Below are 116,085 nucleotides of genomic sequence, written 5' to 3' on the forward strand. Positions count from 1 at the left end.
TTTCATCGTATTTTTCTTCCCCTGTCTTGTTGACGGAGCAGGAGTGATAAACCATCTTGGTGGGCATCTGGTGGCCAGCCAAGGTCAACCCACCACAAGATCCAAACAAATTCCCATTCTGCTTTCATGAAAACTTCTCAGTAACATTGAATTAGGTCCAGATGCAGATGAAGGTGGGGAAGCATGCTAATCTTTTAGCAGTGACCTAACAAGTTGAATACTTGGGAATGAGCTTTATCAAAAGCTGGGCTTGAAGAAGTAGTAATGACCATGGGGAGAAAAGGGAAGTCCTGGAACAAGACCCTGGAAAGTCAAGCACAGGTGCTTATGGCTAAGGAAGGCTGACAGAGAGACTTCAGACACAAGAACTGGGATGTAATCATTGCCATCAGCAAAGATAAACAAAAAGAATGAAACATGGGAAGAGAAAAGGTGATAGAAAGAGAAGGACTTTGCTGCTTGGGCCAAAATAATCTTTGGAGATTCTATGGGTTTAGTCTCTTAAAACTAACAGGGAAGCCTAGTCCAAATTCTTAAAATACAGAAACCACAGAATACAGCTTCTTTAGTGAAGTAATACTTTTTATCTGTCATGGATGACTGTTTGCACTCGTAGTGAAGAGGTTGAGGGCACTTCAAGGACTGACTGGGACTTCAAATGTAATCAAAGGGGTGAGATCTGCAAGAAAACAAAAGAAAAGTAATTAATTTAATACACGGAGTATATAGTACAGTTCTATCGTGTATTTGGGGATGACTTTCAGGCTGATTCCAGGGGCGAGAAACAACGAAATAATAATTTGTCCAAATATCTCTAGTGACCGCAGCAGTACCCAGTGAAAGAGGTAGGAGGGGAAAGTGGAAGGGCAGAGAGCTGCAGGTATGCATGGGGCTCCAGTCTGTGTCTTTCTCGACCCCAGCAGGGGTTACTACTGAGCTGGAGGGAGATGGGGCGAGAGAGTAGAGGGCTCAGGTCAGAGGTGATCTGAAACAGGGCCGGGAGGTGAGGAGAGGTGGTGGAAAGGCGTGTGGAGAGGTGGGAGGCATGGAGCAGACCCTCAGTGGTTATACAGAGACAAGTCCCAACTTTCATCAGAGGGCAACGTAACACTGCCCCTGAGTATTTAAGCACCCTGGTATAAAAATGAATATTCAAATGCAGAAACTGGAACCTTATAAATGTGATGACATTAGATTTAATATCTAGAAATTAAGCTGAACCCGCTTATAACTGGAGACTAAAGGCAGTCTCCTCACAAGTCTTTCAATTTCTTAACTACAATTTCACCTAGCAGCTGCAAGTGTTTTCAGGACCACTGGCACCCATATGACACAGCAGGACTGAATTTATCCCAGTGAATTAGTCCTGGTACACATCACTATCAGGGAAAGCACAAAGAGTCCTCAGCTGCTTTTTCTTATCGCTAAAGGGGACTTGGAAGCATTGCCAAATGCCCTACATAACCTGCGGAAAAGCTGGGCCATTCTGTACGCCAGAAATGTAGACTGCTCTTTGCGTTTTTATTAGGCAGCACATGTTCCTGGTTAAGCATTCATGGGAAGCAGCTTTCCTACCTCGCAAAAGTTTTCTTGCAGTTTCAAAAGTTTCTCCACTCTGTGCTGGAATGAAAACAAGAACTTGGCTTTTTTTTTTTTTTTTTTTTTTTTTTTTATGAAGAGCAAGGGAGAAATCCTCCTGCCAGGAGAGTGCACAGCCTGGTGTTCACAGCCGTTGGTTGCGTGGAGTGAGTCTGGATTATCGGCGTAGTCTCAACTGTTCTCTCCTATCTGAGACAAATGCTGTGACCCCTGTACTAGGGTTAGGTCTGGTTTAATGATTATTTACTTACACAAAGTGTTTCCACTTTCCAGGCACTGAGATTTTCCAAAGGAAACTCACTTCAGATGGGTGATAGGATTCATCTCACCCACCATTAGTCATCAGTGATGGATTCCTTTGCAGTCAGTGGAGATCAGCACATCAGAAGAACAGTTTATCACAACTATCGTGGAATGTAATTTCCACTTGCCTGAGCTAGAAAGTTATTTTCAAAGTAGAAAAAAAAAATTCAATAGAAAAGAATCCTCCCTGTATTGCAAATCAATATTAAAATAAAAATGCACTTAAATATGGCTTTCAAACTAGTGTTTAATTGATTACATAAGGCACACATTTGGTTCTGTTCTCTAGAAATGAAGTACAGACTGTACCTATACCAGTCCTCTCAACATATGCAAATGTAAGTGGATGCACTTGGTCAGGGATTTTTTGAAGACAAACTACGAAAGTATTGGAAGGGTCTTGTTAGGTCAAGGCCTTCAGTCTTCTGCTTTGCCTAGAAACTGTGCCCTGCAAGCCTTTTACCAATAGATCAGACTTCCCTATAAAAGCAGCTAAAGGCATTTTTGCCTTACTTCTGCTATGGGTAAAGAATTTATCAACTTCCAGCCCAATTACTTTGTATCAGCTCATGCGCTCCCACGCTAATGTGTTTGGAAAAACTACTTTCTTTCTTTCTTTCATAGTTAGTCTGCAGTTCTATCTGTGGGCTGGAGCAATACTTCCTCTGAGTCTTCAGTCTTCCTTGGTACAAAGGCCAACGACTTGCACCCTTATCCTCCACTTCAGCCCTGTTCTGTATATTCCAGTTTTAAATCAGCTTCTTGAAGACCACTGAGCAAGTGCATCAGCTTCACAGAATAGCCTCAATACATCCCCTCTCTATAGGAAATCTCTCTCCTGACGGCAAGGACATTTTCAACCTGCATCACATTGCGGGTTTCCAAATACCTTGTGGCTGCTTCTATGGGTTTGCACTTTTCTCTCTGCCGGGGAGATGGCATGCAAATAGCAGAGACCGTGTAGAGAACAACTCGTAGAGTCATGGAAGCATAGCAGCATAGAATCATAGAATGATTTGGGTTGGAAGGGACCTTAAAGATTAGTTCCAACCCTCTGCCCTGGGCAGGGACACCTCCCACCAGCCCAGGTTGCTCAAAGCCCCATCCAGCCTGGCCTTGAACACCTCCAGGGATGGGGCAGCCACGGCTTTTCTGGGCAACCTGTTCCAGTGCTTCACCACCCTAATTGCCACCTAATGCTGCTCTGAGCTCCACTGCTGTTTCCATCTACACGCCTGTGCTTGGATGTGCTCCCATAAGCATCGCTGGCTTTCTGCAATAAGTTCCCCTACAAATACCCAATAAAGCTGCTTATTTTCCAATAACTGCTGACGCATTTGCTCTCAGGAAACTTCTGAAGGCTGACTACTTAATTTTTAAACGTTTTTTCTTCCCCCTCCTCGAAGCTGAGCAGTTAATTTTCTGTCACCAGCTACGAGAGGCAGGAAGCTGCTGTCAGCTCCCCAGCCACATGTTCTGTCACACATCCAGAGCCTTTACAGTGTCAGCAAACCTCACACCCTGCAGACCGCAAGCAAACAGCCCATCAAACAACAGCCAAACAGGCTCGTTCCTCTGGAAACAAGAAATTGCCAACGAGGGGACCTGAACAACCCTCCTGCTCGTTTTGCTCCCTGCTTGGAGGGTCTTCCAAGTGGTGGTTGTTGCACTGTGGCCTTCACCGGGTGCACATCTGCCCTGTCAGACCCAATGTGTGATGAGAAGAGGAGCATCCCCTTGCCCTGCCTGCTGCACGCCTGCTCTCCTCCTCACTGCCTGTAAATTGGGTATAACCGCAGGATCTCCAAACTGTAACCAAACACAGCGTTAGGCAGCAAACGTGATCGGCTACTGCCAAAAGCCACCTCTTGCTCTCTCCTCCCTGGGAGCAGGTTCTACAGAAATGGCATTCTTTTCTATTCAGCAGTTTTTTCCTCTCCTGCACCACGAGATGCTTTTGTGACTAACCGTCACTTGTGTTTTGGGAAGCAGATGTGCCCGACTGTGACCACTTGCACACAAAGCAGTTAGGCTCATGCCTGCGAGTTTCAAAAGGAACATTTTGCTTGAGGATTTTTGGACTGTCTATGTAATACTCTTCTGCAGTGTTTCATTTTCTCCCAGCTGCCTCTGAAAACAACAGACCCTACTCAATTCCTGTGTCCTGGCAGCAATCAAAATGCTGCGGAACTCAAAACAAGCATATCTCTTCGATATATGTTTAAATCATCGCAGTTGGAACCAAAGCCTCGATCAAAAGGAGCCCAGGCAACGCTCTCCTCAGAAGAGGGGAAATCGCTGTGGGTTTACTTCTCAGATAATCCTTCAGCCTCCCTATGTGGTGCAGCTCGAACAAACTTTAAATTACCAGCAGCTATACCCTCCTGACACGGCCCTGTATCACACAGCAACCCCTCCCTTGAAGAAGTCTTCCGAGGGTGGTTTCCTCCTGCTCTGTGACACATTGCTGAAGCTCAGCTTCCTATTTTAATGATCCTGGATTGGTTTCAATGCCAGAATTTGTCTACAAACAAGATCTGTGTATTGTGGCATTTGCTTATGTGTGTACAGAATGTGGGGATGCCTCAAGTGAACTCCTGTACCAAGGGAAAATGTCTTTCAGCTTTAAATAAAAACTAGAAAATTACTCAAAGTCCTGCAACATATGCATGAATGGAGGAGAGTCTCACCTGACTCATTTCTATGGAGTTTCACCAAAGTCAGTTGTGGCAATCTGGTGGAGCTCCCTTCATTTTAATGGAGCTACCATCAATTTACAGCAGCAAAGTCTCAAACTGACATTTCTTCATGAGATGTTACAAAGTAGGGAAGAGGTGTAAGGAAGGGTTAAATATTTCAAACGAAAATTATTAGCCTTTTTTATCTGAAAATTCAAGACTCATGCTTAGCATCAGGTACACAGTGATTAACATTAATAGAAGGGTTTTCCTAATGACTTATTTATTTCTGTATACACTCATCCTCATGTCTCATAAAAGAATGGGAAAGTCTAATGGCTATCTAAAGCTACATGTGTTACCTGCACAGTTTCCCACCAAAGAGTGGTCTTCATCTCCTGTTTTCCCAATGTGTGGTCCCAATTAGCACCATCTTGTCCACTCTGCACTGTCCCACAGACACTGATATATTCAAAGGAGCACTCGTCCAAGAAGGTGAGGCTCGAAGCTGCCGGGAGTAGAGTAACATATTTTACCATGGCCATTAATATCAGATAAGGCTCTTTTAACCCCATTCCAGAGTGTTTACATACAGGAAATACATTCTTAATTCAACTGAAGACTACACAGACTTTCACATCTGTGTCCCTGTTGCCATACATACATGATGTTTCCTCCTGAAAGAAACACGTTATCTCTTTCTCCCACTCTCCGCTGAATATTTCCTTGCGGGAGCTAGCTTGGCCCCTGTGTGCTAGTTTTCCCTTTCAGACATCCATCATTTTCTCCAAGCCTGCCTGGGATAGGCTCTGTATCCCATTTCACTCTTCAGGGTGTAAACCAAAAGTACTTCTGCTGAAACTAGTGGAAATATTCAGGTTAACACAGCGTGTCAATACTGTACAGAATGTGAAGTATTTACTTTCATAGCTTTGCCAGTGGAGTTGGAAGCCACAATTAGCCCCATTCATGCTCCTGACCCCAATTGTCTTATCAAACATCACACAGGCAGAAAAAAGAAATTTAAATACTCTGGTTTTGGAGACGCCAGTTCCAGACTGCTGTTACCTGAAGATTTCATCATCTTCAACAGCATGATGATCATCATCCATGAAGGAAACTGTAACTATTACAAGTAATATTATGAGAAAGTCTGTGTAAATGAAAGGTGTTAGACCTTTGATTCACTCCAACAGTATTCTATAAGGAAATGGGGATCAGGCCACCATGGATCTTGTTGCCGCATAAGAACTATAGTTTCTTTTAGCGTTGCAAGAGGATCCCAAGGGTGAAGTGTTCCCGCTCCTCTCGTGTGACTCCATCCATATTATCACAAAGCTTCAGTAAGGATTTTCAAATGCATGTGTGAGAAGAAGGACTTAACTGCATTTGTGCATGAAATTCAACCCTAGTAAGTCAATCCTGCTGAAATCCAACCTTTGCCAAATGACCTTGTTAAATTCAGAAATTTTTGTTGTAATGGAAGGAATGTTGCTATTGATGTCGAAAAAATAAGGTCTGTAGTGCAGGACTGACTCATAATCATATGAGGTATTGAGGTCATCATGGAAACTGTCATTGTGTTTGTCAAAGGCATATGCAAAACCTATACAAAAACACACAGGATTAGGCAAGACCACAAATAAAACTTAGCACATAACACCATTTCAAAATATTTTACTGTGACTAAATAATGGTCCAGTTGTGAACGTGTAGGCAGCCATTCTCAACCAGAGATGTTTCAGCATTGTAAAAACAGGGACATGCATCTACAGACAATTCTCAATCCTTTCAGACCTGCATTGTACCTTCAGTAATTTCATCCCACCATATCTGAATGTAGTCATTCTGATCCATCCGGGATTGCTCATGGTAAAATCCCAGAGCATGCAGGAGCTCATGTTGCACTATGGGTTTATAGTTGCATCTCTCTCCTATAGACACCATCTGGCCACTCTGAAGGTCCCCCACATAAGACCAGCACCTGTAAGGCAAAGACTCAGATATTGCATCCATTTGGAGTAATACTTTTTATGACTTGTATCCACATATTAACTCAAACGCAAGATCAAGGTAAAAGTAAAAAAAAAAAAATCTTTTAGAATTTCCCATCTGTGTTTTCCAGTCTTGCCCAGACTAGATTTGCAATGCCAGGATACAGAGCAACGGAAAAACTTCTCTACGGTGAGGGTGACAGAGCACTGGCACAGGCTGCCCAGGGAGGTGGTGGAGTCCCCTTCTCTGGAGATTTTCAAGACCCGCCTGGATGCAGTCCTGAGTGATGTGCTCTGGGCAATCCTGCTTTAGCAGGGGAGTGGGACTAGATGATCTCTAGAGGTCCCTTCCAACTCTGAAACTCCATGATTCCGTGATCTGCTCAAAGTAACAAAAATTGTAACTTCTGGTTGATGCCCAATTTCAAAAGCAAATTCCTAATTCATACAGAAATTAGGAATTATAGCATTCTCAAATATGAATGCCAACTCAGAGGGCCCAAACTTAGGGGCACCTATGATAAGGATCAGGCCTCTCTTTGGTGTGCTGAGTCAGGCATCAAAAAAAATCATAAGTTAACGTTGAAAACTCAGGCTTGTTTTATCAGCACTATCCAATACAGGGATAAATCAACCCATAATTTTCCCTGGTTCTCTCCAGCTAAAATAAAAATCCCATTTACATTGAATCAGAAATCTTCTGGAGCATGAGGAAAAATAAAGACAAAGACAAATCAACATTTTTGATCAACAAATTTCTCTGACACAAAAGAAATAAAACACGAACTTGAACCAATGTACCTTCAGCACCATGCCACAGCCTGGCAATGAGTCCCTGTCCTAGGTGTGATTCTTGCTTCTTTTTGCCCTTCCCGGAGGGCAGTGCGTGCGTGTTCTTAGAATCATAGAATTAGTGAGGTTGGAAGGGACCTTTAAGATCATCAAGTCCAACCGTTAACCTACCCTGATAAAAACACCACCACTTCTAAACCATGTCCCTAAGCACCTCATCTACCCTTTTCTTAAACACCTCCAGGGATGGTGAATCCACCACCTCTCTGGGCAGCCTATTCCAATGTTTAATAACCCTTTCAGTGAAAAAATGCTTCCTAATATCCAATCTAAACCTGCCCTGACATAACTTGAACCCGTTTCCTCTTGTCCTACCACTTGTCACCAGGGAGAAGAGGTCAGCTCCCATCTCTCTAAAACCTCCTTTCAGGTAGTTGTAGAGGGTGATAAGGTCTCCCCTCAGCCTCCTCTTCTCCAAGCTAAAGAACCCCAGATCCCTCAGTCATTCCTCATAAGGTTTGTCCTCCAGACCCTTCACCAGCTTTGTAGCCCTTCTCTGGACACGCTCCAACACCTCAATGTCCCTCTTGTAGTGAGGGGCCCAAAACTGAACACAGTACTCGAGGTGAGGCCTCACCAGTGCCGAGTACAGGGGGATGATTACTTCCCTAGTCCGGCTCACCACACTATTCCTGATGCAGGCCAGGATGGTGTTGGCCTTCTTGGCTGCCTGGGCACACTGCTGGCTCATGCTCAGCCGGCTGTCCACCAGCACCCCCAGGTCCTTTTCTGCCAGGCAGCTTTCGAGCCACTCCGCCCCCAGTCTGTAGCGCTGCATGGGGTTGTTGTGACCCAAGTGCAGGACCCGACACTTGGCCTTGTTGAACCTCATACCATTGGCCTCAGCCCATCTGTCCAGCCTGTCCAGATCCCTCTGCAGAGCCAATCTACCCTCAAGCAGATCAACACGCCCCCCTAGTTTAGTGTCGTCTGCGAACTTACTGAGGGTGCATTCGATCCCCTCATCCAGATCATTGATAAAGATATTAAAGAGAACAGGCCCCAGCACCGATCCCTGGGGGACACCACTTGTGACTGGACACCAACTGGATTTAACTCCATTTACCACCACTCTCTGGACACGGCCATCCAGCCAGTTTTTTACCCAGCTAAGAGTATACCTGTCCAGGCCATGAGCAGCCAGTTTCTCCAGGAGAATGCTATGGGAAACGGTGTCAAAAGCCTTGCAAAAATCCAGGTAGATAACATCCACAGCTTTTCCCTTGTCCACTAAGTGGGTCACCTTGTCATAGAAGGAGATCAGGTTTGACAGGCCTGACCTGCCTTTCACAAAGCCATGCTGACTGGGCCTGATCACCCTGTTCTCTTGCATGTGCCGTGTGATGGCACTGAGGATGATCTGCTCCATGACCTTCCCAGGCACCGATGTCAGACTGACAGGTCTGTAGTTCCCTGGATCCTCCTTCCAGCCCTTCTTATGGATGGGTTCTTGTAAAGGTGGTGGTGATGGCAAACATTATTGCTCTTCAATGCCGGGTGGCCCCAGCTTAACCAGTATAGGAAGGGGAGTAGCAGAACATGAGCAGCACAGAGAAGTACAGCAGGTGCCTTATAACCTCATATGCTGCATTGGCGGTTGTTTATGTGTATGTTTACCAAAGTATTTAAATAACGGGCCTGATTTTCAAAGGCGCTGAGCAGCCTCCAGTGAACTCAGGTTGCACTGGCTTCCTTGGTTTGGTTCCTAAATACAAATTTAAATACTAACTTTTCATGTCCATTCAGAAATAATTCTGTGCATTTAAAAAAAAAAAAAAAAAAACAAAACAAAACAAAACAAAAAAACCTGCCCAAAAATGCTATGCATGAGTTTTCCCTCACTTGAGGGCAGATCTACACTGGATTCCTAGACACAGACACTAGCTGGTGTCACCAGCTTCCTGATGGTCCTTCCCAGAAGACGGGGAGGTCCCCTGACCTAACTTTAGACAGTCACAGTGTTGGCATCTGCCACGGAGTTTAGCTTCCCTGGCACCTTCACAGTCCCTGGACAGTAAGAGGCATTTTGGGATGTGAGTCACCAGACCTATTTTAGACTTCTATTTTAGGTGAGATGATTTGTGGCCTGGAAGAGTCACCACCTCCCTGCTGACTGCAAAGGCCACCTGAGGTGACCTGCCCAGAGGTCGAGGCTGTTGGCTTCAACGTCTGGTCAGGCAAACCCAACCCTGCATCTGAGAGTGAGGAGGAAGTGACCTGCGAACCTCAACACGCCGGTGACATGCCCTGCCCCTAACCAACACCGGGAGAAAGTTATTTCCTTGCTTTCCCTGAAAGAGTGCCAAGAAGAGGATTCATGTCAGTAGCTAGGGTGCAAATGGAAATAACATTGTGTTTTCTTATGTTAAGAGAACATCAAATGCAGATAATACTTTTGGTTAGTCTGTTTGCAGTGGTTTTATCTCCAGTGTAATACAAACTAGCTCTGGGACAGAAATGTGGCTCAGGTATTTATGTCCTTTGTACAAGCAAGAACGAAAACGAAAATCTCTTGAGTTGGAAAAACTGTCACATCAAACAAGGTAGTACAAACCAGATTTTGTTAATACAAAATTACCGGCCCAGCTTCTCAAATTTCAGATAAGTCTGTTCCCCTTCATAGGGCTTGAAAGACTTCAGCCTGAACACGTCAAACGCCTGCAGGATAACACCTTTAGCGTTCAGATCTGAAACACACAGCAGAGGATAACAAATAGCTGTTGTTCTGCTTTTATAGTATTTTAAATATCTATAAAGTATGAACAAGCGAGGATTAAAGATATGAACATGTAAAAAAAATATTTACCTGGATGATGAGAGAGCAGGAGGCTGTTAGCAGAATTCCCTGGCTGGAGTAATTTTGGCAGAGGCCATAGGGAGAGATAATACCTTTTATTAGATAAACTGATAGTGCTGAAACAAACAAGCAGGCTTTTGGACATCCAGGGCATTGCTCAGGTTCTGCTGGGTAATTTTATTGCACGTTACAATATAATTTCAAGTATTAAACTTTGAGCTCGGGGCTAGTAAACACAGGAGAGAACTATAGGATTTTAACATTGATTTACTACTAGTTTTGATTCCTAAATTGTTCAAAATTTAAAATAGTGCCTAAAATTAGATTAAAACAAACAGGGAGAATGCTGGCAACTTTTTTACTTATAAAATATCTGCATTTCCTTTCTGCCTGTGCGGAGCTGGGGCTGTTAAGAAGAGATAAGGCATGAAGGGTGCAATAGATCAACGTGCATGTTCTTGAGATTAGGATTTCCTGACTTCATTATCTAGAGATCTCAGCCAGATACACTGATACTAGTTAAACTGGCTGCTCGTCAGCATCTGGCTGCTCCCCAGGGCTGTTGCATTGAAAACAACATGTCCTGGGCCAGAGTTGTGTTGCTCTGTGGGGCCGGCAGTAACAAGGGCACTAATGCAGCTTACCCTAAAAGCAAATGAAACAAAAGCAGCCCGGAGAGATGGATAAAACCAGAGTATATCTAATGAAAGTAATTCAGTACTACCATAATAAAAAGTCTTATTACCCAAGCAGTCAGCTAGGATATAGGGAGTGGGAATTTTCCATCTGTAGGAGTTGTTTCTCAGAGCATCCCTCTCCAGTTGTTGAGATCAACATGCTTCTGTTAACATTTTAAACCCAATCTACACTCTTGCTGATGTTGGTTTAGATCACCAGCACATACCGGTCAGATAATATCACCTTCGAAAAGCTTCCTTCCCGTTTCTGAAATGAAACCAACAGCCATTTAGGCCACAGTAACATATGAAGAACTACAGTATGTGTTTTTTCAAAGACGACACAATCTATCAGGCTGCCTTATCAACCAACCCCTCTCACTTTAAGCAGCAGCTGCCCAGAAACAAGCTAACAAATAACAATTGCCACACTATAACATGCCAGTCTTCTGCCTGCAGCTGAGCAGGACTTGGGGTTCAACGAAGATTTCCAGAACAATTTCATAACATCTGCCCAGAAGAGATTTTATTCTTTTTCTCAGGCTTGTATCTTCAAACAACTGTGGACTTCTGAACATTGAGCTTGATATATAAGTGGAATGGATTTGTCCAGAAATTAGGCATCTCATAGCCTCACTAGTTAGCTGAGCTCAGCTAATCCTCTGGGATTCCCCCATGTGATCAAAGGAGGAAGATAAGGATCCTGGAGAGAGAAGAGGTTCAGCCCAAATCAAGCTCAGATTCAACCAATTAACTCCATGTGCTCTGTGTCCCAGATCCTATTACAGCTGTGTGTCCATCCAGTTGCCTAAACATAGTAGTCTGGTGCCATTTGAGACGCACAAGGGTATGCAAAATATCCCCCTGGGCTGACAGATGCAAAGTTTGGAGGATTTCTTCCCCTTCTATTGTGGTTCTGGAGGGGATGGATTTGAACTGGCAACAGACACCCGTGTTTTAAACAGCTGATCTACATTTCCATGCTTTAAAAACACAGCATTTGAGACTGTGTTGGCAGAACTGAGCCCAAACCTTAGCTACTGTATGGTCCTGCTAGCATAACATTTTCATTTAATGTTTTCATATAAGCACAATCCCAGCACAGACAGTTCATCTGACAAATTTGGTGGCCTTCTATGAAGGGGTTACAGCAGCAGTGGACAAGGGAAGACCAACTGATGTCATCTACTTGGACTTGTGCAAAGCATTTGACACTGTCCCACACGATATCCTAGTCTCTAAATCAGACACACGTGGATTTGACAAATGGACCACTCGGTGGATAAAGAACTGGCTGGATGGTCACACTCAAAGAGTTGCAGTCAATGGCTCGATGTCCAAGTGGAGACAAGTGACAAGTGGTGTTCCTCAGGGGTCAGTACTGGGACCTGTACTCTTCAACATCTTTGTCAGAGACATGGACAGTGGGGTCGAGTGCACCATCAGCAAGTTTGCCGATGATACTAAGCTGTTTGGCAAGGTAGACATGCTGGAGGGGAGGGGTGCCATCCAGAGGGACCTGGACAGGATGCAGAGGTGGGCCCAAACCAACCTCATGCAGTTCAACAAGGCCAAGTGCAAGGTCCTACATCTGGGTCGGGGCAATCCCAAGCACAAATACAGGCTGGGTGGGAATGGCTGGAGAGCAGCTCTGAGGAGACAGACCTGGGGGTGCTGATTGATGAGAAGCTCAACATGAGCCAGCAGTGTGCAATCGCAGCCCAGAAGACCAATTGTATCCTGGGCTGCATCAGAGGAAGTGTGGCCAGTAGGTCAAAGGAGGTGATTCTGCCCCTCTACTCCACTCTCGTGAGACCCCACCTGGAGTACTGCATCCAGCTCTGGAGTCCCCAACAGAAGAAGGACATGGACCTGCTGGAGCGTGTCCAGAGGAGAGCCACGAGGATGATCTGGGGGCTGGAGCACCTCTCCTATGAGGAGAGGCTGAGAGAGTTGGGGCTGTTCAGCCTGGAGAAGAGAAGGCTCCGGGGAGATCTTATTGCGGCCTTCCAGTCCCTAAAGGGGGCCTACAGGAGAGCTGGGGAAGGACTTTTTACTCGGGCATGTAGTGATAGGACGAGGTGGAATGGCTTTAAACTGGAAGAGGGTAGGTTGAGATTAACCATTAGGAAGACTTTTTTCACTTTGAGGGTGGTGAGGCACAGGAACAGGTTGCCCAGAGAGGTTGTGGATGCCCCATCCCTGGAGCTGTTCAAGGCCAGGCTGGATGGGGCTTTGAGCAACGTGGGCTGGTGGGAGGTGTCCCTGCCTATGGCAGGGGGGTTGGAACTTGATCTTTAAGGACCCTTCCAATCTAAACCATTCTATGATTCTATGATCTTCAGACCTTTTTCTATGGAAATAACGTATATTGTCCTCACATATGCATGGAGAGAAGAAGAAGGAAAAAAAAAAACAAACCAAAACAAAACAAAAAAAAACACAACAAAAAAACCCACTCAACCCTACACCAGATTTTCTATTCTGTTTGCAAAACTAGAGGAAATTTACATTAGAACATAAAGCAGATAACAGGCAATGTCAGAAAATGAAAACTCTCTCAAGGCAATGCTCTGAAACCCTGGGGCAGGGATGAAGGTACCTAAGCTTCATATCTTGGTCATCGGTCATGTGAAACCAACCAACTCACTTAAGATAAATGCACATCAATGAACCAGAAGTTGAAGTGGAGCAACTGCTGAGGTTTCTCTGGGAGTTGTGCTGCAGAAGAGTGATGCATTTGGGATTTTTTTTCACGCAGGAGAGACCTTTCAGTCCCCTCCAGTGCCATCATATCTGCCAGACTTGTGGTCCTCAAAGGCTAGCTCAGAACTCTGTAATAACTCAACACACTGCTCAGTTACTGGCCTGACTTACCTGAGTTTATCTCTGGAATTTCCTTTCTAAGCTGCCCTCCATCAACATCACCAACTATCAAAAGATATAATACACCTAAGTTAGGGACTAGATGACCAGAGCTGGTACAATTCCCCACTTGATGACTGATAGGCTTCCACTACCACGCAAATCCTTACATCCTTACCTCTGTCTTCAACAAAGTTTTGGATCTGACACACGGAAAGCGCGCTTTCAAAATCACACACAAATGGAGTGAAATCTCACCCTGAGCCCAAGCCACAAAATGCAGGAGCAGGTGGGAATACCGTAAAGGCAGAGGAGGAGGTAACCTGTGCTCTGAAACAACATATCCTGCAGGAATCCATTTCAGACGATCATCTGGTGCTACCTGCCAGTGGAGATAAAATGTCCTACAGCTGCAGAGCCTTCAGAAGTACTGATAAGCAGAAGCCAACAAAAAAGTGAACTTTGAAAGGAAGAACAGATTCTAATCTTATTAGATATAGCCATAAGCCAACCTGATAAGCAATCTGCCTGCCAATTTTATAACTATTCTTGCCGTCTTAACCCTTGGAGCAATCAGGAGCCATTTAACTATTTAAAATTTCTGTGATTTTGTCACTCTTTTCTTCTGCTTTATGAATCATCCTGACATGAGACCACCAAAGCTGCTGAGTATGGAGGTAACAACCCCTTCAAAACAAGAGGCTTATGGTCTGCAACCTGAATAAATCACTTTAAGAGAAGTCTTACTTGGCATTTATTTTTCTATTCCTGGAAATATCTTGGTAGATGAAACAAATTTTTATTTTCATAGAATCATAGAATCGTGGAAAGGTTTAGGTTGAAAGCGACCTGAAAGATCATCGAGTTCCAACCCGCCTGCCATGGGCAGGGATGCCTTCCACTAGACCAGGTTGCTCCAAGCCCCATCCAACCTGGCCTTGAACACCTCCAGGGATGGGGCAGCCACAACTTTCCTGAGCAACCTGTTCCAGTATCCCACCACCCTCAGAGTGAAAATTTTATTCGTAATAACTATTCTAAAACTACCCTCTTCAAGTTGGAAGCCATTTCCCTCTCATCCTATCACTACATGCCCTTGTAAAAAGTCCTGCTACAGGGACTTTTTTCTTATAGGTGCCCTTCAGATACTGGAAGGTGCCCATAAGATGTCCCCGGAGTCTTCTCTTTTCCAGGCTGACCAGCCCCAACTTTCTCAGCCTGTGTTCACCGGAGAGGTGCTCCAGGCCTCTCATCATCTCTGTGGCCCTCCTCTGGATGCACCCCAACAGGTCCATGTCCTTCTTATGTTGAGGGTCCCAGATTCCTCTGATTCGATGGGTAAAGTATCATCTTTAACTTAGAAACAGTGTTATTTTTTGTCATTAATAGAATGCCAGCCATTGAGTTGCAGCAAAATGGATCGGTTTGGGTTTCCTCAGGAGACCACAAACACTTTGTCTCTAAGAGCAGGAATACAGCGAGGGGTCCTGGTTTGGTCCCCCTCATGTGCCTACAAAGCTATGTGCTCCCAGTGTTTTGCATGGGAAGCCCACCCAGGACTTTCCCTGTGAACGCAAGTCACATGGGTCAGGGTGAAAAAGGGCAGGAGAAAGGCCCCATGGTGAGAAGGCAAGAGCAGCATTGAGCTTTCCCTCCGACTGTTTGGATAAATAAAAATGCAGTTTCCAGCATCTTGGTTGAATTCTGCAGCTCCTGGACTCTGCAGTGAAAGGGGACAGTGACTGCCATGACAGCTTTGCTGAGCGCAACCCTCCACGTGAGCACTGTAGGTGGCGATGGGACAGGAAAACCCAGATCATGAATCCTGAGAGCCATCAAACATAGGACAGCCACTAAATCACAACAAGGTCCACTGCAGAAAAGCATCTACTTTGTTTGTGTCACCCAACCCATCACTTCTGAACTGAAATTCAAATATTGACGACTGACACTCATGCCAGGTAAGGGAATACCCAGCACATTTACATCCCTGCACCTGCCCTGCTCGGAAAAGGCGCAGCAACAAAATCACCACCACCACCAGCTCTATAAAGCTTCTGCTCCATACGTGACACTCGGGAAACAGGAGCTGCTGACCTGCGCTAAGCGTTAGTGCAACAAACAACCTGCTCTTCTGGCACCGCACTGCTACCCGTCTGGGAGGATGGAAGCTTGTTACTCCCAAGATAAATTTAATGCAACTTCATATGACATCACGGCAATAGTCATCGTCACACTCCAGGCATTTGCGGGCATGTGGATAAACGCTTTCATTGCTTCTGTGCTTTGTATCGCTTGGGTCAAAAAGAAGAGCTTTAACTCTAACGAGAAGATCTTGCTCTTTCTGGCATGCTGCAGGTTTTGGTATTTGTTCACCATATGGGTATATTACTTGCTGTCGATAATTTTTCCCTTGTCCTTTTATGTTCACCCCCTGCCCCAACTATTCACAGCTCTTTACAGCTTTTTAAATTGTTCCAACTTGTGGGTTTCTGCCTGCCTTTGTGTTTTTTACTGTATAAAAATTGCAGATTTCAGGCACATCTTTTTCACCTACCTGAAAGTAAAAATTGACAGGATCGTGCCGTGGCTGTTGTTGGGTTCAGTGCTTTTGTCCCTGGTCATCTGCAGCCTTATCTACGAAGCCACTAATAAGGCGCACTGTAACAACCCCAATTCCACCACCCGAGGAAACTTCTGGAAAGTGAGTATCAAAATGGATGAACATTTTTTCCCTGTTTATTTTGTCAGTGGCTTCGGATTTGCCATTGCGTTCATGGCAGTAATCTTTTCTGCCCTTCTCCTCCTCTTTTCTCTCTGGAGACACAAAAGCAAGATGCAGACAAAGTCCGGGAACGACCTCAGCATGGATGCCCACATCAAAGCCATGAAATCTATTCTGTCCTTTTTCTTCATTTACAGCATTAACTTTGCATGTTTGGTCCTGACACTGATTTATTCCACAAAGGAGGAAAATCCTGTGGCGTTCCTCATTTTAGTGTTTCAGTATGCTTTTCCGGCTCTTCATTCCCTTATCCTGATTTTCAGCAACCCCAAACTGGAAAAGACACTGCTAAGGACTCTGTCCTGTGTGAAATGCAAGGTTTGCGTGAGGTAGGAAACGTAATAAAAGCTGCAGCCCATTAAAAATTATTACATTTATTATATAAAAAAAAAACCACAACAGGTAATATAATCTCCAATGCAACTCTCCAGCTAGTGGAATTGATATATATCTTCTATGTTTACCATCTAAGTTAAGAAAGTTAAGAAAACTTCATTGAAATTATTTCAACTACATTATTATCAGTTAAATCAGTTATTACTATCATTGGATTTAGAGAATTCGTTGGGCTGAATTATTGTCCATGAGAAAGTAATGTAGACCTGATACATGGGATAGCTGCAAAAGGGGAATAACGACACTGCAAACCTTCTAACGGTGCTTTGGTATCTGCTGATTGAATGTACTTAACTAAACAACATGTTTCTATCGATTTTGCTTCACATTTATTTCTGCTCTGGCTGTGTACTTGGGCATAGCAGGAGTTCTGTCACTGTCTTCCATTGGCTTTTATCTTGTGCCTGAATATGTTGACCACTGTTATTCACCACAGCTGGTCACTGACTTAGAAACAGCAATGCAAAACGGCCTCAGGGCAGGTGGGCATTTCCCACGCCAGCCTCACGTGCCCTCTCTCTGACCCACTTCATGCAAAAACATGACCTCCCCTGCTCTGTGTGACTGCTCTCCTGGTCTGCTTTCACATTTTCATGAGATCTGCTTTTGCCAATGGACTCTGGCTCGGGAACACACCAAGGAAGGTGGTTTGTGTGACAAGCACGATGTGGAATAGTCACGCTTTCATCTCACAGTGACCCATGGGCAGATGTATGGGGTGTCTGTGCCAGGTGCTGGCAGCTGAGGGATCCATGGAAGTCTCTGTGAGGTGGGGTCAAGGCTGAGAAAAAGCCCTGCCAGAAACACAGGTCAGAGAAGGAAGGGGAGGATGTGCTCCAGGCGCCGGAGAAGGGATTCACCTGCAGCCCATGGAGAGGACAATAGTGATGTAGGTTGTCCCCCCGCAGCCAACGGACGTCCAGAGTAGAGTTCATGAAGGACACCGTGCCGGAGTAGGTGGACATGCCCTGAAGGTCTGAAGCCTGTGGAGAGCCCTTGTCGGACCAGCCTTGTCTGGAAGGACTGCAACACATTGAAAGGACCCACACTGGAGAACAGGAAGAACATGATGGAGAAGGAGTGGAAGAGACAATGCATTATGGACAGACCGCAAGCCCCATTCCCTGTGTCCCTGTGCCTCTCGGGAGGAGGAGGGAGGGAAGTTGGGAATGAAGGAGTGAACTTGAGCCTGGGAAGAAGGGCGGGTGGAGGTAAGGTGGTTGAGTTTTGTCTTTGTTCCTCATCACACTACTCTATTTTCATTTGGCAATAAATTAAACTGATTTTCCCCAAGTCGAGTCTGTTTTATCCGTGATAGTAATTGCTGAGGGATCTCCCTGTCTTTATCTCGACCCATGAGCTTTTCCGTCTTCTTTTCCACCACTGTCCTGTCAAGGATCAAGAGCGAAGAAGAGGCTGGGTGGGGGTCTGGCAGCTGGCTGAGGTCAACCCACCACAGCAGATTATCTAAACATGATATAGTTCCAGCATGAACAGAGCAGAACCTGAATTGCTTGCTTCTTTCACCATCTCAGGCCCAGATGAACATTTTACTTCATGTCAAGTGCCAACGTGCACTTTTCATGCTCCTTGGCAGGTTTGTTGCTGCTTTTGTTGTAAAACACACCCCAAAGGAGTACATTTGCCAGGTGTGGAGCTTCAGAGGCCTCCGGAAGCTCTGCAGAGCTCAGATATACCCAAAAGACTCTCCAGGCAGTCATCTCAGGTGCAACATCACCCTGCTCAACATGGAGGTGTGGTCATGAGGTAGAACAACAGTGTGAAGGACTCACTAATTTCTATGTACTCACCATTAGAAATCAACACAGGAAGAGTTTCTGCTCAGAGAACACAAGTGGCCCCGGGATGCTAATTTGAAAAGCTGAGGTGAGGGCAGAAAAACTTCTCCCAGTAGTAAAGCAAAAAAAAAATCCATTCCTGTTCTTTGGCTAGAAAGAAAGAGTTTGACTCACCTGATCAAAATTAGACACTCAGAGCACATTGCCTTTAGCTGCAATTGCATTCTTTACATCACATGCCACACTCCACTGAGTCCCACTTCTACAGCAGGAGACACTTGGTGCCACCCCAAGTCCCAGTGGAGGCAGATCTTAAACATCTCCCCTGGACGCACCTGCCCAGCTGAAAGGCCTTTAAAGGACAGGCACCACCACACCTCCCTTCTTTCCCTGCCCTTGCTCAATGCACATGATCCTCTAGCATGACAGTCCCCATCGCTTTCACTAAAAGACCCCGGAAAAGCCACATTACTCCCTACATCCCAGGCAACATCATCCCTCAAAAGCTCACACGCCACAAGACTCAGCAGGCAAAACCAACATCTTCCAGATGTTCTCACACAAAAGAATGCAGCCCCAGCAAACAATGCTCAACATACCTTCTCCCATCTCCACAAAATCCCTGGGAACATGATGCCCGACACAGCATCACCCCCTCCAAGCACCAGCCCCATCCAGCTGGCACTGCAGGAGACAGCTTATAAACCACCATGGCCACAGTCCACAGCCCGGATGCTAAAGCCACTCCCTGGAGAGATGCAGTGGTGTGTTGAGCCCTGGGGGAAAAGTTCCTCAACTACAGGATGCCCCACCAGCTGGCCTCAGGGCTAGAAACACACCTCTTTCATTTATCACCATGGCAATAGGCACTCTGTCCCACATGTGTCTCCACTTCCACTGTCACTAATTCAACAGCCAGGCCATCCGGGAATGGAGCTGACCTTTCACAGGGCATGGGAAGTGCAAATGACAAAGACAAAGCTGGAGCTTGACTCATTTGCCCAAACATACGCATCTCGAGTCATCTGAGAAGACCTAGGGTATCTGACATCTGCACGAGGTTGGGAGCTACAACACAGGATCTTCTGGAGACCTGCAGGTTCAGCCCGGATACTTGAGAGCATCTCAAGTGGCATTAGACACCTCCGTCTAGATGGCTGAATTACTCCCTGGAAATCCAGAAGAGGGAGATGGACCAGAGAGTTGTTGGTTGTGATTGCAGTGCCTGGCTGGGTGTGAAGGACACCTGGAACCAAGACACTCCAGAGGGACCCGGTTTGGGCAGTGGAGGGGAAGCAGAGGGGAAGGGAGGCAGCCACATAAGGGAGGGGAATCGGGCACATAGGAGATGTCAGCAAAGACAGATGGAAGCAAAGATAGATGTCAGCAGTCAATACAAATGGCTGCCCAGGGCTGGCGTGGTATGGGGAACCGCCTGGGGACAAATTCAGACTTTCTATGATTGAGAAGTGAAACAGTTAAAAATGCTTTTGCTGTGGAAAGTGCTGATGAGCAGAGGGATTGCTCAGGGCCAGTTCCACAGCATTCCTATGAGCATTGACATAAAACTGCTGAAAATAAGGCAGCGCTGTGACTGCCTTGGCAGTCCCAGAGGTGTGAAAGCAGCCGCGAGGGAGCACGTTTCCCCCCTGCTGGGCCAGGAATGGCAGACACAGGCTGTTAGACCCATGTGTCCAGGAAAAGGTCAACATCAACCTCTCCCCTTCAGCCAGAAGAAGCCACTGCGCCCCACTCCCAAAGAAAAGAGAGAGGCACCACCAGAGGGTACGAGCCTCTAGAGAAACACCCCTGGTTGACTCAGCACCAGAACCAAACAAGCAAAAGCCACAGACGTCACCAGAGGGAGCAGAACCACAGTCCCAGATGCTTTCATGAATCAATTAGGAGCAAAACCATTTCCCTCCCAGGCGATACTGCTGTCATTGCTGTTTAATTTATGCATTTCAGTGAATTACATTATTAGCATATTTAAACAACTTCTGCACTTGTCTGATAGTGGAGATCTGATACATGCAGGCATGCAGACAGAGAGAGCACTTCTCCCCGCTCCCTCACAGTGACAGTATTTCCAGCACATCACAAAGCGCATTCTTGTGCCCATCTGCCTCCCCTGTTCATCCATATTTCACCCCGCAGATGCAGCTGAGGTCTGCCACCGGCTTTGCTCTGCGTCGCAAGTTCTCAGTTTGCACCAATGAGTCAGGGCACTCTACCGCTTCCGCCTTTCTTTTTAGCTTTCTTTGGAGCAGAGGATGGGTAGTTCTCCCGAGAACACGGTGGATTTCTCTCAAGCTCTTCTTTCTTGAGTTCCCAGTCTTCATCTCTCTGGTCTAAGGGGATTCCTTTCGTTGCAGCTGTCCTGCGATAGTTTCTGCTCTCCACCTCTGCTCTGGGGAAGAAAGCAAGAGAGCATCTTCAGATACTGAGCACAGCACGGTCACACCACCCTTCATGAGCGGCCCATCCACAGGATCGGGGGGATCGTGTATTTGTACGGTCAAAGCACTGCTGCCAGCAATACATGAGAAAGGACCGAGGCCCATCCCAAATCCAGCAGCGTTCATCACCCCAAGTGAATCGGGTACTCACTTAGAGTTGGGCTGAAATGGGAAACCTTTGGTAAAGATCTGCGGTGAGATTTGACTTTTACCATTGGAATCATAATTTTAATCATAAAAATCTCTCAAAGACTGATCCTGTGAATTTGTGTGTTATTAACTAGACTTAGCACATTTAATAAAATTGTACATCATATATTAACTTACTGCAACTGCAACATTTCCATTTTCTCTCATTTTTTGTACTGCTCATTCATAAATACTAGAAATTCTTCATGCCAAAACATGAGATCTGAAGCCGGCTGGAGTTTGGGGGGATTTGTACACAGTTGTTCTTTATAGATGACCTTTTAACCTCAGAAATTATCTAATCCTAATCCAATTCAGCCTTGAAATTTTCCTAAACTTTGCATTCAAATCCAGGACTGAACCATTTTCGCCAGTCCAATATCTCCATATGCAAATCATTGACAACTCTCCTCTGGTCGCTGGGAGTTTTAGCCATGTATTTCAAGTTATCCTCTCCATGACTTCAAGTGTGTGAAACCTGTGCATGTCAGACACTGAACATTCATCCATCCAGACCCTGAGATCAACAAGTCCGCAGTGAGTTTGCTCTTGGCATCTGTGGTTTACCAAAGCCCTATGGGTTTTCTTTGTGATATTCATATATTTTCTTTTAAACAAACACAGTCCCAGATCCTCCCTGAAGGACACCGTACAAGTTAACCTGAAAATAAACATACTTCACTGTTGTTTATACTGTAGTTTTAAGTCCCTTATAGCCTTGAAATATCAATGGGTTTTCATTACACTTCCCACTGCAAAAAAAAACAAAGCAAATTAAAAACCACTTTCATCAAGACCAGAATGATCCTTTGTGCAGTACAATTTTTTTTTTATCATCTCAGTTATGTTTTTGTTAATCACAGTCCTTAAATATTTTTCCTATTAAGTATTTTCAGCTTTCTCTTCACAATCTTTACACATGCCTGGCACTGTCACAGCCAATATTTTGGAAAAAAGTTACCCCAAACTAAAAACTAGATAGCTACTTTCTGCATTTGTAGGCATTGAGGAATTTTACAAGAACAAGTACATCTAGCCTTCACGTCCAAGTCACACAACATAGAACCCTGAAATGGTTTGGGTTGGCAGGGACCTTGGCAGATCATCTAGTCCAACCCCAAAGTTTCAAGTCACTGAAAGGTTCTCTCAGTTCTCTTTCAAAACCAGCAAAGGCAAAACCCCAGGCCTTCTTTTCTTCCTCACGTCAGTGGTCAGCAGGAGAAAGGACTGAAACATTAGGAGCCACTGTGGTGGGTTGACCTTGGTCATCTGCCAGATGCCCACCCAGCTGCTCTCTCACTGCCCCTCCTCAACAGGATGGGTGAAGAAAGACAGAAAAGCTTTTGGGTCAAAATAAAGACATTGACATCACTCATCAATTGCTGTCATGGGCAAAGCACACTTGGGCAAAATCAATTTAACTTATAGCTAAATGAAAATAGAGTAGGATGATGAAGAACAAAGACAACACTCAACCATCTCTCCCCCACCCCCTCTCCCTCCCAGGCTCAACTTCACTCCTTCCCTCCCAACTTCTCTACCTCCTTCCCCCAAGTGGTGCAGGGGGACAGGGAATGGGGGTTTGTGGTCAGTTCATGACGCTTCATCTCTACCACTCCTTTCTCTTCATGCTCTTCCCCTGATCCAGCATGGATCCTCCCATGGACTGCAGTCCCTCGGCATAAGCCAGCTCCAGCATAGGGCCTCCATGGGCTGCAGCTCCTTCAGGGCATGGCCACCTACTCTGGCATGGGGTCCTCCATGGACGGCAGTGTGGATATCTGCTCCACCATGGTCCTCCATGGGCTGCAGGGGAATCCCTACTCTGGACGTGCTAGAGCATGTCCAGAGGAGAGCCATGAGGATGATCCGAAGGCTGGAGCACCTCTCCTGTGAGGAGAGGCTGAGAGGCTGTTCACCCTGGAGAAGAGAAGGCTTCAGAGAGATCTTATTGGGGCCTTACAGTCCCTGAAGGGGGCCTACAGGAGAGCTGGGGAAGGACTTTTTACTCGGGCATGTAGCGATAGGACGAGGGGGAATGGCTTTAAACTGGAAGAGGGCAGGTTCAGATTGAACATTAGGAAGAAGTTTTTCCCTGTGAGGGTGGTGAGGCACTGGCACAGGTTGCCCAGAGAGGTTGTTGAGGCCCCATCCCTGGAGGTGTTTAAGGCCAGGCTGGACGTGGTCTTGGGCAACCTGGTCTGGTGGGAGGTGTCCGTGTTTATGGCAGGGGGGTTGGAACTTGATGATCTTCAAGGTCCTTTCCAACATAAACCATTCTATGATTCCATGAACCTGGAGCATCTCCTCTTCCTCCTCCCCTCTGACCCTGGTGTGGCAGGGCTGTTTCCCACACTCCTTCCCTCACTCCTCACTGCTTGGCAGCGTTTTTGCCCTTTCTTAAATAGGTTTTCCTAGAGGAACCACCAGCATCAAACACAGACACAAACATACGTATGTGGGGTGTATATATATGTACATATATGTGTATGTAGGTATGTGTATATATACACACGCCCGGCGCGTAGATAGCAGGAGCCGTTGGTGCAGTTTCGACGCTCGGCACGTTGCGGACACGCTGGCAGCAGGCACGAGCCCGGGTCCCGGCGTCACCTCGGTGCCGTTCCCGGCAGCTCTCCCAGCACCCAGCGCAAAGCTCTTCTCATGCAACGGATAAACCATCTGATGCAAATTGCATGTTTGTTACTCAGCAGCAGCTGAATTTGGAAGGCTGTGGGAGGAAGGATTTGGGTGCTCATAGCCCTGATTAGATATGCACCTCAGCCCTGCATTTGGCACAGCCTGTTATCTCAAAAATTGACTTCTCTCTCTTTTTGCATGACAGGCAAATACCCAAAACTGACAGTGATGCTCTGCAACAAAATATCCCTCATATTTGCACACCGATACCACTGACACCGTGAACAGAGGGCAGACCTACTCCGTGCTGCACAGCGTCAGCACGCAGACACACATGCTTCATTCTTGGCCCGCAGCGCACATCTGCACTGCCCAACTCCCACCGGAGCCACAAAACACTGCCTGGCCATGGACATCACCTCTGGGACCTTCTGCATACCTGAAGGAGAAGAAGGTGACCCGCATTATACGAAAAATGCCACTAGTTCCTCCCAGTTACCTCCAAGCTTGCTGATGTGAGGAGGTGAGACCGTTGCAGGAGGGTGAAGGTGTCCACTGTGGGTGGGCAGGAGAAAGGCCCCGTGGTGAGAAGGCAAGAGCAGCACTGAGCTTTGCCTCTGACTGTTTGGAGGCTTTCTCCTCCTGCCAGCCACACGAAGGAGCTTTGCACGTTCCTGCACACTCAGTACTGCTGCCTGCATGGGGCATCCGCCTGGCTGATCCCAGACAGTCCAGTGGGACCGGAGCGGGGAGAGAGGTACCAGAGAGTGCAAAGCAGGAGTTAGTCCATGTGCCTCAGCAGCATCCTTCCCCCAGAGACATGATCACAAACGACCAGCCCATAAAACCAGGGCCACAGGAAACACAAACTGAATTCACCAAAGAGCGCCCATCACTTGACACGTCCCAGCCTGCCTGTCAGAGGAGCAGCAGCATCGGGGGTTGCAGGGAGAGGAATGGCCAAGTCAGCCTCCTGGAACACAACATGCAGGGGAAGAAAACCCACCAATGGCCAGCTGGCACAAGCCATCCCTCACTCCTGGAATCAAGGGCATGCACCACAAAACAGGAACAGATCTGCATCAAAGCTTCCACCCTCTTTAGACATGAAAGTGATGGCAGAGATGCAGAGAAGTGGGTCATTCACTAAACGCTGCTTCCTATGATATTCCGCTGCGGGGCGGCAGCATTGTATCCAGTGCCCATACGGTTGTGCTTCATGCACCAAGGTTGCTCTTCACACCCCATCAAGACGAGTTCAGTCTTCATCACAGCATGACAACTTCCTTCCTGACTTTTTGCATGTCTACAGCACCTGGGGATCATCTGGCTTCACATTCATTCTGGCATTTTGAGCCTCAGAAAAGTGGGTTGCTTTCCTTAAGTACTTCTCTTTTGAGCTTCCAGACAACATCCATCCATAAGTGCAGGGACAACCTCTAATGCCATCTCAGTCAAGCGTGACTGGGTTTCAATGATCCAGTATATTTTTGAAAAACTGCATGCAAACCTAGCTACGCTCATGTTTTCTAGGCAATATGATAAAGAACAAGTGGTGGGGTTCTCACTAGAACTTTTGTTAAAAGCCACTGGACTGCTTGAATAGATGTTATGGGGACATGTGGTAGGTACAACGTTTAGTTGTTGAGATGCACTCTGGGCCTTCTGTAGAAACATTTCAACCTGTTAATGCTCTAGCAAGGTCCTTAGCAAAAAAAATGCAAATAGGAGCATGTGAGAATGATATTCAAAGAGTACTGCTTGCATTTGTATCTCCTAGAAAACAAGGGCATCGTTCTGAGGAGAGAAAATGCTGGCGTTTTATTTCCTGTAGCCACATAGACATTGGTTGCAATTTAACTTTTTCCCAATTACACCACAGCATCAGCCAAGATCTACTTGGTAACTGGGGTCCAAATGTGCAAGGTCCCATGTGCAAGGTCCTGCACAAACCCAAAATCTGTAGGCAGCCCGTGATCTACGGAGCTGAACACGCCTTGCCTGTTAAAAAAAAAGAAACACACAGTTTTCAGGACTTGAAGTATTTTGGAGGCTTGGGGGTATTTCAGTGTGGAGGGAAGCCAGCATGGTCCCATCTCTAAAACTCCTCACGTTGCTAGCAGATGGGTTTTGAACCCTGGCCTAGGGACTCATGTTTATGATTGTCCTTTTCCTCTATACGCTTCAATTTAAAAGAAAGTCCTGCTTATCCTTCAATGCCTTCCCGCTACCATGTGGAAGTCACTAAATCACAACATTGTCCACTGCAGAAAAGCATCTACATCGCTGCAGGTGGTGGTGTGTCTTTCGCGGAGCCGTGCGGCAGTGGGGTCTGTGCCGCTGCAGGGGGGGAACATGGCCTTGGCCGGGCCGGGGGGGCCGGGGGTTGCACCGCTGCTGGTCGTGGAGCGGCTGCTGGGGTTTGACTGGCGGCAGCGCATGGTGCCCTACAGCTACCCCTGCACCGATCATTCACATGAAAGCACTCCTGCAACACGTTCAGGAGCACCAACAGCAAAATCACCATCTCAAGAAAGCCACAATCATTATCGTCACAGCCCAGAAGGTTTCCATGCTCTGGCGCTGGTGGTGTCCCGTTAGTATAATCGTCAAAGGGCAAAGTAAACTTTCCCAAGGTAAAACCGAAAGTGTAATTAGTAACAGAATCCATCACGCGATGCCCAAGATATGCAGGTAGAGCCGCTATCCAACTGATCATATTGTACACCTGAGTTGTGAACCACACCAAACCAGCACATTTAAACCTTTGCATAAAAACACAAAGAGTAAATAAACTTTGCAACGCATTTGGCAGGCCAAACAGAGTTGACTCAATTAAGTGCAAACAAAGCTCTTTAAAGGCACGATATAACATTTCGTTTAAGAACGCCGTGATGTCAGCTGTCTGTTCTAATCTCTGAGCAACTGGAATTCAAACTATTCAGGCAACGTATCACAGCTCTGGTCGAGTCCTGCTCGTGCCCCACGTTGGGCACCAATAAATCTGTTGTGGTTTAGGCTAATCAGCTACTGGGGACATGGGACACCCCAGATGGGACCAACAGATGCTCCCCTCTACCCCTCTTCAAAGAGAGAGGCAGAGGAGAGAAGAGACTGATGAGTTTAGAAGGAACTAAACTACTTCAATGAAATATTAATAATAAAATAAAAAGGAAATAATGAAATATACACAAAACCATGTCAAGCTCCCAGGATGACAATCACGACACTGCCTGGCACTGGGGAAGTCCCAGATTGGACTCTGGGATGGACAGGAACTGGATTTCAGATCAGGACCAAAGGCAGACAAACAGACAGAGTCCTCCTTGGACGTCAGCCATTGAAGAAAGAGGGCTGACCCTTTGATCCCTCAGCTTTTACGCTGAGCATGAGGGAGATGGGATGCAATACCCCGCTGGTCAGGTTTCGGTCACCCGTCCTGTCCGCTCCTCCCCGCAGGTGGGACCCCTCTGCGCTTTTCCGCTTCCGACCCTCCCACGGGGCAAATACCAGAGTTCCCTGCCCCGGGGGGTCAGAGCAACGAGCGTAAGCAGAGCCTCTCCACACACCATGTCCGGGCATCAGCTACAACATAGGTCTGATCACTCTGAGAGCGAACACTGTCTGCACAATATGCTGCTAATTTCAGCAGTTAGAAGAGGCCCAGATAAGAAGCGAAGTTACTGAACAATACTGGTCCTGTTTTACCTCAAACCAGGACAGTGTCACCCAACAGAGCTCTTCGGAAATGAAATTCAAATATTGACGACTGACACTCATGCCAGGTAAGGGGATACCCAGCACATTTACATCCCTGCACCTGCCCTGCTCGGAAAAGGCGCAGCAACAAAATCACCACCACCATCACCACCAGCTCTATAAAGCTCCTGCTCCATACGTGACACTCGGGAAACAGGAGCTGCCGACCTGCGCTAAGCATTAGTGCAACAAACAACCTGCTCTTCTGGCACCGCACCGCTACCCGTCTGGGAGGATGGAAGCTTGTTACTCCCAAGGCAAATTTAATACCACTTCATATGACATCATGTCTGTGGTCATCGTCACACTCCAGGCATTTGCGGGCATGTGGATAAACGCTTTCATTGCTTCTGTGCTTTGTATCGCTTGGGTCAAAAAGAAGAGCTTTAACTCTAATGAGAAGATCTTGCTCTTTCTGGCATGCTGCAGGTTTTGCTATTTGTTCTCCACATGGGTGTATCACTTGCTTTCAGTACTTTATCCCCGGTCCTTTTATGTTCACCCCCTGCCCCAACTATTCACAGCTCTTCACAGCTTTTTAAATTGTTCCAACTTGTGGGTTTCTGCCTGCCTTTGTGTTTTTTACTGTATAAAAATTGCAAATTTCAGGCACATCTTTTTCACCTACCTGAAAGTAAAAATTGACAGGATCGTGCCGTGGCTGTTGTTGGGTTCAGTGCTTTTGTCCCTGGTCATCTGCAGCCTTGCCTATGACATTGCTAATAAGGCGCACTGTAACAACCCCAATTCCACCACCCGAGGAAACTTCTGGAAAGTGAGTATCAAAATGGATGAACATTTTTTCCCTGTTTATTTTGTCAGTGGCTTCGGATTTGCCATTGCGTTCATGGCAGTAATCTTTTCTGCCCTTCTCCTCCTCTTTTCTCTCTGGAGACACAAAAGCAAGATGCAGACAAAGTCCGGGAACGACCTCAGCATGGATGCCCACATCAAAGCCATGAAATCTATTCTGTCCTTTTTCTTCATTTACAGCATTAACTTTGCATGTTTGGTCCTGACACTGATTTATTCCACAAAGGAGGAAAATCCTGTGGCGTTCCTCATTTTAGTGTTTCAGTATGCTTTTCCGGCTCTTCATTCCCTTATCCTGATTTTCAGCAACCCCAAACTGGAAAAGACGCTGCTAAGGACTCTGTCCTGTGTGAAATGCAAGGTTTGCGTGAGGTAGGAAACGTAATAAAAGCTGCAGCCCATTAAAAATTATTACATTTATTATATAAAAAAAAAACCACAACAGGTAATATAATCTCCAATGCAACTCTCCAGCTAGTGGAATTGATATATATCTTCTATGTTTACCATCTAAGTTAAGAAAGTTAAGAAAACTTCATTGAAATTATTTCAACTACATTATTATCAGTTAAATCAGTTATTACTATCATTGGATTTAGAGAATTCGTTGGGCTGAATTATTGTCCATGAGAAAGTAATGTAGACCTGATACATGGGATAGCTGCAAAAGGGGAATAACGACACTGCAAACCTTCTAACGGTGCTTTGGTATCTGCTGATTGAATGTACTTAACTAAACAACATGTTTCTATCGATTTTGCTTTACATTTATTTCTGCTCTGGCTGTGTACTTGGGCATAGCAGGAGTTCTGTCACTGTCTTCCATTGGCTTTTATCTTGTGCCTGAATATGTTGACCACTGTTATTCACCACAGCTGGTCACTGACTTAGAAACAGCAATGCAAAACGGCCTCAGGGCAGGTGGGCATTTCCCACACCGGCCTCACGTGCCCTCTCTCTGACCCACTTCATGCAAAAACATGACCTCCCCTGCTCTGTGTGACTGCTCTCCTGGTCTGCTTTCACATTTTCATGAGATCTGCTTTTGCCAATGGACTCTGGCTCGGGAACACACCGAGGAAGGTGGTTTGTGTGACAAGCACGATGTGGAATAGTCACGCTTTCATCTCGCAGTGACCCATGGGCAGATGTATGGGGTGTCTGTACCAGGTGCTGGCAGCTGAGGGATCCATGGAAGTCTCTGTGAGGTGGGGTCAAGGCTGAGAAAAAGCCCTGCCAGAAACACAGGTCAGAGAAGGAAGGGGAGGATGTGCTCCAGGCGCCGGAGAAGGGATTCACCTGCAGCCCATGGAGAGGACAATAGTGATGTAGGTTGTCCCCCCGCAGCCAACGGACGTCCAGAGTAGAGTTCATGAAGGACACCGTGCCGGAGTAGGTGGACATGCCCTGAAAGTCTGAAGCCTGTGGAGAGCCCTTGCCGGACCAGCCTTGTCTGGAAGGACTGCAACACATTGAAAGGACCCACACTGGAGAACAGGAAGAACATGATGGAGAAGGAGTGGAAGAGACAATGCATTAAGGACAGACCGCAACCCCCATTCCCTGTGCCCCTGTGCCTCTCGGGAGGAGGAGGGAGGGAAGTTGGGAATGAAGGAGTGAACTTGAGCCTGGGAAGAAGGGCGGGTGGAGGTAAGGTGGTTGAGTTTTGTCTTTGTTCCTCATCACACTACTCTATTTTCATTTGGCAATAAATTAAACTGATTTTCCCCAAGTCAAGTCTGTTTTATCCGTGATAGTAATTGGTGAGGGATCTCCTGTCTTTATCTCAACCCATGAGCTTTTCTGTCTTCTTTTCCACCACTGTCCTGTCAAGGATCAAGAGTGAAGGAGAGGCTGGGTGGGGGTCTAGCAGCTGGCTGAGGTCAACCCACCACAGCAGATTATGTAAACATGATATAGTTCCAGCATGAACAGAGCAGAACCTGAATTGTTCGCTTCTTTCACCATCTCAGGCCCAGATGAACATTTTCCTTCATGTCAAGTGCCAACGTGCACTTTTCATGCTCCTTGGCAGGTTTGTTGTTGCTTTTGTTGTAAAACACACCCCAAAGGAGTACATTTGCCAGGTGTGGAGCCTCAGAGGCCTCCGGAAGCTCTGCAGAGCTCAGATATACCCAAAAGACTCTCCAGGCAGTCATCTCAGGTGCAACATCACCCTGCTCAACATGGAGGTGTGGTCATGAGGTAGGACAACAGTGTGAAGGACTCACTAATTTCTGTGTATTCAGCATTAGAAATCAACACAGGAAGAGTTTCTGCTCAGAGAACATGAGTGGCCCCGGCATGCTAATTTCAAAAGCTGAGGTGAGGGCAGAAAAACTTCTCCCAGTAGTAAAGCAAAAAAAAAATCCATTCCTGTTCTTTGGCTAGAAAGAAAGAGTTTGACTCACCTGATCAAAATTAGACACTCAGAGCACATTGCCTTTAGCTGCAATTGCATTCTTTACATCACATGCCACACTCCACCGAGTCCCACTTCTACAGCAGGAGACACTTGGTGCCACCCCATGTCCCAGTGGAGGCAGATCTTAAACATCTCCCCTGGACACACCTGCCCAGCTGAAAGGCCTTTAAAGGACAGGCACCACCACACCTCCCTTCTTTCCCTGCCCTTGCTCAATGCACATGATCCTCTAGCATGACAGTCCCCATCGCTTTCACTAAAAGACCCCGGAAAAGCTGCCTTACTCCCTACATCCCAGGCAACATCATCCCTCAAAAGCTCACACGCCACAAGACTCAGCAGGCAAAACCAACATCTTCCAGATGTTCTCACACAAAAGAATGCAGCCCCAGCAAACAATGCTCAACATACCTTCTCCCATCTCCACAAAATCCCTGGGAACATGATGCCCGACACAGCATCACCCCCTCCAAGCACCAGCCCCATCCAGCTGGCACTGCAGGAGACAGCTTATAAACCACCATGGCCACAGTCCACAGCCCGGATGCTAAAGCCACTCCCTGGAGAGATGCAGTGGTGTGTTGAGCCCTGGGGGAAAAGTTCCTCAACTACAGGATGCCCCACCAGCTGGCCTCAGGGCTAGAAACACACCTCTTTCATTTATCACCATGGCAATAGGCACTCTGTCCCACATGTGTCTCCACTTCCACTGTCACTAATTCAACAGCCAGGCCATCCGGGAATGGAGCTGACCTTTCACAGGGCATGGGAAGTGCAAATGACAAAGACAAAGCTGGAGCTTGACTCGTTTGCCCAAACATACGCATCTCGAGTCATCTGAGAAGACCTAGGGTATCTGACATCTGCACGAGGTTGGGAGCTACAACACAGGATCTTCTGGAGACCTGCAGGTTCAGCCCGGATACTCGAGAGGATCTCAAGTGTCATTAGATACCTCCGTCTAGATGGCTGTATTACTCCCTGGAAATCCAGAAGAGGGAGATGGACCAGAGAGTTGTTGGTTGTGATTGCAGTGCCTGGCTGGGTGTGAAGGACACCTGGAACCAAGACACTCCAGAGGGACCCGGTTTGGGCAGTGGAGGGGAAGCAGAGGGGAAGGGAGGCAGCCACATAAGGGAGGGAAATCGGGCACATAGGAGATGTCAGCAAAGACAGATGGAAGCAAAGATAGATGTCAGCAGTCAATACGAATGGCTGCCCAGGGCTGGCGTGGTATGGGGAACCGCTTGGGGACAAATTCAGACTTTCTATGATTGAGAAGTGAAACAGTTAAAAATGCTTTTGCTGTGGAAAGTGCTGATGAGCAGAGGGATTGCTCAGGGCCAGTTCCACAGCATTCCTATGAGCATTGACATAAAACTGCTGAAAATAAGGCAGCGCTGTGACTGCCTTGGCAGTCCCAGAGGTGTGAAAGCAGCCGCGAGGGAGCACGTTTCCCCCCTGCTGGGCCAGGAATGGCAGACACAGGCTGTTAGACCCATGTGTCCAGGAAAAGGTCAACATCAACCTCTCCCCTTCAGCCAGAAGAAGCCACTGCGCCCCACTCCCAAAGAAAAGAGAGAGGCACCACCAGAGGGTACGAGCCTCTAGAGAAACCCCTGGTTGACTCAGCACCAGAACCAAACAAGCAAAAGCCACAGACGTCACCAGAGGGAGCAGAACCACAGTCCCAGATGCTTTCATGAATCAATTAGGAGCAAAACCATTTCCCTCTCAGGCGATACTGCTGTCATTGCTGTTTAATTTATGCATTTCAGTGAATTACATTATTAGCATATTTAAACAACTTCTGCACTTGTCTGATAGTGGAGATCTGATACATGCAGGCATGCAGACAGAGAGAGCACTTCTCCCCGCTCCCTCACAGTGACAGTATTTCCAGCACATCACAAAGCGCATTCTTGTGCCCATCTGCCTCCCCTGTTCATCCATATTTCACCCCGCAGATGCAGCTGAGGTCTGCCACCGGCTTTGCTCTGCGTCGCAAGTTCTCAGTTTGCACCAATGAGTCAGGGCACTCTACCGCTTCCGCCTTTCATTTTAGCTTTCTTTGGAGCAGAGGATGGGTAGTTCTCCCGAGAACACGGTGGATTTCTCTCAAGCTCTTCTTTCTTGAGTTCCCAGTCTTCATCTCTCTGGTCTAAGGGGATTCCTTTCGTTGCAGCTGTCCTGCGATAGTTTCTGCTCTCCACCTCTGCTCTGGGGAAGAAAGCAAGAGAGCATCTTCAGATACTGAGCACAGCACGGTCACACCACCCTTCATGAGCGGCCCATCCACAGGATCGGGGGGATCGTGTATTTGTACGGTCAAAGCACTGCTGCCAGCAATACATGAGAAAGGACCGAGGCCCATCCCAAATCCAGCAGCGTTCATCACCCCAAGTGAATCGGGTACTCACTTAGAGTTGGGCTGAAATGGGAAACCTTTGGTAAAGATCTGCGGTGAGATTTGACTTTTACCATTGGAATCATAATTTTAATCATAAAAATCTCTCAAAGACTGATCCTGTGAATTTGTGTGTTATTAACTAGACTTAGCACATTTAATAAAATTGTACATCATATATTAACTTACTGCAACTGCAACATTTCCATTTTCTCTCATTTTTTGTACTGCTCATTCATAAATACTAGAAATTCTTCATGCCAAAACATGAGATCTGAAGCCGGCTGGAGTTTGGGGGGATTTGTACACAGTTGTTCTTTATAGATGACCTTTTAACCTCAGAAATTATCTAATCCTAATCCAATTCAGCCTTGAAATTTTCCTAAACTTTGCATTCAAATCCAGGACTGAACCATTTTCGCCAGTCCAATATCTCCATATGCAAATCATTGACAACTCTCCTCTGGTCGCTGGGAGTTTTAGCCATGTATTTCAAGTTATCCTCTCCATGACTTCAAGTGTGTGAAACCTGTGCATGTCAGACACTGAACATTCATCCATCCAGACCCTGAGATCAACAAGTCCGCAGTGAGTTTGCTCTTGGCATCTGTGGTTTACCAAAGCCCTATGGGTTTTCTTTGTGATATTCATATATTTTCTTTTAAACAAACACAGTCCCAGATCCTCCCTGAAGGACACCGTACAAGTTAACCTGAAAATAAACATACTTCACTGTTGTTTATACTGTAGTTTTAAGTCCCTTATAGCCTTGAAATATCAATGGGTTTTCATTACACTTCCCACTGCAAAAAAAAACAAAGCAAATTAAAAACCACTTTCATCAAGACCAGAATGATCCTTTGTGCAGTACAATTTTTTTTTTATCATCTCAGTTATGTTTTTGTTAATCACAGTCCTTAAATATTTTTCCTATTAAGTATTTTCAGCTTTCTCTTCACAATCTTTACACATGCCTGGCACTGTCACAGCCAATATTTTGGAAAAAAGTTACCCCAAACTAAAAACTAGATAGCTACTTTCTGCATTTGTAGGCATTGAGGAATTTTACAAGAACAAGTACATCTAGCCTTCACGTCCAAGTCACACAACATAGAACCCTGAAATGGTTTGGGTTGGCAGGGACCTTGGCAGATCATCTAGTCCAACCCCAAAGTTTCAAGTCACTGAAAGGTTCTCTCAGTTCTCTTTCAAAACCAGCAAAGGCAAAACCCCAGGCCTTCTTTTCTTCCTCACGTCAGTGGTCAGCAGGAGAAAGGACTGAAACATTAGGAGCCACTGTGGTGGGTTGACCTTGGTCATCTGCCAGATGCCCACCCAGCTGCTCTCTCACTGCCCCTCCTCAACAGGATGGGTGAAGAAAGACAGAAAAGCTTTTGGGTCAAAATAAAGACATTGACATCACTCATCAATTGCTGTCATGGGCAAAGCACACTTGGGCAAAATCAATTTAACTTATAGCTAAATGAAAATAGAGTAGGATGATGAAGAACAAAGACAACACTCAACCATCTCTCCCCCACCCCCTCTCCCTCCCAGGCTCAACTTCACTCCTTCCCTCCCAACTTCTCTACCTCCTTCCCCCAAGTGGTGCAGGGGGACAGGGAATGGGGGTTTGTGGTCAGTTCATGACGCTTCATCTCTACCACTCCTTTCTCTTCATGCTCTTCCCCTGATCCAGCATGGATCCTCCCATGGACTGCAGTCCCTCGGCATAAGCCAGCTCCAGCATAGGGCCTCCATGGGCTGCAGCTCCTTCAGGGCATGGCCACCTACTCTGGCATGGGGTCCTCCATGGACGGCAGTGTGGATATCTGCTCCACCATGGTCCTCCATGGGCTGCAGGGGAATCCCTACTCTGGACGTGCTAGAGCATGTCCAGAGGAGAGCCATGAGGATGATCCGAGGGCTGGAGCACCTCTCCTGTGAGGAGAGGCTGAGAGGCTGTTCACCCTGGAGAAGAGAAGGCTTCAGAGAGATCTTATTGGGGCCTTACAGTCCCTGAAGGGGGCCTACAGGAGAGCTGGGGAAGGACTTTTTACTCGGGCATGTAGCGATAGGACGAGGGGGAATGGCTTTAAACTGGAAGAGGGCAGGTTCAGATTGAACATTAGGAAGAAGTTTTTCCCTGTGAGGGTGGTGAGGCACTGGCACAGGTTGCCCAGAGAGGTTGTTGAGGCCCCATCCCTGGAGGTGTTTAAGGCCAGGCTGGACGTGGTCTTGGGCAACCTGGTCTGGTGGGAGGTGTCCGTGTTTATGGCAGGGGGGTTGGAACTTGATGATCTTCAAGGTCCTTTCCAACATAAACCATTCTATGATTCCATGAACCTGGAGCATCTCCTCTTCCTCCTCCCCTCTGACCCTGGTGTGGCAGGGCTGTTTCCCACACTCCTTCCCTCACTCCTCACTGCTTGGCAGCGTTTTTGCCCTTTCTTAAATAGGTTTTCCTAGAGGAGCCACCAGCATCAAACACAGACACAAACATACGTATGTGGGGTGTATATATATGTACATATATGTGTATGTAGGTATGTGTATATATACACACGCCCGGCGCGTAGATAGCAGGAGCCGTTGGTGCAGTTTCGACGCTCGGCACGTTGCGGACAGGCTGGCAGCAGGCATGAGCCCGGGTCCCGGCGTCACCTCGGCGCCGTTCCCGGCAGCTCTCCCAGCACCCAGCGCAAAGCTCTTCTCATGCAACGGATAAACCATCTGATGCAAATTGCATGTTTGTTACTCAGCAGCAGCTGAATTTGGAAGGCTGTTTCCTGTTCTTTGCATGCCCATGCAAACCTTGGTGAGTGGTACGGATACCCAGAATATTCCTAATATTTCCATGTTAATAATATTTACCTGTTGATACATGTAATATTTCCATGTTGACGGCATACTTCCACATCGATGCAAACAGTCCCCAGCGCGGGCAGTGGCTCAGCCCAGGCAGGCAGAGCCACGGCCATGCAGCCCACAGTCCCTGGGGTCAGACACACAGCGTGGAGGCATCACGGTGCTGCTAGAGAGGGCTGAATTGGGATTTCAGAAGGATTTGGATGCTCATAGCCCTGATTAGATATGCACCTCAGCCCTGCATTTGGCACAGCCTGTTATCTTAAAAATTGACTTCTCTCTCTTTTTGCATGACAGGCAAATACCCAAAACTGACGGTGATGCTCTGCAACAAAATATCCCTCATATTTGCACACCGATACCACTGACACCGTGAGCAGAGGGCAGACCTACTCCGTGCTGCACAGCGTCAGCACGCAGACACACATGCTTCATTCTTGGCCCGCAGCGCACATCTGCACTGCCCAACTCCCACCGGAGCCACAAACCACTGCCTGGCCATGGACATCACCTCTGGGACCTTCTGCATACCTGAAGGAGAAGAAGGTGACCCGCATTATACGAAAAATGCCACTAGTTCCTCCCAGTTACCTCCAAGCTTGCTGATGTGAGGAGGTGAGACCGTTGCAGGAGGGTGAAGGTGTTCACTGTGGTTGTAAATTATAGTGGTTGAGCTTAAAAAAAGGGTTCCTGAGCCCTGTTAAGAAACTCTTGGCTGTTCACAGGCTGCGTTATGGCTGTGAGGTGACCATACAGGTTTCATGTGTCTTATAAAATGTCCTAGGCATGGGCAGTCAAAGCATCTTCCCAGTTACGAAGTTCTCCCAGCCACGCTTCTGGCTGAGCCACGCAGCCACAGGGCAAGTCAGGCCAGCGCATGGCTCTGAAAGACATGTTTTCCACCTTAAATTAGCCATTCATAGAATCATAGAATGGTTTAGATTGGAAGGAAGCTTGAAGATCATCGAGTTCCAACCCCCTGCCATGGGCAGGGACACCTCCCACCAGCCCAGGTTGCTCAAAGCCCCATCCAGCCTGGCCTTGAACACCTCCAGGGATGGGGCAGCCACAGCTTCTCTGGGGAACCTCTTCCAGTATCTCACCACCCTCAGAGTGAAAAATTTCTTCCTAATATCTAATCTAAATCTGCCCTCTTCCAGTTTGAAGCCATTCCCCCTCGTCCTGTCACTACATGCCCTTGCAAAAAGTCCCTTCCCAGCTCTCCTGTAGGCCCCCTTTAGGTACTGGATTCACCTCAGGAAACCCTCCATCAGCTACAGGAGTCGCCCTAGGCTGTTGCCTAGGTGCCTCAGAGCGGGGTGTCACTCATCCTGTCAATCATTCTCACAGGCTCCTCCGCCTGCCGCGGGCATCGCCCGTGGGCATCCATCCTGGCAATTCCCCCAGCCTCGCCGTCACCTCACCGCTGCGGCTCTGGTGCGCAGCCAAGAGCACGGCAAAGGCCACAGACTTGGCAGGACTGGCTGAGCAGGATTTAATGATGAGATTAGCGCAAAAATGACAGCACTGAATAGGTAAGCAATTGCTATAAATGATTAATGGAGGGCAACAAGCCTGCAGACCTTTTGCTCTCCAGGACAGACAATATTTTCCTGTTCTGATACAGAAACTAAGCAAGCCAAGAACTAAGAACAGAAAAAAAAAAACAGAAAACCCTCCTCTGGAAGAAAGTGCTCCATTCTTAAAGAACTGGCAAATCTGAGCTTATCCCAGCTAGGGTCTAGGTAGTAAAAAACCTAATCAGCAAAACTTAGATATCAGCTGCTTGTTGTTTAAATTTCTTTAAACTGAAGGTCTAAGGGAAATAAAAGCTGGTTCTTCTGTGTGGAATAGTGAGGGTTTGGTGCATGTCAGCTCCATACGCAGCGAGGCTTTAGCTGTAAGGTGTCCTGGATGTGGGGTGGGCAAGTAAAAAGCAAAGGTCCCATCAGCTTCCCTAATAGCGTATGGTTTCCCTAGAAAGTTTTTGGGGCTCTACAGGGAAATTTTGCAGGGTTTGGGTGTCTCTTCCTACAGAAGGACACTGATGCTGTGTCAAGATTAAAGGTGGGCACGGAGCCTTTCAGCAGGAACCAAGAAGCTGTAGAAGTACAGCAGAAGGATGGCATCACCTACAGAAAGCTTTACGTGGATTAATGACAGGTGGCATTCGGTAGGCATTGGCCACCTCAGACATTCACCCAGCCACCGTGCCTGACTTTGAACTTGGCAGCTCTTGTGCTGAACTGTCAAGCCGGAGACGTTGAGTTGGATACGCGTCTATAAAAAAATCCATTATTTCTACGGCGCCAAAGCAGTCTTGAGAATGTGGCAGCAGTAAAAAAGGTGCCAGTTAAGGACTATGGTGTAAATTCACTGAAAAACCCAGGGGAGGAAAAGCCTTTAGGTGCTCTCAGCATCTCAGGTTCCGACATGTGCAGGTTTCACAAGCAATGTATTTAAACACTGTCTAACGTGTGGGACTGCAATTTGCACCGAAGAAGCTGATTAGCCTCTAGCGATCTGTCCCACTGCTTTAGAGAGCTGGAGGTATGGGACACAGCTCAAACCTCTGGAGGACAGCATCCTGATCCAGGGAAACAGCTTCCCAAGGATGAAGATATCCGTGAGCCAAATCAGTGGATGACAAACAGGAATGGTAATTGGCAACTCTTTAAAAGCATATTAATGATCGCATGTGGTGCCATAGTGATAACCGTAAAAACTGAGGCAATAAGGAGTTCTCCAAAATTTGGAAGCAACGTGGGGCCATCTTAGTAACAGATCAAATGGTACATTTTTCAATAATTACATTAAAAAAAAAAAGATGTCTCTGTTCTTTACTACAAGAATCATAGAATCATGGAATGGTTTGGGTTGGAAGGGATCTTAAAGATCATCAAGTTCCAACCCGCCTGCCATAGGCAGGTACACCTCCCACTAGACCAGGTTGCTCAAAGGCCCATCCAGCCTGGCCTTCAACACATCCAGGGATGGGCAAACTTCTCTGGGCAACCTCTTCAAGTGCCTCAACACCCGCAGAGTAAAGAATTTCTTCCTAATACCTAATCTAAATCTCCCCTCTTTCAGTTTAAAACTGTTACCCCTCGTCCTGTTGCTACAATCCCCAGTAAAGAGTCCCTCCCCATCTTTCCTGTAGCCCCCCTTTAAGTGCTGGAAGGGGCTATAAGGTCTCTTTGGAGCCTTCTCTTCTCCAGGCTGAAAAGCCAAATGATATACATACACTAACACCAACTCCTAAAGAGAGACTCTTGAACAATTCAACCTGTGTATTCAGTATTCTCCACTCTAAGGGGTTAATACTCATTAGTTCTTGCTTTCATTTCCATTGCTTAATATGCGCTCTGTAATATCCTCATGGAAACAATGATGTCATGAAATGGTAACGATTTTGAAAACACACCAAGGCAAACCATAGAAGGTAGTGAAAGACATGAATGTCTTCCCAATGGCTCCCCCGTGACAGAGACCCCATTTGCTTTTCTACCACTTGTGCCTGACGGCTTTAATAGGCTTTAGGTGGAAAGACAGGTAACGTGTGTATTTATTCTGGTCCTCTATAGCAGCCAATTAAATTTTCATTGCTGGAGCCCCGTCAGCCGCCGCGGTGGGACTGGCCATCACTACTCACCTTTCTAAGAACCTGGAGCAGTCTTGGTGTCCGTAGATCTCCGCGAGCCTTTTGGGAGTGTCGCCGAAGAGGTCGGCCGCGTCCATGGCAGCATGCAGGGAATGAAGGGTGCGAAGCACCCCCAGTCTCCCCGACTCGGCAGCAAAGTGAGCTGGCGTCCAGCCCACGTCGCTCCGCAGGCAATGCCGGGCGCCGTGATCCACGAGGAGCTTCACCAGCTCCGATTGCCCTTGCGTCAGGCAGCGCAACAGGGAGAGAAGATGCACCTGTATTAGACTTTCAACCTTCAGGATGCAGAAGACGGTCGCACACGCTTGATCATAATTCCCTCAGATTTTACCCATGACCTGGCCATTTGATTCATCAAATAAATGATAGACATCAGAAAATGCTGATTTTTTTTTCAATGTAGACTGCTTCCAGAAGCATTTTACAACAAAACCGTCAATAAAATAAAAAAAGCTTTCCACTAATTTCTGAACAGTACATGTCAATTAGTCATTGACTAATTGGCTATTGACTATTTCATTGTTTCATTTTGGTTTTTAATTCAATACAAAATAAAATTTCAACATTAAAAAAACTAGAAAACGTGTGCACAGCTTTACTAAAGCAAAGTTTTTTGTCAGGAGATAGGGAAATTACTTGTTTTCATTCAACTTCACATTTTTCTAACTTGTGGATTTGCTTAAAGAAGCAAAAAAAGTTGTTTCTGCCCCACTTCACGCTGCCTTTACTGAGCTAGATGGTTCCCGTGCCAGCCTCCCATCACCCTTTCACAATAACCTATTGCTATGGAAATGTGGTTTCTCACCAGCCATGGTTTTCGGCGCTTATCATTTTGGATTTATCAGAGACGGTCATAGCATTTATAAATCCTCATTCCCTGATTTCATGCTTTGACAATTTACATTTTTAATCATGTTAACTTTTTCTATATAAAGTTGATGTATATCTATGTATACATGAAACAGCTTTTGTTAAATAGCTCAGTTCCCTTCTCTGCTGCCCAAATGAGTACTCAGGGCAAAAGTAAAGCATGGTGTCAAGTGTAAACCAGAAAATCACACATTCAATTTCTGAGCAAAGACAGACCCCATGATGTGAGATCCCAAACACCCCAGCACGGGGGAGTACGGGTCCCGTTTCCCATTTTACACTGTGTACAATTATACATTATGTATTGTTGCACTCATCTCTTCTTGGGGCTGCAAAGGGATATTTGACTTTAACAGACACTTCTACAGGTGAAGGACCAAATGAGAGCTGCAAAACTGTGTGAAGCCACCTCTTAGGAAAGTAATGCAAGGGACAAGCAGGCATGCTATATAAGTACATATCATGTACGTCGCAGATTTTCACATGTGATGGTAAAAAGAGCTAAAAAATCACTTTGACGGTAATCCCATAAATTATTTTGGAGGCAAAGTTTCCATTTAAATTGGTATTTTGCCCTTTTTCCTCATTAAGGACAAAAGGATCAGATGTGAGCTGTGACTATCGCCAGCATTAATTGCTACCATAGCAAGACATAATCACAATCAACGTCACCTTTTACGACGCCAATGATGAGTTTCGCAGAGGTAAGAGAGCAGGGAGCGCCCTCACCTTTTGCAGCAGCCCAGTGCAGAGGGGTCCGGTCATTCCAGTCGACATCCTTGTGATTTGGGTCGCAGCGCCCCGTCCTCAAAATCTCATCCACCAGGTCATAGTCCCCCAAAGCCACAGCTTCGTGGAGCTCGGTCATGCTGCACGCTTCAGAAAGGCGCCTGGTAAAAGGGCGATAGTCGTTTAGTGGGTCTTCGCTGATGTATCGGCTCCTCTCAAGAGCAATTTTAACAGATCAAGCAGCATCTGGATTAAAAAACGAGACATGCACTTGTGAGAAACCAGGATTTATCAAAAAAAAAAAAAAAAAAGGAATGATAGGAAGAAAAAAAATAATTTATCTTCAAACAAGTGATCGCAGACTGATGGTGATATTTAATTTACGGCCATGAAAATCTGGGGCAAAGTGCAGCCCTTTATATAAAGGACAAAACCACGTTGCGTTTCTCAAGGATGTTGCTAACAAACAGCCGGCTCAGGCCAAACATTTGCCACAGGTCTGTTGGTACTCACTTGCCATGGAAACTGGCTCCTCCCTTGCCAGTGCCGCAGATCCGTTATTGGCAGCCTTTTATTGCCATGAAAGAAAAGTCTGTGCAACTGTCTTCTGATCTTCTTTGGTGCAAATAACGTCGCTGTGCCATGTTGCTTAGAAATCTCATCTCCGTGGCCGTGCTATGGACATAGCTAGAGCTACTTTCTAATCCCATACAACAGACCCCCATCAAGAAACGCGAGCAGATCTTCAGCCCCCGCAAGGCTGTGGATGTCAGTAATTACACCTGCGCTAGGGGATATTCCCTAGCTGCTTTGCTGGCAGGGAATTTAAGCAGCTTGCAGGGATCACTATGGTATCCCCGAGGATGGAAACACTGCGCTGATTTCTCCAGTCTGGCCAAATCAAAGGGGAGAAATATTGTATATTCCCATATCGACAGTTGGGCTTAAGCTAATTGGCCCAGTCCCTCTCATAAACAGAAGAGTTTTAGGATTTGCTCCAGCTTTTGCATTGCATTTACTTCATGGAGTAATTTTCACAGATTGAAACGAGCGTGACTTCCACGTTGAGCATGTTGGAAAGGACCACCGTTGGAGCGTGCAGAGGCTGAAATGAGGGAAGGTTGGCAGCCCTAGGGGCTACATCCTGGGAGCCAGAGCTGGATGGGGCCATTTCCCTGCTCCCAACTCCCATAAACATCCCAACCACATCCCAAATTCAGGCTGGAAGGACACACCACCATCTCTACCCTGCTTCCCTGTAAGAAAAAGATGAGACACAAAGGTCAGAGGGAATCACAGCCTGCTTCAGTAGGTCCCCTGACTTAGGTGGTTAGACCGTGTAGACCAGGTCCAAGAGGAAGACCCATACGTGACTTCTACTGAGTTTGACTCCTGCATATGTGGGAATATCTGAATATATTAAAAAATGCAATAAATTTTGGGGCTTCTCGGTGGCCCACAAAAGTATTACTGGCTTTGACATGTCTCTGTTACTTTAACCACTCACACACCACCTCCTCCTCCTCATTGCCTCTCACTAACCTTGAAGAACCTGTTCCTTTAGATTAAGGAGAGATCTTCAGAGTTGTTCTCCAAGACATTTCATCGGCATTAAATCTATCCTCAAAATGTTACGCTGTAATGCATCCAGCCCGTCGCTGAAATGAGTTCTGGACAAAAGTACAAAAAAAAAAAAAAAGAATTTTGGACCTTTTCGTACATTTCTTTTATTCTTTTCCAAGGAAATGCCAACAAAATTCAAACTTTAAAAATATAACTTAAATTTCAAGCACTGCTAGCTTCAGGTCATACCCCCCCACACACATGCAAAGGGAGAGGAAGAGAAGCCAATGATCCCCCCCCAGGAGCTCACCAGCTCTCTGAGGAGACGGTCTACGGGTGCAGCTTCACAAACGACTCGAGCCAAGCCAAATTTTGCCTTCCCTCCCTCCTCTGCTGCCTCCCTTTGCCAGCCTTGAAGCCCATATGGCTGTTTCATCAACCTGTTGATCTCTCCAAAAACTAATCTTTTATTATCGGTGCTGGTTTTAGGGTTAATTCCCTAAACTCAGTGTTACCGAGGGGGCTGTGCAAAGAGGGAGAGGGGTGCAGAACCTTTCCATCAGTAGGGACTTGCGCTCGATCCACCTTAAACCACTCCAGAAGCTGCACCCAAAAGTGGGACCGGCTTCCTTAGGGGGTTATTATCCCCTTCTCATAGGGCCAGAAGAAAAGAGTTGGATTTTTACGGAGGGACCATGAGGCAAAGCTCTTCCCCCCTCGCCCAGCCGTAAGCGGTGCGGCTCCTCGGCGGGATGGTGCAACCCGGCAAGGGGAAATTTCTCACGGGGATCCCGGTGCTCGATTCAGCCCTACGCCGCCCCGCTCGGCGGCAGCGCTGCGAGGAAAGCCAGAAATTCACAGCCACACGCAAACAAGCCCGTGTCGAAACCCGTCCCTGCCTCGCAAAGGCACAGCCCGGCATCTGAGCAGCCACAGGGTTCTCTGGGGCGTACGGTGGTTTTTTAGGGGATGGCTCCATGCCGGAAACTTGTTTTCCAGGTCCGAGGAAGATCTCTCCCAGAAAGATTGTCTCATCTGAAAACTAAGGCAAAGTTTGGTCCCTCCCCTTCGGGGAGAGCCCGGCAGTCGGTCTGCCCGCGAGAGAGACGTCCTCCTGCGGGAACAGCCGCCTCTCGCCTGGCTCCGGAGGGCCGTGGGCGGTCGAAGGGTCCATCCTGCTCCTCCGGTCAGCGGGACGGGAGCGGAGAGCGGCTGGGACACCGCACAGTGGGTACGTTGAGCGCCGGGTGCTGCTAAAAGGGGGGAAAAAAAAAGGGGTGTGGGGAGAGAACGGGAAGGAGCGATGGTGGCGCGAGGGGGATTTTAAGGAGCTGGGTAGTTCCTGCGCAGCCCCTCCGTGCTCCTGCTCCGTGGCTTCAGCCCAAAGCCTGTCCCCCATGGGGGCTCGCAGCCTGCTGGAGGGATCGCGCTCCTCCGCTTCCAGCCCTTTATCTGGCCCCGAATCCCTGCGTGTCCCTGCGGAGGGGTGGGATCCGCTCCGGGTAAGCTGCAGGGTGAGGGTGGGGGGATACGGTGACGTGCCCATTCCCCACTGCGCGTACGGCCAGCGCTCCGGGAAACGGCGAACTGAGTTTTCCAGTGGGGAAAAGTAACCCCTCTCTGGACACCACGGACGTGCCGAGCGCGGGGTGGGAAGCAGCAGTCCCAGGCTGCGGCGGGGGAAACTCAGACTAGGTGGAAGGGGGGAGCGGGGGGGAAATTCACATCGAGGGTGATTAAACCCCGCTTCAGGCATCCAGCATGGAGACAGGCAAAAGCGAGGCAGCCCCACGCGTGCCCTGCTTTGAGCAGGGGTTTGGACTAGGTGACCTCCAGCGGGTCCTTCTCCACCTAAATTCTTCTGGGAGGCTGAGAGGGACACAGAGCAGGAGGTTTTGGGTGCTCTGCCCGCACAGCGTTCATCTCCCCCAAACCTGGCGTCTGCGAGATGGACGCCTGCGTGGGACCCTGCGCCCTGGCTGCTCTTAGGGCCGGTGGGGAGAGACATGGCGGGTTTAGGACATGGCTACCCCCGATGCGTTTCAACCTGATGAGCTCAGATATAGGTGATGAGGTGGTGGACTGTAACGCTAGATGAACCCGCCGGGAGAGCCTGCGGGTACTTTGCCCCGTGACACAACCATCTGAGCCTCTCCAGGAGCAGCAGGTGGTGGCTCTTCGGGGCAGGAACCGAGGGCGGCAGTGCCGTCTGGCCTTTCACGTATCGACCCCGCTGACATGATTTACAGCAGCTGAGAAACTGTTGTGACTTACTGCTGGGGACACGCGGGGTCCTCTAAGGGGCAGCTGAAGGAGGAAAGTGGAGGTGCTCAAATCTCTATCTCTGGCTGTCGTTAGTGGTTGGTGTCCCATTTTTCTCTGCCTGCTGGAAGTGAAACACTTTCTCTCTTCAATATCAGCGAATATTAGGGGGGAAGGGACCTTTCCGCCATGGAGTCACGCTTGCAGAGAAGTGAGAGGGGACATGCCTGCTGGGGGAGGTACACTTGGATTTAGCCCTTGGATCCATAAGCTCCACGGTTTATGGGAAGACTGAACCCAAGTGCCTCCTCCAGCTGACTCCAAAGCTGCTGCCTGCTGCTCCCACCCGACATCCCCACGTCCCGACCACATGGCAGACAGGTTTTCCACCACCCAGGTCCTACTTCAGGCCCAAACCAGCAAGCAAAGGGTGAGAAGAGTTGCTTCACTGCCTAAACTGGGGCATTTAAGAGCAGGGACCAGAACTGAGGTTCTCAGGTAAATGCTGTCATGACACTTTGGGGTGCTTTTCCTCCCAGACTCAATGAATGTTGAAATGTTTTGGTATATGGAGTAGGGACTATGAAGCGATGCCATGACCCAGCGATGAGAAATGGCTCTTTGGTTCAACCTCCAGTGCCAAAGCAGTACTTGGAGTACTTGGAGCTCAAGAAGGGGACAGTGACACCTCCATCCAGTGGGGAATATCTCATGGGGGAGTGTGCCCTGAGATGTGGCTGGGAGGCCCTGGCCTAAGCCAGGATGCAGGAGCATCACCCAAAAAGCTGGGAATCGCCCAGCTGCACCTTTGCGTCTCTCAGTCTTCATTTTCCATCTTGACCTCTGACCGCGGGGGTACAGTCTGTGCCAGCGGTATGTGCTGTCACCGAATTACTGAGGTCAGCATCACCTCTGCACTAAGCCACACCAAGATATTGGATGGAAGCAGCCTTTAAAACGTGCAGTATGCTTGTTTACTGGGGGGGGGGATGGGGGGGGAGAAAGCAGCTCAGATCAGTGGAAAAATACACATTTGCATTTCGGTGACAGCCTCAGCCATTCACACTCTGCAACACAAAAGGCGTCAGTGTGAAGGACTCTTTCCTTCAGCTCCCCCACGTTCCCCAAGCACAGCTCCCCCGCTTTGGCAGCCTTCAAATAAAGGACAAGCCAAGGTCAAGGGAAAAAAAAAAAAAAACAAAAAAGAACAAAAAAAAAAAAACCCAACTCCAAACCACTGGACTGGCCCTGAGAAAACCTCCCTGACTGCTGCTCGCTATCCAAGCGAGAGCTCCTGCACGGGAACCGCTCACCGTTTGCTCTGATGGCTCTTGCCCTGTCCCTTCCTCCCTCGCTGGAGAAGGTGGCACCTCTCCAGCCCCCAGCTGCTGGGACGGACGCTCGCAGAGGTGGCAGAGATCACATTTTGTCAGGCACGGGGGACAGCTTGCCCTGACACCAGCACCATCCTCCTCCTCCTCCTCCACCAGCAATGTCCCATGAGCTTCACGGAGATGCTGAGGCACCTGAGGAACAGCAAACCCACCACAGAAGGTGCTGGGAAGAAGCATGGTGACACCCACAACCCTGTCCTGCCGCTCTCATGAATGTAAGCTCTCCCTCTGCAACCCCCTGAAAGCACTGGAGAGTTTGCAGGATGCGGCCCAAAAAAATCGCAATGCCGGATCACCTTCCCGTGCCAGCTCGCACGGACCCGCGGAAGCCGGTGCCGATTTATACTGACGTTGGACCCAGTCTTGGAATTTAAAAAAAGCCTTTGTGTTTATCCAAGCCCCAGGAAAGGCTGTCGGAGCCGCTTCCTGTGCCCTTTCAATCCCCGGCTCCGGAGCCCCTGCGGGAAGCGCCCGGCCACAGCACGTCGGCTCTGGCAAACAAACTCCAACCCACGAACTAAAGGCAAAACCACCGTTAAACATGAGGAAGAAGCCATCAGCTGCCCAAGTGCATTGACCACCACCACCGTCAGCGTGCTGCTGTCAGATGTAACGTCTGTTTTCGGATGGAGACAACGCTCTGCTTATCACACTTGAAGTGGACCCCACTCTCCTCCGAGGCGCGCGTGAACTCCGGCTATTAAAAATTTAGGAGCAGGACACACATCTCAGCTCTGAGCTACTGTACAACCAGCAGGGTCACAGACTTCCAGACTTAAAACACACACAGACATATAAAGACACAACCTGATGCATTTCTTAAAAAGCACATATGGATTTGATTTCCAATAGCACAGGAGGAGAGCAGCGGGGATGGCGTCTGTTATCCCACAGCATCCATAGGGAAAATCAATTAGGTACCATTGTGGTAGTGCAATTTAAAAGCCTACAGGGTTTTAAGGTGTTTCTCTTCTGCTACAGATGCCGGAGGCACATAGATGAATGATGAAAAGTTGGTTTAGGACAAAAAGAACAGGCTGATGACGTCAGCTACAGAGGCTGAAACAGGTTGGAGGTTTGATATTTCTTTTGCTGTTCCTTCGAGGGTCGGACAAACCGGGCAGAGCAGAAATTTAGCATCCGAGTAGTAAAAGGCCCTGCACAGGGCACGTCACTGTGCTGTTATTTAAATTCCCCCAAAAGAGTAAAGCAGAGCGAATGTATTATTTTTACCTGCACCTGAATTAGGCACCTTCTGAATTCCCCAAGAAATAATGACATTGTTCTTGATGAAAGCTGGAAAGGTGTTTACGGAAAGTCACACTTCAGGTGCAAAACATCTTTTTGATTTCTATTTCTTACTATAAGCAAGGTGCATGCCCTGATAAAAAGGTTCTTAAGGTGTTACAGGTGATGTTCTACTGAAATAAATTCAATTATAAGCAGGAGTAGGTCATAGGATAAGCAAAGGGTTTTCCCCACCTCTTTTGTGTCCTTTTCTTAATACCTATTATTGCTTTAAAAGTTAACGCTCTGCTTAATAAATTTGGTTTATGAGACTGGTAGGAATTTTTAACATTTAGTTTGCTTTTTAAAAAACAGCTGTAATATTTGATGACATTTTCTGGTCATACGATAACCTCATCCTAAACACCCTTCCTGTTCAGAAAGTCACACTAAAGCGTCCAGACCCAGAACGGCGGCTGCAGCTGAACTTCAGCCCTTTGGACTTGGGACAGGCAGTCACAGCTCTGCTCCTAAATCTGCTGCCAAATCCTTTCATAGCTCTGGGAAAGGAAAAGAAAGCATTTCTAGCAAAAAACACTTTATAACTCAGTAATAGCCTTGTAGCTATACAAAAAAAGAAAAAAAAGGGGGGTTACATAAAAAAGTTACATAAAAGACGCTGCATAAAAAAAAAATCTGCAGGATGACAAACAGGGCTTATTGAAATATTTAAAAATCAGAAAAAAAAACTCAGAGAAACATCATAAAATAGCATACACATTTCTTCAGCAACTTAAAACAACTGTTTTCTTTTTGCTTTTCTGCTCTTTATTTCAAAGGGGAGTAAAGTTCTCCCTAGAAGGCCCGAGGCTCCCCTCAGGTGCTCATTTTAATTTGGCTTATGTGCTAAATGCAGAAGTTCCCCCCAGATTTGCAGGTACGGTTGGAACACCTTTCGCTCCAATTAGACCCTGCTCTGTAAACGATGCCAAATTGCCAGCTGGAACCCCTCACACAGCAAAGATACTAAAGTCACACTATCAAACTTCCCTTTACAACTTCACAAGAAAATAAAGATGGCTTTTTTTTTTTTTTAATTCCATTTTTGGCTAAAACTTTTATAGTTCCAGAAATGCAGTACTTGACCTCCTTGTTTACTGCTGACCCCAAACAACCTCTGCGTTTCCCCTACGGACACGTTGCTCAGTATCATGAGAAACCCCTTCCAGAAGCAGCTCCTCCGGTTACCGCGGACCCATCAGCCAAAAGACGAACCGGCGATACAACTTCTTAGAAAAGCAGCAGCAAAGCTGCCAAATTCAGTCCTAAACTGGCCGCTCGGCCAGGCTTCCAACCCCTTCCAGCAGCTATTATTAGCGGCCAAGCACTTAAACCCGACGGCATCCTCTCCTGCCATCAGGCCCAGCCCTTCCGAAGCACTTTCGCGGTACGGGACGTAAGTCTGAGAGAGTTGGGCCGTTTTCTCAGCGTGATGGATGTGGAAGGGGATGTTTCTCCATGTGGATGAACAGAGCCGGTGGCCGTGGGTGAACGGGGCTGGTGGCCAAGGATGAGCGGGGCCGGTGGCCAAGGATGAGCGGGGCCGGTGGCCAAGGATGAGCGGGGCCGGTGGCCATGAAGGGGAGCTAGGAGCAGCGCAATACGGTATCAGAAGCGTGTAGGTTCCCCCCTTTCAGGTGTCTTTGAGGGTGGTAAACATCTGGCGGTGGTCCCGCTGGTGCGTGTGGAGCCCCACGCGTGTCCCCGGGAGCAGAGCGGAGCGGGGCCGGGGCCGGGCAGCGCATCCCTAGGCGGCCAGGTCAAAGTCGTCGCGCTCCTGGTTGTAGTCGAGGACCTTCTGCCGTAGGCGAGAGGCGTCCACCCAAGTGATGAAGTCCTCCATGGCGCGGGGGACCAGGAGCGCGGGGTCGGTCACCACCTCGGGCCCCACGCGCACGTGTCCCTGCTCCACGAAGGTGACGGCGTGGCGCAGGTTCTGGGCCATGCGGAGCTTCACCAGCAGGCAGGGCAGGCGGCGGCGGCAGAAGGCGGCGGCCGAGAGGCTCTCGCAGGCGGCCAAGGACCGCCGGCTGCCCACCAGCCCCAGCCCGTACAGCTTCTCCAGCAGCGCGGCGGTGCAGCGGGCGCGGAAAGCGGCGCTGGCGGGTCCCAGGTCGCGGAGGCGGCGGGTTAAAGCCCGGACGGTGCGGGCCAGAGCTTTGTACTGCACGTAGTCCTCCCGCCGACCCAGCCGGTAACGCCGCAGCGCCTTCACCTCGGCCAGGCTCCCCGCCGCCGCCTCCCAGCTCACCAGCTCCAGCCGCCGCAGCAGCTTCTGCTCGTGGTACTTCAGCTTCCGCACCATCTTGGAGGGGGGGGGTTGGAAGGATGGAGGGAGGAAGGGAGGGATGCAGGAAGGGACGGAGCCGCGCTGCCGCCCGCCCTTTCCGGGGAGGAGCGGCTCCGCTTCCCCCCCCCCCCCCCCCCCCGCTGCTCCCCGCGGAGGCGGCGGGAGGAGCGGCGGGTCCGGTTTGCGGGGTTGGGATGGCCCCGGGTGTGTTCCACGCCGTGCCCGGGGTGCTGCCGGGAGAGGAGAAGGGCGGCGGGTAAAAGCCGCCCCGTCTGTCCCGGCGAGGGGCGGGGGATGCTGCCCTAGGCTGGGATGCGGCGGGTGTCCGTGTCCCGTCCCCCCCCCCGCGCTCGGCTCGTCCCCAGCCTGACTCCGAGGTGTCACCCCAGGTATGGGCTGGGGGCGGTCAGACCTTCCCCAACAGCCTCTCCTGCTCGGGCAGCCCTTCCTTTTTCCTCCAGGGATCAAATCCAGGCTTCGTCGTTCCTCTCGGGAAGATGGCTACAGCGGTGGTTTCCTCCCCGACATCCCTCTCCCCCGCGTTCGGTTACCGAAGAGCTGCAAAAACTTCCCTCTCTGCCGTTCCTACGAGGAGGAGCAGCTCCAGGTCGTAGCCCGGCACGGGGGGAACTGCCTTCGCCTCTGAAAGTCGCCACTTTTGGGCTTACGCTTCCCTGTTTGTGCCCAAGAAGTGAGACTGCGGCTGCTCTGCACCGCAGCACCTCGACCTCCCGGGTGCCACCGCGGCCTCTCCGGCCCCACGGTCCCTCCGCAGCCTTTCTGTTTAGCGCCCGGTGTCCTCCGATCCTTGGGATTCAGGACACTCTGCTCCGAGGAAATTCCCCAATGGAGCAGGTTAGGTTGGTTACTCAGGATTTCAGGTCTCTGATTCTCGTAAGGAGATTCTTGTATGGGCTCAACCTGCAATTTCCTCCTACTGGGCTTTCAACACGCTGAATTTTATTTTTTTTTGGGGGGGGGTAGGTGATGTGGTCACATAGGCCGTGGGGGGTCTCTTGATTTGCTATGTGGTTTTTTTTTTTTTCAGTTTTGTCAGTGAAGGCACCGATGGAAATGGGGAGCAACAGCACCGAGAAGTTTTACAGGATCCCTGAAGGAAAGGGGCCGCACTCGGTTGGATGTACAGACCTGATGACGGAAAATGCAGTTGAGGTAAAGCTCTCGGTTCTTTCGCTTTTGGATTTAAGAATGTTCTTGAAACAACCTGCTGTAGTTTTACAGATGAATCAAACAGAGGTATGTGCAGGGCTGCTCCATGGCTGACACTCACAGCTGAGCTTACTGTCCTCTCCGTCCCGATGCAAGATATGTACTGGGCATTTACCAGATGGATGTAGCCTGCACGCCTTCCCCATGGCTACCTCCTCCTAATGTCCCTGCCTTCCTGACTCCCCTACGCACGATACTGCAGAGAAACTGTGTTCTCCTGGGCCCCACGGGGTCCTTCCTTCCACCCCACCGCTCCCTTCTGCGTTGGGCTCCCGGGGAGACTCCACACGCAGTCGCCGTGACCGTAGCTGTTCTCCTCACAAAGATCCCAATGGGATTTGGCAGGGCTGGGTGATGAGGGTGTGCAGCGTTTCAGCTGCAGGGTACAGCGTGAGCTGTCTTCTCGAAATTGTATCTGTCTGAAAAAGAACAGGATGTCAATTCTGCAAGCGGTTAGTACAGAGGGAAGCCACGATAAGAAGACGGAGGCAGTAAATAGGCAGCTAATGAGCTCGCTGATGGGTCTCCAGTCTGAATCCTCTTGCTTTTTCATTTTCCTGTGAGAACACGCCTGCATTTACACTGTGGTTTTACTCCTCAGACTGGCCAGGTGTAGTAGGACTTGTGATCAGTTTGTAGTGGTTATTCATATGTTTTCCTTTACTCTACTGAGCTTACGCTTTATTAGCACAAAGAAGCGATTAGTTTGTCTTTGCAATCAGCCCATGTGTGTTTCTTAGATAAGCAATCCGTATAATTACAGTTCTTTGAGGCATAGATAATGAACCTCTTTCCCTTCCTGGTAAGCAGTTAGTCACCCGGGGAAGTTCACTAGGACTATTCTGGGATCAAATTAATATCATTACCAATAGGGAGGAAGGTTTGATGATTTCTTCCTTAAAGGCCTTTGTGTCAAAGGTTGATTTAACTTTGATGAGTAAATAGAAACAAGCTTCATTAAACAAGCTTTTGGTACACATTGTGTAGGAAACAGATAAATTAGTGTTCAAGAAACCAGACTTTATTCCCAAGAGCTCGTGTTCTTTTTGGCCCGAGATTTAACTTGTCAAAACAAAAGTACAGTTGGAGCAAGACTGTGAATTTGAATAGTGTGTCGCAAATTCCCTTGCAAACCAGGAAGTCAGAATGCAAATTACAGACAGTTATCTGCCGGGAGAGCTGCTTTAAGGTGTGCCCTTGGTACGTTATGGTGGGTCCGTGTGAGTGTGGAGAGCTCGGGTGGTTTCCTGGAAGACCCGGAGTGCAGACAGTAAAAGAAGATTCAAACTGGTGGTAAGAAATGGGGACAGATAAAACACAGGTTAACAAAACTGCGTTTGGAAAGATGGACCACTACAGGCTTGTAAACACCCTGACGAGGAGGAAGAACAATATATTGCACTCCTCTGCTCTCCAGCTGGCCAAGGGCTTTACTGGCAGCCTTTTGCTCAGGTCAGCCAGGAACACTGTAGCCACGCTGAGACCATACCCCCGACTCTACCCGCATCTCCTCTGCTGAACCACGCTTCCAGAAACTAGTCTCAGGGTAAAATTTGTCTTGCTCACCTAGTGGGAAAATATACTTCCAGGAGGGTCCTTCCCCCCCCGCCCCAGTTTAGCAAGCGGAATGAGGTCAGTAACAGCTCCATGAGACCCACTGGTGCAAGGAAAGCAACGATGGCTCCCGGCTGGAAAGGTGAAGGGAACACGGTCACCCCTGTGAATCTGCTCAAACTGCATCATCGTACCGTTCCTCAAAGGGGAGGCACAGTGAGGAAGATAAAAGAAAAGATCCAGCAAGATGCAGAAATGCAGCAAATAGGTAGTGAGTGTTTGTAATGATTAACTTAACTAAATGGAACATTTTGAATTAGCTATAGGCTATATAGGCTAACCTGGAGAAGGTGATGTGTATCTCTACGTGGATGCCAACAGCCATGCTGCTTTAAATTCATTGCAGGGACAAAAAGACAGTGACATAGGATTGGCATCAAAGCCTGTATAGGGTAATAATTTTCTCCTGAGATCCTCTTAATTCTCTTGAGCTGTCATTCTTGCATCTGAAGCCCTTGACATAAATGCTTTTATCTTCCGTATATAAATAAATATATAATTTTTTTTTTGTCCCTCTGTATCCCAGGGAAGCTTCTTGCGCCTGTATTATCCATCATGCGATGCCACAGATAACGAAGAGGCACCATGGATTCCAGATAAAGAGTACTATCAGGGACTCTCTGACTTCCTTAACATGTACCGAGTTGTAGGAGAAAGGCTTTTCCAGTACTATGTTGGTAAGACCGGTTCTGGTTTTATTCCTTGACTAGCACAAGGGCATGAGCTCTGTATGCAGGTCGTTGCCTCACTGCTCCGTAAGCAGTGTGTTACTGCTGCAGGATGGAAAAATAATTTCTCCTGAGGAATTGTGTGTGGGATCCCACACAATGTGTGGGAAACCCACCCGATTGGGATGGGTTTGCATAGCGATGCTGAATGCGACCCGGTTCTCAGGGAGACCCGCCGTCCCTGACTGCTGTGAATAGGAGTTTTGGGGCAGTTTGCTCTAGGAAGGGCTCGGGTAATCTGTACCTGTGTGTCGGGCTTTAAATCGCACAGGGAAATGTGCCAGTATACAAAGGTCAGATAGATACTAAGGTCTGAATACCGATGCCTGACACTGTTCTTGAAACTCTGTTCTTGTAGGGTTTAAGAGAGACGTAGGGCTTGTGCTGGGCTGCGGATGGGGAGGAGGAAAGTATCTTCTGCCAAGTAGAAAGTTTTTTTCAGAATCCAACCCATATTTGTCTTGTGTATTTTAAGGGTGAGATTTGGTACCTTATCTTCAGGTGTGACCGCTCTGAAATCAGCAATCACCAGATTCTTCAGATCTCTCCCACAGGAACAAACACTTTCTCTCATTTCAGTAATAATGACATTCACTTTGATTTTTATCTAGGTTCAGTGACCTGTCCTGCAAAGTCAAATGCTGCTTTTAAGCCGGGAGAAAAATACCCACTCCTCGTTTTTTCCCATGGACTTGGAGCTTTTCGGTAATTCTGCAGTTTGTTGACAAACTATTTTTGTCGTCTGTGGAGACAGCGGTCTCCAAGGATGGTTCTGAACAGATTTTCAGTAGGGGGGTGAGATCCTCGTGGAGCAGAAACAGATTTGAAGAACAGGCTGCCGTGTATCAGTATGCCTCCACTGAAATCAACAGCAGTAAATAGAAGCAGGGATGATGTATTTATTTGTTGTTTCCCTTGGTATTTTAGGGGAGAAGGTATTTACCAATCCATAAGCATGTCGTGAAGATTAGCTAGTTGGTTTTTGGACAGCTCTCTGAAGATGCGAAGTGCTACTTTTTAAAAAAATCATTAGCATTTTTCCTTCTGAATAGATAGTAAAACAGCAACAAGGTTTTGTGAACGGGCTTTGGTGCCTGCCACACCAAAGCCCGCTCCACTGGCTAGCAAATTCAAACAGAAGAAATACTGCCTGGGGACTAGGGCGTATGTAGTGTGGCCGATGTTTAAAAAGCAATGTAATTAAAATAATTATGCATGCACGTGTCTCACCAGAGTGTGGTTTTGATTGCAGGACAATCTATTCTGCTATTTGCATAGAGATGGCTTCTCAGGGCTTTATAGTGGCTGCTGTGGAGCACAGGTGCGTATACTGCACGTTTCTGAGTTCCGATGGAAAGAAACTTTCTCACATTGAGTAGACTGTTATTTATTCTAAAGAAGAACTTATGATTTATATTTTTTAAAAGAAAAACTAAGATATCTTCTTCAGCCATGCCCATACCCGCTGTTTCTCCAGCTCAGCTCTTATCTAAGCCAAGGGAATTTGCTTAGATAAGCCCTTGAATGAAAAGTCCCGGGGTAGATATCATTCATCATTCTTCAAGCACGCTGTTTTTCTCTCTCTTACTGTTAGAACGTGGAGAATAGAAAGGAGGTGGGAGTTTTGGTGGGGTTATTGCATTATTTAGAAAGTCTGTCTACACTCAGTCGTGATTGCAGCAGCACTGGCTGGTAGCTGGATCTCTTGAGATAAGTGAAATCTAAAACTTCTGCTGACTTCACCTCAAACCAAATGGAATACATCCCCAGAAATAACCTCTTGTTGCTATTACAGAGACGAATCTGCTTCAGCAACGTATTATTGTAAAAAAAAGTCCATTTCACAACCACCAGAAGAGTCTCCATCAAGCACGGAGAAGGAGTGGATCTACTACAGGAAACTAAAAACGGGAGAGGAAGAGCGCTGTTTGCGCCATAAGCAGGTACTCGTCCTAGGGCTGGGCCCTGGGGAGCGAGGCAGGAGTGGGCTGCTGAGGACTGGTGGCAGGCTCTTTCCCTTTGGCCGCGTCTGCAGTCGTCTGCCGTGACTGGGGGGGATGTATAAAAAGGCATTTAGTCCTTTGTTCCCGAAGATGGGAACGCCAACAGCTTTCTTCAGAGCATAAACTACTTCCTCAACAAAGCTTTCTCCTGAAGTTGCACTGTCGAGCTTAGTCAGCTGTTTCTCCTCTGTCTCTTCACACTTTTGCTGCCCAGCCCAGTCTTTAAGCGACACAGCGCTGAATTCAAACGTTTGCGTGGCCTTAGGCTTGCTTTAGCTGCTGTCTGCTGTTGGGTAGGGAGATGAATCACAGCTGCTCTACGGGGGGATGTTTGCTTTATCATCTTCACACTTCAGCGTGGTTTAGAGCAGTGTAAACAATGCAGACTGCCTGACTGTAAGCACCGTCCATGCGAAACGTGATACGGCCACGCTGACGAGCTCCTCCAAGCGTAGACTTGACCTTTAAAATATGGGAGTGTTTTCTTCCAGCTAAGGCAGACTCAGCCAGGGAGGCGTCTCTCCGGATCTCCCTGGGCCATGCAGACAACAGTACGAGTGTCATTTCCTGTGTGCCTACAACACCCTACTTACGAGTCTAAATACGTAACGTCTGAGCTTGCAAATAACCTCCAGAAGCTGTTGCCTGCAAATTTCACTAGTAGACAAGACAGGAGATTGAGATTTATTTGAAATTCAGTGACGCGCAGACATCTTGCTGGCTGCCTGCACGCTGCGGTTCCCAAGGACGCTACTGTTCTTTGGTTCTTTTTGAAGCTTTCCTTTTACTGAAGTATCAAAATCAAAACCACTTTTATACCAAACGGTGAAAACCTTTATCTGCAACAGCTTTACTACAGTTTTCAAGAACGTATATCTATATATAAAACAGGAACGGCTTCTTGGCTGTTTCTTATTTCAGGTTTATCCAGTGTAAAGACAGTTTCAAAGCTCTCATGCAGATGGGGCAAGTGATGTAATGACATTTGCTCGTCAATGTGAGCACGAGGAGGAGCCGCAAGTCAGCCTTCCTTGCAGTTGTATAGCTGAAGCCTTTGTACCTCCCAACAAAGCCTCCTCTGAGTAGTGACAGGACGAAGGAGTTGAAGGTCTCTGGCGCATGTTGTAGGCATAAATTCCTCCGCGTTCGAGGACCTACACAACAGCTTCAACTCTTTGGACCTCCAAAAGTCAGTTTTGTTGTAGGTCAGACCTTGTGAGAGTTCCATTTTACAGTTCCATTCTGCAGTTCAGAATAGTCATTACCGTATCAGGCACTTAACGGAGAAAATAATCAGACTAAGTCTTGTGTCCAAAGGGCCAGCAAGCCTAACAGTTGTCTGATAATTCCTTCCACTGCTCTGCCCCAACTTCTCTTTCTCCCCAGGTGCAGCAAAGAGCGCAGGAGTGTATCAAAGCTCTTGATCTCATTCTTAAAATCAATTCAGGAGAGGAAGTAACGAATGTACTAAATTCAAACTTTGACTGGAACAGCCTAAAGGTGAGTGAAAGGCGGTGACTGCATTTTATTAAGCACCTAATAATGCTTCTGGTTTCCCTCTTCCATTTCTAAACTGGTTCCTGTAAACTATTCTGAAGGTCACACTGTAGATCTATGAGCATATTCTCAGGTTCTCCCAAGCTGCATAGATAGTAATGGAGCTGAAATGATGTTCTTCCTACTTCAATAGGATCTATTGCCTAATAAATTATTTCCTTTAAAAAAAAAAAAAAAGAGAGAAGGTTTGGGAAAGAAAGTCTCTTACGGCACCTGGATTTTTTTGACAGGATTCTGTTGATACTAGCAGAATAGCTGTGATGGGACACTCTTTTGGTGGTGCTACAGTTATTGAGAGTCTCAGCAAAGAAATAAGATTCAGGTAAGTATGCAAAACAAGGCAAGAGACACTTGGCACTCGAGAGGTCTGGAGCAGGGGACCTTACCTAAGATCCCCAAACTACTAATTAGCTCTGGAAAAAAAGTTTTGTTTGGCATGTCTTGTTTCCTCAAGTCATGCTTCTTTCAACTGTGGGGATGTGGTGGAACATAACAGCTGTTTCGTATTCTGTCATGATACTGTGGGACCCTGCAGAAGCTCCTGTGCCCAGCTGCACCTGGCAATGGTGACAAGTAGTGCAATAATGGATTCATTCTTTTCCCCCAGAGTAGAAATAATTTTGAAACAAAACGATTCATTTACCTGTTGAGTATCATAGAGACTGTCTCTTTCCCACGTCTCCTGCAAATCAAAGCATGCTGATGATTTGATGATATGAACTCCCATACAAAGCTTTCTGCTTCTGTGACAATATCCAGTTGTTTTTGACAGGTGTGGCATTGCCCTCGATGCATGGATGCTTCCAGTAGGTGATGACATTTACCAAAACAGCGTCCAGCAACCGCTGCTTTTTATCAACTCTGAAAAATTCCAGTGGGCTGATAATATCTTAAAGATGAAGAAGCTGGGCTCCAACGACGCAAACAAGAAGATGATCACCATCAAGTAAGTGTGCAGGATCCATCATTTCTGTGGCAGAAGAGGAATCTTTATTCTCTTGTTGGAGCTGTTCAGTTATATGTAACTGCAGACAGACAGACAGACAGACACTAGCTCCTCACGGCACAGCTTTTCACTGCATGTTTAAGTTAGGCAGCAGCACATCCCCCACTGTGGAGACAGAGACCTCTCTCAGCGCAGGCAGTAACTCTAAGTTTAAGGTGCTCCAAGGTGTGTGTCCCTGCCCCGGGGCACAAGTTTTGCTCTGGGCCTCGTGCGTCATCCGCGTCTGAACACTTCAGACAGCCTTCTGGGCGCAGCAACGCACGCACCTAGTGAAAGCACTGCATGCAGGGGAAGGGGTGGCTCTGTAATCCCCCTTAGAGCAGAGAGACAACTTGGTCTTGAAGTTTTGCCAAGCCTACCCTTCACTGCTGTTGCAATTATAGTGACTTACAGCAAGCGCGTACAAAACTTCCTCCCTTCCATGGGTAGGGCAGAATTTACTGCTGATCTTGCATGCTCATGAGATTAATCGGTTTTATCTTCTTCTGCTAAAGATGGCATAAGATAGGTGACTGTCTTTCAAGAAGCCTGTGCAGCCCATGGCACCTTTTAATCAGACTGCATTCTTATAAGCCTGTTGATCATCGTTCTATTTGCAGGGGGTCAGTGCATCAGAGCTTTCCTGACTTTACCTTTGTGAGCGGAGAAATCATTGGAAGATTTTTCAAATTAAAAGGAGAAATAGATCCAAATGAAGCTATTGATATTAGCAATCACGCTTCATTAGCCTTCCTGCAGAAACATTTGAGTAAGTATCTGTTTACATCAAAGTATGAAGTTAAATTAATACTTAATTCAGATGAAGCTTTTTATATAACCATTCTGTTTAGAACAAGACCAAAAGTAAGCGTGTCAGAAAAGTTTAAGTAGAAAAAACAGTCAGACTCTTTTTCTAGAGGTTTGTTAGTTACTTTTGTAATCTAAGCAATTCAGAGGAGGAACATTACAGTTTTGTTCTAATACATAAAAACCTGGTATCACTTTTCCCTCCTTAAAACATCACCTCCCCTACTTTGATTCATCTGTATGATAATTTCATTTTTCAGTGTAGCTTTAGAAAATGCTGATTACTTAATTCATTACGGCTTGCGTCTTCTTTCCCCTGTTTTATAGGTCTTAAGAAAGATTTCGATAAGTGGGATTCTCTTGTGGATGGCATAGGACCCAATGTTATTCCTGGTACCAATATTGACTTATCTCCAGCTGAACCTGAATAAGGAATACAAAGAAGTACTGAAAACACCATGGACATCAGGACACTAACGTTGGCCGGACGTGTGACAACACTGGCCACCTGCACAGCTTTTGGGGTGTGGAACAAAAAAAAAAAAAAATAAGGCATTAGGTTACCTTATCATGAAAACGTAGAGAGGTTTTAGTTCAAATGAGTTAGTGGGTTCTCTGAAATGCTGCAACAGGGTAACTTCTGCGTTATAGGCAAATGAGGGAAAAAAAAAAAAAAAAAAAAATCACATGATGGTAGTTTAGACACTTTTTCTGGTTTTGACTTAGAATCAAGTTTGCAGAGAGATTAAGCTCCAAGGAATTCAACTAAAGTTCTGCTCACCAAGCTTTGAGTCACTTTGCATCCAGCAAGCCTTTCTTGCCGTGTAAGAAAAAAAAAAATACATCTTTGTTATTAAACTACTTTGTATTTCAGCTGTGCTCTGAAAACAGTGGAGAGCTGGAGCAGGTTTTTGCTCCATCTAGTCAGAGAGGTGCTAGTAGAAGGTGGTCATCAAAACTGTCTTATTTTAATAAGAGTCACAGTAAAAGCTACAGGAAATAGGTTAAGGTAAGAGCAGGGAAAGGCATTTGTTCAGACACAGAACTTCTCATATGAACTTAATCCACTTAAATTTAAGATCTGTGTTTACTGCCATATTGAGAAATGTTTGCATTCCAAAAGCTGCTGAAATGGGTCACTCTTGTTGTAGCAACTGTAATTCCCCTTTGGCAAAGCTCCAAGTAGTGCCTCTCTTGTTAATCTCTGTATTACTACTCTCACTCAGTCATACTGTTGTAGTTGAAGTTACAGAAAAGATGTGTCACTTCTACCACTCCCTTTAAAGAGGAGTATGTAAGCATTGCTTGATCATCTTGATGTCTCCCATGGTTTAATATTCTCCAAACCCTCACCTTTGTCCAGAAGTAGCATTGCTGTCTGTATCAGTCAGTAGAAGCAGCTGACTATGTAGTCAGCTAAAGAAGGCTGACTTTTAGAACAAAACTCTCTGAAGCTGCCACATGGAAGGGTGACTTCTAAATGAATAAGCCTTGCAACGGTTGGACTACTTCTAACTGTAGCCTATTTGTTTCAAAATCAGGTTACAAACAAAACTGAAGCAAGTGGAACAAGCAAAGCAGTTAACAGTGTAATTAAATATTTATATATCTGTGATCTTAACATGAGATTGCAACAATCTGGTTTTCAGAATTTCATTAAATTCTCTCCAGCCTACCATCACATACTGTCTTTATTAAGGGAACCAACATGCAAGTGTTTCTCTTGCTGAGTGAGCACCACCACTTGAGATCTCCTGTGATACTCAGCCAGACATCTTGGGTTCCTAAAACATTATGGCAGCACAAAAAAATCTATAGCCTCCTCTGAAGAGGAGGAAGAACCTATGCTCCACAGGAGCATGGAACAGGACTGGAAAATAGAAACCCCTTTTCAATGCATGAGGTGGAACATAAGAGGTGAGATAAGCTACAGCTGTTTTAAGGAGAAGTCCTTACCACACTGTACACACACAGCAGAAAAAAACATTCCACTAGGTCTGCTTCATGTCTAGAGGAAAGGCTTCATCTTTCATTAGTGCAATTAAGGCCATGTCATAAATACAAGTTCTATTTTGTACATGACTGCATGGTGTTTCAACGCATTCAGCATGGCTCACCGTGCTCTAGAGAACTGCTTAGGGTCAAAACAGAACCAGTAACTGCAAGATGTGCATAGCTACATCTAACTCCAGTACAAGTAAGATACTCTTTATGCATACAGCATTTGGGTGTATGCACAGGAAAAGAACACAAGTTATTAATGAAACACTGATCAGCATATGCTAGCCAAAGCTTTATTCCAGTTTCATCCATTGCTTTATAACAGCACTAAGTGCAAGGCCTCTCAACACAAAACAACTGTTTCCCTACAGAGAAAAAACTACCCCCCCCCCCCCAAAAAAAAAGTAACTTTTCCTAAGGGGGGAAAAAAAAAAAAAAAAAAAAAAGAATACAACAATGCAACTTTTCAAAAAGCAACATAAGAAAGCAGTATTGTGCAACACAGTAGCCTATAGAGGAACTCACAAGAAACCTTTGTTCAAGAACCACCCATCAACGTCTAGATGCAAGTTAGTACACACACACGTTCAGTAAGGAATGCCAGTCAAGAGGCAAATTCTTACTGAAGTAAAGAAAGTACAGCTGTAAGAAGCCAAGCTGACAATAACAGTCTACCAACAAGCACTATTCCTTGACAGGAAAATATGACAGTGACAGGCATTTGCTCAGTTAGGCAGAAGAAGCACTCAGTGCTTTGCCTATATTCATGTTCCCATGAAAAATACATTTCCATGGGAATGTTTGTGTACACAGGTAATTGTTCAGCTTCATGTGATGGATGCGTCACTTGGTTTCAGGAACTCTGGAGGACATGAGGATCTTTAGCTAAGTCTGAACTGCAGCTGGTTTGGTTTTCTACAGGGAATAAAAAAAAAAAAAAAAAAAAAAAAAAAAAGAGATTAGACCCATCAAGATGTTTCTATAAGCATGTATAAATGCATTAATATCTGATGCCATTTAGTCTGAAGCCTTGTAGAGCTTTGGCATCAATGTACTGAACCATATTAAAAGATTGCACTTACAAAAATTTTGTGTATAAGGATTAGAGAGTTGAAACAATAGAACAGCCCAAGAAGATGAAACAAGCAGTGCTCCCAGATTTCAGTTATGAGTTTAAGCCACTCCATCCCTCTGTGGGCTTAGCATAAGCCACTGCAGGAGTTTTTGCATCCTGTGGATCGGGTACTTTCTACCCAAACTCCCTTTCCAGGCAGTGGCCCATGCGTGCAGCAAGATCCAGTTCTGTGCCATGTGGCTGCATGACCTTAGCTCACGTTTTCTGCACTGTTGCAGAGGGTGCATACACTAATACCATGCAGAGTATTTAAGAACAGACAGTGGGCAAATTTGGACAATAATAATTAGCAACCAAAGGGGAGAGGGGAACACCAAAATGAAGTGGTAAAAACTGGACAAGTATTATCAAAACCACAAACAGCAAGATCAAGAATAATCCTGCATTTGAGTGATGCAATCGTGGAAGGATTTGTAGATTCACCAGTTCAGCACCTTAATCAAGTTATTTTAATTACTTTTTTGACCAATGAGTAACTAGATCTCTGTTGCAGGCTTCATTATTTGTTACCCATAAACCAGTCAGCTTTCAGTACAGTTGTACTGAAATACAATCACAAATTCAATCACTGGAAACACAAATCTCTCTACTTAAGCTTAGTTCACTCTCAATCAGGCAACAACTGCTCAAACACAGAAACAAGTTGCCTGGAGAGGTTCTGGAGTCTCTGTCCTTGGATAGATTTCAGACCTGCAAGGAAGGTCCTAAGCAACCTGATCTAGTTGACCCTCCTTTGAGGACCTCCAAAGGTCCCTTTCAAGAAGGGCTGCTCTATGACTCCATCACTTAGAGAAATAATATATAATCAGAAATAACCTGTACTATTTTCTTTGGTACACAGAATAGGTGTTGAACAGTAACACTTCAAAATTTTTAAGTAACAATAAAGATGTACCTGCACTTTTCACAAACTATCCTTACAACAACTAAGATGGTATTATTATGGGTTTAGATTCATAGACCAAGATCTATTAAGGGATTGGGGCATTCAAACCCCAAACTACAACGTTTAGTAGATTCCGCCTAGCAGTCACTCACCTCCCCTCAGAAATGTGAGCAAGGGTAGCATGCTGGTGGCTGCTGCTCAAAACCCTACCAAAAAAAAATAATCTATAACTTAGGTGTACCACCCCAGCTTGTCCAAGAGGCTCAGTCTCCCAGGCTGATTAAATAAACACTAAATTGATTTCTAGTCAAGACAGTGTAGCAGCTTTCGTTACATGTATTCATCATTAAACTGACAGCACGTGAACTAATGCTACTGAGAAAATTACAACAGTATTAGAGTAAATACATAAGATCAAAAAAAGTTTCAACTGTATTTTCTAAAAATAAAGCATTTTCTAGAAAATTAGAAAGCATCTAAACACCAAGTACACAACCTCTTTCGGAGGTTTAAGGTAGTCTTACCTTGAAGTAAGGACTCCTCTGGTAAGGACTGCAAGTTTTCTGTTGCAGGGGTTACTGCCTAAACAAAAGGGGAGTCTTTTAGGAAGCTGGCACTATTGCCCAGACAGTTTTCTATTGCGGTGCTTCCTTTAATACTAGACTAACTTTTTACATCAGCACAGCTGGACTCTTATTTACTACTGTTTCACCCCCTTCTGACTCACTACTGAAGTATTCTGCCCATTTTTTTGCTTTGATGCAAAAACTGCATGTGAAGAACGAACTGGAAATTCATTCTGTTATCATCATCAGTCAGCATGGCTGACAACCTGAGATTTGAGTTCCAGACATGAGGTTTTTATTCGTTGGTACTTCATGGAGGACACTGGTGAAAACCTTATTACCATTTCCTAATTACTTCATAATAGAAGTGTTTCATGATTTACTGGTTAGTTACATGCTCTACTAGTATGATCTGTCAAAAGCCACATATCAGCATTGTTCTACAGTTCTTGATTAATAGTAGTCTTCCAGTAACATTTCTTCCTTCAAGCTGTTTTCATTAATCTATTCCCAGACTGAATTCACAGTCCACAGGCCAAATGGCTGACATCTATATAAATAGTTTACATAAATTATATCTGTTATATAATAGATTTACACAAATTTCTATAGTCTCCATAGAGATCTATTAGAGAAGTAAGGACAATATGATGCTTTAAAGAAAAATACTATGCTGCTAGCAGTTGGCATGAATGCAGATTTAGATTAATGCTACTTTGCCTTTCTATTTTCACAGTGACACAGAAAGAGTCACAACTAAATTCAGAGCGCCCTTTATAAAAATCAGTACTGTCCTGCCCAGTCCACTACCACACCACCATACCTCAGATGATCTGCAAGCCCAGTCGGGAATACCATTCCAGACATTCTCAGGATCCACAATCTCCTCACTGCCACTGGAGAGATTCAAGACCTGTATGGACAGAGCCAAATCATATCTAGCAGAGCAGTGGACCCGGAGAATAAACTCAGCAGATAAGACACAGTAGTAGGAAAACACAATTGAGAACTCCCTGCCTTTGAGAAGGGTTTCAGCCTGGATCTTGCAAGGAAGTGCAAGTTAATCTCTAATAAAGCTGAGTATCGCTACTGAATCTGGTCAAGGCTCTCCCAGGCTTCTAACCTAAGTATGGTGAGAGAGGAAGGCTGGAAGACACCTACTAGAGAAGAACCAGTAGGAAACTGATGAACAGGTATATCACTACATACGTGCCACTCATCTGAGTACAGCTGAGGTTAGCTTTAGATACATAAGGAATCTACTAGCAAGAGAGTTGGCTTCCCTGTTCTCAGGCATTCAGTCTTACAAAAAGTTACTTTTATGAAGTGATCTTTTGGATCTGCAACCTCAAGTTACAACTTAAAAGCCCTTTTATTCAAGTATAATATCTGCACATATGCGTATACATGCAGACACACCGCCCCCCTGAACTGGAGGAAGACTTCTCATTTATCCCATTGCTTAAACAGCAGTAGAACAAGGCAATCCATTAGATTATAATCTATTGTTAGTTAACTCCCACCAACCACTAATTCAATACACATTTCACTGAAGTGGGAATAGTTGTATGTTCTTTATTAATCGCAGTATAATTTAAGTTTCTTCCCACGTTTCTACTGTTCTAGCACTAATTCTTCAAAACATCAGTAAAATAATGCCAAGTTTCATGAGCATTTAATGGTAACACAGCTCCATAGCAGAACATTAACATGCAGGCCAGACAGAACCACACACGTGAGTATGCCTCTCAAACTGGGAGTCAGATCCTTCAGTCTTCCCAGCCAATGCATGGGAAGATGTGAAGGGAATATCAAATGCTGACATATAGCATCCGCTCTGTTTGAGACACTGCTGTTTCTACGTAGTCTGCAAATCCAGAATGAGCCTTTGCGATACTAAGTCTGAAACTCTGTAACAGACTTATGTAAAATATTCAAAGTTTGGAGGAAGACCAAAGAAGGACTGGATCTTAAGAATGCAGAAAAGAGTATTCAAACCATACTTACCCTGGTACCTTTTTCAGATATCTCCAAAATGCGAGCCTCACACCATTTTAGAGAGGTCCACACCACACATTTGGAACCAACAGCAAAGCCCTTCAGATTACAAGTATACTCATTGCATTCTACAAAAATGACATAGCAATGAAGGAGAAAAGAAAGAAAAAAAGAGAACAAAACCCAAAACCAACCCCTCCAAAAAATTCAAATGCCTCACAACCCTGATCCCATAGTCCCCTGCCCCCCTCCAAACTACTTTTACTTAATAAATATTTGAAAGTTAAAAAATTGTCATCCTGAACAATCTTGAAAATGCATTTCATGTTCAGAATTTCCAACATAAAATCATTGACCTCTCAAACTAAGATTAGTTGTTGTTAGACTGTCACATTATCCATGAGATACTACACTTAAGTCTGATGTCTTTAACCCATCAAAACATACTGGCATCAACACTAATATAGTAACTTCTTAGGGCATAAAAATTAGTTTTCTACAAGAAAGCTATTCTCATGTTTGAATGTGCACAGTTTGATTATTTAAATCCTTAAAATCAGATACTTTACCTGCACCACAGTCAGCCAAGTTCTCTTTTTGCTTTTTTTCTACTTCTTCATCCTCAGGCTTACAGTCTGCCGACTGCACACATGTATTTCCACATTCTTTAAATGAGTCAGTCAAGTCTCGTTTCATCCATTCTTCCACATAACAGTCATCTTTCTTCTTCTGCCGCTCCTTATGTTTCTCAACTTCTTGGTCACATGATTTTACAGGGCAAACTGTTAACTGATTTGTTAAGTCTTTTGTAAGAAATGAAAATTGACTTCCCCTATTTGCAGGACTTCGCAGTGCAGCGTGTTCCAACCCTAAGGAGTCCCCTTCCCCATCTTCCTGAGATGGCTGCACATCAGGCAGCACCAGTTCCAGAAGCTGCTCAATTTCAGCACCTAGCACTGACAGTATATCATCGGTTTTCAGGTCCAGTTGCTTCTCAGATCTACTACCAGATGAAGACAGCCTCAGGGGAGGAGACTCTACTTCCATCCAGTCTTCTTGTATAGCTTCTGCTTTATGAGTTCCAGACAAATCCAATTCCAGTTTTGCTGCCTTCTCTCCCAAAGAAAGCTGACCATCAGAAGGAATCAGCTCTGCTGTCTTCTCTCCATCACTAACTGAAGGCACCAAGTGCTCTCTCTCATTAAGCAATGGAAAGATTTCAAGAAATTTCAGAGCTGCCAACTCCCCTGTCTCCTCACTCACAACTGGCAGCTCAAACGATTCTTGTTCCAACACTTTCTCTCTTGCTTCACTGCTCCAAGCTTTGTGCATTTCAAGTGATTCTGTTTCCAGAGCTTCCTTTGTTTCTTCACCAAAGGAGGACTGCATTGAAAGTGCCTCTAGCTCCAGTATGAGCTCTTTTAGATCATCATATGAGGAGTGCATTTGTAATTGATCCAGTTGTACTAGTGTCTCCATTTCATCACTTGAAGACGACTGTGCCTGGAGCACTGGTAATGTTTGCAGTTCTTGTTTGTTTCCTAGGAAAAGGCTGGCCACTGGACCACTGTCTGTCAGTTCCGTTTTCAGCTCAGCATCCTCTCGAAATGGTACTTCAGGTAACTCTTGTTCTCTAGCTTTCATTTCCCTGCCCAAAATATGAAGACTGCAGCTTCTTGTTGGTTCCAGTAATGCATTGTTATCACTCTCTCCTTCAGATAGAGGCACCTCTTTATCACAGTTGCTTTGATGCTCAGCTGTTTGATATCCATCATCAACCTTCCCAGACATATACTCAACAGCTCCCACTGAAACATTTGCTTCTACAGTATTTACACCCAGAAAAGGTTCAAAACAAAGTAAAGCACTTTCACTTTCTTCTTGAGCTAATGCACAAACAGCAGTAGTTTCCCTTTCGAGACAAAGGCCCGTATCATTGTTTGAACATTTGCTTTCCTTTAAGGGGTTCTCAAGGTTTGAAAAAGCATTGCCATCAGTTCCTTTATCAGCCTTCCAAAAAGGCTTCATCTCTTCATTAATACTCTTGCCAGCAGCTTCCAGCTTGACAACAGACAGAGGGATTTCAGAAGCTTTATCTCCCTGAGTTTCTAGTACTTCAGCTTCTAACAAGAGCTCTTCGGTCATATCATAAAACTTCTCTTTCGCTTCACTAAGCCACAAGCCCTCTGAGGAATTGAAACCTGACAGACAGCAAGCAAATGCTTGATTAGGTACTTTGAGCAATTCACACGGAATTTCTCTGACCATCTCCAAGTGAACAGCTTCCTCGCTTCCGTAATCCACATGTCTAACAACTACGTTGTCACCTTTCAGGCTGATGACTTTAGCTCTATAGAACTTTCCATCTTGACTATATTTAGCCAGACAAATATCACCACTTTTAATACAAGATCCAAAATCATTTGAAGAGTTTGGTCCACGGGTTTCAGCTTCCTCTATTTTTTCCTCTATGTAGTTCATCTCTTCTGTATCCGCACTGCGACTCCAAAAATATTCTGGACCATTTACCACTGTGACATAAATTTTTACAGTCTGACCTACCTCTGGAAACTTCCAGATAAATGATTTACAATCGCTTCCACTGGAAATTTCATTTTGTGCCTGAGGAGGCAAAGGCTCACGCACAGTTACCGTGTCACTGTTCTCTCTATCTAGTATTTCTGCTGAACAAGATCTTTTCCTACTTGCAAGATTTTCATCAGCTAAATCCACTGTTATTATACCTTGATGGTCACTGAGAATAACTTCCCACTTATCCTCAACCTTCTCTACAAATTCACACATTAGTAGAACTTCACTTGTCCTCTCAGTGAAGTAAAGCACTGTTTTCTCTGCCCAGTCTATATTTTTTTTGCATTTAAGTCCACCTAGGAAGCAGTGAATGCTTATTGCTGGAATAGATGACAAGTGTTCAGGAAGCCTGTGTGCTTGATCAACATTAATTACTGAAGTATTACCATAATCAATATATTGTACACTTAAATTGTCAGAAGTCTTCTCTTTTACTACAGCTCGATACCACAGGCCGTCTTCTGAATAAACAGCACTGATTAAGTCTCCTGCTTGGAAAAGTTGTCCACAAGGGCTCTTTGCTTGTGTCCTATTGTTTAGGCTTTCTGAAATGCTGTTAAGCTGAGCCTCGTCACTTTGAAGTTGAACATAAAAATCCAATGGATCATTTACATGAGACATATACACTAACACTTTAACAGCTGGCACTATCTTCTGTTGCAGTAGACCAGATACATTTTCAAGTGTTACATGCTCACCTTCAGCATCAGATTTAGTATCTGACTGTGTACTCATCTGCACAGAGAGCAGAGACCCCTCCCCCGCTTTATTTAACAAAAAAGCACCCTTCTTGCTGCTAATCATGTCATCAGATTCTAGTGCTCCAGCTGCCAGCTCTCCCTTGGTGGCAGGCTGGAAAAGGTTTACATCCTCTTCTTTGAAGTGCCTTTTGCTACTCTCCCCTCCTCCCTGAGCTTCAGAGTTGCATTTTTTTCTTTCAAGAGGCATTCCTGCATTTAAAGGGGACTCTGCAGTCTCAGTCCTCTCATTCACAACTGTATTTCTAGAGCACAAAGTTCCATTTTCTACACACCTACACAGTCCTGTTTTGCTTAGTAAGCTTAAGTCCTCCTTCAGTTTTGCATTAATTTGAGTATTACCATCAAACAACTCAATCAACAGTTTACCATCAGATTCCTTTGCTACCACTATCGCTTTTAATTGTCTTTCTAGGACAGCTTGCTTAAACCAGGTTGTAGCTTCTTTGGGAACATCAGCTATATCAGATAAGGAACACTTTATAGCCTGCATTGGCAAAAGCAAGACATCATGAGCATCCCCGGGTAACGGAAGCAGGTTATCTTTCTCTATTGTCTCTGTGTTCCCAAAATCCACAAAGAAGACTTCTGTATTAGGTTTTGTTTTCATAATTACTCCTCTGTACCAGTGATTGTCAGTATACTTTGCTAGACACAATCTCCCAGGCTTTTGCAAGGTTTTTAAGCTGGTCATTGTTTCACTTAGGCAACTGATGCGATCGGTAAGCTGTGCTAAGACATCTGCGCATCTTTCAAGTTGGCAGTAAAATGTCCATGGATCCTCAACATGTGTAATATAAACATCTTCCTCACTCCCAATTTTGATACCGTGCATAGAATAATAGTAAGAACAAAGCTGAACCGAGGATACCAGAGACTTCTGAGGAGATAACGGTCTGGCCACACCTCTCTCGGTCAGAAACTGGCAAGCACTCTGAAAGGGTGTCATTAAATCTACAATATTAAATAGCTCCTTATTGTTTACAGAAGCCAAGGCAAATATTGTACACTTCAGTTCAAAGTGAGATGACGACGTATCAACAAACTCCTGAAAAGCCTGAATCGCTTCTTCATCCCAAGCAAAAGGATCATGACCCTTTGGTTGGATCAAGTTGTAAAGGCTGCACCTGAAAGCCTGAGCCTCTAACCTAAGAAAGCGTTCATGAGTTGAGCGGAGGTTTGTTAGAGACACCAACTCTCTGTTGCCATAGTCAACATATACAACTTCTACATTTTCTGCAGAAGTAACTTCACTAGTAATTAAAGCCCTGTACCATTTTTCATCCTCTGAGTACTGGGCTAAACATACAGAATTTGGCCAAGCATGTAGGGGGGATGAATTTTTACAATACTCCTGAATTTCAGCCATTAATACCTTAAGGTCATGGCAATTTCTAGTTAACTGACACCAAAAATAACTAGGATTTTCAACATACGACACAACAACATTAACTGTACTTCCCACTTCAAATTGACCCCCATAAGAGGAACTTGGCTTCATTTCCACATAATTCTGTCTCCCAGAGATGGGCAGGTTTTCCTTGCCCTCATTCTTCTGAACAGGAAGAGATTCACTACTTTTAGAATTGTGAATGGCTGCAACAGGGCTCTCTCTGGCCATCACAGCTGCGTAAGCATTAAGTGCTCTATCACTTCTCTTTAGATCAGATTCTTCTCTGAGCCTCTTCACATTTATTTGGTTTCCCTCCCCAGCACATGCTGGGGAAGAGTCCTGGCTCACAGCCTTACCAGATAACTTCTGGAGAGTCTCAGGCATTTCACACCTCTGGGATTCAGCATACCCTCCCTGGGCCATGAGTTTACTTACACTTTTCTCTCCTAATTGGGAGTGGTCAAAAATTTCAACCATGTATTTGTCACCCTGTGTACTCAAAAAGCAAACCTTTAGTCCCTTGTTCAGTACAATCTCTCTGAAAGCAGACACAGATGCTTCACTCCAGCTCCCCCTCAGAGGGGAGACACCTGCCAAACAACACTTCAGAGCTAAAGCAGGTAGTTCCCTGAACTGCGGGAGCAGCTCCTTTACTGCACGCCGATCTACAGTTTCGGTATTGCCTCTGTCCACCAGGTATATTTCTACCCCACTGTCCAGTACCCTGGTGATGACCGCTCGATAAAAGGCACCCTCTTTCCCACTGGCACAACAAAAGGATCCAGGCTGTAGGTCCCACCCAGTACCATCCAGCTTAGTGGTATGGGAGTAAAAATTCCACATGCACTGCCTCAGCTGCCTTAAGAGCCGGCAATGCTCATGGAGCTGCAGCCAGAATTCAGATGGGTCTCGGAGGTGGGAGACCTGCGCAATGTGGAATGCGCCCAACTTTGGACACACACCAACTACAGGAGCAGAGGCCAGATCTCCGTGCATTAAAGCAACAGGATGTGCTCCTCGTGGCAATTCCAGCGCTTCAGCTATGGATTCTTCTACTTCCAGCTGCTCCAGAGCCTCAGTTTTGCTGACCTGTGTATGGCTGCTGACCAGGCAGCAAGCCTGCACCCCAAAAAGATGGTTCAAGTTGACGCCATTTTCCCCATACAGGCTCACATAATAGCAATGCTCGAAGGAGTTGAAGGCTTTGATGTGAGCATTCACTCCTTTGCCTAGCACCAACGCTTTCAGTTCATCGATCTGCAATGGGGACCAGCCACAACCCCCATCTGAGATACCCTGAAGAGCACAGGCATAAGTCACCACAGGCATACGAAAACACTCAACAGGCAAGTGACGCAGGTTACCTCTGGTCACAGTCTCTTTCCTGCCATAGTCCACAAAGATCACTAGAGCCACTTGCTGGTCCTGCTCCCCAGCAATAAGATCCAGCAGGAGTGCACGGTACCACTGGCCATCTCTGCCACACGCAGCACAGGGTGAGCCCACCTTGGGTAATAAATCCTGCTCCCACTGGTCATAAGCATTGCACATGGTATCAGAAAGACAACGGATCTCCTGGGACAGGCTCTGCAATTGGCAGTAGATGTGGTGTGGGTCAGAGACATGGGTCACTAGGACAGGCTCTGTCACACCCAACTGAAGCTGTGGGTAGAAGTAATCCAAGGCAGGTGACACAGGCTGATATGACAGCAAACCATGGAGAAGCTCTGGCACCGCAGAAGTCACAAAGGAACACGCTGGAGGCTGCACCTTGAGCTTGCTCCTTAATTGGCCATAAGCTAGGCAGCGCCTAACCACCTGGCAGAACCAGCTGGGAGGGACCTGCCTGGCCAGTCCCAGGTGATGCATCTGGGCCACTAGCTGTGGCAGTTCAAGCACTATGAGCTGTGGCGTCACCACCGCCCGCACCAGGCCAGACACCTCCTTGCCATGCAGGTAGCTGAGAAACTCCATAGCCTCCACTGTCCAGGTGGAAGCTGGTGCATCCCCACAAGCTGCCACCCTGAGGCCTCCAGAGGGCATGACATCAGCCACAACACAGCTCAGCACCTCCGGTGGCAGGTGGAAAAGCTCCTTGCAGCCCCGTGCCAGGTAATAGGCAGACGTAACCACGGTGCAGCCCTCATCGAGCAAGAACACACGGTAGACCTGGCCATGGCGACTCACCACGCAGCAGCGGTACCAGAGCCCGACCACCTCCACCAGGCCCAGGTCTCCAGTGCACAGCTCAGCCCCAGCAGCCACCAGCCCGCTGGGATTCGGGGCAGCCGCCAGCCGCGGCCCCACCGCCACCTGGATCTCATGGCGGAGGCGGATGTAGTCAGCACTGCGCTCACCCAACAGCCCCCACAGCCACACGATGGGCACCTCGGGGCGCAGGCCCACCGCGCAGACCCGCAGGGCCACGGTGGTGCCGGGGCTGAGCATCCCCGCCCTACAGCTCATCTCACCGCCTTCGCCGCCCACACGACGACAAATGGCGGCCCCCTCTCCCAACCTCATAAGGGCACGCACCGCCCACGTGACCCGCGGGTGGTCGAGTCCATTTTGGTCCTCCCCCGGGGGGGACGAGGGAACAGGAGGGGCTGAACGGGCGAATACATCGGGCTCCTGCTAAACGGAGGCTGCAAAGAGGCGTCACAAAGAGGACGATTACAGCTGGGGCATCGGAGCCGCCGGGGTCAGCCCAGAGCCCGCCGGAGCTGCCCTCGCCCAGGGTGGAACGCTCCACGCCGGCGGTGTAGTAGCGGCACGGCCGGTGGGCGGGGTAAAGGGAGAGCCTTCCGAGCCCGCTTATCCTCCATTGGATAAGCGGCGCCGGGGGCGGGGCGTTAGGGCAGGACTTGGCACCTATTGGCCAGCGTGGGGCGGCGGTGTGAGGGCGGGGTGGGGCGCTTGGGGTGGCGGTCTCTGAGGGGCCGGGCGAGGGGTGAAGGGTCCCCGCCGCCGGCAGCTACGGCTGGGCACCGGCCGGCGGCAGCCACTGCCCGACGGGTCTCCCCGGCCTCGCCGCAGTCAACCTCCCAGCAGGGCGGGGGGCTCCTGAGGGGCGGGCTGGGCTCGCAGGGCCGCCCCGCCGCCGGCAGCGAGGCCCTGCCGCAAGCCGGCCTCAGGCTCCCTCAGCGCCTGAGGTGGAGGCCGCCCCCCGCCTGTCACCGTCCGATCGGCGCCTTCCATTTGAGGCCGCTGCCCCGGGGCACGGGGCACCCGGCTCAACCCTCTACAGCACGGGGAGGGTGATACCGGACCGAGGGACAGCGGCATCAGGGGCTGTCCTGCCTGTAGATGGGGCAGCCACAGGCCGGCACTACCTCTGAGGGCCTCGGGAAGTGGCAAACGTGGATGCTTTATTTGCTGCCCCCCTGGAGATAGCCTGGGCTGTCACACTGCTCAATTTCATCTGTTCAGCTCTGCAGTCGTGATTTCTCCCTGGTTTCTCTCCCCTCTCCTTTTTCCAGGCAGACCTTTAGCTGCCTTCCAGCCATTAGGGACAATGGTCAGAAGTGGAGGTGTGAGGAAGAGGAAGGCCCAGAACTTTAGCGAGCCTTTCTTAGGCCACTGGAGAGTCCAGCCAAGGAACCTCAGTGCCATCCTCAGGCTAGTTTTTGCCTTCTGAAACTGAAGCTGGTAAGTTCTAAATAAATATGGCCAAGTGCTTCACAGGGTAAAAACTTCTGCTTGAAAATTTGACATTATAAAACAGAATGCAGAAAGTAGCAAGTTTTCCTATTCAAATTATTTATTTTTAATACAAAATGCGAGGAATCAGCACTGTTACAAATCTCTTTAGTGTTTCATGCTAAAAAAAAGGCTTTATTAAGAGTTTAAAAAGTTTTTCACTACACTTTTAAAATTACTTTTTTTTAGCTCAAAAGGTCAGGTACTTCTGCATATCCATCATCAGGGTTGTCTGAGTAACAGGATTGCAGGCAGGACCACTCAGGATGTAACTGAAGAAGCCGCTTTGACTGCTTGTTTATAATCACTGGTGATGGTGTGCAAGAAGGAAAGAACTCAGATTAGTTCCTCAGGCTGACAGAAAAATAACAGTACTGCTGAACAAAGTCCTCTGACCCCCTAATAATGCTGAGATGAATTTTTTCCAGGCTGGAATCACACACCCAATTGCATGTAGCCACAACAGATTTACAATACAATCAAAAAGTACAAGTGCAAGCCAAGAAGACGCCCAAACTGCATTTAATCAGAAATTGGCACATTGAAGAGACTAGTTGCAAAGACTAGAAATCCTGAGTATTTACTCAGATAACTGTCATGTACAATCATTTCATTACTAGATATTGCTAAATCAAAGCCAGCTTTGTTCTGTCTACATTATGATTGCTTTTATACTGCATTTTTGCCTCCTGATTGCCAAAGATAAGCCTAGTGACAAACAGCAGCAGTCCTCTTTCCTATGAAATATGGGAAGCTTTAGGTTAAAAAAAAGAAAATCTTTCATATTCAAACATTTTATGGTTTTGAAGAGAACATTATATTTTTATCTAGATTTAAAATGGGCAGAGTGTGTGTTTCCATGGAAAACCTTAGTGACCCAGTCTGCCACGTCAGCACTGAGACTCTCATAGGACAAGTAGTTCACTCCGTCCTATGGACAGCATGTGTATTATGAGTCCTTCAAGAGGGACAGAGTGAACTAGGCTTTTGATTTCCTGGGTAGAGGACTGTATGTCACTCATGGATACTGCTCAAATGCTTGAGCGAGGAGGTCAGGCAGTCTGGGAAGTAAGAGGAACACAACCCCTTCCACCTTCTGTGCAAAGCAAATTTGAAATCAGGTAAACTGCTTTAATCTTTTTCAGTTCCTAGCACTACAGGCTTGCTTTGCTGAGGCATCAAACTAACGAGAGGTAGTTCTTGGTGTGTGTGCAAACTTAATAATAACAAAAATTCCCAAATGATTTTATGGACTGCTTAGCCACAGAAGATGTTCAGTGCTGTGTGTTCAACCTGCTTTTGTCCTTAACAAGCAATCAGTAGTATATTCCACTTGCTTGGTAGAGGTTTTTTTACCTGTGTTTACTGTTTCAGAAAGTTGATGCTGGCTGCTAGTTGAAATATTATTGTGGCAATTTTATCGTGTGGACAACTTAAATTTCATATAGCAGTCTGACAAGCAAATAGTATCCTTAAGTCATGGCTACTCCTAACCAGTAAGGTTTGGATTTAGGGCAGCAACCTGTGATTCTACTGCCAGTCTTAAAATGAATTAATTCCCTGTGGTGTTGGGATGCCTTGTGGAATGAGAATTCAGCTTTCTGATTCTTCTTTGTTTTGTGAATGTTGAAGTGGTTTCATGATTTTAAAAAGAACTGACTCCACAGATCCTTCTGATTTGTTCATACGTAAGCCAGAATACCAGTGACCAAGGAGCCTGTGAAAGCAAACACTAAAGTCAGAGACTTAAAACAGAAGTGACCCAATAAATAAGACCATTAGATTAAACTGTCTCCCCTTAAAAATCATATTCTTAATCTCATATCGTGTCTTTCATACAAAAATTGTAGTGTTGCATATGCTTAGGGCTACCCAGTCCTTCACAAGACACCTAAAACTTATTTTTTCAGCTTGACAACCCATAAATGTTTGACCTGAAATATTTCATACTTGGGGGCTACTTCAGGCTTAATGCTTTCTAAAAAATAAAAATTTAAAGGGTTTACTTGTTCTAAAACCTTAATCAGAAAATTACATGGTTCTCCTTGCATAGATTTTATATCCTTCACCCATTTAGTTGAGATGCTCTAATTTTCCCAGATGCAAAAGACTGGCTTGTGCCTAGGAAACACCTTTTCCTGCTCCTCTGAAACACCCACTAAACATTCCCAAAATTACAAGCTTTTGGGAAATCTAAGATGGTGTATGCTCCATGCAAATTTCTAGCTTAGTAGTAAACTCGCAAAGACGCCATCAATACTGACTGTGCTCTGGCTCAGGGACACAGCGACTGAGCAACTGAGCAGAATCTTCCTATAATTGCTCTTACCAGAGGCTGTAGCCACTGTTGTACTTAGTTAGATTAGAGAAGGGTGGCTTTTGCCTTCGATCTTAGCGCTCAATCTGGTAAGTAAAACAGTGTCAAGACCATGAAGCCAGCTGTCAGAATCTAGACGTAGCCATAAATTCTTATAGACTTTAAAAAAAAAAAAAAAGTGGTCATGTCTAAATTCAGTATTGGGAATGGTCCCTTGCCCAAACTAACAGTGTAGACAGCCAAGTTCCTGTTCTCAGGCTCCACCTGCTGCTTGGCTTAATTGTACAGATGTAGCTTTAACAGCTCAGCTGTATGCAAGAGAAAGCCACTAGCCTGCATGCAGGAGGGGCAAAAGTGAGATCCGGGATGGAGCAGTAATAAAGCAATTCTGGGATCGGGAGAGGATGAACGAAAGGAAAAGGAGTGCAAAGGGAGTCCATGGCTAGAAGCAAGAAGGGAACAAAGGAGAGTTTAGGAAGGGAGAAAGGAGGGAGCCTGAAATTGTAAAAAAACCCCAAGGAAAATCACTAGCAATTAAGCAGGACAGTATTTTCCAAATTAAAGAGATGCAAGAGGCCATGTGGGGGAAGTGACACTGCATGCAGTTGTGTCATCCACTGCATTCAGCTATGCTAACTGCAATTAAATAAATCAAGAGACCCAAATAGTTTTGGACAAGTGTTGACATGGAAAGAACTCCTTACATTTTCACGCCACATTATTCAACTGTCTTGTAAAGCGAGTTAAAAGGCACTTACCATTCGCATCCAGGTTGGTATAAAGCCTTTGTATAGAGACATAAACCCTTCACCCTGTACAGTTTGAATCAAGCAGTCCATGGAAGACTTATACAGCAGACCTCTAGCAATGTGCAAGGAGAACAAATACTGTTAGGATTACAAATAGGCAATTTAAAAAAATCACATCCCCCCCTGAAAAATAATTTGTATCTGATAAATTTGTACAAGCAAGAGCTCTTTCGTAAGCTCAGTGGAGTCTCATCAGAACTGAAATCCACTGACATAACTGGGTACGCTTAGGTGGCCATCATAACAAACCCCTCTGGACGTGCAAAAGTAAACCAGTAAAATGATCATCAGAAAGATGAAGAGCAAATTAGAGACTTAGCACTGCAGTCCCAGTGCAATCAAGTGAGACTCAGGGTTTCATTTTTCTACTGAAAAGTCAGTCTCTGCAGTGTCTGTACCTCCCCTGCTTATCTCTCGGCTGGTTCATTATCCGGGTTTTGACAACGTCAGCAGGAGTTCCCAGAACAGCAGCTACCAGGCCAGAACAGCAGCTGTCAAAAGCAACAGAACTTAAAGAAGGAACTAAGATTTATCATGACAATTTAAGCATCATGATTCGAGTTCTAAAAATATATAATATATTAAAACAGTTATCATAAAATAATGAGTAATACCTCATAACATAAACTTGATTTGGGAGGAGGCTTGCTAGTATTGCCCTTGCTTAGATGTCCTCCCAGCGCCAGCTTCCCTCACCTCTGCATGCAGTTCTGAGGCAGGGATAAAGGACTCACAACAGGCAATTTATGATATGAATTTATTTTAGTTTTTTATATAAAGCCATTTCTTCATAATTTAAGGGAGTAAAAGATGTTGTTCTGCAGAGTTTATATTGCTCATTCTTACAGTTTGCTAAAATTAAAACTAGGTTAGATAAAATAGTAGCAATTCTAGAAAAGTGAACATTCCTGTGCTCTCACAGATGTGTGAGGTGTTTAAATGCATCAGCAAGGTACTTCTAGTGAGAGCAGCTTTGTAGCAATGGTTGCATCCTTTGTCTTGCGTCCTTTATACAAAGATATCCTCTCAGACAAAAAAAAAAAAGTAGTTATAAAGGCGCATTTTGTCAGCAGTATCATGACCAAAAGTTAGGGGCTGCTGCTGGCACATCAAGGCAGATCAAGACAGTGAGGCTGGGAATGTTCCATAGCAGAAAAGGGGTAATTGGGGAATACGGCACCTGGCAACACTGTGAGTCACGCTATTGTCCACAAGCGGCGTGTTCAGGAGCAAAAAGTGTTTCACTGAGTCATAAGTGGTCAGATCTGTAAAGAGGATAATGAGAAAAAACAGCATTTTTAGAAGTAAATGGTGTCTGTGTTGTTCATTACTGATGCAGGATGGAGCCTTGGCAAGACCTAAATTTCCAGTGCAGCTCCTCCCATTGGCACAGCTAGCACTCTGCCCCTAGTTCCTGGTGACGGTTGCGGCACCTAGATCCTGTCGTTCGACATGTGAGTATACGCTCCCTTCTACCACCGTCTTCTCTGATTTACCCTACAAATGATACAATGGATCCCAAATGGAGAATTCTGCAAAATAACTCATTACCAAACCCAGAAACGTTCACTATAAGGATGGTTCTACTTCTCCCACCTTTGTGCAAGTGATATAAAAATGTTAGAAATGTTAGACAAAAAAAGTAGATGATGTTATGGAAGTTATATCATATTCTCCTGAAAGCAGACATGACTTACAGGCATCTGAATGAAAGACAGTCATCTGAAAGTTAGCAGCAGATATGGGTTACATTTCCGATGTCCTGACCTTAAAAGCACAGCCTGCTCCCCAGGATGACCCCCCCAGCACTTTGTAGTGCTTTACAGCCCAAACATACCCAGTGGAGATAATTTCCCACGTGTAAAAGAGTTTGCTTGTTTAAGTTTACATGCCGAGACCACAAGTTGACGTTGTGTATGGAGATACCTACCTTAGTTAACAGTCATTCTATAGCCCTCATTTAACAGCTCCTGCTGCAAACATTATCGATCCAGTGATTCCTTTACTGCTGCTTAGCAAGGTGTAAGCTTACACCACCTCTGATTTTCTATCCTCAAAGATAGGTCATGCTGCTAACATATCCCTGTGCTGAATGACGTAGAAATTAGTAGCTGTCATGCCAAAGAAATGTAAGCATGCAAAATAAAAAATTGCCAAGGCAATGCTATAATATGTGCCACCAAGCACAGAGCAAGTGTGTATGGTGGGCACCCACAGTTGGTGTCTTTCAGTCCCAAAGACATCACCCTCTCCTCACTTTATAAACAGAACCTCAGGAAGGAGAGCAAAGACTGTGTAACATATCCAAGCAGTTTTGGAGAGACACAGGAAAGCTCTGTCTATATGTGGAAAGAATGAGTGCTTTTTGGATCAGCCGAGCACTCAGGCAACCACTTCACCTTATAACCCTCAGTCCCTGCCTGAACTACGCTGTAGGTGTACCTGTCTGCAGCTCCATCACACCATGCTTAGGCTGTGGAACTTGTTGATCTGGACACTGACCCATGGACCATCTCCCTAGCTCAAGCTTGGACCTTTCTTATCACCACAGACCTGCTGGTGATCACTGAGCTGTGTCTGACCCTGGTGCCCCTCACCAGACCTGATGCTGGCTCAGCTTCCTGGCTTGGCTTCAGACATGCCTCATCACCACACACCTTCCTGAGGGTCTGGATCGTGGTAGAACTTGGCTGCCTTCTCTGGCTCTGCCCTGCTTACCTTGCTTGGGCACCAGGGAGCTGGGTGGTGGTTGGTGAGGTCCTTGCTCTGCTGGCTGTGGGACCCCCTCAGCTCCCAGCTCACCATCCCTCAGACACAAACTGTTATTTTTAAGCAACTTGATTTCCACAGGAAGGAAACATTCAAGGCAGAAGTCACTTGCAGTGCGCTTCAAATAAGTCCCCAGTGTACATAAGCAAGAGACAAAGACCAGGGGAGCAGCTGAATGCTCCTTAAAGCTTAGATGTGGCCTTAAGTGCTGCAGGCCAAGTTATGAAATTTACCTCCCATGTTCACCAGAGCAGCTCGCTGGACATTTGGCACCCATCCAGCCCAAAGGCCCCGTATTCCTCCTTCAGACAGGATCTTCATAAATGCGTGGTGCACTCCTCGAAACCTGAAATCAATATGCAGCTAGTAGGTAGAGAGCCCAGCTATGGAGAAATATTTGCATATTCCAGCACTTTTCCAGGTCCTCCCATAGGAAAGGCAATTTATACCTGTGGGGATCTGGCCCTCTGGATCCATTTTTGGATTCATTTTTTGATCCATCTTTGACTTTCATGCTGCGATATTTTACCAAACATACTGGTTGTCCTGGTAAGCAGCAGTCTGGTTCCTGATGACAGACGACCCTTTGATCCCACAGCTGGGTTGCAATACTGAATGGGTGGGACACCAAAGGATGACACTGGTTCTGGATGCAAAGAGCAGCATGTCCTGATATCTGCAGGAGGGTCTCAAGCCCTTCTATCTGCACGCGACCCAGCCCTTCCCTGCATTGGTGCATCCTGCACAAGCCGTTTCCCTCATGCATTTCTTACAGCTTCCCTTCTTCAGAAAGCATCCTTCCCTCCTCCTGGCACAGCATGAACGTGCTGCACGTGTAGGATGGGAGAGGGTTTGTGGTCTCTGGGACCAATACATCAGAATAAGGAAGGCGAGTATAAATGGAATAAGGAGGAAGTCTTGGATCCCCCACCCTCTTCACTGCCCCGAGCCATTGTGTGCCTCCCAGGCACTGCTTTTCCCCCAAAAGAGCTCCAAGTAGCTGGGGAGAGAGGGTGGCAGAAAACAGAGAGAACCGCACCCTCGGCCAAAGAGTAATCATTAACAGAAAAAAAAAAACACCAGCTTTGAGAGGAACTGACCGTAACGGCTTTCCTTCCAACTTTCTTTTTCCTTCCATCTGCATCTGCACCTTCACCAGATCAGTTGGACTGGCAAAAAACTGTCCAATGGCACCTGCTGACATGCCTCCAATTACAGCTTTCCTGCCAAACGGGAAAAAAAGGTCCTTCAGAATACACTGAAAATCTTCACAAATTGCAGTGCTCAAGCTGAAGAGTTCAGCACCATGGCCTAGGTGAAATGAGTAAAGGGTTATTCCTTTTATTAACACCCAAAGTTAGGATAATAATTCTGGCGACTGCAAGTAGTTAAGGTAGTCAGTAATATTTTTGTCAATTTTAAGAAATGGTTAAAACTCATCTGGAAAAAAATCAAGTTATTATACATCACCAGGGTGCTGTGCTTCCTCTGCAGGTTATGTTATGCTCCTCGCATAAGGTTTAAAGGCAGGATGACAAGGTACACAAGTAAGGGATGGTGCTCCATATATTTTAATAACTGAATGCCAATCTGAAACTCTAGGCTGCTTGCTGATATATAAAACTTTTCTTTATCTCCCATTGCTACTAGATGAGTTGTGTTAATTTTGTGGTTCTACTTATTTTAGCAGAACCAGAAATTTCAGTATTATCCCAAGTTCCCCCTTCCCATAGCACCAGGCATGACAAGTACTTTATTTGTATTAGATTTTATAAATCCCATCTTAAAAACGGTTACATTTTGGACCCAAGATTTGGTTTTGGACTAAAATACTTTATTGGATATGATGTTGTATATGATTATAAAAGTACATGACTGACATTTTAACAATAAGGATTAGACAATTAGAAATTACCAAATTTTGCAAAATTTACAGAAAAATCTGCTTCATTCCCCACAGACAAGGAGTTAATTCTGTGGCTATATACCACTTCTATTGTCAAAATGGGATTGAGTGAGATTTAACTGTTGCTGAATTGAACTTGCAAAACTCAGACTTTGGGTTTGTTGTTCATGGGGATCACTTATCTCCTCAGGAAGGATGCACAGAGTTAACTTAGGGTGACATCTGCCATACGCACAGGAACAAAGTAGCGTCTTTTCCTTCACAATCTGCCTCTTCAGTAGCGAGGAAATTTCCATCTCTTGGGCTAAAATACACCACCAGAATCAGCAAACAGACCTATTCTTACGCTCCCTGTTAATAATCCAATGGCATAATAATTTCTTACCCAGGCAGTATGGCAAGCAGCAAAACAGCAAAGCGTTTCCATACTGCTGCTGGACAACACATAGCGGGACTCATCCCTCCAGCAGCTGGAAATCTGAGATGTACCACCCCTCACTTCTTTTCTGCAAAGCTCCAGAGGATATTTGTCATGTCAGTCATACCTTTGGAAATGTGTCCTCACCCTGTGAGGAGCTAATCGAACTCTTGGGTGACCTTGGAGCTGAGCAGGGCACAAGCTGCAAGTCCAGCTTGGCTCAGCTGAACCTCTGGTCTGCATTACCTGGACAGCTGTAGGATTAGTCACGGTTACTCACGCTGGTGTCAGGTTTGTGCAATAGCTCACCCTCTCTCCAGCAGCCGTCGCACACAGCTGTATGGTCAGCCACGAGTCACCTGCACTTCCCAATGACCCTTGACCCACGCAGAAATAAAAGAGCTGCCACTGCACCACAGACCTTGAGTAGTGGTAAAGCTGCCCTGCCTCCACTCTTATCCAGGCTAATTCCTGCCAGTCCAGGACAGCTGCTCCTATCGATGCAATTCATCGTGTCCTCCATCTCTTTAGTAGAGTAACCTTATAAGAATAATCATGGTCCTAGTTAAGCCTCTGAGAAGCTTATTTCATAGAATCATAGAATCACACAATGGTTTAGGTTGGAAGAGATCTTAAAGATCATCAAGTTCCAACCCGCCTGCCATGGTCAGGGACACCTCCCACCAGACCAGGTTGCTCAAAGCCCCATCCAACCTGGCCTTGAACACCTCCAGGGATGGGGCATCCACAAGTTCTCTGGGCAATTTGTGCCAGTGCCTCAGCACCCTCATAATGAAAAATTTCTTCCTAATACCTGTTCTAAATCTACCCTTTTCCAGTTTGAAGCCATTAACCTTCATCCTATCACTACATGCCCTTGTAAAAAGTCCCTCTCCAGCTTTCTTGTAGGCGCCCTTCAGATACTGGAAGGCTGCTATAAGGTCTTCCCAGAGCCTTCTCTTCTCCAGATTGAACAACCCCACCTCTCTCAGCCTGTCCTCATAGGAGAGGTACACCAACCCTCTGCTCATCTTCGTGGCTCTCCTCTCGACCTGCCCCAACAGTTCCACATCCTTCTTGTGCTGAGGGCCCGAGAGCTGGACGCAGCTCTGCAGGTGGGGTTTCACGAGAGCAGAGGGGCAGAACAACCTCCCTTGCCCTGCTGGCCACACTTCTTTGGATGCAGCCCAGGATATGGTTGGCCTTCTGGGCTGCAATCGCACATTGCCGGCTCATGTTGAGCTTCTCATCAACCAACACCCCCAAGCCACTCTCAGCAGGGCTGCTCTCAATCCATTCTCCGCCCAGCCTGTATTTGTGCTTGGTATTGCCCCAACCCAAGTGCAGGACCTTGCACTTGGCCTTAATATTTCTTAGTCCCATTCCCAGCTGAACAAAAAGAAACTAAAATCAGAAAGTCCTTATTGGTGCTTAAACCCCTATTTTATATTTACCCTCTTTAGGGTAGGCGAGCCAAGAGGAAAAGACAGCTTTTAGGGCTGCAGGACTCCTACAGTAAGGACAATCCCCAAACAAGCAAAAGCATAAATATGCAACATTACCAGAAAGGAAAGCTTTCATCCTCAGACTTGCCAAGCACGGAGTCACGGAGATGTTCGTATGCAACCATCCGAACGCCAGAGTAAACTGTGGAAAACAAAAGCAGGAGACAATTCTTGGGTTTGCCATTTCTGGAGGTCACACTGTGATAGAGAAATCAAGAGATTGGTTGTAAAACACTCCGGAGCTTGCCTGGTTCAGCTGGTCACTGCGCTCACATTTGTGATCAAAATGGGGACAGCGAGGGAGCTGCCTGGTAGCAATGCTACTGCCAGAACTTTTTAGCATCAGAGAATCTCTCTGGCTGAGCCACATGTGAGCCAGGAGGCAGCACGACTTATGCCCACATGCTATGGAGACGCCACCGCATTGCCTCCCTCTCAGCTGGTGGCAAGCACAAAACCTCCCACAAGTGCTTTTGAGGTTTGTTGCTGTCACCATATTTCCAAATAAAACACAGAAAGCTGTTACCTGGGGCCAAACCACTAATGCATTTCTTCATCCTAGCGCTTGCAACCTTATCTTTTTTGCCCATCCCATCCCCAGTTCCCTCAAATATATATTGTTCTGAGGCCTCTTGAGTGCCTGTTTGCACTGAAGACCTTCCTGCAAAGACCACAGGGAAATTATATTTTGTTTTCCCAGCGCCAGATTAAGGCTGTGAAGGAATGAGCAAGAGAGGGAAGAGAGGACATTGAGCCAGAATCCTATATATTTTAAGGTGGTATTGCAGGGTAGACTGAAGAAGTCCTTGCAGTTATATTTAAAGTATAAGAAAGTATGGCAAGCTCACACCAAAAGGCTGTTGGCCACAGAAGGCAGGACCCAAACTTGTCCTGTCATGAGCAGATAATCACCTATGTGGCGGTAGACAGCCGGTGTGGCTCCTTGCCAGAGCTTTCGTAAGCCCTCCTCTTGCACGATGCCAGCTGCGGTGCGCAGCATGCCGCGGTAAGGGACCACCTGGCCAGCAGCAGCTCCATGGCGATGAATGGCAGCTTCACCTTGGACCTGCAGTCGAGTTTTTGTGAGATCCAGGGGAAATGTTACTGAAGAGAAAGAGCAGGGAACAAACATGAATATAGGTGCAGCTGCAGGGAGACCTACCATGCTGGTAACATTTATGCCACTGTCCCTCTCTGCCAGACGGCCAAGGGGGCTGTGTGACCACCAATGGGCAGCAGGACCGTACCCCACCGGGGGTGCAGGCAATTTGTGGCGAATGGGAGATTCATGTCCAGATCTGTTAAAAGTTACTCTGCACTTTAGTAACCAAAATACATCCCTGTTAAACACCAAGTCTTTCTCCCTTATTTCTTTTTGCAGATTTGTTAGGTGATATGCATACTTTCCAAGAGACTGGATTAAAACTCCTGTTCCAGTTATTACCCTTAAAAAAGATCAGTCAAATCTCTTATTGAGCGTGTGGCCTCTCCAATTCTGCCCAGCATAGTGGCAGCACACGTTACAGTCAGGAACAACCCCACAGTGGCCATCATAATGCAGACACGCATGCAGATGAGCATCTATCCTATGAACCACCCTAAAACATGCTGCTTTGCTGATGCAGACATGAAAATCATGTTTAGCCTGGTATTTCTCTCACTGAAATAACTGGTGTCCAGGGAAGGTGCTTCATCTCAATCTCAGTTTCTCAGGGCTGCTCCTGAAGCAGTCTGGGTACACATTTGCTGCTGCTAATTTCAGTTCCAGGCCAGAGGTTTCTCACTGGGTGAAGGACCTTCCCAGCATGTCTCAGGCGGTGAGTTCCCAGGAGCAGGGGTTGTCTTTGGTTTGATACCTGTGCAGCATGCCATTCTGCAGGGTCCTTCCAGAGCAGGACTCAGTGACACTACGGGAATGCAGTCAAAGCCTCAGCAGATTTACAGTCTATTTGTGCATTAAGTTTGGTATTCATGTTTAAAGACTCGCAAAGATTGAGAATTTACAAGTCATTAGAGCAATGCAACAGGTTTGCCTGTAAGAGCTTGTTGAAATTATATAGAATATGCTAAGAAACACTATGAATAAGTTAGTGATCACAAAGTAGTGCTACGCGGATGCCAGGGTGCTTCCTTCCTGTGTTTCGGAAAGCAGTTTACTATACTCCATTTTTATAGACATCTCACTGTAACCAGAAAAGGAAGATTGATTTTTTTCTTTGATTAACCTGCATTAACTATGCAAAGCAGATTCCTGAAGCAAGCGCAAAACTTAAATTCATAGAATCATAGAATGGTTTAGGTTGGAAAGGACCTTGAAGATCATCGAGTTCCAACCCCCTCTGCTGTTCCACTGCTCTGTTGTGACTGCAACCTTTCAGTCCTGGAGGCAAAGATTTTGACCTGAAAAACCCTCCCTCTGGCTACAGTTAGGTGGCGTAAAACAAGGCTTAAAGTATTGAAAAGTCACGATGAGCAGAGTGGAGCGAACAGATTTGCTGGAGCAGAAAAGCCGGAGCGAACACCAAGGAATGAGGCATCCAGGGACTGAAGTTCCCCCTGCCCCCCCGCACCCCCCCCTCCCCCGTAAGTAAATTCTGATCCCCTTCCCTCTCAGAAAATCCCGGTGAGTTGTACCTAGTTCTGCCACAGCCGCTGCACAGGCTGACAGAGCGAATTTGCTGGCTCGGGGCCATCTCTCTGGAAGAGGTAAGCTCTTTTCTTCTTCTGCAGGTGACATCTAGCGCCTAACATGAAACAAGGCTAAGCAGCTACCCTGCGAGGGTCTGGAGGAAAAGCAGAGCCTAGCTCAGCTCTGTTCTGGGTCAATTAGGAGACAAATTGCTGAAGGTCATGTTTCTCCAATGCCAGCACCAGGAACTGCAGCAGCCCAAGTGCCTCCTGCAGAGCTGTAAGGTCCTTGTGCAGTGACACAAGAGACTCCTGCGCAACAGGCTCCTGGGAAATGTAGTCTGTCACCAACGCTGCCTACTGCCAGAAAACCGGCTGTGCAGGTACAGTCACACGCACGATTTTGCCAGTTATCTACACTAAAAAAGAAATAAAATATATCATTAATGAGACCTCAAGGTTATGAGAAGACGCGTGGGGTCTGTTTGCTTTATGGGGTGCTGTGATTGACAGCAATGCCTCGGGAGCCCCAAACCACGTCCCTTTGCCAAACAGCTGCGTGAGCACCCAAAATGGGTGAATTGATCCAGGTCTGGTTTAACAAAAGCAGCATTAGCAACATGCCGAGCTGTAGAACTGTCTGCTTAGTGCTTGTAACAATTCACATCTCCAGGGGATTAGGCAGAGAGCAGCGCAGTTTGAGCAAGAGGCACGCAAACCTGGGAAGGAAGAAGCTGATCTCTGCCCAAAGCCCCATATGGGAAAAGTTTAAAGCTTTTCCTGGCTGAATGCTGAAGCCCTGTTAATTGTGTGCCAGTCCTAATTTCTCTTAAATTAATGTAGGCATATTTACATTCTCATCACGAAGGAAAAAAAAAGAGTAAGGCATGTGCTGTTCAAGAGAAGCTTTTCATTTATCATTAAGGCTGAGCTGAATCACTAAGTTAATCATTAGCCATTAATCACTAATCCTCATGCTGAGGATTTGAGGATTTTTCAGGTCACACAAACTTATCCCAGAACACCCTCCCCCTGCCCCCCCGTCTGACTAACATTTTGGTGCGCAGTCCAGGTCACAGCAATTCAGAGAAATGAAGGAATCACTGCAGATGAAATATTCGGCTCAAGTGAGCTGAATTCATCTTGTCAGTCACCAGTAACCAGTTTTAAATTGGATCCTTCATTGGGTTAGAATTTGTTAGAATTCAGGCAGTAGTGGGACAAACCCCTGACAAACCCTGGATTAAAATGGGAGGAAGGCATATTGCAATTTAATGCGAACATGCCGGGCTGTAAGAGCAGTGCAGAGCCCTGCTGTAGGCACTTTATGCAATCTGCTGTTAGGGCTTTTGTGCCTCCCTCCATAGCTATTTTCTGGGCTTGGATCACCTTGTGCCACTGTACATCAGCCTGTATATCATGGATTTGTAGAGTAATTTAGGGCGGAGACGACCTCTAGAGGTCATCTAGTACAACGCTCTGCTCAGAGCAGGGATAGTTTCAGAGTTACATCAGGTTGTCCAGGACTTTGTTTGGTCACCTTCTGAAAACATCCAAGGATGGAGATTTCACAACCGCAGCCTGCTCTGGTGCTTAACCACTTTGTGAACATTTTTTCCTTATATTCAGTCAGAATATCCTACGTTGCACCTTATGTCCGTGTCTATTGCCTCTCATCCCTTAGATGTACACCTCTGGGGACAGTCTCACTCTGTCTCTTCTCTGTAACCACACTTTAGGGGGTGGAAGACAACAGCTGGATCCTTCCTTAAAATAAACCCCACAGCACTGCATCATCCTATGGAGAAAGCAGCTGTCCTTTGTCATTTTTAGTCTGGGGAAATACATTCTTTTTTAAACCAGACTGATTTGGTATGACAGCGAGGGAGAATTTTCTCTTCCCACAGGATATTTGAAATGAGGCTAACCTGGAGACGGGCCTTGCATAGACATCTCTATTTTGTGGAGCAGTGAAGGGACAGTGCTCATGGAGGACCATCAAACAGCTGGAGTTTACTTCCCCCTTATCCCTTAGTCTGAGGAAAGCTTGTTAGGGACTCTTGCACCATCGTACTGGTTGTGTCCTCCTCACACTAAAGCCTTTCAGTAGCATCTTGTGTCCTTCACCAAATAGTGCCCCCAAAGCAGAAGCTAAACAGACAAACAACCAAAGATGTCCAAAACAAACACATGAATGTCTTCACAAAGGGTTGAGGGCTTGTCTTACCTGTATGCATAGATCACTTTAAACTCACTACTCAGGCTGTGAATATAATGAAAATATACTCCAATATTACAAGGCCTTTAGCTCTCTTATCACTATTACCCCTTTGCAGGAAAAGAAAGAATTTAATGGGTAAAATAAAACCAGGAAAGAAACATACAAAGAGCTGTGGTAGCTAAACATGTAAGTGTAGTAATAGCAGGGTTAAAAGTGATTTGTCTATTTCTTCTGGACAGTTTGCGAAATCCACATCCTACTTGTCACAGCTGACATTTCGTCTTTTTCTTCTGTGCCTATGACCAGCATAGGTAACATCCCAGTGTATTTCAGCATGACTGTTTAATGAAGGTCATAGATCTGTTTTTCACAGCTGTTAAGCCCCTCCTATCATCAGGTGTGTTTCTGCTGTGCTACTTTTACTGTACTGCCTGTCCGCACAGGTACAGAGGTTCCCGTCTGTGCACCTATTCCTGTATAGGAAAGGAGTTCAACTGCATTTGTACAAAGCACTTTAAATTGAATGATCATGTTCATACAAAATGGTGTGCAAAGCAGCGCCGTGTTCCCAAGGTATGGTGTTTCAAAATATAGTAGCAATGAACTATATCCTTCTCCTAGTAAAATATACGAAGCTGGTGAGTGGCTAGGGCCTCTGGGTTAGTAACTATTGAAATATTATAAATATATACATGAGGACAAGTTCAAGCACAGTCCAAGTCTACCTCTTACTCAGACAGCAGCGTGGTTTTATTCTAGTGAGATTTGGGAGCACACATATGAAGAGAATGGGACAGAATTAAGTAGGGTTCAGGAGGAAGGACATGAGGAAACAGCTTTAGGGGCAGAGCCAGAAAGGCTGAGAATTATTAAAAAGGAAATGCATGTGTGAAGATAGTATATCAGTAAAGGGAGAAGTGATAAGATGCGATATACAGTTGGATGCTTCTCTATGGAACAAACAGATGAAGAGCTAGAAAGGCTGAGCAGGTCTTGTTCAGCCACGGAGCCTGGGCCTGAGGATCAGGTCCTGGGACTGAGCAAAAGAAGAGGTTTGGACAAAGAGCCAAAGCAAAAGAAGACAATCACAAAAAAAACCCGGTTGAGGTTGGAAGGGACCTGCAGACTGGGTAGTCCAACACCCTGCTCAAAGCACGGTCGTGTAGAGCAGGCTCTCAGAACTGTGTCCAGCTGGATTTTGAATGTCTCCCAGAATTCCCCAGCCTCTCTGGGCAACCTGTTCCAGTGCCTGGCCACCATCACAATATAAAAAAATAATTTTGAGTTTAAGTGGAATTTTCTGTATTTGTTTGTGCCCACTGCCTCTTGACCTTTCACTGGGCACCACCAAAAAAAGCCTGGCTCCATCCTCTGCACCCTGCCTTTAGGTGTTCGTACACACTGGTAAGATCCCCCGGAGCCTTCTCTTCTCCAGGCTGAACTGTGCTAGCTCTCTCAGCCTCTCCTCAAATCACAGATGCTCTAACTTCTTTGCGAACTTCTTGAAACTTCACTGGGCTCACTCCAGTCTGTCCATGTCTCTCTTGCACTGGGGAGCCTAGAACCGGACACAGCACTCCTCAGAGAGGGAAGATCACTCTTGTTCTGCTGACAACGCTCTTCCTAATGCAGTCCAGGGTGCTGTTGAATTCAAAGGCACATTTCTGACTTGTGTTCAACATGGCGTCCAGCAGGGTCTCCAGGTCTGCAAAGCTTCTCTCCACCCAGGTGGCCCCCCAGCCTGGACTGGTGCATGGGTTTGTTCCTACCCAGGGACAGGACATGACATTTCCCTTTGCTGAACTTCATGAAGTCCCTGTTTGCCCATTTGTCCCACCTGTTGAGGTCCCTCTGAATGGCAGCACCCCCATCTGGTCTATCAACTACTCCTCCCGGTTTTGTATTGTCTTCAGACTTGCTGAGGGTGTGCAGGGGCAGGCAGAGAGGAGTTCATAGGGTTTTTATACTTAATGAATGCTGTACGTAATTTTGGTGTTCCACTTCCACACACGCGAAGAAAGCAACCTGACTTCTCTGAAATCTTGTCTTCTGACATTGCAGTGGTGTTATAGGGGCCACCAGCAGGTTTTGAATTGTCAGTTCAACCTCCAAAGTCTTTGCTCCTAAGACACTGGACACACATCTGGCCTTTAATGAGATGATCTCAGAAAGGTGAGAGAGACCTTTCATAAGGCTCACTGCTTCAGGTGATGCCTGCAGAAGTCTCTTGCCATCTGCCTCACTGAAGGTTAAATGTCTGCAAATCAGAGCCTTTCTGCTTTGTAATCCTGATATTGCCAAAAAATATCTTTTTTTTTAACTGAAGAAAGTGACACACTGCTTTGCCACAGTGTCCCTGGCGGTGTCCCTGGCTGCCCGGGTAGCCCTCCAGCAACCGGTGCAAAGTTCAAGGATTTGTCACGGCAACATCTAAGTTTTGCAAGCAGTGGAGTTGGGCCTCGTCCCAGAGCGGAGGACAATTGGCTCTGCCTCTTCCAAAACAAGGGCTTGTCCCCTGGGCTGCTTGGTGCTTTGACGTCTTGTCTCCATGGCAGTGATCAGCTGGCAAGACTGATAAAAGAGGCCCCATTCATTGACCCGGGTAATCCCAGCCAGCACGGTCGTGCCGGGTGCCGCAGCAGGCGGAGCAGCTGCTGCGACAGGCAGCGAAGAGGCGAAATGGCTCTTGCTCTCCTCTTGGCAGCGATCCTGGGACTTCTTATTGTCAAGGCTGTTTTGTCTCAGCTGAGAAACCGGAGCTCCCCTCCCTGCATCAGGGGTTGGATCCCTTGGTTTGGAGCTGCGTTTCAGTTTGGGAAAGCTCCTCTGGAGTTTATAGAACAAGCTAGAAGCAAGGTAACGGCTGTGGCGGCGTGCCTGCTCGTGGGTGCGTGCTCAGGGTGGCTGCCTGCAAGGGGAAAGGCGAGGAGAAAACTTCTGCATTAAGTTTGCTCCTTTTCTGTCACATTTTATAACATCAGAAGCATTTAGCTGGTGAAGGATCGGCTTTGTACCAGTAACTTTGCTAAGTGGTGGATGCGATCCAGGCATGATCTCTGCACTGTGATCATCCTGTTTGGACCCAGCACCTCTGCTGTTTTGCTTTTGCAGTCTGGCTACGTGTTAATCTTGGTTTCAGATAATGTGGAAAGCCCTGTTGCAGATGCTGGGACGAGGAGACTAATTATTTGTGTGCCTAAAGTTAGGTGATGTTTCTGAGCACCAGCTGGTGTCCCTCAACACTCAAGAGAGACCCAGGCATGCTTGGCAGGCAACTTCTTCCATCCTAAAAAACTTACCAGAGACGGTGTGAATATTTACCCCCTGGACATGCCTTTCTTTCTCCATGTCTGTCTGATAGAGAGAGCCTGAATGATTAATTTAGATTAGATGCTTAATTTCTAGGCAGCTAGTACTAACTGACATAAACCCCATCTTCCCATTTTCGTTCAGTGATGGTACCCCCTGCTACTGATGCAGAATAGTCAGCTTCAAGTGTTCAAAACTGAAGGATCACACAGGCCACTGCTTGCAAAAACTACGTAAAAATGAAACCATTGTAACATCCTGAAATTTGAAAAAAAAAAAATTAATAACTACGGGATGTTTAAAAATTTCTTTCTCATTTTCAACTATTAGATTTCATATTTGTAAGTACTTCTTTGCAGCCATGGTTGTTAAACTCATGGTGTTAAATGAAAGCAGAGGTTCAAGTATAATCAGCTGAAGTATGAGGTATGAGAATATCAAGAGCTGTCGGTCTTGTATGAAAGCACATCGGTGCACCTTAGAGTAAGCTCAAGTGCGTGATCTGGAGTTCCTTGGCTTCTTTGAGCTTAACAGGCTGGTTTTAACCGTATATTGCTATGTCCTTCCTGTATCTTTCATCTATGCATACTGTGATCAGTTACTTGTTCATTCATCTTAGGGTAGAAATGTAGGACTGAAAGACAACTCATTCCGGTCCATTCTCTTACTATTTCAGAAACCATGCCACGTCATCCTTTAAATAAACTGATCCAGCCTCACTCAGAAAACAAAATCATAATATTTCTTTGACTCTGCTGACATGAGGCTGTTAAGAGAACCTCCTTTTTCTATTGAAAACATACTGGTAGCAAATAGGTCCTTTCCAGTGCAACCCCTTTTAGGGACGGATGTTTCACCGTGACTGAAGCTTGCCTTTAGTTGCCTTTTTTCCCAGGAAGCTTTTAGCAAAATCTCTAAGATGAAATTTTAAAACAAACCTGGCAGAAGAGTCCTTTTTGGGGGTTCATTCACAGATTGAATGAGCAAAACTTTTACATACTAAAGAATGTATTGAAATACAAATGCAAACTTAGTGGCTCTGGGTCCATTAATTTTGATGTTCGTTTGCCTGGAGACCCTTTAGGCCGCTGTTGGTGCTATGGCAGCTGCTGCCACATCTGAACACACAAGAAACAGTTGAAGGACTTTATATTCCCCAGGTTTTATTGGGACAGAAAGTAGAACAAGGAATATTTTCAATGGGAGAAAACTCAAAATAAGGGAAAGCTGAAAGAGAAGTGTTTCTTACATATCTCCCCTTTGCTGTGTGTTTGCAGATGGGACTTTTCCTTTGACTTTTTTTCTTAGTCCAGCAGCTCAGCATCCTCATGAGTTCTGACCTCTCCCTGCGGTCCCCCTGAGCCAAGAGGGACCTTTCCATCCGTCACTCCTGGGCTGGCTGCCTGCCTGCAGCACGCTCATCTGGCAGTCTCCCTCTCCCTGGGAAGGGCTCCTTTCTTGCTCTTGCCCTCTTCTCCTTGAACATCCCAGGCATGTCTCCCTCCCTCCCTTCCCACCTCCCACACTGGCCCGAAGTGCTGAGGCCATGAAAAATAAGCCTTTTCCTGCCTCCTCCCTTGTAAAGGAGTAGGCACTGTAACATTGTGCAGCCAAAGAAAACAGGTGCTGCTGCCAAAGGGGTCATTAGAAGGCATAACAAGGGTTGCAAAATACATCTGCAATAATTTGGCAATTAGAAGATTCCTCCCCTGGATTAATCCTTCAGTCTGACAAAGCGACACTCATTTCTTTTTCTTTCTTAAACAGTTAACTTTCTTACTGTTGTCCCTTTTGTGCATATCCCCCACTGCTTTTTCTCTCGAGCCCTGCAGTAACACACTGGACTTCCACTACTTCCAACCTGCGCTTTGCTTGAAGTTCACTGCTTCTGTTTTCCTCCTACAGAAGAAGACATGGGCAGGAAGAATTGTCTGTTTTTCCCCTTGTGTCATCGGTGGGTCTAAGAAAAGAAAGATCCCCTGCTCTAATAAAATATTTAATCTCTGGTCTAATAGAAGACAGCACCTCTTCCTCCCAGAGCTGCCTGGCTTGTTAAAGGAATTTTGCAGGCGGTCTGAGATGAGCAGGGTGGGTAACTGGAGCCACCATACAACATAAAATACATGTAGAGCTGCTTCATGAGGCTTCAAAGGATGTGGTTCCCCACTTTGCCTGGCAAACACGATAAGAATTAGTAAGGAATTTCAAATGTTTTTCATCAGTTCGCTAATTAAGCTAACAAGAAAAGTTCAATTAAACCCATGAAATTGTTCTGCACTGTTGTATGAATCTGTGGATCCAAACATCGCTCTCAGTGTGTTGATTGTGTTTGGGACATGGTGCCCCATCTCAGGACTTGGGTAGATGCCTCTCAGCCTTCTTCGTGGAGTGTGGTTGCATGAGGGATGGCTGGCTGGGTTACACGGCAAGGGCCGTGCATCCTGCATGAGATTTGGTGGAGGAGAAACAGGCTGGAGAAGGGAACAAGGCTTCTGGTGGAGCGTTTGTGAAGACAGTCTCCACAGCTGAGTCACTAAGGGTCTGTGACCCTGGTCCCATACACAGAAGGCCAAAATTCTAAAGTCCCTGAGGGAGGGAGGACACACATGGCGTTGAACTCATGTGCATGGGCATGCCAAGGGAGAGAAAACCCTCCCAGTGCACCCGGCTCCCAACATGAGTCTTGACAGCGCTGCAGCTGAGAGTGGTTGCTCCCTGCCTGGCAGTGCCCCTGGGAAAAATGGCTGTTCCCCTGATTTCCTTCCTTTGAGGTTGTGGAGAACGTCCTTCTGAAGCTTTTATTTCTCTGGAACGTTACTTTCATGCAAGCTCAGATCAGCCTCTCATCATGGCACTGTTGTTTGGTGCAGTGTTTCCCCCTCTTTGGGAAAGAAAGAGCTTTCATAAGTGACAGCAGCTTCATAGGCCCTAAATCCTAACAGGATTTTTATTTTGCTGTCTCTATACGTCATCAGGTATCTTTAAATGCTGTTTCAGGCAGAGCAGTAAACTGGGACGCAGTGTTGGCAGGCAATGCCCACGCTTCGTTGGTACCCACCCAGAGCACAGCGATGGTAAATGCTGTGACAGCTTGTTCCGGTAACTGTTTTTGTGACATTAGAACATCAGCATAATTATACCGGGACAGATGAAAAGTCTGTTTATTCAGGTGTCTGTCCCAAATAGCAGCTATTAGTAGACGCTCAGTAGCAGGGTGTAAGGAGCACACCCAGACGAAAGAATGTCACCTTCTGCTTTTCCTTCCCAGCATCTGGCTGTCAACAGTTTAAGGATTTTCTAGGCTGGAATTTGCATCCAGATGACCTGACTGTGATAGCCTAATCTCTTTTTTTACCCTGTGTGTGATTTTGGCTTCCACAGCATCCCACAGCTATGAATCCATAATTTAACCATGAACCAATTGAAGAAAGCTTTTACTTTATGGGAAACTGAGAATAATTATTCTCTTTTAACCTTTCCTGGGATCTACATCCACTTAGTCTCCTTTTAATGAACCTTTCACTCATGCTTGTTCTCCATCCCTTGGCCTTTTCTAGCTCAGTATATCCTGCTGAGGTTGAATGGGCAGAGATACAGGTTAAATTGAAGGTGTGAGCACAGGATGGGTTTAGGTATTTGCTGTCCTTTCTCCGCTCCTTTCCTAGCAAGATGAGAGCTCTAAATTAATTATTAGCACTTGTATAATAGATCTTAGATAGATCTTTCAGAATGTGACTCTTCTAGGCCTTCTTCTTCAGTGATGTTTCTAGGTATCCTCATAGTTTAGACTCCCAAATGACTCCAGATTATGTGCAAACTTTTAATTCCTTCTTCTAAGGAATGAATCAGGAATATGTTTCAGGCCACGCATCCTTATGCATTCCTAAAAGCTGTATTAGGCTCTTCTTCAGTACATCCTATTTATCCTCTGCTAATTCTGGTCTTTGATAACGCTTATAAAAAATTGCTGCGTACTGGAATGACTCTTTGAGGCTTCCCAGGTCCTCCTTCAGGAGCCCTTGAGAAAGGCACCAGGTTTGCCTGTCTATCCTCTTGTTTTAATGGATCACGGTAGGTAGTTCTGCAACTTCATATTTTAATCCCTCTAGAGTTTTGAATTGAAATATTTATCACTGATTTACCTAGCACTTGTTGAATTCTATTCTACTTAATTCTTCCTTCGAAACAAGGTCTCAGTCCATCCCTCACAGTGAAAGGCTCCAGGGTGGGATTTGTCTTAAACTGGTGTGATTGCTAACTCACGTTGCTTCCCCACTTGGTTTCTTTACACCTTGAGCATTTATCAGGCTCGGCAACACACTGGGAGACTTCCTGCACCTGGTATGTTCAGAAAAGTCTTTATTAATGGGGGTGGGGATTGCCATTAGCATCTCGATCCTCAAACCTTTTTTAGTATTTTAATTTCTTAATATATTTACTTTTTTAGTTTTTAATTTTACATTTTTTTATCAGATAACATATTTATTTGTAATTTCCTGTTTGGACACAAAATTCTGCTTTCTGAAAGATATGTCTTTGAACATCCACTATCGTTGTGCTGCTGTTCAATGAAGTTGACTTGTTCTTTGTTAATTTCAATTTTGTTTAATATTGCTTTAATTATAATTATTCTAAATAGATTGCAGTACATTGGATGAGATTCAAAACCAGATTGTTTGTGTAGGTGTTTACAGGTAAGAAAGATGTCCCAGCTTTACCGATGGTCAGTGGACACGTAGTCAGTCCTGTCAGTGGAGCCTGAGGGCAGTTCATCTCACCTTCATAACCAGACGTGTGCAGTAGTTCATCAGATGAATCGCTTTTTAGGCTCCTTTGGCTGTGTAAACCTGATCTCTATTGTCTGTAATGGGAGCTTAGGCATCTTGCTCACATGTTATCATCTAAAGTGTTTCAACCTTTAAATGAGTGCGACCTTAATTGAATGATTACGTTTTATTGCAGGTTGCTATTAGTTCAAATTCAGTTTTATTTTAAAATTAGTTTAAGTACATTTTAATGTTAATTTAAAATTAAAAAACCCTGATTTTAAAACAAACACAATATAAATTCACTGATTTCTATCCAGCCTGATCATAAGGACCTGCTATTATCCATAAAAATCCAACCTTAGCAATTAAAACAATATTTTATTTATTATCACCCAGAGAGTTTAAACTGTCATTGTTTCTTTAATAATTTACAGTTGAAGGACACAATCAAAATTCAATTGATGTCAAGAGGAATCTTTTCCTTGGCTTCAAAGAGCTTTTGATGAAGCAGCCTTTACAATACAGACACAGCCAACACAAGAAATGGTTCAAGTCAATGGCATAAGCCGTGTGAGCACGGAGGTTTCAAGGCTTTTCAGTACTCCAAAGACATCAACAGAGATCTTTTTCTCACCCTTGTCAGCAATGTAACTGGAAAAAGAAAATCAGGTTCCCTGATATGCCAAGAGACGTTAGGAACCCCCCCCAAACCTTTCAATTTGTACAATAACTTTGCCAAAAGAAGGTAGTGTGCATCTAAATGTAAATGCTGGGCTTTTGATTTCCAAGGCTTTAACATGTGAGCAGAAATCACCTTCACTAAGAAAAAGATGGTAAAGATTCTTCATTTCCTAATTTTGATTTTTATGCCTAAATCTGACAGGTAGGTACTATACATTTGTTTGCTAGTTTAGAGTATCTACAAATATTGGTGACCTTTTTCGTAATGTAGGAATTCAGAATTGAATATCTATTGCTGAAAGTTTTGAGAGGGGTCTAGGATATTAGATTAAGAGAAAACAAAAGAATGATTTACGATATCAAATATATCAGTCTCAACAAAGTTGTTAGCTATTTTGATATTAATCTTTAAACCCCTCTACAAGAAAGAGATTGTTTGTATTAGCAGAACCTTTAAACCAGAAAATAATAAAAAAAAAACATTAAAAGGATGCAAGGATGGGAGTTTTTGTTAAATAAATGTAGATTGAAATAGGTAGGATTATGGATTTTTACAATGTGGGTACTTTGCTGTTGCAGCCAAGGGATGCAGTAGATAATCCATCACTTCGTTCTTTAAATCTAGGTAGGTTGTATTTTTTGAACTGTAATGTAATTCAAATATAAAATATTGATCCTGGGGAAAGAATCTCTTCTATTCTGCAAGAGGTCAGTCAGGCCCCTGGGACGTTCCCTTATGGTCCGTAAGTTGATAAATTGTGGTTTGATTCATGTTCCTCTTTTTGCACTTCTAAGCTAAGGTGTACAGAGAGCAAGGAGGACCTGGTCCTCCCTCCTCACCTCTCGGCAGTGCCAAAGCCCTCTTGGGGCTCCCATCAAACATGTTAACAATACAGTAATATGAAATCTTTGTTTGTTCCAGCATGGGCCTGTATTCACAATATTCGCTCTGGGAAAACGGTTTACTTTTGTGACTGAGGAAGAAGGAACTGAAGCATTTTTTAAATCTAAAGACTTAAATTTTGAACAGGCAGTACAACAAGCTGTCGAGAATACAGGTAAATGAGACATAGCTCTTTTTTTAATGGAAACCGAATCCAATTACCCAGGAACACTAAAGCCCAATCCAAAGTCCACTGGCTTTTTGATCATGCCTCAAATGCTTATCTTAACCCATGACCACGCTACAAAATGAAGGCGAAATTAAATTCCTTCCTATGGATTCAGCACTGTAAGCCTGCAAAGTGATTTGGATTCAGTCTCGAGGGATCAAAGGTTTCTGATCCAAGGACTGTTATTACTTCTATCATTAAGCAACCCAAGTTTGAGGTCAGGTCGTTTCCTGTGGCTAGACACTCCACCTTTGTGTACAAGGTTTGGAGCAATAGTATGTTGTCCTATTACTTAATTTGAAAATCAGCGTGCAGCAATAATTAGTTGTTACCCTGCAATAAAACAGTCATTAAAGAGGGATGAGGTACATATCTCATCCGCAGTGGCATGCACTGTCAGCTCATGTGCTTATATCCACGTGGAATTGCACAGACAGAAATACTCTGAGTTGTTTGGCCATTTTGGACTGTGAAATGAGAGAGAGGCAACTTGGCAGAGAGATTAAACCACAGAATCCCTGTGGCTGGAAGGCATCAGCCCAGTCCAAGCCCCTGCTCAGAGCAATGTCAGCGACAGCAGGTTGCTCAGAGCTGTGTCCGGTTGGGTTTTGAGTTTCTCTTAGGATGGAGACTCCACAACTTCTCCGGGCAAGCTGTTCCTGTGTATGACCTCGCAATAAAATCTTTCCTATGTCTCAGTGGGTTCTCCTGTATTCCCATTTGTGCCTGTTGCCTCCTGCCCTGAGAAGACCCTGGCCTCATCTTCTTTACCCCCAGCACCAGATACTTACCCCACTGATAAGATCCCCCTGAGCCTTCTCTTCTCCAGGCTGAACAGTCCCGGTTCTCTCAGCCTCTCCTGATAGGACTGAGACAATGTACTATAGCATGAAGACCAAAACTTTTTTTTCTTGCATTAATTTATTTTTCATTTCAGTAAATTTTGCAGAGAGCATGCACTTCTCTGTACAGCCATACTGAAGCTAGGGGGAAGTCTCTGGATTGTTGATTCTGGCCCTGAAGCTTCATGAGGCAGGAAGATGTTACATAGACTGGTAGAAGCAGAGGGCCCACCAAAATCTTTGCAGGGTTAGAACAAACTTCTTGGGAATTTCACTCTAGGAAAATGAGGATTAAGGCATTTGAGTCATGAGTTATGTGTAAAAAATTTCACGCTATCTTTCCATGTAAATCTACTTCGTCTACTTTCCAAAACGTTATTCTGTTTCTTTTTGTATTTAGTTTCTGTCCCTGCGGAAGCATTTTATCAGAACCATGGTAACCTCTACAGCATGATGAAGGGAAAAATGGGTCCTTCTAATCTGCACATGTTCACGGGCACTTTGTGTAAGGAACTATGTGAGCACATGGCACAGCTGGGCACAGAGGGCACAGGCGACCTCAATGACCTGGTAAGGTAAGGGAGTTTTGCAGCACATCTATAACACATGGGTATCCTGTATGGGAGCAGAGATGTTACCATAAAGCAGGGGGTGCTCAGGCTGTGGCAGGATATTCATCACTGCTTCACAGTTTCAGGTGGATCACAGAGCGGACAGGGTTTCGTCTAAAGGTGTTTCTCCCAGCTAGGAGAAACATCTGAATTACCCGTTTGGAAGAAAAAAAGAAAACACGGCATCTTCCAACAAACTCTTTTTCCCAAAAGATGGGATAAAAGCTTAATGTGTTTATAAAGAACTTATGAACAGACAAAACGCTTGATTTTCAGCAGGATGAAAACTTTCCCTGTCTGTTTTGGGCCAAGCCTAGCCCAAAACTTCAATAAGACCTACAACTGACTTTGCTGCCAGAACTTCATCCTTCATGTAAAAAAAATCCCTTTACTGACAGTTTCATCTGACAACAACAGAGCTTTTAACTCCTCCTTCTTCCTGATCAACTGGGATAACACCTCTATCTTACCTGTCCATCAGGACTGCAAGTTGAATATTGCCTTTGGCTTGGACCTGTTTCTAAGACCTCACATCCAGGTTGACTTTTGCTGACTTTTTCTACATAATACATCTAAGATACAGCTTTTTACTGCAGCTAAAACGCTGAGCACCTGTCACTTCAACTACTGCAATTTGGATTAACGGGGGAAAGATGTGGGGGAAAGGGGTTTTGAAACCCCAGTCCCAATATTGGGGTGCAAACCCCCACATTCCATGGTGTTCCCCCACCTGTCTTCTGAGATCAAAGTCATGTCTGCTTCTTGTGAACAAAACGGACAGTCATTGAATCATTAGTGTGCTACGCCACTGCCCGGTATGCTAATATTGGCTCACATGTTCTTGTTATTCCCCTGCCAGAATCCATCTGTGGTCTTTTATGTGGGCTCAAGTTTCTGAGGGCAGGGATGGACCGTTGTTCTGTGCTATACTGCCACCAGCACAGACCATGGTCCACACCATGGTGTGGGTGCCCATGGTAGCATGGGTGTACAGGTCCTACATGAAGCATGCATGGCTCCCTGCTGCAGCCTTGGGGAACAGGGCGTTTTTCCCAGTGCCATGGCTGTCGGGGACACCGGTCATCAAATCTGAATCAGCTGCTATTTGTCTAACATTAAAAAAAAAAAGTCATAGGCTAGATGATATCTACAGAATTCGTAAGAGTAATCCACAGTAAATCTGTGCTGAGTGTAATCTGTTCTTGTGGTTTTGACAGACAACACAGGATAGAATCGGAATGCAATGCCCTGGATAATTGTTATTTAGCTGCTGCAAAATTAAATCCATAGAGCCAGCAGGTGGCTCCATCTTCCTTATGATCTGTAGAAAAGCAAGAAAGTGAAAGAGCCATTGCCTGAAATATGTATTTAGCAGTGGCTGGAACCCAGCGAAGACTGCATAAGGGTTTCTCAGATCTCAAGAGTACAGGTGAAGTGGGCTGGGAAACAAGCTCAGAGTTTGCAGGGTAACAGAGGAGCAAATAGGGAAGGAGTGAGATAAAAAGAAAACAAAAAAAAAGCATTGTTCAGTCCAGCAAAGCTGTAGCCAAGGAAAAGATTTCTCAGGGTGTCTGGTTGCAGAAGGGGTTGTGCAATGCCGGGAAGGTCCACATGGGCTAACCTGAAATAAGAGGGGTGGTTAATGGGGAGATGGAAACCTCAGTGCCCAGACACTTTCTGCCACTGTTCAAGTGACCAAACGCTAACTGATGAAGTTCAGCTACATGCAGAGGACTAGCCTGAGGTCCGTGTATCATCCCAGCTTCTGCTTAAAATACACTTGAATCCCATGCTTCTAGTGTTGGCAATTCAACACACTGTGTCCTGACCTAAAACTGCTGCAACAGCTTCCCTATGGCCTGTAAGTCATGGAGATCTTGTCCTTGCAGGCATATCATGTATCCAGCAGTGGTGAACACTTTGTTTGGGAGAGGCATCTGCCCAACAAGTCAGACTGAAATCAAGGAGTTTGAAGAACATTTTCTGAAGTATGATGAGGACTTTGAATATGCTTCTCAAATGCCCGAGTGCTTCCTGAGGTAACGAAGTGGAGATAATGCTCATGGTGTACACATTACAAGCATTTTGCTTGCTGGGATGTCAACTGTGAGAGATATTTTCCCTGGAGGATGATGCGCTCTTTGTCGATGGTGTGTCCTTGGGTCAAGCAGGCTTTCAGCTAGGTACTTCGAAAAAGTCCTGACCTTGTCTCATGCATTTTCCTGGCATAAAGCACCTTGCGTAACTGGGCAGGGTCCAGTTTGGACCCCTCAGGGAGCTGAACAGGGTAAAAGGCAAAGGCCTGAGCCTAAACGTGAGTCCCAAGTTGACGGGGTCCCCAACCAGGCATGTGCTCTTTCCCACACCTTAGCTGTTTTCCCAGCAGACTGATCCCAGGTTACACGGCTGCTCTGTTGCAGAGCTGACCTTGGGTAAAGGCAACCAAACTCCGAGAAAGGGAGCCTACCAATGCTCTCAGGGCCATGACAGCACCTTGAGTGGCTCAAAATAGCCTTCAGAAAGAACTAAGGATGCTCTAAAAATGTGGCCTTTATTTTCTTAGGGGAGGTCATTCTTGAAAAGATTGAGCTAAGCAATTGTCCAAAACCACAATGAAAACCCATAGCGGAATAGATATGAAAATCTAGGAATCTTGCAGCCACAGGTCCTGGCTGTAAGATGAGGTCGGGCCAAGGTGAAGTCAACACTATCAATCAGATTGACACTTGACTATTCATCAACTGACTGCTGCCCAGGGGCTTTTGGAAAGAAACCAAAGAGTCCTTCTCATGGAAAAGGAAACGTTGGTTTGTGCTGCCTCAGTTAAGTACTTCTTGTTTGTTGCTTTTCTTTACAGGAACTGGTCTAAATCCAAAAAATGGCTTCTAAAATTATTTGAGAAAGTAGTGTCGAATGCTGAAAGGACCAACCCTTCAGAGACCGCATCCAAGGTAAACATCCAAGGCTATGAAATAAAATGACTTTGTTGTATATTCTGACTAAAACGATGGAGGGCAGGAATTATTTCAGTACTGGAAGAAATAAGCCAAATATGTCAGCTTTAATAGCTGCATACCTTAATTGTCCATTATTGCTGTTGCCTATATTAGATAAGACCCATAATTTTGAGCCCTACTCCTCAATTTAGTTTATTTCCTACAATTCTGACAATCAAGATCTTCCTCTGGGGAGTTTTAAGCCAAGGGTTCAGAGCTCTGACCCACCGCCAGCCTGCGGTATCACAGTTGCAGTGAGTAGTTGAAAGAAGTGAGAGAAAGACCTCTTCAGTTGTTTCTCTGAGGGCACCGCACTGTGAAATTTCAAAACCTTCCATGTACTATTTTTAAACCCTGGTGTAGAGTGAGTAGATCCTCCAGCAGCCAGACTAGTAGAAAATAGCAGATTACTGGATTGGAGGCCAAGTACCCTAAACATTGATTGTGTCAAGGCTGTGATAAGTTGTCCCCCTGGTTATTCTCCTTAACTATGGCAGGAATTCTGTCTATACAGTAGACAAACACGAGGGTAGGCTGGCCTGGGAATTTTGATCTACCAAATGATTATAGAACAGATCATTAAACAACCCAGGTTTTATTTAGACTTTAAAAGCTTTACATACCAGAGTTTCTTTCATAAAATAAACCATAATAATGGAAAGAAAGAGAGGGCTGGAGAGGGGATGGTGGGAGGTAAGAAAGTACAGGAAATAGGAGGCACAAGCTCGGTGTTGTAGATTGGGTGGGAATTAGGAAAAAGGCAGTCATTTTTTGTTCCAGGTCAGCCTTTTCCCCTCTGAAAAGTAGAGAGGAAGCTTTGCCTTGAATGCACGGTTGCCCTGTATTTAAGGAAATACTATAAACAAAAGCTGATCCTAGAACATTGCACGGTTGCTGTAGTTTCAAAGAACATCAAGACATTGAAGTCATTGGTTATGTCACTAAAAAAGCACCTGGAACTAGGAACTTTGCTGATATATCAGACCATCTCTTCATAACAAGCACCTTTTTGGCAGGAACAGAGAGAACATTTTCTTCATTTCCATTCATTCAACTTGTTTGGTCCCATTTTCAGGTTCTTGAAAGTAGAGAAGTAGAGCAAGAATTATAAAAGAATAGAGATTTCTTTTTTATTTCTTCCACATGCAAGCAACAATGGGGAGCGAGAGAACCAGATTCCCTAAAAACTTTAAGAAAATGGAGGGTGGTGCAAGTATTCAGTAGAGATTCATGTGGTGCTTTGACTTCTTCTGGGCTTCTGTCTATGAGTGAGTCTCACTTTCTCTTAACAGCTGTCATCTCTACTTGTGACTGCAAAAACCCCGTAACTAACATTACTTCTCTTTGATAAACTAGTCTTACATTATATCCTTGAACTTTAGTAAGCACCACCCTAAACTAGATTTTAATATATTTTTTGGAAATACACATTATTATCTTTTATTTATAACAGACACTACTGCAACATCTCCTGGATAACTTGCAAGGAAAACATCTGGGTCCCAATTATGGTCTCCTAATGCTCTGGGCTTCCCAAGCAAATTCTGTCCCTGTAAGTACATCAGCTAGAGAAAAACATTCTCTCTAACCTGCTCAAAAGCCTGTATTTGGGAAGCAAAGACTTTGAACCAGAGGTCACACACACTGCATGTATTCCAAAAATGGGATTATCACGCCCACATGCATCACTGCAAATATACCCAGGCTGCATTGTCACAGAAGCAATGACAAGAAAAGCTCTTCTTGTATTTTTCCTAAATTATTATGTCCCTATCATAACATTTCAGGAACATATGTCTCATAGCTATTAAGATCACAGTCTTAAGCTGTGAAGAGTATTAAATTCTATTTTGAAGCACTGTGGCTGTATTATACTAGAGAGTCTATTTTAAGTAGCCTGGTGTTATCAATTGTAAAGAATATCAAAAGCACAATATAGAGTAACTTCATCTGTGTGTAAATCTTTGTGTGATTTTGACTCTTTTGCTTTGGGGGATCTGCTGTACAAATGCCAGTGTTGCTTCAGGGCAAGAAAAGCAATAGTTTGATTCTAGTGCTGCTTAAGTTTTGTCTGTGTTAGAAATGAATTTGATGGATTAATGATACAGCTATATGTATGCTAACAAGCCCAATATATATAACACACCTTAGGCTGACCAAAGACATTTACAGGAATTTCTCGGATGAAAAATCCATAGCAGCAAAAACATCCTTTATTTACCGTGACGACTAAGCTCTTTCCAGCAGTTATGTCTGTCACAGATGTGATTTAGAAAAAAATGATAGTGAGTTATTTTTATATGTACTCCTAATGGATATATCTATGGGTTTTGTAGATCGGATATTAATACAATTTACCCGAAAGGAATTTCATCCATTTCAGTGAGGTTTCTGTGGATTCACATGTTGGTATAAGTGAGAGGCATAGCCTGCTGCCTGTTATCAGGATAACTGACATACCTTCCACAACACTATCATTACTTACTCCTGTAATATTCAGCTGTAAATAGACATACAGATATTTCGTTGTTTCTTAGAATAGTCACAACCACTGTTCTGGTGACTCGAATGATGAAAAAAGGCCTTTCACTTCCCAAGGGGATTTTTTAGAAGTGCATTAAACCCTTTTATTTGAAACAATTCAGTTACCCCTCCTCAGCCCATGGAGTGAGGCCGCAGTGTCCGAGTGCTCTACAAGAAATCTAAGCTACCGGATTTGTTTTGCAGAAGGAGGGCTGCATCCACGTGGGGCTATTTGGGAAATAACAGTAAGAGTTCTCATCCCTCATCAGCACAGATGGCCCACGACCAGATCTGTGTGCAGACTGCATCTTCCGCTAGATCAGCAAGAGGAGAGAAACTCCTGGCAGCGCTGCGAGTCCTTCTGGTTTCATCCTACTTAAGAGGATTTTCTCCTTTCCTAAATTTCTTGATTTTCAACTTCATTGCATAATCAGTTAGCAAATTATTTCTAAAGGGGATATACTACTGCTTGTTTTGCTGTTAATTAAAACTTTTCCTGCCCATTTTAGTGTGACTCACTGTGACAATGCCCTGCAAATTATTTAACCTAATTTCTGCTAATATTAGTAGGAATTTACTATTTAATTTTTCTTCCACTCATGCAGCTAAATCTAATCACACACAATGATTTAGTAATTTATTTTAACACCTAGTTATTTGAAATTAAAGAAAGGATTCTGTGTTTCAAAGCTCGAAGCCCAGGCTATATAATGTTCACTGAAGATAAGTACACGGCAGATGACTAGACCTAATCTCCCAGGATCTGAGCCCTCAGATGTGGATTGACCCTGGAAGCACAGCTCCCTGTGCATCCCAACTACAACAAAAAAAGTACAAATGTTTTCACCTGCTTCTGTGATTTGCTACAAAGATACTGCAATTCTGTTCCATATTCCGAAGTTAAAGTACTTTCATCTCTGTTTAGATTGCATTTTGGACCCTTGTTTTCATACTCTCTTATCCTTCCATTTACGAGAAAATCATGGAAGACCTGGCTTCTGTTTTCGGCAAAGCAGGTAATAAATCTGATCGTGTCCTTCTGGAATCTAGAAATGATTTATTCTGTGTTGGCCAAGCACATGACCAATGGTCAATAGATGGGAATAATGAATGTTTCTGCTGAGGGTACTACTGATAACACAGAGTCCAGCTCTGGTTTCTTTACTCAGCATATGCTCAAGACATGTTTTTAAGCAAAAAACACCTTTGATGTTCTCACAAGAAGGTAGAAAAAGAACTGTATGTACTTGTCTCTTCATTGCACACCTATCATTTAGACCTAGATTTGTATTAACCAGTCTTGTGCTTTCTTCACGCATCTACGATAGGGTCAGACAAGGTTTTTCAATTCAGCTGCTTTTCATGGTGTGATGTTCACCAGAGTTACAGGTATTCTGTGGAAAAAAAAGGCCAGGAACTGTTCTCTTTTCTCTCATCTGAGGCAAATTTGTCCAGCATGATTCACCCCTACATGATTAACCTCTTTCCTTCAAAAAACAGTCACCTACTGGGAGCAGTCACTCACATAAGCAGTCCCCTGATCCATGCTTAGACTTTCATGGATGAGTCTTAGTTGGCATGGGTCAAAACCACATCAAGGAACATGTCAATAATTAACCAATAAGGATAATCACGAACCAGTGCTTAAGCCTTTCTCCTGGCCCTGTTTTATTTGCTGGTGCTAACATAGCCCAAGAGCTCAGCTATGATTCCTCGTCTTGGTGCCTACAGTCCCTGAGATTTCCATGCACTGGAATGGCTGGATGACTACCTACAGCTATAACTCTACAATACAACTCTATAATAACTCTACAGCTACCTCAGAGTTATTAAATTCTCTTCAATGGCTTTTCTTGAATTGTACTGATTTGGGACCATTTATTTACTTTGAAATATAAAGAAAATTTCTGGGTGTAAACAAGGTCTTAAAGTCTTGAGGTATTATGTCAGAAGGTCTAAAGCAAGACATGCCAGCATGTATCAACACAGGTATGAAATCTAATTTTCACACAGAGGCTTCTTTCTCATGCCACAACAGGTAAAGATAAAATAGAAGTGTCTGAAGAGGACCTTAAGAAGCTCCCTTTTATTAAATGGTGCACGTTGGAAGCCATACGGCTGAGGTCTCCAGGTGCAATCACCAAGAAAGTAGTAAATCCGATAAAAATTCAGGTGAGTTTTGTTGGGTTTTGTTTTTCCCCAAAAGGATGCTGTATGATTTGTCTGGAAAGGGGCCTCCCAAAATATCTGGATAAAATTCAAATAGCAGAGATATTCCACGGTCTCACATATATATCCTGTTTTGGTTTAACAGATTTATTCATCATCATTAATTTAATAATCATTAATTTAAGAGTGGTTTTGCTTCTCTTGCTCATAGTCTTACCTTCAGTTTTAAATTTACTTTAGATTGAATTGAATTGAGCTGCAGATACCATGCAGATGGTATATGAAATAGTAATCAGACACAAGAAATACAGTGGAAAGGACCACAACTTAGTAACTGATAAAACTCCTTCTTTTCTGATTGTCCTCTTCACTGCCATTCAGAAGGGAAGTACCAGTGTTCAGGAGTCTTAACAAATAAATATTGGGGAGAAAAACATTCTCCTAAGGAATCACCACTCATGCCTATTTAAGAAATTATGAAAGTCCCATAAAGATCTACTGTCATCTAAATCTTTTTAAGAATTTATTTGCATTTTGAAGGAGGCGATTAACAAAAGATTTAGCAAAAAATACCCGTTCACACAATACATCAAGAATCAGGAAAGACAGAAATAATATTTCTATTATTTCTATACCTAGACGGTAAATTATCCATGACCCAGCAATGTGCCCTTGTTGCCAAAAAGGCCAATGGAATCCTGGGCTGCATAGGGAAGAGTGTGGCCAGTAGGTCGAGGGAGGTCATTCTCCCCCTCAACTCGGCACTGGTGATGCCACAACTGGAATACTGTGTCCAGTTTTGGGCTCCCCAGTTCAAGAGGGACAGGGAACTGCTGGAGAGAGTCCAGCGAAGGGCAACTAAGATGATTAAGGGATTGGAGCATCTCCCTTATGAGGAAAGGCTGAGAGAGCTGGGACTCTTTAGCCTGGAGAAGAGAAGGCTGAGGGGAGACCTTATTATGGCATACAAGTATCTAAAGGGTGGGCTGAAGGAGGATGGAGCCAGGCTCTTTTCAGTGGTTCCCAGTGACAGGATGAGGGGTAACGGGCACAAGTTAGAACACAGGAAGTTCCGTTCAAATACACAGAAACACATATTAACTCAACCACAAGATCAAGGTAAAAGTAAAAAAAAAAAAAACTTTTAGAATTTCCCATCTGTGTTTTCCAGTCTTGCCCAGACTAGATTTGCAATGCCAGGATACAGAGCAACGGAAAAACTTCTTTACGGTTCGGGTGACAGAGCACTGGCACAGGCTGCCCAGGGAGGTGGTGGAGTCCCCTTCTCTGGAGATTTTCAAGACCCGCCTGGATGCAGTCCTGAGTAATGTGCTCTGGGCAATCCTGCTTTAGCAGGGGAGTGGGACTAGATGACTAGTCCCTTCCAACTCTGAAACTCCGTGATTCCGTGAAAACCAAATTAGAACCAAAATAGTCTTTCCACATTCTCCACTGTTTAGGTCTTACTTATGGAAAAAAGGGCAACAGCAAGAAGAAGTTTCAAACACGTAATATGTTGGCCATGGCTTCACCACCCTCACTTGCCCCCTGTTACGACCTTCTGCTGGTGGAAGAGAAGTACTAAAGAGGGACTATTTTGTGGGTTGAACAAAGGATTGTCTCTTTTCTTAGTGTTTTTTCTTCTTTTCAGAATTTCATCGTCCCTGCAGGTGACATGCTGATGTTATCACCATATTGGTTACACAGGAATCCAAAATATTTTCCTGATCCAGAAATGTTCAAACCTGTAAGTTGTCACTCTTAGCGTGGATATTTTGCTGTCTTTTCTCCACTTATTTCACAACAAAAGCACATAGACAAATTGGCTTAAAGTTAGGTATTCCCCATCATCTGCAGGATGGCCTTGTAGACAGAGATGATGTGCAAAAAAAAGGAGGAGCCTGTAGGAATAAGCAAGACTTTAAAGTTCAGATAATGTGGTACTACTTTATATCACTTTGATCTTGATTCAAAGCCCACCATGCAAAGACCCCACTGATTTCACTGTTGAACCCAACTCCAAGAACTCTCCCTGTGATTTGTTTGTGTGGCTCATCTCCACGCATTTATACAGGCTTATTGGTCTTTCCAGTCAGATGATTTCTGGTAGCTATTAGCTCTTCTAATTCAGTAGCTCATCTAGAGTTTCTTGATTATTATTCCACTCCAGGTGGCCGTGTGGGCAGGCTTGCAACTGCTCTTTTTAGCACCATCCGCTATAGAACAGTTTGTCTTTTTTATAGAAATACATCAAGGAGTAATTTAAACAAAAAGTCCCCTCTAGCAAACTCTTCACCAATTTGAAATCCCTCATAACAATTCCTGCCTGTTTGAAACCCTAAGCAGAAATGTTGATGCAGCAGCTTATCTCTTTAGTTAACTTTATTCCTAAAAAGCAAGCTAGCTTGTTTTTTAGAAACTCACCCTTTTTCCATGAGGAATAGGTGAGTACCTCTTGGACATTGCCATTCCAAATGGCACCGCCTTGCTTCATCACCGCTGAGATTTTTTTACGGACAGGCTGGTTTTGTTAAAAAGAGTTCATTTCTCACACACCAGCTTGCACCTGAAAATGGGGCTGGGCAATCCTTGCCTTTCTCTCATGTGACAGCTCATACACCTTGCATTTATTTGTGCACAGCGTCTTAGAAATGGCTTGTGTATAAGATGTGCATGAGTCGTTTGTGGGCTGTGATACAATTTTGTGGCTGAGGGAGGGTACTGGTTGAACATTTGTTTTGAATGTATGTATATTTAAAAGGAGAAGGTCGCATTTTTATAAACATGTCAATAGCTCAAGATGCAGGATTGAGAAAAATGGGGAGGCATAAGAAGAACGCTTTAGGGACGATTTTGAAAACCCCTCCAGTGCCAAGTATGTTTCAAATGGGACCCTTATTTCTTTCCCTGAGTTGGTGCTGACTTTTGAATCCAGATTCTAACACTGACAGGTTGAATGCAAAAAAATAGCATTAGTGCAACTTTGTGTTGAGGATTAGCTGTCCAAGGTCATTTTTAGCCTGGAGAAATAAAGTTAAGCTTTATTTATATAAGGCTGATTTGGAAAAAAAAAAGTTTCTTCCCACAGGATCGTTGGAAAGAGGCAAATTTAGAGAAGAATGCTTTCTTGGACAGCTTTGTGGCATTCGGAGGAGGGAAGCATCAGTGTCCAGGAAGGTCAGTGAAACAGCTGGAGTTTATTTATTCCCAACCCCTGAAGAGAACAACTCTCTTGAACTGGGCTCCTCTTACACTTGGAGATAAAATGTTTTCATTGCTTTCCTCTTTGTAAGTCCCCCAATGTTCAGTATTATCTGGACCTTGTTTAAACTGATTTGAAAGCAGTTTCCTTCCTGGAAAAGACAGGTTAAAGCATGATGTAAAAGCAGAATCTGAGACTAATGTATGAAGGGATATCCCCTGGGAAGGAAAGTCAACCTAGCTCTGCTGCTGCCGAGGCCCCTTTTCATCAAGGGAGAGTTGTTCCAATCACAAACATGCCAGTTTATAGACACAGGCATTTAGGTTGCCATAAACCAGTTCTAAACTAACCTAAAGAACATTTCTCTGGTCTGAGAGTCTCCATCTGCTGTGATGCTATTGACATCTTTGCTAATCTTCCAATGTCTTAACTGGCTCCTCTCTGTTTAAATCTTGTCTTTGCATTAAGGCCCACGCAATTGTATGATGGCTTAAATTGCAGATCCTGTCTCTCTTCACTCCTCCAGCAATGCCAGCCTTGGTGCTTCCTGCATTCCTTCTGCTGTTTTCTCTGCTGTCCCTCTTTCTGGAACAAGTCCCAGGGAGCCAGCTGCTCCTCGTTTCTGTGTTCAAACATCTCTATGCTCAATTCACTGCCTTTAAAACCTGGTCTCCTCTAGGAAGCAAATAACCAAGAATCCTTAAAACTGGTTAGTTTAACTCAAAAGTCCCATGTGGATCAAGGAATCCGGAGAGTGTTGCTGATCTGCATTTTTGAATCTGCACCCTATAGCAGGCTGGACGTGACTGTCAGATAAACTTTGCAAAGGCATTAAAGACATAAACAAAACGAATAAAACTGCATTCACCATTCAGGCTTGCTGGAGGAAAGTGCTCACTCACTGCTCTACCTCCGTGACTTGTACCATACTCCTGAGCTAAATATGAGCACAGCCTCACTCCCAGCAGGGGCGACAGCAGAATTCACAAGAGGCATCCGCAGGTACAGGACAAGCTGCAAAACAATCTTTCTGAAAGCTGCTTGTTTATATATAATGACCTATTTCTTTGTTCAGGCTGTTCTCTGGACTCGATAATATCTTTAAAATAAGTCTATGGTTGGAAAGAAAATGATAACATTTCCACATAGACAACAGATGGAGAATCTTTTTCTTGCTGACAGACAAAAAGTCCTCTCAAACCCTTTGGCAGTCCGCATGGTAACACACACCTTCGTGCTTTTCAGCAATAGTTCTAAGAGAATAATGCAGTGGTCTTAGAAGAAAGGAAATTAAATCAAGGGATGTATCTAGATCCCATGTTGCAGATTTCCTTGGTATGACTGAATGAAACAAAGATATTTCAAGTTTAAGATGCATTTTTATTTAATTCAGTACTGGAATTTTTAATTGAAATGTATTAAATATTTAATTTCTCCATTGCAAGAGCTCATAATGAAATTAAAAGCTAATTTAATCAAACTGAAAGCTGGAAAATAACTAACTTGTCAAATATTCTAGCTAACTGACATGGGAAGAGCTCACACAAAGCCATTTATGTGCCACCTTTTTTACCTAAAGGAAAAATTTGATGGCAGTGAAGCTACGTTTATCTAACTGGGTGACTATTGCCTGTGCGACTGTGCTTATCTCGCATGGCTCTGTCTGTTGCCTCTTATCTTATGCTGACATTGTAATACCTTCAGCACAACAGCTGTGATTTCATTCTCAGACTCCATTTACTGCAGGACCTCAATCCACAGCTGGGCTCCTGGGTTTCAGCACAAGACCAATACGCAGCAGTGCACTGGGGGCAAGATTTCAAAAAGCACATCTTTGTCAAACCCCCTTGTCACTGAATAAAATGGGAAGGCATCAGTGACTCAGAGTTTTTACAGGAAAACTGCTCTAGGATTCAGTCATGAATACAAAAGACAGGTGGGAACTAAGGGGCATTTAGCTGCAAGAAAGCTCATGGTTTCTGCTCAGAACAATGTTCTGTAGGAGAGAGGGATGCACTGAGACTCTGCTGTCCTTCCTTTCACTTCTGGGCTGTCCTTCTGCCCACCCTCAGGCATGTGTGTTGCTTGTCACCCTTGTGTCTCAACATCTCTGTTTGAAGAGCAGAATAACAACAGCAGCCTGTTGGGAAAAGCACTTTGAGATCTAATGGTGGGAAGTGCTGCAGTCAGTTATGGGTTATACCCATTGCTGCTTGGACAGATTACAGATGGACCCCACCGTGGGTACAGAGGTGTCAGCGCTGGTCAGCTGGCACACTGCTGTGCTCGTGTTTGAAGGACAGACCTCTGTAAATGCAGTATTTCCACTTTTGAGGCAACCTAGAGGCATTTTGGCATTTGGCCACATCATCTGTGCCAGACCACTGAGGCTCAGAGGCAGGACTTCAAGCACCAGGAGCCCAGGACCACACTGTGCAACCAGTGCAGTGACTGTAAGGAGCCCACCTCTGCACGGTGCCACCGGCATGGAGTCTGGGTAGCAAGTCCTGCCTGACCTGAGCTAATTTCCATTGAAATATCTCTGCACTGCATTCGCCTGAGCTCAAGGTCACCAAAACCTCCCTATCTCAAGGTAATTCCAATGTGAAATCACAGAGATAATTTGGGTCTGAAGCTACGCCAAAACAAACAAGCATCCTCCCACTCTGAAGCACGGGGAGGCTCAGTGTGCAGATCTGGATGGCTCTGCAGGAGTTAGCTTGGGTCTCGTGGGGCTTATTAGCTTCCTCTTCACACCTGCCAGGCCAAATCCAGGATGATGGCATATGCCGTCATGTGGCCTTCTCCCCAGTGAATTCCCAATAGCTGTTTTATCCAAGTTTTCCAGCATCTCTCAGATAATGGAAAATAGACTGTGTCAAAGAGCAAGGTAGTATGACTATTTTAACCAGGTATTTAAGACTTATGTCTAAATTCTGCAAGTGAGTAATCCCATGACCTGGCCTAGGTCCATGCTAGTGCCTGAATGGAGAAAGCTCTTGCACACATCAACATTAAAAAAAAATAGCCTGGAGGAATTCACCTGCAGTTATCTGAAATCTTCTCCAGACTGACTAAGATAGACCCTTCTTGAGAGCATTACAGAAAAAAAATCATGCCCTTGGGTCTCATACCGCATTCTAATGCTGACGCATTAAGTAATAACTCCCGCTGTCACAGCTACTCTGATGTCATCAGGCTCCCAGCTGTATTATATAACTTTATATAGCACAATTAGTCATATAGCCTTTTCTATATTTGACTGTCTTCTCACTCCTATGAAGTTATTTCAAGTCAGCAAGCGTTAGAAGAACATAAATGTTTATACTGTGGAAAAAACCATAATGATAAGGGGCTGTTTTAAAATAGGGTGTCAGAGGGATACTGTTGGTCTAACATTTCACCGGAAAGAAAGAGCAGCCGCTACATTCATGTTCGCTGCTCAGTAATGAAGCTGAACAAAGCTACAGCATATTTTCCTACTGGAGATAAACTTTCAGGCAGAACTAAAGCGTGGAATGTAAAATGTGTCAAAGACACCCTGTTTCTTATCTGATGATAACACACATGCGATGGTCGGGCTGGACAGCCAATGTTTTCCTCCCTTTTCTTGCAGGTGGTTTGCTATCATGGAAGTCCAGTTGTTCGTTGTGCTATTCCTATACAAATATGAATTTGTGCTTTTGGACGCAATACCAAAGGAGGTAAAAGATCCATGCATTTATGTAGCATTCCACATCTTTATATCCTTCATTCACCACGCTCAGCTGAACACTCATGCTCAGCTGCAGTTAAGTATAATGAAGCAAAATTTTGAGAGGAGCATTAATAAAACATGTAACGAATAACTCGATCTTCTTTTAACTCAGAAAAGCCAGAGTAACTCCGGCAATGTTAGTGGGGCTGTGCTGTCTATACAAGAATGCACCTACAAGTGTATTTTGTCTCATCATTACCTAAACATTACAAGAGATTTTATAATTGCTTTCTGCCACTCACAAAAACAATGAATATGGAACCAGATTATTAATACTTTAAAGCTATGAAATCAGATGCAGCATTCACAGTGCTCTTCCACTACATATTCAGTGGTGGAAGAGAATTGATTAGACTAAGACTATAGGAGCAGCTGTTACACAGAAAGGTTTAACCATTAAGGGAGAGTGGTGTGGTCTCCACTCTCAGCAGTAATTTTCTTCCCCATTTGCCTATGTCCCATCCACTTTCCAAAAATCCTTCTTCCTCCCAAAAATGGACTGCTGCAAACTCAGCATGTCTGCCTGTCGCAAACTAAACACACACGCCCTATAGCTAAACTCCTGAGGAGGGAGAGGTTTAGAGTGGCATGGGCTTTGTATGATTGCCCTTTAGACTGCAAGTTGGAAGCTCGGAGAATTTAATTCCTCTGCTCTCCTTGAAGAACGTGAGATGTTGATCTCAAGTAGTGGTAGAAAGTCCATATGGAGGAAGGCTGCCTCTTGCTGACTGATGGTGTGTTGCCGCACCAGCTCTCACTGGAGTTGACTGTAACTTGGGTCTGCACCCACAGGCAATTATGCTGGGGAAGATATTCAAAACCATTAGAGTTTCTTAAGATCTCCTGTGTCATCCTCTGTCAGAGTGAGCAGAATAAATAGTAATCATGAAGGGCCTACTCAATGGCTTCAGCAAAGCCAAGAACTACTCTCAGTGTTTGGTCTTGGTTCTGTAAGACCAAAGCTCCAAGAATATGTTTGTATCTTAAGATTAAAGCACAATGATAATTCCATTAACTGAACTAATGTAAATGTTTCTATTGATTTTCTTCTTTTTGCAGAGCCCTTTACATTTGGTGGGGACACAGCAACCCATGGCACCATTCCGGGTCCAGTATAAATGCCGGGAATGAAAGTTGCCCAGCACTAATGTACCTTCCTTTGCCAGCCAGCCCTCGATGGATGGACCACTGAGCTGCTTCTCTGTCCTACACCTTCAGATAGGTTCTC

At 45.5% G+C, this 116,085-nt stretch overlaps 8 protein-coding genes and 1 long non-coding RNA gene across 10 annotated transcripts in view; 4 read left to right on the top strand and 5 right to left on the bottom strand.

Annotated features, from left to right (window-relative positions):
- Positions 1 to 669: 669 nt before the first annotated feature.
- On the bottom strand, positions 670 to 5,009 carry LOC309669638. Its single transcript, XR_014268929.1, has 3 exons — positions 4,943 to 5,009; positions 1,851 to 2,035; positions 670 to 679 (listed from the first exon to the last, which is right to left on the bottom strand). It is a non-coding gene; the product is annotated as an uncharacterized lncRNA (long non-coding RNA).
- Positions 5,010 to 15,929: 10,920 nt separating this feature from the next.
- Positions 15,930 to 16,883, top strand: LOC309670702 (taste receptor type 2 member 40-like; the record flags this gene model as incomplete). Its single annotated transcript, XM_082481773.1, has 1 exon — positions 15,930 to 16,883. The coding sequence occupies one exon, from the start codon at positions 15,930 to 15,932 to the stop codon at positions 16,881 to 16,883; it is 954 nt and encodes a 317-aa protein (XP_082337899.1).
- A 3,958-nt stretch (positions 16,884 to 20,841) lies between these two features.
- Positions 20,842 to 41,704, bottom strand: ANKRD66 (ankyrin repeat domain 66; the record flags this gene model as incomplete). The annotated part of the gene is made up of 3 exons (XM_082480545.1): positions 20,842 to 21,155; positions 39,958 to 40,186; positions 41,566 to 41,704. The coding sequence occupies 3 exons, from the start codon at positions 41,702 to 41,704 to the stop codon at positions 20,966 to 20,968; spliced, it is 558 nt and encodes a 185-aa protein (XP_082336671.1). The 3' UTR covers positions 20,842 to 20,965.
- On the top strand, positions 28,028 to 28,981 carry LOC309669771 (taste receptor type 2 member 9-like; the record flags this gene model as incomplete). The annotated part of the gene is made up of 1 exon (XM_082480543.1): positions 28,028 to 28,981. One exon carries the CDS (start codon positions 28,028 to 28,030, stop codon positions 28,979 to 28,981), a length of 954 nt encoding a protein of 317 aa, XP_082336669.1.
- Positions 41,705 to 43,969: 2,265 nt separating the features above from the next.
- Positions 43,970 to 60,906, top strand: PLA2G7 (phospholipase A2 group VII). 2 transcript variants are annotated; one of them, XM_082480280.1, is made up of 11 exons: positions 43,970 to 44,359; positions 51,410 to 51,534; positions 53,732 to 53,882; positions 54,545 to 54,638; positions 55,186 to 55,254; positions 55,729 to 55,876; positions 57,323 to 57,436; positions 57,724 to 57,815; positions 58,266 to 58,439; positions 59,099 to 59,247; positions 59,613 to 60,906. In XM_082480280.1, exons 1-11 carry the CDS (start codon positions 44,098 to 44,100, stop codon positions 59,714 to 59,716), a joined length of 1,482 nt encoding a protein of 493 aa, XP_082336406.1. In that variant the 5' UTR covers positions 43,970 to 44,097; the 3' UTR covers positions 59,717 to 60,906. The 2 variants fall into 2 exon arrangements, with proteins under 2 accessions (XP_082336406.1, XP_082336407.1); XM_082480281.1 differs by lacking the exon at positions 43,970 to 44,359 and adding an exon at positions 50,523 to 50,750.
- IMP3 (IMP U3 small nucleolar ribonucleoprotein 3) lies at positions 48,430 to 50,376 on the bottom strand (the record flags this gene model as incomplete). The annotated part of the gene is made up of 1 exon (XM_082480304.1): positions 48,430 to 50,376. One exon carries the CDS (start codon positions 50,374 to 50,376, stop codon positions 49,819 to 49,821), a length of 558 nt encoding a protein of 185 aa, XP_082336430.1. The 3' UTR covers positions 48,430 to 49,818.
- A 4,959-nt stretch (positions 60,907 to 65,865) lies between the features above and the next one.
- On the bottom strand, positions 65,866 to 73,080 carry TDRD6 (tudor domain containing 6; the record flags this gene model as incomplete). Its single annotated transcript, XM_082481914.1, has 2 exons — positions 65,866 to 65,999; positions 66,441 to 73,080. 2 exons carry the CDS (start codon positions 73,078 to 73,080, stop codon positions 65,866 to 65,868), a joined length of 6,774 nt encoding a protein of 2,257 aa, XP_082338040.1.
- A 1,282-nt stretch (positions 73,081 to 74,362) lies between these two features.
- SLC25A27 (solute carrier family 25 member 27) lies at positions 74,363 to 86,774 on the bottom strand (the record flags this gene model as incomplete). The annotated part of the gene is made up of 9 exons (XM_082481126.1): positions 74,363 to 76,030; positions 77,389 to 77,491; positions 77,838 to 77,930; positions 78,620 to 78,704; positions 80,442 to 80,554; positions 81,309 to 81,431; positions 84,095 to 84,179; positions 84,950 to 85,141; positions 86,672 to 86,774. The coding sequence occupies 9 exons, from the start codon at positions 86,772 to 86,774 to the stop codon at positions 75,959 to 75,961; spliced, it is 969 nt and encodes a 322-aa protein (XP_082337252.1). The 3' UTR covers positions 74,363 to 75,958.
- A 4,791-nt stretch (positions 86,775 to 91,565) lies between these two features.
- The window catches only part of CYP39A1 (cytochrome P450 family 39 subfamily A member 1), a gene marked incomplete at its 5' end in the record, with an annotated part of 24,523 nt that continues 3 nt past the window's right edge, over positions 91,566 to 116,085 (top strand). Inside the window, 12 exons of the mRNA XM_082481335.1 lie at positions 91,566 to 91,742; positions 98,568 to 98,703; positions 100,000 to 100,174; positions 102,100 to 102,249; positions 103,068 to 103,161; positions 104,660 to 104,758; positions 106,655 to 106,745; positions 107,768 to 107,901; positions 109,550 to 109,645; positions 110,987 to 111,075; positions 114,717 to 114,804; positions 115,917 to 116,085. The exon at positions 115,917 to 116,085 is cut by the window's right edge and continues 3 nt beyond it. Coding sequence (XP_082337461.1) covers positions 91,566 to 91,742; positions 98,568 to 98,703; positions 100,000 to 100,174; positions 102,100 to 102,249; positions 103,068 to 103,161; positions 104,660 to 104,758; positions 106,655 to 106,745; positions 107,768 to 107,901; positions 109,550 to 109,645; positions 110,987 to 111,075; positions 114,717 to 114,804; positions 115,917 to 115,988 — 1,401 coding nt within the window. The 3' untranslated portion in view covers positions 115,989 to 116,085. The remainder of the gene's footprint in view (positions 91,743 to 98,567; positions 98,704 to 99,999; positions 100,175 to 102,099; positions 102,250 to 103,067; positions 103,162 to 104,659; positions 104,759 to 106,654; positions 106,746 to 107,767; positions 107,902 to 109,549; positions 109,646 to 110,986; positions 111,076 to 114,716; positions 114,805 to 115,916) is intronic.

Source organism: Vanellus vanellus, assembly GCF_965231255.1.
Source record: "Vanellus vanellus genome assembly, chromosome: 3".
Lineage (NCBI taxonomy): Eukaryota > Metazoa > Chordata > Aves > Charadriiformes > Charadriidae > Vanellus > Vanellus vanellus.

Excerpts from the sequence above, each read along its gene's own strand:
- PLA2G7 (XM_082480280.1), top strand. The coding sequence starts at position 44,098 with ATGGCTCCATGCCGGAAACTTGTTTTCCAGGTCCGAGGAAGATCTCTC. Across the intron at positions 44,360-51,409 it reads GCTGGGACACCGCACAGTGG|TTTTGTCAGTGAAGGCACCG; the intron begins GTACGTTGAGCG and ends TTTTTTTTTCAG. Across the intron at positions 53,883-54,544 it reads GCTTTTCCAGTACTATGTTG|GTTCAGTGACCTGTCCTGCA; the intron begins GTAAGACCGGTT and ends ATTTTTATCTAG.